The sequence below is a fragment of the Carcharodon carcharias genome, chromosome 6, assembly GCF_017639515.1.
Source record: "Carcharodon carcharias isolate sCarCar2 chromosome 6, sCarCar2.pri, whole genome shotgun sequence".
Taxonomy (NCBI): domain Eukaryota; kingdom Metazoa; phylum Chordata; class Chondrichthyes; order Lamniformes; family Lamnidae; genus Carcharodon; species Carcharodon carcharias.
Genome location: NC_054472.1, coordinates 155673456 through 155817634, shown reverse-complemented (window position 1 = coordinate 155817634; position 144179 = coordinate 155673456). Strand labels below are relative to the sequence as shown.

General features: G+C 44.1%; 1 protein-coding gene across 7 annotated transcripts; it reads left to right on the top strand.

Annotated features, from left to right (window-relative positions):
* Nucleotides 1–37797: 37797 nt before the first annotated feature.
* LOC121278953 (CMP-N-acetylneuraminate-beta-galactosamide-alpha-2,3-sialyltransferase 1-like) lies at nt 37798–137256 on the top strand. 7 transcript variants are annotated; one of them, XM_041189558.1, is made up of 7 exons: nt 37798–38009; nt 86731–87484; nt 113799–113992; nt 118965–119144; nt 119737–119782; nt 126478–126597; nt 129202–137256. In XM_041189558.1, exons 2-7 carry the CDS (start codon nt 87218–87220, stop codon nt 129373–129375), a joined length of 981 nt encoding a protein of 326 aa, XP_041045492.1. In that variant the 5' UTR covers nt 37798–38009; nt 86731–87217; the 3' UTR covers nt 129376–137256. The 7 variants fall into 7 exon arrangements, with proteins under 7 accessions (XP_041045492.1, XP_041045495.1, XP_041045497.1 ...); XM_041189561.1 differs by having other exon boundaries at nt 129180–129361; XM_041189563.1 differs by having other exon boundaries at nt 126470–126597; nt 129202–129335.
* Nucleotides 137257–144179: the final 6923 nt, after the last annotated feature.

Sequence of the window (144179 nt, the reverse complement as noted above, 5' to 3'; positions counted from 1 at the left end):
GGCCTGTTGTGATGTCCTCCAACCCCACTCTAACCGGAGGATGGGCAGCAAATCATTAATGCAACTTGGGAGGCAGTGGCAGGAGTGGTCAGTGCCAATGCCCTGCAAAAGAGCATAGGCACCCAGTGCTGTAAGAGGATGAATAGTTTCATCCGTTCTGCCAGGGTAAGTCAGTCTTCTCATCAATCTCAACTCACACACTCAAACCCATTACATATCCACAGGGGTCTCACACCTCAAGGGACTTTCACAACTATTAACCAACGATTACCTTACGTGTCCCAGATCATAATAAGTTGATGTGAGTTTGTTTTTAACGCAGTCAGTCCTGTTCTCTGTTTTTTTAAAATTCATTTCTGGGATGAGGGCAATGCTGGCATTTATTGCCCATCCCTAATTGCCCTTGATAAGGTGGTGATGAGCTGCCTTCATGAACTGCTGCAGTCCTTATGGTGTACGTACACCCACAGTGTCTTCCAGGATTTTGACCCAGTGACTCATATCCTCTGGAACTCGTATCCTTATCTCATCCACCACACAAACATTCCACGTAGTGCCATGTGTCCTGCTCACGCTCTCTCCTTCTGTTTTCATGAAGAAGAAGCCTGTTCCCATCAGCAGGGAGAGGTCCCAGACTGGGAGAAAGGTGGCCCACTTAAGACCCTTCACTTATTTTAAGGAGCGTGTCATCGCGCTGACTGGTGATGTGGACTGCGCCTACGACCAGGTCGGTATCGAACACCCTTGTGAGGATCCTGCATGACATCATCCTTCTCTCAACACAAGTGGGAGTGCTCTCTCGCACCTGCTTTTGACTGAGCTGACATGCACTAATTATCTCTATTTTGTTTCACAGGGAGCTCTGCCAAGGGACTGACAGCCTTATCCAGCCAGTCCCTCAGCTCCATCCATGTCCTCACCTCCAACCAAGAGGACACCTCCTCCAAAGAAGAGCTGGAAAATAACTGCCATCATAGCACTTACCCACACCCCCCACCAGTGCAGATCTGGGACCTAGATCTAGAGCTGTGTCACCACACAGACACTTGTCTGCAGCAGGAGGAGGCAGGTTCGGCCAAGCTCCCAAGCACTCAGAGGACTGCTGGGGAAGAGGCATCTGTGAGGTCAGAGTCAGATGATGACCCTCTGGATTCAGCCTTCCAGCTCATCCTGGAGAGTCAGCAGAAGGTGAGGGAATGTCACATAGAACTATTGGAAGCCCTCAACAGAATGGCAATCAAGCTGGAGAAGTGCATCCGCCTGCTGTCTGATGAAGTGCTGCTGATATCTACGGGTACGAAGGTCTCTATGGGAAGGATGGTGGGCATCATGGAAACCCTGGTCCAGCAAAATGTGGAGATGCGTGCAGACCTGCACTCCATCGTGGGAACCATGGGTGAGTACCTGCAATGACAATGCTAGAGGGAAACGGAACACCTCAAATTCCCACCAGGGGGTTCTTCCTTTCAAGGAGTCAGGCCGGGGCCACCGGGCACCCAAAGGAAGGGAGAGCAGCAGCAGGACAACTCTGTCAACTCTGGGTCATCTGCTCAGGAATCTCAGAGGCTGTCCTCTCCCTTCAAGTCCCTTTTGCCTGTGACCCCCACAACCTCATCTTCTGTCACCGCAGAGGGAGCACTGGTCCACAGGAGGACAGCCAAAGCAAACCAGGGCCTCCAAGGCCTCGGCTTTGCAAAGGACCCATGCCAAAGGCATTGGGGCAACAGGGTCAGCTATTGCACAAGCTGTCTCCACCCCTGCTGCAGATGTCAGGGCAGCAACTAGAAGAAGTGGTAGGCCTAAAAATGTTAAGAAATTCTGATCACAAGTGGTTGCACGGGTGAACACATTATGTCACTTTGAAATCTGGAAATATATCACTTTCACTGAATAATGTCTTTCAGCTTCATCGACCGGCATCGCGATTCCTCCCATTGCATCCTGCAGCAGCACGCAGCTGCCCCACCAGTGGGTGGCAGCACCTTTTGGTGCCTCAGGCAAGCACTCTCCCACACACATGGAGCCTTCATCCATCACATTCATCTCAATGTCCTGAGCATTTTCAAAGTTGTCTGCTTGGGTTCTCTTTCAGTTGTCCATCTGGGCTGACCTGCATCTCTGCCCACCCGCTGATCACACTCCCGGTACCTAACCTTGCCCACCACGACCCTGATTTCACTTTCGATTTAGCCAGCATGGTAGTAATACAGTTTCTCTTTCACTCCCCCGTCCTTTCCTCTCCCCCAGTCACCCATTTCTTTTTCCCCACCCCCCCGGGCATCACCTTCAAAATCCCCTCTGCCACCTGCCAGCCACAACCTTTTTCTTTCTGGAATATCCAGGTGAACGTTCCTTCCCGAAAATCCCACCCCCATTCACATTAACGCCACCCCCCCCCCCACCCCGACATCCTCCTTCACACCCACAGGGTCCGAGTCTGGCTCCAAATCCCCACCAACTACCCTCGCCGTTCCTTCTACCAACACCATTGAACCCTCACTCTCCCACCCTACTACCTCAGTCTACCCTCGGTCATTCCCTCGTACCCTCAATTCGCTCCCTAGGAGGTAGTCATGGACTCATCAGAGCCCTCTCTTTCATGTTTACCTGGACAACCCCCCTCCAGACTCCCCCCCCCCCCCCCCCCCCCCCGGAACCTCTTCCCTCCTTGGAATTCCCCGTATGCTTGGAACCCCTTCCCTTCTTGGAACTCCTTCCCCCAACACCGGACTTCCCACCCACCCCTTGGTTCTTCCCCTTTCCTAACTCCTTCAAACACCTTTACTCCTTTCTCCACCGTTATTACTTCCTTCCACCTTTCTCCTTCCCCTTCCTGACTCCTTAAGGCGCCCTTACTTCTTCGTCCAGACTTACTCCTTCCCCTCTCCGCACTCCAACCTCTGCCTCGACTCCTTCTCCTTTCCGCACTCCTTCCCCTCCAGACTCCTGCCTCCCCTTGGACTCCTTCCCCTCTCCACATTCTTTTCTCCACCCACCCCCGCCCTGGAATCCTGTCTTCCCCAGACTCCTTCCCCTCTCCGCAGTCCTTCCCCCCCACTGTACTCTTCCTTTAAACCTTCCCCCCGCCTTACACCTACCTCCCCAGTTGCTGTCTTCTCTCGTTACCCCCTCCTTCACTGTAGTCCTTTCCCCCCTCCCAACCTCCCTCTCCTGACACCATTCCCCCCTCCCAACTTCACCCTCCAACATCTTTGTCTCCTCCAACTTCACCCACCTGATAGCTTTGTTCACTCCACTCCTAACCTCAGAGCTCCCTACAGCTTTGTCCCCCAACCTCCCAACTTTACCCCCACGACACCTTTTCCTCTCCCAGCCGATCTGGACCTTTGTCTCCCACCCTGGGTACATCTTCCTCTCCCAAACACAGCTGGAGCTCCCTCTCTACCCCCTTGATCATCAACTGCTGTGAGCAGACCCTCAATGGTGACCTTCCACGAGCTGCTTCATGGTGGAGCCATGTCCATGAGAATCCACCCAACTTGCCATGGGTGTTCCTCCAGGGTCCTGTTGCTGTTGGGCTCCAGCATCTTCTGCTCCTCAGATATCTGTGCTGTGAGCAAGGTCCTGGCAATAAGCCCCAACTTCTGCATTTCACACTTGTCAAGATATGTTCTGCACTAGCATGTTTTCCCACCGACGTGGGCGGACGATCCAGCGGTGAGGAGGGAAGGAGAATGATTCTGACGGTTTGGGCTTATAATAATATGCAGATGTATTACAATGAGGTTCCCAGTGCCTGAAGACGGGGAACCTGGCCAGCCATTGACAGGCTGAGCGGACGATCTCAAACTGGTTTCACGACGTCGTGAATTCGATTTTTGGCCATCTTGCCATATTGTCTGCTCATGCTGCCAACACACTCAATGCCAGCGGGCACAGAAAAATCTGCCTGATATCTCTGCAAGAAGCTGGATAGGAGCAGGAAGTGCTTATGTAGGTCTGAAATCAAGTTTTTTCAACTTGCTGGGTTAGTAGAAAACCAGAGATAAGCTGGTGTGGGTAAAATAGTTGTTTTGTTGAATCAGATTGTCTCATAGAGGACAAAGAAGAGGGGCTGTGAATAGTCATTTACAGAGTTAGAAGACGAGAACACAAGAAATAGGAGCAGGAGTAGACCATATGGCTCGCTGAGCCTGCTCTGCTCTTCAGTACAATCATGGCTGATCTTGGGCTTTACCTCCATTTTCCTTCCAGTTCCCCATATCCCTTGATCCCTTGACAGACCAAAAATCTGTTTATTTCAGCCTTCAATGTATCAGCCTTCAATGTATTCAGCAATGGGGCATCCTCAACCTTCTGAGGTAGAGAATTCCAAAGATTCACAGCCCTTTGAATCAAGAAATCTTTCCTCATCTCAGTCTTAAATGATCAGCCGCTTTGCCTAAGACCCCATGTTTTAGACTCCCTGACCAGCAGAAACAATGGGCTGCATTTTTTTGGGAGTGTGGACTGCTCGGCTTCCTGCCCCCATAAGTAAAGTTGACCAGAAGCCAACTCACCCCATGCCAGCCTACCCCATAGTATAATACGCAGAAGGTGAGTTAAGTTGGCAGAGTGAATGGCATCTGCCCCTCACTTGAGAGGAAGTCCCGCCTTTGGGAGCTGCCAGCCAATCAGATTGGATTACTGCCAGGACTGCAGGATTAAGGCCATATAGGAATAAGAGAACACTTGTGTGAGTGGAAATAATGCCAACAGGAGTCTGACATCCACCTAGCTAAAGAAGCTGAACAAGGAGAAGTAGACAGCGCACACTAATTTTGTCCAGTAACCCATCTGTTACTGTTTGGATCTGTAAATTACTACCTAGACACTGTAATGTATTGATCATTGCTGCATGTCAATAAAATATTTGCTGTAACCAATTAGTATCAAGTTTGAATCCCTTGCAATTCTGAATATTTTGAAATAATTGAAAAGGAAAAATGTGTTTGTGTACAGAGAATGAGTGGGATTAATGGATAGCCCCTTCACTGTACAAATAGAGCTTTTGCTTTTATAGCATTTGTATTAATTTTGTAAGTACAAATACTTCTTTGAAAAGCTCCCACTGTTTGTAAATTTACTCTTAACAGTCAGCCCAGTTTACTGTGATCAATTCATTTCTCATTCTTTTGAAGTTTCTTTTTAACTTAAATTTAAAGTTGTTACTCTTTTCTCCTCCTTTGAAATTTGATATCAGATTCAATCATATTATGGTCATTATGTGCAAATGATCCGTTACAATCAGATTGCTACCTAATTCTGAATCATCACTCTTCATTAAATCAGAATGGCTTGTCAGTTCTCAGGCATGTACACTGTTCCTGTCAACTGTCATCCTTTCCAGTGATTCATTGCATTGCACTTCAGCTTGTCTGCTTCTCCCAGCCTGTGCGAAAATTAAAATCTCCACATAATAACCACATTATTTCTGTTACATGCTATCCTGATCTCTGTATTTATACATTCCCCATATACCTTTTACTATTAGGATGCCTGCAGTGGGATCAATTTAAGAGACTGTGGACGGAATTTTCCTTGCCCGCCAGAGTTGGGCATGTTCCGTGGTGTGAGCAGACAATATGGCGAGATCGGTTTTACGACGGTGTGAAACCAGTCTGCGACCGTCCGCTCAGCCCACCAATGGTAGGCTGCATTTCCCACCATCGGATATCGGGAACCTAATTATATTATCAGCATATCATAATTCCGCCTAACCGCCAGAATCGTCTCCCCCCCGCCAGGTCATCTGTCCACATCAGCGGAAAACACGCCGACGTGTTTCACAACAGCACATAAGTGATGTGCACTTTAAGGGCAACCTGGAGGTGAGTACACAGTAACGCTGGGCAAGTCTCGCCAGGGTCGCCTGTTGGACTTCAAGCTTGAGGAGTACTGAGGGTTCGGGGTTAAGGGCAGCCCTGTCATTGAGGTGACTTTTGGGGTGGGGGCAAGGGCAGCTCTGCCATTGATGCGACTTGTTAGGGTGGGGGGCAAGGGCAGCCCTATTGTCGAGGTGACTTGTTGGGGTGGGGGGCAAAGGCAGCCCTGTTGTTGAGGCGACTTGTGGGGTGGGGTGTGCATGGGTCTGCCGTTGAATATAGCGCACAAGTATTTGGGGTGGTGGGTGGTGGATGAGGGAAGTGGCCACGCATTAGGGAAACCTGTATAAAGTGACCATTCCTCTGCAACTCAGACAGTTCAGGTGCAGCCACATTGATATGATTGGAGTCGAGCCCCTAACTTATCTGCCCACTCAAGCAATGCAGAGGCATCAAAGTGCCATCAAGTGCTTTTAACCCTCCACCCCACCACCGTGCACTCCCCCACACCCCTAGCACAGACTGCACAGACACATGAGCATTTCAGTAGCCGGCAGAACAGTTGGACTCCTGCACACATTGTACAATCTCCTTGCTAAAGCTGGCCATGGAGCAGTCACTGGTGGAGTTGCTCACAGCCCCTTGCAAAGTCATCTTCCTGATTTGAACTAATCTCACCCAGGGTTCAAGCTAACAGTGCAGCTTTGCAGTGAGTGTTAGGAGAATGTCTGTGCCTGAGCTGAGAGCACATTATGCAGCCCAATGGGCAAAACTGCCGCCAATTGGTTAGGTGGAGTGGGGCAGAGGTGGTGGGGTTTTGGGCAGCCATGCAGCGCACTAATCTCTGGCCGTCCAAGTGATGGCCAACACTCTCCGGGAATCGCTAAGGGGCCTTCACACATAACCAGGACAGGTTCTTAGTGCACCCATGCTAACCATGTGTCTCTCTCTTTAATCCTGCAGGAGGACTACATCAGGATCATGGAGACTGGTGAACTAACTGTTTGCCTGATGGCCTACAGAGAGCAAAGACTACAGAGGGGAAAGTGACTGAGGCGCCTGGCTGTGTAAAGGCAGGAGCAGCAAGCTCAGGAAGAAGCTGGGGCTCCCGCACACGCCGCCAAAGAGCCACAGTGAGCCATCGTTGGTCAGTGCCTAGCTACACCCAGAGTCCATAGACGGTGCCTGTCATTCCTGCAGATGACCAAGAACAAGTGTCGCCAAAGGCTGCGCATATCTAGGGAACTGGTTCCTCTCATCGCTACTGCAGGATTTGGCGCCACGGGGACATGGAGGGCATCCACTGCCAGTGACTGTGAAAATGACAGCGATGCTCAATTTCTACACCAGTGGCTCCTCTCAGGGCTCCACATGTGACCTCTGTGGGATCTCACAAGCCTCCACCCACAAATACATCAATGAGGTCTTGGATGCCATTTTTGCGAGGTCATACAACGTTGTGCATTTCGCCCAGGACCAGGACAGTCAGGATGCAAGAGCGATTGGATTTGCCCAGATCTCGGGTTTCCCACAGGGCATGATACGATCAACTGCACTCATGTGGCATGCTGATCTCTGTCGCAACACACGGTGGACTACATTAAGCGCAAGGAATTTCATTTGGTGTGCCACCACCAGAAATGCATCCTGCAGGTATGTGCATGGTTTCCAGGGAGTGTGCACGATGTCTACATCCTCAGTCGGTCACAGATCCCTTAAGTCTCAAAGGGTCCGCAGAAGCTGCAGGGATGACTCCTCAGGGACAGGGGCTAACCGCAGAGGCCGTGACTGATGACACCCATGCGGCGGCCTCAGACTGCAGCAGAGCGATGGTATAATGAGGCTCACAACTTGGTGGAGCAGACCATCGGGATCTGAAGATGAAATTCTGGTGTCTGCACCAGCCTGGTGGAGACCTATAATAGGGTGTCACGCATCTTCATCACCTGTTGTGCCCATTACAACCTGGCGCTGAAACCGGGAGACGAGCTGGCTGAGGAGGAGATGGAGGAGCTGGAGGTCTCTTCCGTTGAGGAACGCCAATGGGGATGAGGGTTAGGAGATTCTCGGAGATGATGATGACGGGGATGAGGCCCTCACACTAGCTAGATGAGGCAGGCCCAATTGAGAGGCCCTCAGAGCTGCTAAATTTGTGAAGGATGATGACTGCATGTAGTGGGGTAACGCCATAGATCCTCGCATTGCACCTGTGAACATTTGACTCCAGTGTGGCTTATGGCAGTGTGGATACCGTCTGTGAGAATGCTCTTGTCATGGAGACGCAGTGGAGGCCCTAAGAGTTGCTAGATTGAAGGAGGGTGATGACAATATGCAGTGAGGACACTACATAGATCTTCACATATATGCTGAGAAGGCCTGACTCCTGTGTGGCCGAGGGCAGCTCGCTTGTGCTCTGTGATCAGGGTCACATCATAGAGACGCAGCCATGAAACTTTAGAAGCATCTGATGCTTTGTCCACTTTCAGCACCTGGGCCCTTCAGGAGCTGGAGCACAGCATCAGTGGCTGAGGTGCAGGCATCAGTAACATGTAAAGGGAGTGTGAGGCTAGAATATCACTTTGGTCTGAAGGCTGCACAGAACACAGGAAAGAGGCTCTGGACTGAGACACCTGCCTTTATCTTGTGCAGAAAGGTTTCATATCTGAGTGACAAGAACACTGCTCATCATAACAAGGAGCCATAGGCAGAGAGACATTCTTGGGAGTTTATTGACAATAGTGAACATTATGTACAAGTGACTAATACCCATGCCCAGGCTGTGTAACTAATTCTCCTAACTGCCCTAACGCTGCTGCTACACCTTGGTGCTCCCCGGAAATCCACAGGGGAGGTGGGGGCAGCCTGCTGACTGCAATGCCCTGTCTGTGATGACCTTTGCGGGTGTCCTCTGGAGGGCCAAGACTTGGAGGTCCCTGGACTGCTTTCGGGGTCCTGCTGTGAGGCAGTGGCACCCTCATTGGCCTGTGGAGCTGGAGCTGCAGAGATCACAGGAAGAGGGGATTCGGATGGACCAGACACTCTTGGAGTCACTTGTGTGAATGGCCCTGAAATGTGCTCCTACTGGTCCTCCTCCTTATGGTTGCCTAAGGGCCCCAGGCTGACTCCTTGAGGAGAAGGGTAGCTGGAGTGAGATCGGGCTGCCTTGCACCCCTCTCACGTACACACTGTTGGAGGCGATGGAGTTCAGCTCGCACAGCAGTGCAGGCGCAACGCCCTGGACCAAGGTCTACATGGCAGCTGCCATCCTGCCAGTGTTGACCGTGTTGCATTGCAATGCCAGTGCTATCACCTCAGCCTGAAGGCAGGCTGAATCTTCCATTGTGCCTTGCAATCTGAGGAGTGCAGCGGACATCCCTTCCTGATGTTCCCGAGCTTGCCTTTGCAGCCCCAGGAACTGAGCTATGACCGAGTCCAGAGGCTCTTCATCTGACTTGGACTCAACAAATTTCTGGCCTCCAGTGCCAGACACCTGGGAATGCCCTGCACTGCTTGATGTGGATCAGACAGTGTGATGTGCTCATCAGATTGTGATCCTGAGGCTATTCTAAAGCTAAGTCCCACTGAGGTGTGTGGCTCTGCACTGGTGGAGGGTGTGGGTGAGCGCTGTGACGGGACTTCAAGGAGGATGTCTCCAGATTCCTCTTCCGAGGTGTCTTCGGGGCTTGATCAGAGGCTCTGTGTCGTGAACTCTGTCGACTGTTTGTTAGATGTGCTTGTGAAAGCAAGGGGAGATAGCTAGTGCATGGCAGTAACCTGTGAAACAGGACACATCACTCACAGCATGGTTGTCTGATGTATGTTGCACTGCTGGATCCTCACTTGGTAGAGCATGCCAACTTCACTGTCAGCAGAGGACTGGTCCAGATTCTCACTGGACAGCTGGATAGCTCTGGTTTCAAAGTGAAGACCTTGATCTCAGGCTTTCTTCCGCTGGTCTGCAACCTCTCCTGTTGTTGTGTACCAGCTTGTCCTGCATGAATAGAAATGGAGAGGGTGTAAGTAGGATGCCTGGCCTGTGTGGGTGGTTAGTGGTCCCATGGGCAGGATGAGGACAATGAAGGTGTGTGTGAGAGAGAGTGAATGGTGATTTCCCTTGAACTTGCAGTGAGTGAGGTCCCTGTGGATATGTGATGGGTTTGTGAGTGTGAGTTGAGAGTGATGAGAAGAGTGACTTACCTTGGTGGAACGGAAGAGATCATTCATCCTCTTGCAGCACTGAGTGGCTGTCCTCTTTTGAAGAGCATTGGCGCTGATCACCACCTCCCAACCTGGGTTGGCGCTGTTGCTTCCCATCCTGCGGCCAGAGAGTAGGTGGAGGACATCCCAGTGGGCCTCCATGGCATCCAAAAGGTGTTCAAGGGATGCGTCATTGAAACTGGAGCTGCAGTCTTCTTCAGTTTCAGGGCCAGGTCTTCCGTGCTAGGGTGGTGGTCAGGAAGCACTGAGATGTGTGCTTGCAGCTGGACTTTATATATGGTACCTGGCATAATACAGCAGCGGGGTGATGGCAGGAGGGCGAGTGAGAACCCGCTCGCCATGGAAACGGCGAGTTTCCTGGGAGTGCATAAATAATGTGGCGCATTTGGGACAATGCGGCCTCGTGGAAGTAGGGAAAATCCCAAGATATTCTATAAGTATATTAATGGGAGGAGGATAACCAGGGAAAGAGTAGGGCCCATTAGGGACCAAGGGGGCAATGAGTGGAACCAGATGACATCGCTACAGTGTTGAATGATTACTTCACATCCATCTTCACTCAAGAGAATGAGAATGAAGGCATCAAACTTGGGGAGAGAGACTGCGAGGTTCTTAAGAAAATTGATATAGGGAGTGACAAGGTATTGGAGGTGTTGGCAGGCTTAAAAGTGGACAAAACTCCAGGTCCAGATGACTTGTATCCCAGACTGCTGAAGGAGGCAAGGGAGGAGATCACAGGGGCTCTGACCCAAATTTTTAATTCCTCTCTGGTCACAGGGGAGGTGCCAGAGGACTGGAGAACAGCTAATGTGGTTCCGCCATTTAAGAAGGGTTGTAGAGATAAGCCAAGGAACTACAGGCCAGTGAGTCTCACGTCAGTGGTAGGGAAGCTATTGGAAAAAATTCTGAAGGAGAGAAACTATCTCCACTTGGAGAGGCAAAGTTTGATCAGGGATAGTCAGCATGGCTTTGTCAGAGGGAGGTCATGCCTAACAAATTTGATTGAATTTTTTGAGGAGGTGACCAGGTGTGTAGATGAGGGTAGTGCAGCTGATGTGGATTATATGGATTTCAGCAAAGCCTTTGACAAGGTCCCACATGGGAGACTTATAAAGAAGGCAAATGCACATGGGATACAGGGTAATTTGATAAGGTGGATTCAAAATTGGCTTAGTTGTAGGAGACAGAGGGTGATGACAGAAGGCTGCTTTAGTGACCGGAAGCCAGTGTCCAGTGGCATACCACAGGGACCTGCCCCGAGTCCCCTATTATTTGTCATTTATATAAACGACATAGATGACTATGTCGGGGGTAGGATTAGTAAGTTTGTGGATGTCACAAAGATTGGCCGGTTGGCTAACAGTGAGGTTGAGTGTCTTGGGCTACAGGAAGGTATAGATGGGATGGTTAAATGAGCAGATAAGTAGCAGATGGAATTTAACCCTGAAAAGTGTGAGGTGATACACTTTAGGAGGAGTAATTTGACAAGGAAGTATTCAATGAACGGCATGACACTAGGATGTTCTGAGGAACAAAGGGATCTTGGCGTGTGTAGTCCATAGATCTCTGAAGGTGGAGGGGCATGTTAGTGGGGTGGTGAAAAAGGCATATGGGACACTTGCCTTTATCAATCGAAGCATAGATTACAAAAGTAAGGACATCATGTTGGAGTTGTATAGAACCTTGGTGAGGCCACAGCTGGAGTACTGTGTGCAGTTCTGGTCGCCACATTATAGGAAGGATGTGATTGCACTGGAGGGGGTGCAGAGGAGATTCACCAGGATGTTGCCTGGGATGAAACATTTAAGTTATGAAGAGAGGGTGGATAGACTTGGGTTGTTTCCGTTGGAGCAGAGAAGACTGAGGGGCGACCTGATCGAGGTGTACAAGATTATGAGAGGCATGGACAGGGTGGGTGGGGAGCAGCTGTTCCCCTTAGTTGAAGGATCAGTCACAAGAAGACATAAGTTCAAGGCGAGGGGCAGGAGGTTTAGGGGGGAAGTGAGGAAAAGCTTTTTTACCCAGAGAGTGGTGACGGCCTGGAATGCACTGCCTGGGAGGGTGGTGGAGGCGGGTTGCCTCACATTCTTTAAAAAGTACCTGGATGAGCACTTTGCATGTTATAATATTCAAGGCTGTGGGCCAAGTGCTGGTAAATGGGATTAGAGAGGTAGGCCAGGTGTTTCTCACGTGTCGGTGCAGACTCGATGAGCCGAAGGGCCTCTTCTGCACTGTGTGATTCTGTGATTCTGTGAAAACCCGCCATTTACTCGCCCGCTACCGCAATTAATGCAAATCTGGGATGATTCCACCCTGTAAGTGGAAAATCACTGAAGGAAGTGATGTCACTTCTCCCGTGACCTGAGAGTTGTGGGTGTAGACTGACAGAGTAAGACATGTATAGAATGTGCTCTTGTACTTGTGGTGTGGAAATATGTTCTAGTTTAAGTTGTAATAAAGAACCCACATATTTGTTGCTTATTGTCTGTATTCGTGTGACAGTCATACACTAAAGGAGCAAATAATATAACATAGACAGCTCCTACTGGGGTTTTGAATCCTTTACTGTTCTTTGATTCTACCCGACCTGTTTCTCACACCTTTCACACATTCTGATGTCCTTACTTTCTACTCCTGTGATTTTGCCTTTTACCAATATTGCGATTCCTTGTCCTTTCCTATTTTCCCTGGGTATTCTGAACATCCTATAGCCTAGAATATTTAGTTTTGATCATTGCCAGCTATGTAATCAGATCTCTAATGGCTACTGCAACATACCCTTTAAGTTGAATTTATGCTTCTAGTTCATTCATTTTATTTCACATGTTATGTGCAGCAGTTTATATATATGGCCTGTAATGACTCAGTAGTTGAATGGCCTGTGGTAAGACATTTTGGGTACAGTGATCTCATGGCATAATGGGTAGTGCCCCTAACTCTAAACCAGAAGCTCCAGGATCAAGTCCCACTTCAGGACTTGATGGTCAAGGAAGTATATTCTTACAGTTGAGTCTCAATCTGCAAATCCTTCCAACATATGCCAATAGTGGGAACTAAGACTGGGAGAAATTCATAGTCAGCCATGTGAAAGAAAATTTGTGTCTCCACCATCCCTATTTATAGCTATGGACTGCAACATACATGTAAAAATGTATGTTGACACAGCAACTTGGATCCCTTGGGAGGCCAGTTGGCTCAGTTGTCTGGACAGCTGGAGTGGATAATATTGTGCCAACAGCATGGAGTTCAATTTCCCCCTTCTAGCTGGGGCGGATTTGGGACCTCGCCCTTACCCTACCCAAGGTGGAGTCATGGCATTGTAGGTTGGACCTGCCTTCAAGCAGAGAACTGAAGAAGAAGGCATTTGGGCAAAACATTTACTGCAGTAGCGATATGAGCAACCATGGCCATAAGTTAACTTGTTGTGCAGTAGACCCACCAGTGCTGAATTTATGCCAGAGTTAATTGGGGAAATGATCTGAATATCACACAGGACAGTGGTGTGGCAAAGCCAATCATTTATTTTCAATAAATTCTAAAGGGAATTCTACCTGCATGCAGGGTTAATGGTTCAAATAGTCAATATATATTGTCAGGTATTGCTCAGTTGGTAGCACTTTCACCTCTGAATCAGAAGACTGTGGCTTCAAATCCCTCCCCAGAGACTTGAGCAAAACACTCTGGGCTAGCACTCCAATGGCATGCTGAGGGTGTGCTGCATTGTGGGAGGTGCTGCCTTTCAGTTGCGATGTTCAGCTGAGGCTCATCATACTCTCTAAAGTGAATGTAGAAGATCTCATGCTATCATCTTCAGCTACGTCATCAATGACCTTCCTTCCATCATAAGATCAAAAGCGGGGATGTTTGTTGATGATTGCATAATGTTTAACACCATTCACGACTCCTCAGACACTGAAGCAGTCCATGTCGAAATGCAGCAAGACCTGGATAATATCCAGGTTGGGCTGACAAGTGACAAGTAACATTCGCACCACACAAGTGCCAGCCAATGACCATCTCCAACAAGAGAGAATCTAACCATTGCCCCTTGACATTTGATGGCATTACCATCACTGAATCCCTCATTATCAATATCCTGGGAATGGCCATTGGCCAGAAACTGAACTGGACTAACCATATAAATACTGTAGCTACAAGAGCAGGTCAGAGGCCAGGAATCTTGCGATGGCCCCCTGACTCCCCAAAGCCTGGTCACCATCTACAAGGCATAAGTCAGGAGTGTGATGGAATACTCTCCACCTGCCTGGATGAATGCAGCTCTCACAACCCTCAAGAAGCTTGACCCCAACCCCATGACAAGGCAGCCTGTTTGAGTGACACCCCATCCACAAACATTCACTCCCTCCACCACCAGCGCACAGTGGCAGCAGTGTGTACCATCTACAAGATGCATTGCAGGAACTCACCAAGGTTCCTTAGATAAGATACCACCTTCCAAACCTACGACCACTACCATCTAGGACAAGGGCAGCGGATAGATGGCAACACCACCACCTGGAAGTTCCCCTCCAAGTCACTCACCATCCTGACTTGGAAATATATCACCGTTCCTTTACTGTCACTGGGTCAAAATCCTGGAACTCCCTTCCTAACAGTACTGTGGATGTACCTACACCACAGGAGCTGCAGTAGTCCAAGAAGGCAGCTCACCACCACTTTATCAAGGGCAATTAATGATGGACTATAAATGTTGAGATGCCCGCATCTCATGAATGAATAAACAATATTTTCTAATGGGGAGTTATTCTGAATTTCCTGATCAACAAAAGCAGCATATGATTTAAATGGAGAGAGATTGCAGAACTCTGGGTATCCTGGTACATGATTCACAAAAAAATTAGTATGTAGGTACACAGGTGATTAGGAAGGCAAATGCACTAAAACCCTAAAATACACAAAAACAGATACCTGATCATTAACACATAGGATCTTGCTATGTGCAAATTGGCTGCCACATTTCCAGCAATTAGGGATTGGAAATAAAAAAACGTTGGCCTATCCAGCGACGCCCATGTCCCATGAAAGAATTAAAATAAAGGTGAGGTGGCTGGAAGGCCATTGAGTTAAATGGTAGCCATTCAATAGTTTGTTTATAAGGATGAAAATGCAAATTAATTGCTATAGACTTTCCACTGAGGCAGTGAGCTCTCAGGTTGCTGGAAGAGAGGGGCCATTGGAGTTGTGGTCAATCTGGTTGACAATAAGGTAACTTCTGCATCTGAGGTGTTTGTTATTGAGCCAGTGTCGAGATGCGGAGGCCTCCTGTACTCAGAGGTGGACTGGAGCAGTGATAGGAGCAGCTTTCTCAATAACAGAGGCAATGCCCTGATGCAGAGGACGCAAATGTGCAGGATGGCCAAGAAGGCGATACTCACAGCATAGTGTGTATCATCAAAGGTTCAGCTTCATGAACGTGTTTCAGCAGCAGTGCCACTGACGGCTGCACCGATTGAGGCAGGTGCTGGATGATCTTCTAGATTCCCTCTAGAGGCAGACCTCAGGGCATGGAGGTTCATCCTCTGCCAGCAGTTGTCAAGGTGGCAGTCACCTTGAACCTTTTGGCATCTGGCTCCTTTCATGGGTCAGCAGGGGACCTCCGTGGGATCTCACAATCAGCCACCCACAGCAACATTATTTAGGTAACAAATGCACTTTTTGAGAGGACTTCAGACTTCATCACATTCGCCACAGCTGCAGCCAGTCAGGCACAGAGGGCTGTGGGGTTTGCCTCTATGTCATAATTGACTGTATCAGGGTGGCCATCAAGGCCCCATCATCTCAGCCTGGAGCATTCACCGGCAGGAAGGTGTTCCACTCATTATACATTCAGCTGGTGTGCGACCATGGTAAGCATTTCCTTCAGGTGTGCACTCAGCTTGCTTGCTGCCACCCTTCCATGACAGCTTGGCATGTTGATACAGTGACCTCTCGCACCCAGTGATGAGACAATCTGGCTACAGCCACATTGATGGCTAACTGGGCCCTTTAAATGGGGCCCACCATATCTACTGCCCAATTCTTGATTGTGCTTGACGTCCTGAATTGGACAGATACCATGAAGGCAACTCACTAAATGATCATCTCCTGCAAATCCAACCGGAAGTTGTGCAGCAACCTCAAGCAGTGTCAGGACCTGGAAATGTTCCTGACATGGGGCCCTGATGAACTTGGAAAAATCCTGTGAATCAGAAGTATGTGGGTTCATGTCCCACTCCAGGAACTAGCACAAAATTTCAGCTGACAATCCAGTGCAGTACTGAAGGAATGTGGTGTTGCCAGAGGGGCTGGCTTTCATTTGAGAAGTTAAACTGAGGCCCGACCTACCCTTACAGGTGGACATGAAAGACCCTGTGATACTTTTTGAAGAAGAGCAGAGTTCCTTCTGTTGTCCTGACCAATAATTATCTTTCAACATCACTAAAATAAAGATAATCTGGGACCTTGGTGCTCATTAACTAGTTATTAGGTTTCCTATGCTCACAGAATCACATAGTGCAGAAGAGGCCCTCCGGCCCATTGAGTCTGCACCAACACATGAGAAACACCTGACCTACCTACCTAATCCCATTTACCAGCACTTGGCCCATAGCCTTGAATGTTATAACGTGCCAAGTGTTCATCCAGGTACTTTTTAAAGGATGTGAGGCAACCCACCTCCACCACCATCCCAGGAAGCGCATTCCAGATCGTCACCACCCTCTGGGTAAAAATGTTTTTCCTCACATCCCCCTTAAACCTCCTGCCCCACACCTTGAACTTATAGAACCATAGAAAAGTTACAGCACAGAAGGAGGCCATTTGGCACATCTTGTCCATGCTAGCCCGAGGACACCCAGGTGCCCTTTCTAATCCTACCTTCCTGCACCCGTCCCATAGCCCTGCAGCTTACAGCACTTTAGGTGCAGATCCAGGTACTTTTTAAAGGAGTTTAGAGTTTCTGCCTATACCACCAACTTGGGCAGCGAATTTCAGACACCCACTACCCTCTGCGTAAAAATGTTCTTCCTCATATCCCCCTTACTTCTGCCACTTATTTTGAATCTATGTCCCCTGGTTCTAGAATTCTCCATTAAGGGAAATATTTTATCCAGTCCATTCTATCTATTCCATTCATAATTTGGTACACCTCAATCAAGTTACCTCTCAGCCTCCTTTGTTCTAAGGAAAATAACCCCAACCTATCTAATCTCTCCTCGTAGCTACACTTTTCTAACCCTGGCAACAGTCTAGGAAACCTCCTCTGCACTCTCTCCAGAGCTATTACATCCTTCCTGTAATGTGGTGACCAGAACTGCACACAATACTCCAATTGTGGCCTCACCAGTGTTTTATACAATTCCAACATTATATCCTTACTTTTATATTCTATACCTCTGTCAATAAAGGAGAGCATTCCATATGCCTTCTTTACAACCTTATCTACTTGAACTGCTGCCTTCAGGGACCTGTGTACTTGTACGCCAAGATTTCTCACTTCATCTACCTCTCTTAGTATATTCCCATTTATTTTGTAATTCCTGTAACTGTTTGACCTCCCTAAATGTATGACCTTACACTACTCTATGTTAAAATCCATCTGCCACTTTACCACCCACTCTACCAACCCATCTATATCATTTTGGAGATTATGGCTATCCTCTGCACTATCTACTACTTGTTCAATCTTTGTGTCATCTACAAATTTCCCAATTATGTCCCCCATGTTCACGTCCAAATCATTAATATATAACTCAAACAGCAAGGATCCCAATGCCGAGCCCTGTAGAATGCCACTTGAGACAACTTTCCATTCGCAAAGGCATCCATTGACCATTACCCTTTGTTTCCTGTTACAAAGCCAATCCTTTTATCCAGTTTGCCACATTACCCTGAATCCCATTGGCTTTTACTTTCCAGACCAATCTGCAATGTGGGACCTTGTCAAATGCCTTGCTAAAATCCATGTACACAACATCCACTACACTGCCTTCATCAACCCTTCTTGTCACTTCCTCAAAGAATTCAATCAAATTTGTGAGGCAAGACCTTCCTTTAACAAATCCATGCTGACCATCCCTGACTAGTCCATGCCTTTACACTTAACAGTTAATTCTATCTCTCAGGAATGATTCTACTAATTTGCTCACCACCATTTAAGACTAACTGGCCTATAATTGTTTGGCATTTCCTTTGATCCTTTTTAAACAATGGAACTACATTTGCATTTCTCCAGTTCTCTGGTACTTCCCTGTATCTAGTGAAGATTGGAAAATCATCCTCAGAGCATCTGCTATCTCCTCCCTGACTTCCTTCAGCAGCCTCAGAAACAATCCATCTGGCCCTGGTGACTTATCAACTTTCAAGGATTTCAACCCCTCGAGTACTTCCTCTCTATTTATGACTATCCCACCTAATACCTCGCAGTGTTCCTCCTGGACTACCATATCTACATCCTCCCTTTTCTTTGTAAACAGAGACAAAATATTCATTCAAAACCTTGCCCACAGCCTCTGCACCTACACGCAAGTTTCCATCTTCATCTCTGATAGGTCCCATTTTTTTCCTTAACTAACATTTTAGCATTAATGTATTGGTAAAACATCTTTGAGTTTTCTTTAATGCTAATCTCTTTTCATGCCCTCTCTTTGATTTCCTTATTTCCTTTTTGACTTCATCCCTGCACTTTCTATATTCGTCTAGGTTATCTGCAGTGCTTAGTTCTTTGTGCCTATTGTACGCTTTCTTTTTCTGTTTGATCTTCCCCTGTATTCCTCCAGACAACTAGGGAGGTCTAGATTTAGCAGTACCACTCTTATTTTTGTGGGGGACATGTCTACTTTGTACAATTAGGATTTCACTTTTTAGTGCTTCCCACTAGTTATCCACTGTTTTATCCTCCGGCAGTGCTGTCCAGTCCACCTCAGCCAAGTCCCTTCCCATTTCTGCAAAATTTGCCTTGCCCCAGTTCAAGACTTCTTCTCCTGCCTTATCTCTGTCCTGTTCCAAGATAAAGCTAAATCTAACTGAATTGTGATCACTGTCCGCAAAATGGTCGCCAACTGTCACTTCACCCACTTGTCCTTCTTCGTTCCCCAAGACTAGGTCTGGAATTGAATCTCCTCTCATTGGATTTGTCACTAATTGGTTGAAAAGATTTTCCTGGACACACTGTATAAATTTTTCTCCCTCAGTGCCCCTTATATTTTTTGAATCCCAGTTGATATTAGGATAATTGAAGTCTCCTACTATTATTGCCCTCTTGTTCTTACAAGCAGAAATTTGCCTACATATTTGTTCTTCTATCCCCCTTTCACTATTTGGGGGTCTGTAGTATACACCCAGTAGTGTGACTACCCCCTTTTTTCTTTCTAAGCTCAATCCATAAAGCCTCATTCGTTGACCCATTTAGTATATCATCCCATTTCACAACTGGAATTGACTCTTTAACCATTAGTGCTACCCCCCATCCTTTTTTATCTCCTACTCTATCGTGTCTGAAGACTATATAACCAGGGATATTAAGCTGCCTGTTTTGTCCCTCTTTTGGCCAGGTCTCCATTATAGCAATGACATTCTGCTGCCATGTGTCTACCTGTGCCCTTAACTCATCTACCTTGTTTGTAATACTCCTTGCATTGAAGTATAAACAGTTTAACCCCATCAATTTCCCTTGCTGGACACTTTGTAAACTTTGCTTCTCCTGTAACTCCATGTCTATCCCAACATCCCTAATGTCCTACCTCCATTTTTCTGACCTATCTAATCCTACTCCTGGGATCCCATCCACCTGCCACACTAGTTTAAATACTCCCCAACAGAACTAACAAAAGGCCCCGCAAGGATATTGGTCCCGTTCTGCCTAGTTGCAGCCCGTCTGGCTTGTACAGGTCCCACCTTCCCCAAAACTGGTCCCAGTGCCTCAAGAATCTGAATCCCTCCCAGCTACACCATCTTTCCAGCCACGTCTTCATTTGGTCTATCCTCTTATTCCTGCTCTCGCTAGCACGTAGAACTGGGAGTAATCCTGAGATTACTACATTTGAGGTCCTGCATTTTAATTTATCTCCTAACTTCCTGCACTGAGCTTGCAGGTCCTCATCCCTTAGTTTCCCTATGTCGTTGGTACCAATGGATATTACGACCACTGGCTGCTTACCTTCCCTCCCCTGAATGTCCTAAAGCCACTCCATGACAACTTGGACCCTGGCACCAGGGAGGCAACATACCATCCTTGATTCATGTTTGCAGCCACAGAAGCGTCTGTCTGTGCCCATAACTATTGATCCCCTATCACTATAGCCCTGCCACTTGTTTTCCTTCTGCCCCTCTGAGCAGTAGCGCCACCCACGGTGCCGTGAACTTGGCTGTTGCTGCTTTCCCCTGAGAGGCCATCACCCCCAACAGTATCCAAAGCAGTATATCTGTTAGAGAGGGGGATGACCACAGGGGACTCCTACACTATCTTTGTGAAGAGTCAGTCCCCTCGTGACTGACCCTTCAACTATGGGGAACAGCTGCTACCTATCCACCCTGTCCATTCCCCTCATAATCTTGTACACCTCCATCAGGTCACTCCTCAGACTTCTCTGCTCCAATGAAAACAACCTAAGTCTATCCAACCTCTCTTCATAACTTAAATGTTTCATCCCAGGCAACATCCTGGTGAATCTCCTCTGCACCCTCTCCAGCCCAATCACATCATTCCTATAATGTGGTGAACAGAACTCCACCCATTACTCCAGCTGTGGCCTCACCAAAGTTCAATACAAGTCCAACATGATCTCCTTACTTTTGTAATCTATGCATCGATTGATAAAGGCAACTGTCCCATATTACTTTTTCACCACCCCACTAACATGCCCCTCCACCTTCAGAGATCTATGGACACACACGCCAAGGTCCCTTTGTTCCTCAGAACATCCTAGTGTCATGCCGTTCATTGAATACTTCCTTGTCAAATTACTCCTTCCAAAGTGTATCAAATCACACTTTTCAGGGTTAAATTCCATCTGCCACTTATCTGCCCATTTAACCATCCCATCTATATCTTCCTGTAGCCCAAGATGCTCAACCTCACTTTGACCACCCGACCAATCTTTGTGTCATCTGCAAACTTACTAATCCTACCCTTCACATAGTCACCTATGATATTTATATAAATGACGAATAATTGGGGACCCAGCACAGATCCCTGTGGTACGCCATTGGATGGACACGGGCTTCCAGTCACTAACGCAGCCTTTTGTCATCACCCTCTGTCTCCTACAACTAAGCCAATTTTGAATCCACCTTATCAAATTACCCTGTATCCCATGTGCATTTGCCTTCTTTATAAATCTCCCATGTGGGACCTTGTCAAAGGCTTTGCTGAAATCCATATAAACTACATCAACTGCACTACCCTCATCTACACACCTGGTCACCTCCTCAAAAAATTCAATCAAATTTGTTAGGCATGACCTCCCTCTGACAAAGCCATGCTGACTATTCCTGATCAAACCTTGCCTCTCCAGTGGAGACTGATTCTCTCCTTCAGATTTATTTTCCAATAGTTTCCCTACCACTGAAGTGAGACTCACTGGTCTGTAGTTTTCTGGCTTATCTCTACAACCCTTCTTAAATAGCAGAACCACATTAGCTGTTCTCCAGTCCTCTGGCACCTCCCCTGTGACCAGAGAGGAATTAAAAATTTGGGTCAGAGCCCCTGTGATCTCCTCCCTTGCCTCCCTCAGCAGTCTGGGACACAAATCATCTGGACCAGGAGTTTTGTCCACTCTTAAGCCTGCCAACACCTTCAATATCTTGTCCCTCCCTATATCAGTTTGCTCAAGAACCTCACAGTCTCTCTCCCCGAGTTCCATACCTTCATCCTCATTCTCTTGGGTGAAGATGGATGTGAAGTATTCGTTCAACACCCTACCGATGTCCTTTGGCTCCACCCATAGATTGCCCCCTTGGTCCCTAATGGGCCCTACTCTTTCCCTGGTTATCCTCTTCCCATTAATATACTTATAGAATATCTTGGGATTTTCTCTACTTTTACCATCCGGAGATTTCTCATATCCCCTCTTTGCACTCCTAGTTACTTCCTTAAGCTCCACCCTGCATTTTCTGTACTTCACTAATGCCTCTGCTGATTTGCTCCCCTTGTACCTGCTAACAGCCTTTCTTTTCCTTCTCATCGTATCCTGAATATCTCTGGTCATCCATGATTCTCTAGCTCATTACTCCTTCCTACCACCCTAGAGGGAATATATTGAGCCTGTACACTCCCTATTCCATTTTGAAAGCCCCCCTCTGCTCCTCTGTAGATTTGCCCAGAAGTAGCTGTTCCCAGTCTACCTTGGCCAGATCCTGCCTTATTTTACTAAAATCCGCTCTCCCCCAATCCAAAACAATTTTTTTGAAACTTCTCTATTTCTTTGTCCATTACAAGCTTAAATTATACCATAACAAAAACAAAAATACCTGGAAAAACTCAGCAGGTCTGACAGCATCGGCAGAGAGGAATACAGTTAACGTTTCGAGTCCAAATGACTCTTCATCAAAACTAAAGAAAAATAGAAAAGAGGTGAAATCTAAACTGGTTTAAGGTGGGGGTGGGTCAGGTAGAGCTGGATAGAGGGCTAGTGATAGGTGGAGATTGCCAAAAGATGTCATAAACATAAGGACAAAGAGGAGTTGACAGTGGTGATATTAGCTAAGAAATGTGCTAATAGGTGACACTAAGGGTAGAAAGCAGGATGAGCAAGGTACAGGTAGCCCTAGTGGGGGTGGGGAGAATGGATCGAAATAGGCTAAAAGGTAGACATAAAACAATGGATGGAAATACATTTAATAATAATGGAAATAGGTGGGAAAAGAAAAATCTATATAAATTATTGGAAAAAGGGCGATTAGAAAGGAGGTTGGGATGGAGGAGAGAGTTCATGACCTAAAGTTGTTGAACTCAATATTCAGTCCGGAAGGCTGTAAAGTGCCTAGTTGCAAGATGAGGTGCTGATCCTCCAATATGCATTGAGCTTCACTGGAACAATGCAGCAGGCCAAGGATGGACACGTGGGCATGAGAGCAGGGTGGTGTGTTGAAATGACAAGTGACAGGTAGGTCTGGATCATGCTTGCAGACAGACTGAAGGTGTTCTGCAAAGCAGTCACCCAGTCTGCGTTTGGTCTCTCCAATGTAAAGGAAACCGCATTTGGAGCAGCGAATGCAGTAGACTAAATTCAGGGAAGTGCAAGTGAAATGCTGCTTCGCTTGAAAGGAGTGTTTAGGCCCTTGGATTGTGAGGAGGGGGGAAGTAAAGGGGCAAGTGTTGCACCTTCTGCGGTTGCATGGGAAGGTGCTATACGAGGGGGTTGAGGCGTAGGGGGTGATGGAGGAGTGGACCAGGGTGTCCCGGAGGGAACGATCCCTGCGGAATGCTGCCGGGGGGCTGAAGGGAAGATGTGTTTGGCAGTGGCATTGTGCTGGAGTTGGCGGAAATGGCGGAGGATGATCCTTTGGATGCAGATGCTGATAGGGTGATAAGTGAGGTCAAGGGAGACCCTATCATGGTTCTGGGAGGGAGAAGAAGGTGTGAGGGCAGATGCGCGGGAGATGGGCCAGACATGGTTGAGGGCCCTGTCAACCACCGTGGGTGGAAAACCTTGGTTAAGGAAGAAAAGACATGTCAGAGGAACTGTTTTTGAAAGTGGCATCATCAGAACAGATGCAACAGAGGCGAATGAACTGAGAGAATGGGATGGAGTCCTTACAGGAAGCGGGGTGTGAGGAGCTGTTGTCGAGTTAGCTGTGGGAGTCGGTAGGCTTGTAATGAACATTGATGGACAGTCTATCACCAGAAATTGAGACAGAGCGGTCAAGGAAGGGAAGGGAAGTGTCAGAGATGAAGCATGTGAAAATGATGGAGGGGTGGAAATTGGAAGCAAAATTAATAAATTTTTCCAGGTTCCGACAAGAACATGAAGCAGTACCGAAGTAATCATTGATGTACCGGAGAAAGAGTTGTGGAAGGGGGCCGCAGTAGGACTGGAACAAGGAATGTTCCGCATACCCCATAAAGAGACAGGCATAGCTGGGGCCCATGCAGGTACCCATAGCCACATCTTTTATTTGGAGGAAGTGAGAGGAGTTTAAAGAAAAATTGTTCAGTGAGAGAACAAGTTCAGTCAGACAGAGGAGAGTGGAAGTGGATGGGGATTGTTCGGGCCTCTGTTCGAGGAAGAAGAGGAGAGCACTCAGACCATCCTGGTGGGTGATGGAGGCATAGAGGGATTGGACGTCCATGGTGAAGAGGAGGCAGTTGGGGCCAGGGAACTGGAAATTGTTGATATGATGTAGGGTGTCAGAGGAATCGCGGATGTAGGTGGGAAGAGACTGGACAAGGGGTGAGAGAATGGAGTCAAGATAGCAAGAAATGAGTTCCGTGGGGTAGGAACAGGCTGACACGATCAGTCTGCTGGGACAGTCCTGTTTGTGGATTTTGGGTAGGAGGTATAAGTGGGCTGTCTGAGGTAGGGAGACTGAGATTGGAAGCTGTGGAAGGAAGATCTCCAGAGGAGATGAGGTCAGTGTCAGTCCTAGAGACCATGGCTTGATGTTTTGGTCGCTATCACTAAAATGCTCCCCCACCACCACCTCAGCCACCTGTCCGGCTTCATTGCCCAGAATTAGGTCCAGCGCTGCACCGTCCCTTGTTGGACCCTCTACACATTGACCTAAAAAGTTCTCCTGTACACATTTCAAGAAATCCACTCCATCCAAACCCTTAACACTATGTCTATCCCAATTAATGTTGGGAAAGTTGAAATCACCTAATACATTTACCCTATTGTTATTGCTTTTACACACCTCCGCAAATTGTGCACATATTTGCTCCTCAATTTCCTGCTGACTATCTGGGGGTCTGTAATAAAAACTTAAGTCCTATAGTGACTACACTACATAAATATTAAATTGTCTGTAAAGTACTTTAGAAGCTCCTGAGGCCATTGAAGGCACTATAGAAGTCGAAAGTCTTTCTTTTGGTGGCTGTACACTGAAAATATGCAATTTAAGGTAATAACAAATACAAACAGCTTTGAATATCTTTCCAAGATTAGAATACTGCAGATGCTGTACATTTGAAATAAAACAAAATGGTAGAAATACTCAGCAGGTCTGGCAGCATCTGTGGAGTTAATATTTCAGGCCTGTGCCCTTTCATCACAACTGTAGTATTAGGGCGTGCAGGAGTGTCGGGATTAATGTGGGACCGGGGCAACAGTACCAACCATGTTATGATGTACAGAGTCACATGCGAATAGTAGAGTGTAGAAGAGACTCTGGTAGAAATCAGCATGGAGATAGCACCTACTCAGGACTGTATCCTATATATATGCGTATAGTTATGTGTTGTTAATAAATAATTATTGTTCAACCATATAAATCTCTAGGCCTCTTCGTGGAACAACATACAACCTTAAAACATGGTGGCAACAGGTGAAGGATCCCAAATTCTCTAAGAATGAAGATGTAAAGAAACTGCTGTCTGACCTGAGAGAAGTGTATCTAACTTGGACACCTCACCTATACAGCTGGAGGTTGCCTATGAAGCTCCATTACAGGCATGGAGGCTGGTGGGTAGAAGAAAGGTCCACAGTGTAGTGTAAAAAGACCATGAGAGCATGTGGATGTCCGTCACGAGACCCAATTGAGAGTTCAAAGGACCTGGCCAGATCACAAAAGGGTGAGCAAATTCTAAAAAAAAGGTTGAAATAAGCTTTAAAATTTGGTACAATAATCAGACATCAATGGCAGACTGATTGCTCTACCGAACGCGGCTCGAAGAATACTGCCCCAGGATATAGAATCAGCGCCATAGCTATATGCAAATGGAAAAAAAAAATAAGGAGAAGTCAGAGCAAATGAATTGGATTCAATTCAATTCTCCGAGCTTAGAAAGGCAACCAACTGGCCAAAACAATTTGCTCAAAAGATTTTCTGCAGAATCGCTGAAGTTTAAAATAGCTCCGCAACTGCAACAGGAAGCTGCCAAATCCTGACAAGCATGGGGAGGGACAACAAGTGACTATTGCAGAGCCATTTTTAAAAAATGTGCTGAAAACAGCCATGAATGGTAAATCAACACTGCCAAACCAATCAAGGCAGGTGGAAGGGCCAGACCAGGTGCAAAATTGGGCGTTATGAGGAAGAAAATTTTAAAGATATATAATGGCATTAGGCTTGAATAAGAAAACAAATGCTGAACAAGTGAATATACTATTAGATTCAATAGGTCCAATAGCCAAGGAATAAATGAACCTGCTGGTAACTTTCCAGGAGTCATGAAGTTCTTTGGCACCTGCTTTAACTAAAGGAGCAATAGAATTTTGGAGCAAGCAAAATTTAACAGGAGAGTCCAAAAGCCCAGGAAACCCATAGGCACTTTCATAAATGAGTTTTACAGATTGCCTAAAGGCTGTGACTATGGTGACTTTAATTCAGAGCTCATAAGAGACTGAATAGTAGTGGGAGTGGCAGATGATGCACTTTCGGATGTACTCCAATCTAAAGAAGATCTGACTTTGGAAAAAGACATCCAAATCACTAGACAATCGGAAATCTGCCAGCAGAACCATTTTGTGTGGCAAAGTTAAACCATGATACAGAGCAACCCCAGCAGTCCAGCTCATAAAGCAACAAAAGGACACGGAAAACAATACCCAAGCAAAACACAAGATGGTGGCAGACCATGTCAGCGATGTGCTGCCAAATGACCTCACAGGCATGAGCAGTGTCCAGCAATCGCTGTGCAGAGCTGTCACTGCAACCACCTGGGACACTTTGGAAAGATGTGTAGGTCCAAAACCTCGAGATGTGCAGAGGATCCTAAACGAGTCCATGAGATAGATGTACCGCACCAAGAAGTCTAATAATGCTTCTTGGGAGAAATTAGGGATCTCAGATTCACATTTTGGAATGCTAACATATCTGTAAATGGTCACCTCACAAATTTGAAGTTAGACACAGGAGCCAGCGTGATGGTCCTGTCGGGTCAGGAACCATAGTTAACCGACTTCTGACTATGGACAACAGACGCACCACTGTATGGTCCCAGAGGAATCTAACTAGGCATGATTCAAGAGCTGCTCCAGTATGGCAACAAGCAAATAATCAACATTCTGTATGTTATCCGCAATCAACCTTTTCTCTCCTGAGCAGAGATGCACGTATTGCCCTCAACGTCCTCAAAATGGCAGAAGACATCAAAACAACCATTGAAGTCAACTATACCGAATTGGAGACTGCTGAGAGATCCACCAGTGTTGATGATCTCGACTGACACTTCAGTTCAGAATTGTCCTCACTCTTTGCAGAGGCAGTTATTCCAGCTCCTTTGCAGACGGCAGAAAATACTCTTCTTCGGTCAGACCAGCCAAACCTCCAGATGACACTAACATACTGAAAACAGAAGATACAGCGGAGAAGGAGCAGCAGCAGCAGGTTGAGCCTCAACTTCAGAGTCAAACAGTTGCTTTCACAGAACCAGGAAAAGCTACAGCAACAAACCTGGAGCTTCAAACTCACATGCATAACATAAAGTCAATCCTGAAGCAGAAAAGAAGCAACCACCAATGAACCAAGCGTGGTGGCCTAGACAAATAGGGAACCCACTTAGTACTAAAAGGGATAATAGAGAAATTGAATTAAATACTTAGACCTAAGAGAAAAATACTGCACACTTGAAGAACAATACCATCTTGTCTGACCACATTAGCAGGATGAGCCCTGAGACATTCCATGTTGTTCTTTCTCAGGCCGAATGTAATCAAAGTTGTGGTAACCAAGTGCGTAGGTACCTGTTGTGGTGGGAATGGATATTAACTAAAACATGGATTGGTCAGTTAACGTATGCAAATAAGCGGATTGAGATGTGCAAAATTTACTGATTGGCTGTAATATGCTTTTAAGCAAGCGTTTCTGTATTCTGCTTTGAGATGGTACAATAGCTCTTGTTGTATTGTTCTCCCTTGTGCACAAGTAATAAATGGGGTTTCTATGTATTAATGATGCCTTGGAGTGATTAATCCCTGACACAAGAAAAGAATTTGGGGATGTGCAAGTTTACATGAAGAAACAGTACACAGCATTAGAAGCCAAACCACAGGTTGACCGCAAGGATGAGGAACATACAAACCTTCAACTTCCAGGACCCAACCAAAGAAAACACGAGTCTACTCTAAGAATATTCAGAATTAGAACAATTAGAACATTAGAATTAGGGAATGTAAGGGAATTTTTTTTTTCTATTTTTAATATTGTTGAAAGTAGGGCCGATCTCCCTGAGGCAGCACTTAGCTTCAGGGAGAATAGTGCGCTCTTTCGTGCGCATAGCACCTCCCTGCAGATATCATGCTGGGCAGGCCTTAATTGGCCCACCCACGTAAAATGGTGCTGCGCCTCCACTCGGGGGCGCCGATCGGAAGTGCACCCACAAGCGCCCGCCCATCAACTTCCCTCCCCCCAACTGGGGGGAAAATTCTGCCCATGGTATCTGGCCAAGGAAGACAGATAGTCAACAAAGAAAAATATGACAGTAAGGAGCACAAGAAATGAACCAGGTGTTGACACCCGAGTATTGAAACACCAAGTACTTCAACTTCAACTCCAGGCCAATAAAGTCAGCCCAAAACATTTGAGACGACCACTCCTCCAAACTTGAAAACAACGAGATCTGGAATAGTTGTAAAGTCCCCAGACCATCTGAATCTGTAAAATCAGGGACTTGGGGGAGGAAGGGGTAGCATGTAAATATATTTTGGTAGTGACTTGGGGGGAGGTGTAGTATTAGGGTGTTAAGGACTGTAAGAAATTGGGTGGGATTGGGGAAACAGTACCAGCCATATTGTGTTGTAGAGAATCATGTGGGAGTGGGAGATTGTAGGAGAGACTGCAGTAGAAGTTGGCATGTTTTTCTCCCCACAGATGGTCTATAATCATTCCATTAATTATTTTTCTATTGTTTTACCAACCCTTTCGCCCTTCCTACCATGTACACTTAGATTTTGATCAGTGACTTTGATTTTCAAAATTCACCAACTGGACATTTACCCATGCAACTGTACAAACAAATCATTGCTCATTTCACCTGAGGTATGATCTGTCAGGGAATCATAACTGTTTAGTGAAAAGTTCATTCATTTCTCTAATAATGATAGCAATCCTCATGGATCATATCTTACAGATGATGTCCCAGGCATTGCCATCACCATCTCTGGGTATGTCCTGTTCCAGCAGCAGGACAAACCCAGCAGAGGTGGCGGAACAGTGGTGTACAGTCGGGAGGAAATTGCCCTGGTAGTCCTCAACATCAACTCTGGACCCCATGATGTTTCATGGCATCAAGGAAACCTCCTGCTGATTACTACGTACTGCCCACCCACAGCTGATGAATCAGTGCTCCTCCATGTTGACCACAAACATGAGGAAGCACTGAGGGTGGCAAGGGCGCAAAATGTATCCTGGGTTGGGTCTTCAATATCTATCACCAAGAGTGGCTCAGTAGCACCACTACTTAACAAGCTGGCCAAGTAGTAAAGGACATAGCTGCTAGACTGGGTCTGCAGCAGGTGGTGAGGGAACCAACAAGAGGGAAAACATACTTGACCTCATCCTCACCAACCTGCCTGTTGCAGACGCACCTGTCCATGACAGCATCCATAGGAGTGATCACCTCACAGTCAATGTGGAGATGAAGTCCCGCCCTCACATTGAGGATACCCTCCATCGTGTTGTGTGGCACGACCAAGTTGCTAAGCGGGAAAGATTTCGAACAAATCTAGCAACTCAAAACTGGGCATCCATGAAGTGTTGTGGGCCATCAGCAGCAGCAGAATTGTACAAAAACACAATCTGTAACCTCATGGCCAGGCATACCCCCCACTCTACCATTACCACCAAGCCAGGGGATCAATCCTGGTTCAATGAAGAGGGCAGGAGGGCATGCCAGGAGCAGCACCAGGCATACTTAAAATTGAGGTGTCAACCTGGTGAAGCTATAACACAGGATTACTTGTGTGCCAAACAGCATAAGCAGCAAGTGAGAGACAGAGCTTAAACGATCCAACAACCTACAGATCAGATCTAAACCCTGCAGTCCTGCCACACCCAGTCATGAATGGTGGTGGACCATTAAACAACTCACTAGAGGAGGAGGCCCAACAAATATCCCCATCCTCAATGAGGGGGGAGCCCAGCACATCAATGCAAAAGATAAGGCTGAAGCATTTGCTGCAATCCTCAGCCAGAAGTGTCAAGTGGATGATCCATCTCGACCTCCTCCGGAGGTCCCCAGCATCACAGATGCCAACCTCCAGCCAATTCGATTCACTCCACGTGATATCAAGAAACGGCTGAAGGCTCTGGAAGTGCAGAGGCTATGGGCCCTGACAATATTCTAGCAATAGTACTGAAGACTTGTGCTCCAGAACTTGTTGTGCCCCTAGCCAAGTTGCACCCGTACAGCTACAACACTGACATCTACCCAGCTATGTGGAAAATTACCCAGGTATGTCCTGTACATAAAAAGCAGGACAAATCCAACCCAGTCAATTACCACTCCACTCTTGATCACCAATAATGGAAGGGGTCATCAACAGTGCTATCAAGCAGCACTTGCTTAGAAATAACCTGGTCGCTAATGCCCAGTTTGGGTTCCGCCAAGGCCACTCAGCTCCTGATATCATTACAGCCTTGGTTCAAACATGGACAAAAGAGCTGAACTCCAGAGGTGAGGTGAGAGTGACTGCCCTTGACATCAAGGCTGCACTTGACCAAGTGTGGCATCAAGGAGCCCTTGCAAACTGGAGTCAATGGGAATTAGGGGGAAAAATCTCCATTGGCTGGAATCATACCTAGCACAAAGGAAGATGGTTGTGATTGTTGGAGGTCAGTCATCTCAGTTCTAGGACATCATTGCAGGAGTTCCTCAGGGTAGTGTCCTTGGTCCAACCATCTCCAGCTACTTTATCAATGACCTTCCTTCCATCATAAGGTCAGGAGTGGGAATGTTCGCTGATGATTGCATAATGTTCAGCACCATTTGCGATTCCTCAGATACTGAAGCAGTCCATGTCCAAATGCAGCAAACCTGGACAATTTCCAGGCTTGGTTGACAAATGGCAAGTAACATTTGCACCACACAAGCGCTAGCCGATGACCATCTCCAAGAAGAGCGAATCTAACCATTACCCCTTGACATTGAATGGCATTACCATCACTGAATCCCCCACTATTATTATCCTGGGTTTACCATTGACCAGAAATTGAACTGAACTGAGGCCATATAAATACTGTGGCTACAAAAGCAGGTCAGAGGCCAGGAACCTCACCTCCTTACTCCTGCAAGCCTGTCCATCATATACAAGGCACAAGACAGGAGTGTGATGGAATACTACCCGCTTGCCTAGATTAGTGCAGCTCCCACAACACTCAAGAAGCTTGATGCCATCCAGGACAAAGCAGTCCGCTTGATTGGCACCACATCTACAAACATTCACTCCCTCCACCACCAACGCACAGTAGCAGCAGTGTGTACCATCTACAAGATGCACTGCAAGAATTCACCAAGGATCCTTTGACAGCACCTTCTAAACCCATGACCTCTACAATCTAGAAGGACAAGGGCAGCAGATAGATGAGAACACCACCACCTGGAAGTTCCCCTCCAAGTCACTCACCATCCTGACTTGGAAATGTATCACCGTTCCTTCACTGTCGCTGGGTCAAAATCCTGGAACTCCATTCCTAAAAGCACTGTGGATGTACCTACATCACATGGATTTTAGCGATTCCAGAAGGCAGTTTAGCACTACCTTTTCAAGGGCAAAAAGGGATGGGCAATAAATGCTGGCCCAGTCAGCGAAGCCCACATCCTGTGAATGAATTTTTTTAAATGAAATGAAGAAATGGCACTTCTCAGACAAGTGTTGCTTCACCTATTGGAAACAGCATGCACCTGAACAACTCTTTGTGCAGTGAACTCACAGTCTCCCAAGAATAGGCTGAATTATAGAGTTACTTAGCTAAAAATTGCATAGTGCAATTTCTTTGGGTACAAAGATGTCAATGTATGTTCCTGTGCCTGATTGAGGTGAGGCAGACAGCATGCAAACTTTGTGCTGCATTGTCACCTCAGTGATTGCAGTGTGCTGTCCAGCACTAAATGTACTGCTGACTGGCTGCACACTCTGGTGTGTGGGTGGCTAGCATAACTTACAGCTAAAAGCAAAATACTGCGGATGCTGGAAATCTGAAACAAAAACAAAAATTGCTGGAAAAACTCAGCGGGTCTGCCAGCATCTGTGGAGAGGATGCCAGAGTTAACGTTTCGAATCCATGTGACTCTTCAGTATGTTATAATTTACAGCTACCCTGAACATCTTAAGGGCAGCTCGCACCTCTTGAAGGGAAGGTACATTCTTACTGCAGCAGATCATGCAACAAAAAGTGTTTTGAAGAAGGAATAAGACTACCAATGAACCAGCAGGCCAAAGAGGTTCTCTTGGGTTCTCTGATGCAGTGCTGGAGAGCTTAGTCCAGTTGGTGAAAAGGAGGAGACTTCATATATCCAAATAGGGGCAGGAGGCTCTCAAGCCACACATTGTGAGGGGAGGTTGCAGATAGCCATGGAGGTCAATTGAAGGAATGTGACCACAAAGACCTGGCAGAAGTGCAACAAAAAGTGCAGTGATCTGTGAGTTTTGGTCACTGAAGTCACAGATTACCCAAAAGTGGTTGAGGAGTCATAAGTAATTTATTGGGAAGTAATAATTCAAATACAACATATAGAACACATAATCAGAGTAGACATAATGAACTGACGACCCATGTCAAGTGAAAACAGTTTGCAGGTCCTACTTCTTGCAAGAGGTCAAGGTCAGTGATGCACCTTAAAATACTATCTCCCACCCACCTCAGTCAACCTTACTTGCTGCTCAATGCACCACACCCCTGTTATTCATCTATTAATAATCCTTAGCAATCAGACTACTCGACAGAATGCCTCATCAGTAAAACTTTCAAAACAAGCACTATTGGCTGGTGTCAAGAAGGGCCCTCCCTGTAGATTCTGCATGCAAACATAGAGTCTCAGTGCCTCCACATGGTGCCCTCAAAGTGGCTGTGATGGGGATGAGACCATCTGCCACCTCTTTCTGGAATGTATCTTTGCAAAGGAGGTATGGAAAGAGAGGCAGGGGCTTATGCCAAGGTTCATCTCACATAGCGCTGTAGCACAGGGCTCTACGGGTGCTTCCAGTGAAGCACATCGAAAGCATTGGAAGACTATCAACTCGATGAAAGATGCTCTTTAGTCTGCCTGAAAAACTTGCTTGTCTTCCAGTGCAAGAAGCCGTCCACAAGTGAGCGTTGGAAACTGGAACTTTCCAAGGTCCAGGACTATGTCCTGAGGGATGCACTAAAGCTTGGGGCAACCGCTGCAAGGGCTCAACAGAGAAAGGGCACAGTCTAAGGCCCTCCCTCTGTTGTATATTGCAGGGCTGGGAACAGTACAAAATCCCTTGCGCTATATGCACCACAGAATGTTTGACATGAAATATAAATGTGTACTATTATATGACCTATAGTGAGGCACCACATTTACTGTATTGAAAGAAATTGACCTGTATGCACTTTGTGTAATATCAAATTTGAACTGTTATGGTAATGTACCTTCACAAATTTTATGCATAATGTATATTTTTTGGCAAAAAAGAGACCTGGCACTACAGAGCCCAATTTCTCGTTCCACAATTTTTAGCCATTCCTCTGCATTCTTACCATTTTACAGTCAATGCACCAGTTACATTATAACATGAAAGTAACTAGTATCTATTTCCGGCCGCTGTGCAGCATGTGCTGAGCAGCTCACTTCCCCAAGTCAGAAATGTGTGGGTACTTCCTGCCTCCCAGATTGGGAGTCTTAGCCAGCCCATTACTTCCTGAAAACAGATGTCAGGCCAAATGTATAGGTCAAAGGGTGGCTTGCAATATGCTTTGTATATCTAATAAAACAAAGCTGACAACATGCACTTCTGGGCCAACCCTAAACACCCAATGCAGACATTTTTGTGATCAGAGTTTCCTGCATTTATTAATTTAATTTAAAAGCAATACTGTATCACATTTTTCAAAAACAAAATCTCCAGAATTTGTAAGTTTAAAAACTTTGAGTTCTGTAAAGGTAGTATACATTCAAAAGAAGATATTTGATGTGCAGTTATATTTTGCTCTTACACCAGGTACGTATTACTGCATGAAAAGGTAATTCCAGGTGGAAGATTCGGTAAACCCCTGATAATTTAGGAGGAGCCAGTAACGATACTTAACATTAATTAAAGAATGTTGTTTTTAAATTCCTCTATTAACAACATCTCTCTAAAGTTTTCGAAACTCAGTTTAATTATCACTGATCTTTACCATCAATCAATGGCAATCTCTTTTTTCTCTAAAAAATTCCATAAAGGTTTGATTCTGTCTTTCCCTCAAATTTCTAAATTTTTGTCTAAAAGCTTCTAGAACTAGCCTACACACATTGAGCATAGAAGTCTTAACTGCATCATACTCTGCAAACTGTTCATCAGAAAGAGTCAAATGAACTTCCAACGCTTTTCCAACAAATACACTTTGTAGTAAGAACAATCAAATTTCTTGTGGCCGCTGTAACTTCGTAGCAATTTTCTAAAAAGAGACATAAAACATTTCAACTTCTTCCTCACTAGATTTAGGCACTAGATGAATATTCTTTGCCAAACCAAAATGGACAGTTTACAACACAACTGTTTACAACTCAGTACCTTCAAAACTTTTCTGTGACTTTGAGAGACTCAGTCTTTGTATTGTAAACTCAGCGTCTGCTGCCATTGTCTCCAAGTGTAAATACCTTGCATCTTCTTCTAAGCCTTCTTTTGATCTCTAACAATCAAACCACCCAGACTTACTGTCAGGCAGGCTGCAGGCCAGGTCACATGACCTCCTTTATTTACCCTAAATTTAAAGTTACAGTCACAAAATATAATACATGTACAAATCTCATAATTGTAACAATGGAGGCACAAGGGTTTAGAAACAAAGAACTTCTATAAAACACTGATTTGGCCTCAACTGGAATATTACATCCAATTCTAGGTACCACATTTTATGAAGAATATGAAGGCATTGGAGTAGGTGAGGAAAAGATTTACAGGAATGGTTCCAGGGATGACAGACTTCAACCACGAGGATAGATTAGAGAAGCTGGTACCATTCTCCCTAGAGAAGAGAAAGTTGAGAGGAGATTTAACAGAGGTGTTCAAAATCATAAGAGATCCTGCCAGAATAGATCAGAGAAACTGTTTCTGTTGGTGGAAAGATTGAGAACTGGAGGACACCAATTTAAGGTGAATGGCAAAGGAACCAAAGGTGACATGAAGAGAAACTTTTTCATGCAGTGAGTGGATAGGATCTGGAATGCACTGCAGGATCTAGTGCATGCAGATTCAATTATGACTTTCAACGTGGTGTTGGGTAATTAACTGAAGAGAAAAAAATGCAGGTCTATGTGGAAAGGGCGGGGGAGAGGGATTAGCTGATTGGCTGTGGCAGAGATCCGACATGAATTTGATGAGCTGAAGTGCCTCTTTCTGTGCTGCAATCATTCTATGATTATAAATCTAAATTATATATAGCCCTGCAGAACTCCACTGGAAACAGCCTTCCTATCACAAAACACACTTTGGACTACTAGCCTTTGCTTCCTGCCACTGAGCCAATTTTGGATCCAACCGCACCTTCCCCTCAGATCCCATAAGCTTTTAATTTTTTTGACCAGCCTACCATGTAAAACCTTGTCAACAGCCTTGCTAAACTATGCAGAGTACATCAAATGCACTAACTTCATCAATCCTCCTTATTGCATTTGATAAAAAATCAATCCATGCTGTCCCTGATTAATTGTGCCTTTTCACATGATGATTTATACTGCCTCTCAGAATTTTTTCCAATAATTGTCCCATCACTGAGATTAGGCTGACTGACCTGTAATTACTCAGGCTATCGCTTCCTCCCTTTTTAAACAACAGTACAATGTTAGCAGTCTTCTGGCACCATGCCTACAGCCAGAGAAGATGGGAAAATGGTGGTCAGGTCATGTGCTCTTGCTTCCCTTAGCAACCTGGGATACATGTCATCTGCGTCTAGTGACTTATCTACTTTCAAGGATGCTAAACACCTAAAGGTTTCCTCCTTCATTATGTTTACCCCATTCATGTTGCACTCCTCCTCCTTGACTACAATGACTGCTTCATCACTCTCTTTTGTGAAAACAGAGGATATGTATTAATTAAGAACGATGCCCACATCTTCCATCCATAAATACAAGTTACTCTTTTGGATACTGATTTGTCCTACTCTTTCCTTATTTGCCTCCTGCTCTTTATGCATTGATGAAATATCTTACGGTTTTCCTTGATATTGTTTACCAATATTCTTTACTTTCCAAATGTTCTGTTTACTTTTACCCCTGCACTTCCTTTGATCTTCTGACTTTTTGCAGCATTGAGTGCTTAGCATTTGGCATAAGCCTTCTTGTTTGCCCTGTCCTACTCCTTATCTGTGGAAGATCTTGTAGTGCAGTGATAGCGTCTGCACTTGTAGGGTGGCTTCAAATTGCACTTCGGAACTTGATCTGAACACAGTAACAAGAGGAGCATGGTGCTTCTTATTTCCATGCTGAGGAATGATCCTGCTATTTGCTTTTAATGAAATGGTCCACGTTTTGCTGTAAGGTGTATACATAATGTGGCTAAGCAGATTGATTAGCAGCCTATAAATCCTTCCACTATGCCTGATGGCAGGCAGTAAGAGTGGGAGAGTTTCCTGGTCAGCTATGCTGCAGAAGGCAACAGTGAACCACTATAGTACTTTGCCAAGCATGGTCATGGACCAGTCCAATGAAAGTCCATGGTTGCCAATGCCCTCTTAGGCACCTGACAGACAGCTCTTTGTCATCCAGCAGGGGTCTAGATTTGGGAGCCCCATGCTTTTTCTTTGTGGAAATGTGTGCTTGGAGACACCTCAGCACTTAAGATATTTGCTGAAAATTACCTCCAGGTACTTCTGTTAGGTGGAGAGGGTACAAACGTTGGGATTATTCCCATTAGATCAGAAAAATATAAGGAGAGATTTATTAGAGAGGTTCAAAAATATGAGGAATTTTGACAGAGCAGGTAGGAAGAAAATGTTTCACTGGGAGAGTGAGTAACCAGAGGACACTGATTTAAGGTAATTAGCAAAGAACACAGGGGCGATGTGAGGAGAATTTTTTGTAACACAGACCATTGTTGCAATCTGGAATGAAAAGAGTGATGGAAACAGATTCAATAGCAACTGTCAACATGGAATTGGATAAATAATTGAAGGAGAAAACTGTATTAAGGGGAAAGAGCAGGGGCACCAGGCCAGCTGGATTGTTCTTTGAAAGGGCTAGCTGGCACAGTAAATAGCCCAGAAGGTTTCCTTGTGTGCTGCATTAACCCTTGATTCTCTGCTTCCCATGTGCAAAGAGCAGTCATGATTTATTGTTTGCTACTTTATGACTTTGCCAAGTGGCGAAAAAAAGAACAGGTATGGGTCTGGGGGGGCTTGACTGGTCCATTTCTACCCTTCCTACTGGTTGTGCTGCCTATTATGCAGCTGTATAGGTGGAGCTTGTATTTGGGGCGAGTGGTTTGAAGTCCATTCCCTATCGGAGCACAGTAATGAGAGGAGCGCTTCGCTTCTTATCTCCATGCTGAGGATCGACCCTGCTATTTGCCTTTAATGAAACTGCCCGCCTTTTGCTGCAAGATTTTCTTTGTTTTACTTACGGCTCCTTTGCCCTGAAAAGGAAAGACAGAGGGTCTTAAAAAAAAGTCGAAACTTGAGACATGCATCATATCGGTGGGGGTAAGTACATTAATTTTTTCAAGAGATAAAAGGCTCTTCTTTCGGAAGTGGTTCGCCCTTGTAAAATAAAAAGACGAAGTATATCTTTCGTACCCAGAATGTTTTAATTGCCAACACATTTCTATCTTTTCAAATTGTTGTAAACTTTTGGCCGCTTGGGGGGTGGGTGGTGTTGCTCGGTTAATGTAAGGTCGCACGTCTTTATCCGTTTTATTTTGTTAATCAGCGATAATTTTTTTTTTTAAAAAGGCATTGATTCTTGATATTAAACAGCGACAAACTTCTCAACCCCGCAATGCTTCCCGTCTCATTTTAAACCAGAGAAGTGGGGAAGAATGAGGAGGTGAGAGAGAGAGAAGACGGGATTTTCCCTTTTTTAATAAAGGACAGGCTTTTACAGCACCAGATGAATAAATCAATTGGGCCATGATTCTACATTCCCCACCAAATTGTTTGATTAATCCGTTAATTTCTTTGAATGTCTTGGCATTTGTGATTCAACATTCTTTTCGGAAGCCATCCCTTGAATATATAGACATTGTGCTCAAATTTATTACCAATCCCGATCCGGACGCGCATGGCAGAGTAGGACCTTTTCCACTCTTAACTTTCCATCAGGAATTGTGCCCCCAGCACATCTAGTCATGAATACTTAAGGATGAGCTGGCATTTATATAGCGTCTTTCTTAACCTCAGGATATGCGTTTGCAGCCATTGAAATACTTTTTATGAACTATAGTCACTGTCTATAATGTCGGAAACATGGTAACCAATACAATTCAGCTACAACGCTGCCATCTACCCAGCAATCTGGAAAGTTGCTCAGGTATGTCCTGTACACAAAAAGCAAGACAAATCCAATCCAGCCAATTATTACCCCATCAGCCTACTCTCAATCATCAGTAAAGTGATAGAAGGGGTCATCAACAGTGATATCAAGTGGCACTTGCTTAGCAATAACCTGCTCACTGATATAAAAACAAAAAACAAGATGTCCCTACAACCACACCCCCCCACTTCTCTCCCCCTACCGCCCCACCCCCCCCCCCCCACACCTTAAACCAGCTTATATTTCACCCCTTTCCTAATATCCAATCAGTTCTGTTGAAGGGTCATTAGAACTCGAAACGTCAACTCTTTTCTTCTCCGCCGATGCTGCCAGACCTGCTGAGTTTTTCCAGGTAATTCTGTTTTTGTTTTACCTGCTCACTGATGCTCAGTCTGGGTTCCACCAGGGTCACTCAGCTCCTGACCTCATTACAGCCTTGGTTCAAACATGGGCAGATGAGCTGAACTCCCGAGGTGAGGTGAGAGTGACTGCCCTTGACAACAAAGCCACATTTGACTGAGTGTGGCATCAAGGAGCCCTAGCAAAACTGGAGTCAGTAGGAATTGGGGGGAAACTCTCTGCTAGTTGGTGTCATACCTAGCACAAAGGAAGATGGTTTTGGTTGTTGGAGGTCAATCATCTCAGCTCCAGGGCATCAGTGCAGGAGTTCCTCAGGGTAGTGTCCTTGGCCCAACTGTCTTCAGCTGCTTCATCAATGACCTTCCCTCCATCATGAGGTCAGAAGTGGGGTTGTACGCTGATGATTGCACAATGGTCAGCACCATTCGTGACTCTTCATATACTGAAGCAGTTCATGTCCAAATGCAGCAAGACCTGGACAATATCTATATTTGGGCTGAGAAGTGGCAAGTAACATTCGCCCACACAAGTGCCAGGCAATGATCATCTCCAACAAGAGAGATTCTAACCATCGGTCCTTGGCATTCAATGGATTTACCATCACTGAATTCCCCACTGTCAACATCATGGGGGTTACCATTTACCAGAAACAGAACTGGACCAGCCATATAAATATTGTTGCTACAAGAGCAGGTCAGAGGCTAGGAATCCTGCGGCAAGTAACTCACTGGCTGACTCCCCAAAGCCTGTCCATCGTCTACAAGGCACAAGTCAGGAGTGTGTTGGAATACTCTCCTCTTGCCTGGACAAGTGCAGCTCCAACAGCACTTAAGAAGCTCGACACCAGGAAGAAGCAGCCCACTTGATTGGCATCCCATCAGCAAACATTCAGTCCCTCCACAACTGACGAACAGTGCCAGCAGTGGATAGCATCTACATGATGCACTGCAGGAACTCACCAAGTCCCCTTAGACAGCACCTTTCAAACGCACGACTGTTACAATCTAGAAAGACAAGGGCAGCAGACACATGGGAACACCACCACCTGGAAGTTCCCCTCCAAGCCACTCACCATCCTGACTTGGAAATATATTGCTGTTCGTTCACTGTCACTGGGTCAAAATCCTGGAACTCCTTCACTAAAAGCACTGTGGGTGTACCTACACCACCAGGACTGTAGCGGTTTAAGAAGGCAGCTCACCACCACCTTCTCAAGGCAGTTGGGGATGGACAATAAATACTGACCCAGCCAGTGACACCGCATCCCAGGAATGAATGTAAAAAAAGGTGCACCACATGTCCCTCCCTCAAGTAGCAACAAAATAAGTGACCAGGCCATGTGTGTCCATTGTAGTTGATGGATAAATATTGGTCAGAATATTAGGGATTTCTTATCACTTAAGATCTATGCCATCATGGTCTAACATGCTCATTAGTTCTTCATGTTTCACCTTATCAAATGCCTTACTATAATCAGTAGAACACATGAAAACATCTTTTTTTTATCTCTATGGCTGTTTCTGATAGATTAGGTAACATAATGATGGATCTCAGAGTGAAAAGAAATCTTTATTGGGAACAAACTACGGTCGCAGAAGTTGAGAATGATTTCAGCAATTTTGTGAAGATTTATAAAGGGGTGTACTTTCTCCCTAGATTTACTCAATTTGTATAGTGAAAATATTCTTAGAGAAATTGAAGACCTTCCTGGATTATTGGTTGGAGGTTATAATCTTAATAATGTAAGATATGCCGATGACACCATTCTTACTGCTGACCCTGAAGAGAAACTGCAAAAGATTTTGGATAGAGTGTGAAGGAATAAGGGTCAAATAATACAGGAATTTTAGATTGAAAGTTACTTTGGGTAAACTTGCAGTAGAACCGTATAAAACGACTGCAGCGGTTCAAGAAGGCAGCTCACCACTACCTTCTCAAGGGCATTTGGGGTGGGCAAAAAATGCTGACCTAGCCCACATTCCATGAATGAATAAAGAAAAAATATTTTATTAGTAGTAAAATCTAGTTTGCAAGAACAGCAAGTTAAAATTCCTTCACAACAATGTGAATTCACCAACAAAAAATGCATCTGAAAAACAGTATTTTATGGCTCTTGACATTACAGACTTATGCATGCAATTAACACCGCAATCAGATAAAAGAATGCTAGGCTTCAAGTCTTATTATCTAGCTGGACATTGTACCTTGACTAAGAAACATTGACCAACATGACTGTTATGTAAAGTCCAGTTTTCAGGAATAAATTCAAAATAACATTTCTTAGAAATTGAATGGGCACCTTTATTATAAGAGGTGGTCCTTTCACCAAATATGGTATATTAATTAGGGGTGGCCTTTAACTGATAAAATGAACATCTTCTGTGTAACCATTAATTACAACCCCAAAATTCATTATAAATATCTCAACCCAACTTGAAATTTCATATTCGTTAGATTCTCGTAAATGGTCTTCTCACCTGTTCTGAAATTAGCAAATCTCACATTCTCAGGGTCATATTACTTTAATATTTAATGGACATCCTTACTTTCTTTTGACCAATGCTATATCTGTAACAAGTAAAGTCTAAACTTAGGATTCTCTTATAGAAATAAGAACTAGCTATCATTTCTTTTCGGGATTTATCTAGCATGCAATTTGTATAACCACCACAATTGCATGGGTGTGCTTAAAACTTTAATCATCTCATTTAGACTTCTGTATCAAAGTATCACAAACCCCCACTCCAGTTCTCTTGTGGGGAGTTTCATATAATAACTGGGAAATTAAATCTATCTAAGAAATAATTGTAAAAAGTCTACCAAAGTGTAGGTTAATAATTCTGGTTCATTTCAATTCTTTATTCGACGTCAAGCAGGGCTCATAGCCCAGTTATGTGTCCTTGGGTCTAGCTCCCTCTGGACGAATTTGAAAGGAATTAAACATTGGATCTTGAATAGACTTCAAATATTAATAAACTTTGGAATACACCAGAAGGATAGTGAGTGGAAGTAAGAAGAAAGGGTTGAGCATAAATTGTAAGAAAACCAAATGTCTCATAGGGTCCAAAAGGAAAATCATAATCGAATGTAAGATCATAGAGAAGAATGGAAGGATCAAATGGGTAAACAAATTTTGTTACTGAGGAAATATGTTAGTATCGGACAGAAAATGTGACCAAGAAATAAGCTGAAGGATTGGAATGGCCAAAGATATATTTCAAAAAATGAAGAAGATTATGATCAATGCAAAATTAGATGTGAAAACAAAAATGTGAATCCTGGAATGCTGCATCACATCAATTTTGACATGCTGAAGCAAGTGTTGGATGATCAATGAATCAATGCAGAATAGAATTGAGGTTGCAGTCTTGTGGTTTTTGAAGCGAATATTGAAGATATCTTGGACAAGTCACACTACTAATGAAGAGGTGCTAGTGAAATCTGAGACCGAAAGAGCTCAACTGACCAAAATCAGGAAGAGACAATTGGAATTTCTTGGGCAGGTAATATACCACCTTCAGCTGCTTCATCAATGACCTTCCTTCCATCATAAGGTTAGAAGTGGGGATGTTCGCTGATGATTGCACAATGTTCAGCACCATTTGCGATTCTTCATATTCTGGAGCAGTCCGTGTCCATATGCAACAAGACCTGGACAACATTCAGGCTTGGGCTGTCAAGTGGCAAGTAATATTCACGCCGCATAAATGCCAGGCAATGGCCATCACCAACAAGAGAGAATCTAACCATCTCCCCTTGACATTCAATGGCGTAACCATCACTGAATCCCTCAACATCATGGGGGTTACCATTGACCAGAAACTGAACCGGACCAGCCTTATAAATACTGAGGCAATATCACAGGTCAGAGGCTAGGAGTTCTGTGGTAAGTAACTCACTTCCTGACACCCTGGAGCTTGTCCACCATCTACAAGGCACAAGTGAGGAGTGTGATGGAATACTGTCAACTTGCTTGGATGAGTGCAGCTCCTGGACATTGTCCAGGTCATGCTGCATATGGATAGGGACTGCTTCAATATCCTGATGAGTCATAAATGGTGCTGAACATTGTGTAATCATCAGCAAACACCCCCACTTCTGACCTTATGATGGAGGGAAGCTCATTGATGAAGCAGCTGAAGATGGTATATCCCATATCAAGAAGCTCAACACCTTCTAGGACAAAGCAGCCCATTTGACAGGCACCCCATCCCACAGTCATTCCCTCCACCATTGATGCACAGTGGCAGCAGTGCGTACTATCCACAAGATACACTGCAGCATCTCACCAAGGCACCTTTGACAGCACCTTCTAAATCTGTGAACTCTTACCACCTAGAAGGACAAGGGTAGTAGATGCATGGGAACACAACCACCTGGAAGTTCCCCTCCAAGCCACTCACCATCCTGACTTGAAACTATATTGCTGTTACTTCACTGTCACTGGGTAAAAATCCTGGAACTCCCTTCCTAACAGCAGTATGGGTGTACTGACAGCACATGGAGTGCAGCAGTTCAAGAAGGTGGCTCACCAGCTCGTTCTCAAGGGCAGTTAGGGATGGGCAATAAATTTTGGCTTAGCCAGCAATGCCGGCTTCTCATGAATGAATATAAAAATAACTTATGAGTTAGAATGCATGATGCTGATGGAAAAGAGCAGTGGAAAGAACCTAACAAATTGGATGAATGCACCAACGAGGATGATTCATATTTCTAGAGCAAGATTAACATGGAAGTTCATGGTCTTTTAGGGCATAGTACCTGAAGAGAGAGAGAGATAAAGGAACACTATTCAACTCTTAAATAAAGCAAATTACTGCAGATGCTGAAGATCTGAAATAAAAAACAGAAAGTGCCTATAAAGCTCAGCACATCTAGCAGCATCTGTGGAAAGAGAAACAGAGTTAATGTTTCGAGTCCAATATGACTCCTTCGGAATCCTCTTTCTTTGTTCTAATAGTACCATGAGGTTTATTACATGTGCCTGAAAGAGCAAATGGGGCTTTGATTTAATGTTCACAAGAAAGGTGCCTCCTGTGAGAGCGCAAGACTCCCCTCCACTGGGAGTGTCAGACTAGATTACGTGCTCAAGAAACCAGAACTGGAGTTGAAGGTGAGGGTGCTACATACAGAGGCAAGGCTGCCCAGTAAAATGCCATGGAGACACAAACTGAAGCCTTGCACAGGGATTTAGCAAGGCAATCGCCACTTCTGGTGACTCACTGTTGGTTATATTAGTAGACAATAGTAGTTACATTTGTGTGGAGTTAATTCTTCCAACAGAGTCATAAACCTGCTTAAACCCCTCAAAGGGGAACTAGGGATGGGCAATATGCGCCTTCCAGTGACAAGCACATCCCATAAATTAATTTTAAAAAAGGTTCATGCTGAAGGAGGAATTTCATTACAATGTGTCAAGTTTTTGTATTAGCTCTGCTAATAATGATTGCTATGCTCTGTGCATCAAAGCTGTGAACTGGTGGTTGGAGAGGTTTTAAACTTAATTGGCAGGAGAGTAGGCTCCAGAATATTGAAGTAGTAAAGAGGAATAAGGTGCATAAAGGATTGAGTATGTTGGATAGCACCGGAGAAAGAAGTAGTACTAAGCCGGCTAAGAAGTACTATGAGGAATATAAAGTTTTTTTTATTTGTTTATGGAAATAAAGTGTCACTGCAAAGTGAGTATTGCCCACCCCTGATTCCCTTGAGGTTTAAGCAGGTTTACAACTCCATAAAAAGAATTGGCTCTACACAGATCTAATAACCTGTTGTCCACTCATATAAGCTACAAGCCTGGTAACTGCCGTGCTGAGTGCCCATACAAGGCTTCAGTTTGGGTCCCCCCGATATTTCACTGAACAGCCTTGTCTCATTTTGTTTCTCTCTCACCTTACTCAGAGGTTATGACTTCAAGCCCCTTTCCAGTTTCTGGAGCACATAGTGACTGACGCCCCCAGTGCAGTATTGAAAGAGTTGCACAATGCAAGTATGTAAAAACACAGAACGTGGCAAATGAGGTTGATGTGGTAAAAGCACAAAAAGCCATGTGGGAATATGATGTAGTGGCAATGCCAGAAACGTGGCTTAAAAATGGCGAGGACAGGGCAAGGATACAAAGTGTACAGAAAAGATAGGAAAGGAAAAAAAGAGAAGTGGGTGGCAGTACTGATTAGAGAAGACATTGTAGCATTAGAGAAGGAGGGTGTTCTTGAGGGCACGAAAACAGAATCCATTTGGTTATAGTTGAGAGGCATAAAGTGTATGATCATGCTACTAGGGATATTCTATGAGCCTCCAAGAGAAAGAAAGGTAGAGGAGCAAATCTGCAGGGTAATCACAGAGATGTGCAAGAACTATACAAGGGTTCTGATGAAGGGTCTTCGACTTGAAATGTTAACTCTGTTTCTCTCTACAGATGCTGCCTGACCTGTTGAGTATTTCCAGCATTTACTATTTTTTTATTGTAGAAATTCTAGTACATCCATTCTTGGGAACAAGGAGTGATGCAGGTTACAATCCTTGCTCCTAAAATGTAAGGCTCAGCGCCTGATAGTGGACCTCAGACTTCATTTCCATGAAGCGGGTGTTCTATTTAGAGCAAAATGCAACCTGCCTTTGAAGCATTGATGAAAATTGGGCTGTGTTAATGGCAGTTTTACAAGATTTCAACATTTCAAGTTGGCAGGCTGCAACTAGCGGTACTATGGACTCGAAACATAAACTCTGTTTCTCTCTCCACAGATGCTGTCAGACCTGCTGAGTGTTTCTAGCATTTTCTGTTTTTATTTCAGATTTCCAGCATCCACAATATTTTGCTTGTAACTAGTAGTGATCAGTGCTGGGGCCTCATCTATTTACAATCTGCATTAATGACTTAGATGAAGAGGCTGAGAGTAATGTGAGAAGGACACAAATAGGCTCCAAAGGGAAACAGACAGGTTAATTGGGTGGACAACAAGGTGTTAGGCTGAGTGTAATAGTGGGGAAATGTCATGTTAATGACTTTGCTAGCAGGAATAATAAAGTAGAATATTTTTAAAAGACATGAAACTTTTACAGTTCAGAGTAACTTGCGTGTTCTAGCACAAGGAACACAGAAAGTTAGCACGTAGGTACAGCAAGCAATTAGGAAGGCAATGTATGTTGTTGGTTATCTTTGCAAAGTGATTGGAGTACAAGAATAAGGAAGCCTTGCTGGAATTGTATAGGGTTATGGTGAGTCCACACCTGGTCAATCATTTAAAATTGATACAAGGAAAAAATTCTTCACCAAAGGATTGTAAAGCCCACCGAACTGAAGATCGGAATGACACGTGATGACGTCAGGAGGCACGCCCAACATTACTGCGCGTCATTTTACGCGTTGGTCTGTGGGGCCTGCCCCCGCACACCGGACAAAAGATTCTGTCCTTGGAATTCCCTATCCCAATGATGCTTTGTTTTTGAATATATTTAATGTTTTTGGCCCCTCAGTTAATCAAGGGATTTGAAGTAGGCAGGAAAGTAGATTTGAGATATAGACAGCGTGCGGGGGCAGGGGTTAACTGTGGTAAATCAATCGGTGATAAGTTTGGTGAGGGAGCAGGAGAACATGGGGGTAACTTGGTGGCCAGGTCAGTGTCTGGGTCGGAGGGGTAGATGTCTCTGGATTGGGAGGGTGGGGGCGCCTTGGTGTTTGGGTCAGGAGGTCGGTGTTTGTTGCGGGTGCAGCAGTGCCTGTGTCAATGGGTCAATGTCTGGGTCAGAGTGGTTCTGGATCGGTGGGGGGCAGGTTTCAATGTCCGGGTATTGGGGTGGTCACTGTCCTGGTGGAGGGATTGTGGATTGGGGTGGGGCTGGGATCAATGCCTGGGTCGGGGGGGTCAGTGTTTGGGTTTGGGGGAGTGGGTCAATGTCTGGGATTCGGGGGTCAATGCGTAGATCTGGAGGGGACAATGTGGGTCTGCGGTGTCAATATCTGAATCAGTGGGTCAATATCTGAGTCTGGTGGGGGGGGGGGGGTCAATATCTGGCTCGGGTCGGTGGGGGGGTCAATGTCTCAGCCTGGGAGATATCGATGTCTAGGCCGGGTGGTTCAATGTCTGGGTTGTAGGGTTATTGCCTGGGTCAGGGGGTCAATATCTGGCCCTGAAGGATCGATGCCTAGGTCTGGGGTGGTCAGTGTCTGGGTCAGGGGTGGGCCAATGTGTGGGACAGGGAATAAGGTCAATGTCCAGAGTGGTGGGGGTATCTCGGTCAGGGAGGGTCTGGGCCAGCAGGGGTTAATGTCCAGATCAGGATTCGATCTCTGGGTCAGGGTTGCAGTTGGGGGTGTTGATTTCTGGATTGGGGGGTCGATGACTGCATCTGGGAGTTCAATGTCTAGTTCAGGGATTGGGGTTGATGCCTGGGTCAGGAACGGTCTAGGTTGGGGGGATCGATGCCTGGGTCGTTGAGGGTGGTGGTGGTCAATGTCTGGGGCAGGGAGTGGGGTCAATGACTGGGTGAGGGGGTCTGGGTTGGGGGATCGATGTCCGGGTCGTTGTTGAGGGGGTGTCAATGTCTGGGTCGGGGAGTGGGGTTGGTGTCCGGGTCAGAGGGTCTGGATCAATGGGGGGTGGTCTAGGATGGGGGGAATCGATGTCTAGGCCGTTTTGGGGAGTGGGGTCAATGCCCGGGTCAGAGGGCCTGGGTCAGGGAGGGCCTGGGTTGGGGGCCGGGCGCTGTCATTGTCCAGATTGGTGGGGTGGTCCTGGATCAGCGGCGTTAATTTATGAATAATACAGCGCAGGAGGAGGCTGTTCAGCCCATCAAGCCTGCACTGGCTCTTTTGAAGAGCAATCTTGTTATTCCCATTCCAGCTGCCCTTTCCCAAATCCTTTCGCAAATAATTTTTTTCTCCTTCAAGTATTTATCCATTTCCTTTTTGAAAGCTTCTATTAAGTCTGTATCCAACACCCCATCAGGCAGTGCATTCCTAATCCTGACCACTCAATGTAAAAAAAATGTTTTTCCTAATGTCGCCTCTGGTTCTTTTGCTACAATCGCCCTAAATCTGTGTCCTATTATTTTTGACCATTGTAAACAATTTCTCTTTATTTACTCTACCTACACCATTCCTGATTTTGAACACCTCCCTTAAATCTGCTCTAAGAACAACAACCTAAAAGAATATAGTTGCACACGCATGATTGAAATGTATAGGTCTGGGGGGACAAAAATAAACTAAGGGCAGAATCATCTCAGATTTGCATCAAGTGCGGTACCAGGTGTAAAAAGGACGTTTTACCTATTGGCTGCACTGGCAGCTTTTCGTGCTGTACCGTTCCATTCCTGGTGTGTCCCGCCTCACTAACAATGTTTTCCCAGGTGGTCTCTGATTTTCCTGCCCCGCTGTCACCTCAGGCCTTCAGTAATCCGGGCGCCATATTTAAAGGGTGCCCCTGCACAGAGCTAGCTCTCTCTAAGGGATCGGAAGCTGCTGGAAAGTCATGGCTACCAAAGGGAGGAAACATACTGCCCTCAATTTTAGTGACGTCTCCCTCGGAGATCTGCAATGAAGTCCTCTATCCCCCGCTCTGGGCAAGGGCCCACCAAGCCAGTATGGGAGGTGGTGGCAGTGGTGGTCAGCGCCACTGCCCTGCAAAAGAGGATAGCCACCCAGTGCGGAAAGAGGATAAATGATCATCTGCTGCACAGGCTGAACTCCATCGCTGACACCATAGTTCGCCTCCAACGGAGTCAACGCGAGAGGGGTACAAGACAGCTCGTTCTCACTCCAGTTTCCCCTTCTCAAGGAGTCAGCCTCGGCCACCCATAGGGAGGAGGATCAGAAGATGCACACCCCAGGCCATCCACCCAGGTGACTCCTGGAATGTCTGGCCCATCCGAATCCTCTCTTCTTGTGACCCCAGCAGCTCCAGCTGCACAGGCCGAGGAGGGTGCTACTGCCACACAACAGGATCCCGAAAGCAGGCTGGGGCCCTCCAAGCCTTGGCCCTCCAGAGGATGCCTGCCAAAGCCATCACAGTTGGGTTGTAGCAGTCAGCAGGCTGCCTCCACCTCCACTGTGCATGTCAGGGGAGCACCAAGATGTAGTGGCAGGGTTAGGAAGATGTAACTCTTTCGAGCACAAACACGTTTCCATCTGTTCCTATTCAGATGAAGTTACATTGTTTCATAGTTTGCCATTGTGAGATTTGAACTCTTGATCTTCGGTTACACGCCCAGTACCATAACCACTTGGCTATTAGTTGCACAGCCTGGGCAAGTGTGTTAATCACTTGTATGTTCTATTCACTATTGTCAATAAACTTTCAAGAAAGTCTCCCTGCCTATGGCTCCTTGCTCTGATGAGCAGTGTTTGTATCATTCAGATGTGAAACCTTGGTTTCCGCACAAGATATATGAGGTCAGTGCCTGTGTGAGGGCTTGCAGTTCTGAGCACAACCCTAGGAACCTCTGATTCTGTTTCTGGAGCTGCCTCTCCATGAGGGTCGCCACTCTCTCATTGGAGGAGGCAATGTGCTCGGCCATGAGGGTCAACACAGTTCTCATGCTACACATGGACTGCTCCATACAGGAGACCATGGCACGCATACACTTATGGATCTCCACCAGATTGTCCCGCACATCTCGCTGGACATCCAGCACCTGCTGACTAATGGATGACTCCAGAGGCTTCATCCCCTGCCTTCGACTGAGCATTGTCCTGGCCTCCAGAAGTCCTTTGACTGCTGGTGCCCTGGGTACTCTCTGCTTCTGCCTGCACCTCCAGTGAGTGTGAAGTGCCCTCACCACAGTGCACTGACATTCTAGCTGAAGATCAAATGCCCACCAAGTTGCTGGCATCTGCGGTGGTGCCTGGTTCAGAGAGCAGGTGTGACGCAGGTATATCTGGAGCCTGGTGGTTCTCTGGCATCAGGGGTGGGTCTTTTAGTGACGTTCTCCCCAGCTTATTCCCACAAATGGCTTTGTATGACTGAAATAGCTTCTCCAACTCACTTTAATTCTTGTCTGGAAGGTAACTCAATATTACATTTAAATTTTTAAGTGTCCCCTCATTATTCAATTTGATTAGAGGAAAATCAATTTCAGAATCCATCATTTCTACCTCTTTTTCCTTATCTACTACCACTAATATCATCTCTTGGTCCTCTTCCCTGTCAAAGTACTTTTTAAGCATATTTACATGACACATCCTCTGCTTCTTTTTTCTATCTGGAGTATTTATGAAATAATCTACTTCACTCAGTTTCCTTTCAATCTTATAAGGTCCACTAAATGTTGCCTGTAATGATTCACCCAATATTGGTTATTAAAACTTAACTATGAGCTGTGGCTCTCCTATCTGCCTCGCTTTCATCACCTGCTGTGATATCTTTAAATGTTCTTTAGCTAACTCACATGCTCTGTTCAATATTTCCCTGGAATTTGTCACATAATCCAGGAGAGTGGTTTCTGAATTTTGACCTGCTAATTTCTCCCAAAACAATTTCAGTGGTCCCCTTACCTCATGACCATAGACTCATTCAAAAGGATTAAATCCTGTCTCTGCATTAGGAGCATCCCCAACAGCAAATAACAAGAATGAAATTCCTCAATCTCAATCCTGTGGATAGTCTTGCCTAGAAGCCCTCATCATGGTTTTTAAAGTTTGATGCCATCTTTCAAAAGCCCTTTGTGATTCAGGATGGTAAGCTGTTTTATCCTCAAACTGTTCATTACTTGCTTAAACATTAGTGACGTGAAATTTGAACACTGATCCGATTGGATTTCTTTTGGCAAATCATATCTTGTAAAACATTTGGTCCACCCTTCCACAATTTTCTTTGTTATAATATTTCACAAAGGTATCACATCCTGAAACCTTGTAGGTACACCCATTATTACTGATTTCTACTTTTAGTCTTAAGGAGGGGCTCTACACAATCAGTCAAGACCCTAGTAAAAGATTCTTCGAATGCTGGGATTGGAATTAAATGTGCCAGTTTAATCATCAATTGAGGTTTCCCTGTTACCTGACATGTGTGACATGTTCTACAGAATTTGACTACATCTCATTTGACTACAATCCCGGCCAATAGAAATATTTGTGTATTTTCTCCTGAATCTCCCTAATTCCTAAATGTCCCCCTTTTGGAATTTCCTGAGCTACTCTCAATATCTCATTTCTGTATCGAGATGGTATAACATTCTTATGCACTTCCATCCATTTTTCATCTGCTGAAACATGGTATAGCCTCCACTTCCTCATTAGCACATTACCTTTAAGGTAATAACATTCTGGAATACATTCGGCCTGTTTCCGAGTAAGCCATCTGACATAACTGCTTTATTCATGGATCCTTTTGTTGTAGCTCTACCAACTGAACTGAACTAAACATTTCAGTTTCATTCTCCTCCATTATACCCCACTGAACAATCTTACCAAAGATAGTATCAGCTAATTGAACTTCACCTTTTCCCTGGCTTTGAACTTCTTCCACTTCCTGTTTTAACCTGTGAGTTTGTGATCTCATTACTACACAATTTAGAAATGATTCAGGATGCTCTTTCTGTGACACCTCCATTGAATGCACCTCCACAGGCTGTTTGATTACTGTTGGCATCACCCACATTTATGACCCAGCTATAGCATTACCTAAAATAAATTGAACCCCTGCAGTGGACAATTGTTCCACTACTCTAACAATCACCTATCCTTTTTTCTCTCTAAATTTACTTTCCACAACGGAATAGGTTTAGCATCTCTATGAACCCCACTTATTATCACTTTTTCCTCCAATGCTCCATCTGAACAACAAATATCATTATCCCATAATATTAAGGATTGACTAGCTGCTGTGTCTCTTAAAATTTTAATATCTTTACCTGCTCCACCCTTTATACATGGAAAGACTTTCCCATCACATACAAAATCTTTAAACATTTCTGCAACCTGTCCTTCAGAACTCCCTTGGATAAATTGTGAATACATTCCCACTTCTTTACCGATCACTGATTCTTCCTGCATTACCTATGCACAAACCACTGTTTTTTTCCTGTGCCTGGACCTCAGAACCCACATTACTCCTACTTCCAGAGCTTTTCTGCATTCCAATTACTGTAACAGATTTTTCCCTGTAACCTTCAACACATTTACTTTGTGTACCCAACCTTATTACAATGAAAACACCTCAGTTTTTGCATGTTGCTTCTACCCTCAGCACCTTTCTTTTTGGTCTGAAAGAAAAACTTACTGAGAATTTCCAATGACTCATTTTCCGTAACTACCTACCTTCCTTTGATCTTCCCACTTTCTATCCTTCTCTGATTTAAAAGAGTGACAAAAAAAAGGCTTAGATCTATGAACTAACTCATAATCATCAGCTATCTCTGCTGCTTGTCTTGCCATTTTACCCATCTGTGCCTCCACATGAGTTCTCATTACCGAAGGAATTGAATCTGTAAATTCTTCCAAAAGAATTACTTCTCTAAGAACTGCATATGCTGTCTCTACATTTAATGCCCATATCCACCAGTCAAAATTACTTTGTTTTACTTTCTCAGACTCATTGTAAGTTTGCCCAGGCTGTTTCCTTATATTCCTAAATTTCTGCTGGTACGCCTCAAGAACCATCTCATATCCAATCAATATAGCCTTTTTACTGTATCATAATCCACCGATACTTCTGCTGACAGTGAAGCATAAACCTCATGAGCTCTACCTATTAACTCAGATTGTAAAGGCAATGTGCCCATTTCATCTGCTTAGTTATCTTCTCAAATGAAATAAAGAATGACTCCACATCCCTTTCTTCAAACTTCAGAAGAGCTTGCACAAACTTAAGCATCTCCCCGGTGGGCTTTAGACTGGAAGTGGTTATTTCACATCAGAACCTTCTTCAACATCTGAGATCTCTCTTTTAACTTCAAGCTTTTTAAGCTGATATTCTCTCTCCCTCTCCTCTCATTCCTGTCTTGCTTATTTCTCCAGAGCAAGTTCAAGGGGCTCAATGAACCACTCCTTGTTGTTAGTCCTGAGGGAAACACAAGAAAAGATGGTGAGGACTAGCCCAGGAGAGTAGAAACCTCTACAGGGCTGTGGGTACCCAACATTACTCGGCATGTGTCACGCTACCGGAGAGGGTGCAGTGTACTACACTCCCTGAATGACCACATTCTCTCTGCAGTCACCAGGTGCACTAGAAGCTCCCGATTTCACCAGGCCCAATTGCTTTCTCTGCCACTACCCTGGCTGTGTCCAAAATCTCCTCCTTCATGGGGATAATTCAACAGAGGAATGGCATTCCTGCTTCTCCTGTAAAAACGAAAGAGGGTGAGATAAGGGACTGATATATTTTGGGCCCAATGTCATCTGCCCCTATCCATTAGGAGTTGTGCATTTCAGTGGTGACAGGCCCTCAGCAGTACGATGGCTGTGAACTATTCTAAGGAGTAAGTAAGTGTCCTGGGCACGCACTCCTCCCATGTTCGGGAGCAGCATGCACCTTGAGTCTCTTCAGGTGCTGTATCTGGTGGAGGATGAAAGCACTGATACCTGTCTGAGGGGCTGTGGGTTACACTCACCTTGCCAGAATCTTATCAGGTAATTGAACCAAGTTTTCCTTGTCTCATTTCTGTCACTCAAGTTGGCAGCAGTCTGAATCCAGGCTGGCTTGATCTCAGTTGGTGGCCTCCTCTGGTCATGCTCTGGAAAAAAGGCTCTCCCTCCTCTCCCTCAACCCCCAACATGACATTCAGGTCCATGTCAATGAATTGAAGGGCTAGTCCTTTGACTTTCTTGTGACATCTCACTTTCCTTTGGATCAGTTGAAGATTTGACATGATCCACAGTTTTCTTGTTCTGGACAACCTACCGTTTCAGCAATGGCTGGTGTGGTTGGTCCCTCACTTGATCTGACCCACCTCTGTCACCATGACAAAAAAGGACTTCTGATTATCCAACAGAGAGCTCTAACTTTTGGAGCTAACAGTTTCTACTCTTACAATATTCTGCCAGCTTGGGCAACACCTACACATAAACAGTATTCCACTATCTCCAGCCATGTTTTGAGATTTTTACCACACATTTTAATCTTATCAGCCTCCAACTCTGTCCTACAAGATTTGTTTATTGTCCTGTAATGCTTAGGTCAATACTTATCTTTTACTGTGGTATGTTGTGTCTTAGCAACTAGTCCCTTAGCAGTGGGTCCTTCCTTTATCTGGGTGTTCCTCAATCTCTGTTTTTAGATTTCCAAAATGCTCTTTTGTTCATACACTGAAACAAGATTCACTTTCTCCTTTTCGCCACATTCTGTCTCTGACTGAAATACAAAGGCAAAGCACACTTGGATACTTTGACCATTTAAACCACTTCTAACAATATGTTAATATACAGGCCATATATATGGTGCGCTAAGCTGTCTTGTTATGTTGTTCTGTTGGGTTGCCTTACACACGACACGGTTGCACATCTATCTCATGTGGGTGAGTTGGCAGCAATATACTACAGACGCAGAGGCCAATAAAAGATGAAGCACATGCTTATTACACAATGTTGTTTATTTACACAAGTAACAGAGCATGAACATAATGTGGGCTTCCCCAACCGGACCCTGCTATAAACTACTGATTAAGATTGTAGCCTTTGCTACACAGCAATTGGGTAGTACATTCACATGGTCAATCTGCTCACATTCTCTTAAAGGTGTATTGCACCTCAGATTACCACATCCCTCCCCCTTTACTCGAAAGTACAATTTAAAATGTTTACAATATATAACCTATTTACAGACAAGGTAAGTGCACTTGGGAGGCTTTCATAGCTGCTAGATTTGTGGAGGATGATGACATCGTGCAGTGAGGAGATGCCATAGGTCCTGACATTGCAACTGTGAACGTTTGACCCCAGTCTGACTTATGGCAGTGCACATACCCTCTGGGATAATGCTATTGTCGTGGAGATGCAGTGGAGGACATAATAGTCACTCGCTTCCAGGTTGATGACATGCAGTGAGGTCATTCCATAGCTCATCACATAGCCTCTGAGAATATCTGGCTCCTGTCTGGCTGAGGGCAGCTCACTTCTGCTCTGTGATCAGGGCATATCATGGAGATGCAGTCATGAGACTTTAAAAGCATATGATCCTTTGTCCACCTTCAGCACCTGACCCCCTCAGGAGCACAGCATCACTGGTCACAGATGCTGAAGAGATGGGGGCCAGCCCCACTTCAAAGGTGCTGAGGGCACACAGAGAGAATGACGTAACTCTGTGACGCCTGCCCACAACATTCTAGCAGCAATGACAAGCACTGTCGAGATGCAGGCATCAGTAATTTGTCCAGGGAGTGTGAGGATAGACAATCACTTTGGTCTGAAGGCTGCACAAAGAACAGGGAAGAGGCCCTGAACTGAGACACCTTCCTTTATCTTATGCAGAAAGGTTTCACATCTGAGTGACACAAACACTGCTCATCAGAACAAGGAGCCATAGGCAGGGAGACATTTTTTTTGGGAGTTTATTGACAACAGTGAACATTATGTAAAAGTGATTAACATGCGCTCCCAGGCTGTGCAACTACATCCTGTTAACAGTTGGCCTAAATAGCCAAGTGGTTATGGTACTGGGTTTGTAACCCCAAGATCAAGAGTTCACATCTCACAATAGCAAACTATGAAACAATGTAACTTCATCTGAAACAGATGGAAATGTGTTTGTACTCGAAAGAGTTACATCTTGTTAACATTCCTGCTGCTACATCTTGGCGCTTCCCGGCCATCCACAGCGGAGGTGGAGGCAGCACCCCTAGCCAAGCTATTCCAGTACAGTTACAAAACTGGCATCTACCCGGCTATGTAGAAAATTGCTCAGTTGTGTCCTGTATGTAAAAAGCAGGACAAATCCAACCCAGCCAATTACCGCCCCATCAGTCTACTCTCGATCGTCAGTAAAGTAATGGAAGGGGTCACCAACAGTGCTATCAAGTGGCACTTGCTTAGCAATAACCTGCTCACTCAACTCCTGACCCCATTACAACCTTGGTTCAAACATGGACAAAAGAGCTGAACTCCTGAGGTGAGGTGAGAGTGACTGTCCTTGACAGACCGAGGTTGAGTTCTGGTCATAAACCAGCTGATCGCCGCCATGTTGTGGTATCGGCTGGTCACTTTGACCCCTCCCCCGGACTTTGTCACAAGAATCCAGAGATTGTTAGTCGACTTCTTCTGGGACAAAAGATTGCACTGGGTCGCTGCCGAGGTTCTGAGTCTCCCGCTTAGGGAGGGTGGTCAGGCGCTAGTGTGCCTACGCACACAGGTGGCGACTTTCCGCCTTCAGACCCTGCAGCGATACCTCTACGTCGAGCTTCCTCCTAGATGGTGTGCCCTGATGACGTATTTCTTCCGTCAGGTGCTCGGCCTGAATTATGACGTGCAGCTCCTGTTTATAGAACAGCTGGGCCTCGGTGGCTCCTTGCAGGCGTTGCCCGTCTTTTACCAGGACCTGATCAAAGTCTGGAAAGTGGTCGCCTCGCGACGCAGCTCTCCCCCGTCAGGAGTAGCGGCTATCATCAGAGAGCCGCTGCTCAGGAATCCACCCCTCCGTCCTTTTCAGTGGTTGACGGAGAGGAGGGCTGTGGCCGCAGGGGTGACCAGGATCGGGGACGTGCTGGGTGGCGGAGGACTGGGCTGGATGCTCCCGCAGGAGTTGGCGTGACGCGCATCTGTGAGTGTCCAGGTCGCAGCCAATGCCATCCAAGACCTGAGAACGGTCGTGCTCGGACCCGACGTTATTTTGGGTCTTGAGGTGGCCCAGGTGCGCGGTGGTCTTCCGTCTGAGCGTTCCCCTGTTCGGACGGAATTCCACATTGGCCCCAAGCCCCGAACCCTCCCTCGGGTGCTGGTGCCCTGCAATATGAGCCGCCTCGGGGACATGCCCTCTGTGCCTTTTGGCACGGCAAAAAGGGGCTTTTTGTACGGACTGCTGCTGCACACCTTCCATTTTCTCGCCCTTGTCCGTCGACCGGACATGCCCTGGCGTGCCTTGTTGCCGTCCGGCGGCGGAGGCCCCCGATGGGAGGCCCTCTACGGAGGTGTCCTCCCCCTTTCAATCGGGGACCTGGGTTGGAGGGTGTTGCATGCAGCAGTCCCTTATAATAAGAGGATGCATAGGTTCACGGACTCTCAGGACACATGCCCTTTTTGCGGTCTTGTGGAGTCCGTGGACCATGTATACATGGTCCCGCCCGATTGTTTGTCCCTCTTCCGTGGCTACATTCGCTGCCGGATGTCCCTGGAGAAGGAGCACGCGGTGTCTGCTAGCACTCTCGAGGCCTTCCGTGCTCGGTGGGCACCGCGGGGACTGGGGTGTTTTGTTGACCCCTTTAATCACATTTTGATTTAAAGTTTGTAAGTTTCCTTTAAACTTTGTTCTTGGTTTTACAGCTGACCTGAATTAGGGGCTGTGCCTGATTTATCCCAATTTTGTTGATTTGGTTTTCATTTAAAAGATTATCAAGAGTTCAAATCCCACAATGGCAAACTATGAAACAATGTAACTTCATCTGAAACAGATGGAAACGGGTTTGTACTTGAAAGAATTATACCTTGTTAACGCTTGGCCTAAATAGCCAAGTGGTTATGGTACTGGGTTTGTAACCCCAAGATCAAGAGTTCAAATCTCACAATGGCAAACTATGAAACAATGTAACTTCATCTGAAACAGATGGAAATGGGTTTGTACTCAAAAGAGTTACAGTGGTAGCATCCCTACCTCTAGCCTGGAAGCCCTGGGTTCAAATCCTATGCTTGGCCTAAATAGCCAAGTGGTTATGGTACTGGGTTTGTAACCCCAAGATCAAGATTCAAGTCTCACAATGGCTAAAAGAAATGTGCAATTTGCTTGGCCTAAATAGCCAAGTGTTATGGTACTGGGTTTGTAACCCCAAGATCAAGAGTTCAAATCTCACAATGGCAAACTATGAAACAATGTAACTTCATCTGAAACAGATGGAAATGGGTTTGTACTCAAAAGAGTTACAGTGGTAGCATCCCTACCTCTAGCCTGGAAGCCCTGGGTTCAAATCCTATGCTTGGCCTAAATAGCCAAGTGGTTATGGTACTGGGTTTGTAACCCCAAGATCAAGATTCAAGTCTCACAAAGGCTAAAAGAAATGTGCAATTTGCTTGGCCTAAATAGCCAAGTGTTATGGTACTGGGTTTGTAACCCCAAGATCAAGAGTTCAAATCTCACAATGGCAAACTATGAAACAAAGTAACTTCATCTGAAACAGATGGAAACGTGTTTGTACTTGAAAGAGTTACATCTTGTTAACGCTTGGCTTAAATAGCTAAGTGGTTATGGTACTAGGTTTGTAACCCTAAGATCAAGAGTTCAAGTCTCACAATGGCAAAACTATGAAACAATGTAATTTCATCTGAAAAAACAGATGGAAATGTGTTTGTACTCGAAAGAGTTACATCTTGTTAATGCTTGGCCTAAATAGCCAAGTGGTTATGGTACTGGGCTTATAACCCCAAGATCAAGTGTTCAGATCTCACAATGGCAAACTATGAAACAATGTAACTTCATTTGAAACAGATGGAAATGTGTTTGTACTCGAAAGAGTTACATCTCGTTAACATTCCTGCTGCTACATCTTGGCGCTTCCCGGCCATCCACAGCGGAGGTGGAGGCAGCACCCCTAGCCAAGCTATTCCAGTACAGTTACAAAACTGGCATCTACCCGGCTATGTAGAAAATTGCTCAGTTGTGTCCTGTACATAAAAAGCAGGACAAATCCAACCCAGCCAATTACCGCCCCATCAGTCTACTCTCGATCCTCAGTAAAGTAATGGAAGGGGTCATCAACAGTGCTATCAAGTGGCACTTGCTTAGCAATAACCTGCTCACTCAACTCCTGACCCCATTACAACCTTGGTTCAAACATGGACAAAAGAGCTGAACTCCTGAGGTGAGGTGAGAGTGACTGTCCTTGACATCAAGGCCGCATTTGACCAAGGGTGGCATCAAGAAGCCCTAGCAAAGCTGGAGTCAGTGGGAATCGGGGAAAACTCTCTGCTGGTTGGAGTCATAACTAGCACAAAGGAAGATGGTTGTGGTTGTTGGAGGTCAGTCATCTCAGCTCCAGGACATCACTGCAGGAGTTCCTCAGGATAATGGCCTCGGTCCAAGCATCTTCAGCTGCTTCATCAATGACCTTCCTTCTATCATAAAGTCAGAAGTGGGGATGGTCGCTGATGATTGCACAATGTTCAGCACCATTCGTGACTCCTCAGATACTGAAGCAGTTCATGTCCAAATGCAGTAAGACCTCGACAATGCCCAGGCTTGGGCTGACAAGTGGCAAGTAACATTTGCACCACCCAAGTGTCAGGCAATGACCATCTCCAACAAGAGAGAATTCAACCATCGCCCCTTGATGTTGAAATACATTACCATCACTGAATCCCCCACTATCAACATCCATTGACCAGAAACTGAACTGGACTAGCCATTTAAATACTGTGGCTACAAGAGCAGGTCAGAGGCTAGGAATCATATGACGAATAACCCACCTACTGACTCCCCAAAGCCTATCCATGGCACAAGTCAGGAGTGTGATGGAATACTCCCCACTTGCCTGGATGAGCGCAGCTCCCACAACACTCAAGAAGCTTGATACCGTCCAGGATAAAGCAGCCGCTTGATTGGCACCACATCCACAAACTCCCTCCACATCAGACGCAGTACTATGTACCATCTACAAGATGCACCGTAAGAATTCACCAAGGCTCCTTAGCCAGCACCTTCCAAACCCACGACCACTACCACCAGGAAGGACAAGTAAGCAGATAGACAGGAACACCACCACCTGGAAGTTCCCCTCCAAGTCATTCACCATCCTGGCTTGGAAATATGTCACCATTCCCCTTCATTGTTGCTGGGTCAAAATCTAGGAACTCCCTTCCTAACAGCACTGTGGGTGTACCTATACCACATGGACTGCAGTGGTTCAAGAAGGCAACTCACCACCACCTTCTCAAGGGCAACTATGGATAGGCAATAAATGCTGGCCTAGCCATCGATGCCCACATCCCATGAATTAATAGAAAAAAGCCTGCTGAATGCTACGTCCTGTATGTGATGAGCTTGATGGGTGTCCTCTGGAGGACTGAGACCTGGAGGGCCCCAGCTTGTTTTCAGGGCCCTGCTGTGTGGCAGTGGCACCCTCCTCGGCCTTTGGAGCTGGAGCTGCTGAGATCACGGGAAGAGGGGATTTGGATGGGTCGAATACTCCTGGAATCACCTGGATGGATGGCCCCAGGGATAGGCTACGCCTGCTGATCCTCCTCCCTATGGGTGGTCAAGGGCCCCTGGCTGACTCCTTGAGGAGGAGGATAGCTGGAGTGAGATCCAGCTCCCTGGCACCCCCTTGCATACAAAATGTTGGAGGCCAACTATGGCATCAGCGATGGAGTTGAGTGCACGCAGCACTCCAGGAGCGATGTGCTGGACCAAGGGCTCCATGGCGGCCACCATCCCACCAGTGTTGACCTCAATGCGTTGGCATGCCGGTGCTATCACCTCAGCCTAAAGACAGATGGACTCCTCCATCGTGCCTTGCAATCTGAGGAGTGCAGTGGACATCCCTTCCTGATTTTCCTGAGCTTGCCATTGCAGCCCCAGCAACTGTCACATGACCGAGTCCAGAGGCTCGTCATCTGGCTCAGATTCAGCAAATTTCTGACCTCCAGCAGTCCTCTGAGTGCCGGACACCTAGGAAGTCCTTGTTGCTGCCTGCTGTGGATCAAACAGTATGATGTGCTCACCGATTGTGATTCCAAGGCTACCCTAAAGCTAGGTCCCATCGAAGTGTGCGTCTCTGCGCTGGTGGAAGGTGTGGGCGAGCGCTGTGATGGGACTTGAAAGAGTTGGAGCGACTTGGCCTGGTGGAATGGAGGAGATCATTCATCCTCTTGCAGCACTGGGTGGCTGTCCTCTTTTGCAGAGTGTTCGCCGTGCCACCACCTCCCAAGTTGGATTGGTGATGTTACTGCCCACCCTGCAGCCAGAGTTGGGTTAGCGGGCATCACGCTGAGCATCCTCTGCATCCAAAAGGCACTCAAGTGACACATCATTGAACCTGGACCTGCAGTTTCTTTTGTCTTTTGCTGCCATGCCTTCTTTATAGCAGTCATAGGCTGGAAGCTCTGAGAGGTGTGCACACTGCTGCACTTCCAAATATAGTGCCTGGTATGATGAAGCGGCGAGGTGATGGTGTGGCGGGTGAATGAGAGCCAACCTGTCATGGAAATGGCGTGTTTCCCGAGAATGCATAATAAATGTTGCAGGTTTGGGATGATACGGTGCGAAAAGCCACCATTGCAGCAAGCGGGTAAAACCTCATTTTACCCGCCCGCTACCGCACTTAGTGCAAATCTGGGATGATTCTGCCTTCGGTTGTAATGTTTTGCATCCCTGACTACTCTACTAGTACTCATCGTCTGTCCAGATGGATGAGGCATGGCCTGCTGCTGGACAGATTCTCCAAAATGATTCAGGGTGGGAGCAAAGCTATAGAATGCAGGGAGCCATTCACAAGGCCATCGACTGTGGCTGGAGCCTAAAATTCTGCCCTCAGTGTCTTCGAGAGGAGAAAGAGACAAAGTTGGAAGGGGGAGATGTACAACCTGTTAGCTGTGGCTTAATGGATAGCCCTCTTTCCTTTAAGTTTGAAGGTTGGAGTTCAAGCCGCATTCCAAAAACTAGGGGCTGGATCTTACGGGCACCTTGGTCCCTCCTGAGGTAAAAAGCCAGGGGGGGAGCCTGCTCATGTGAAGAACATCTGCCCCACAGCAATATATGGCCGATTGTATTATTGTGGTCATTGTAGAGCAGAGGTGGTATTTCCTCCCCTGAGGGACAGGAAGCCCCACCTCAAAGAGTGGCTGACTGCTGTCTGTTACCATGAGTGGTGTCCACTGCCAGTACTGCATTAGGGTGAGGAGGAGATGAGCTGGGATTGATTGTGTTGTAAGTGTTTGGGGAGTCTTGCTGCATGCTAAGCTGACAGGTCCTGATGAGGTGGGCTGGGGGTCGGAGTTTGAGAGGCCTTGAGGGGAGCGAAACTTGTGGGAGCGGGTAACACCTTGCGAGGGCTTTCCAATGGGCTCAGGTGCTCCGTTAAGGAGGGATTCGCATCAGCCCATCTCCAGACTGCCTGCTGATCTAGCCTCTTGTGGTGGCCACTCCCACTGCCAGTTAAACCTCAGCAGCAATGGGATGAAGCCCTAATTGCCCACTTAAGGGATTCAATTGGCCCACTGGAGGGTGAGCCACCTGATGCCAACCCTGTTACTGGTAAAACTGCAGTGGGATGGACTGGTGGGCAGTGGGCACACTGCCCATTGGATTTTACACATCTCCCACCCCTACCTTCAAACCCACCAGTGGGGGGGTGTAAAATCCAGCCATTGAACACAAAATCTCGGTTGATACTCCAACTGCTGCATTGGTTCTGGTCCAGGTGCATCCCGTCCAACTTGTACCGCTCCCACCTTCGCCAGAAACAGACCCAGTGATCCAGGAAACTAAAGCCCCCCTCCTGCACCATCTCTTCAGCCACGTATTCATCCTCTCTATCCTCCTAATCCTATGCTCACAGTGAGCAACCCAGAGATTAGAACCCGCTTTTTAACCTGCTACCTAGCTCCTTAAATTCTTTTTACAGGACCTCATCCCTTTTTCTACCAATGTCGTTGGTACCAATGTGAACCACGAGCTCTGATTGTTCGCCCTTCCACTTCAGGAGGCCCTGCAGCCATTCTGTGACATCCTTGACCCTGGAACCAGGGAGGCAACACACCATCCTGGAGCCACGTCTACCGCCACAGAAGTGCCGGTCTGCACCCCTCACCATTGAGTTTCCTACTACTATTGCTTTTGCACTCCTACTCCTCCCGCCTTGTGCAGCTGAGCCACCCACAGTGCCGTGAACTTGACTCTGGCTACAGTCTCCAGAGGAAACTTCACCCTCACTGTTTTCCAATACAGAAAACGGTTCTTGTGTGAGATGCACTCTGGGCTTTCCTGACTACCTGTCTGCGTGCCTTCCTCTGACTGGTGCCCACCCATTTCTTCTCTGACTGCACTTCCTTAAATTGCGGAGTGACCACATCTAAAAACGTGTTATGCACGTAACCCTCAGCCTCGCGGATCCACCACTGTGTCTCCAGCTGAAGCTCAAGCTCAAAACCCTTTGCTGAAACTGGTCCAGCCAGTGGTTCCTGCACTTTTTGTCATCGAGACTGCAGGGATTGTCGAAGAATTCCCACATGCTGCACAACACATGGGACTGAGCTCCCTTGCCATACTTTTTGTTTATTTTCAATTAGAAGACTATTTTCTTAAATTTAAGCCCTGCTCCACTCACTGAAATTTTGCTCTTTACAGCCCCGCTATGCTCACAGAAGTCTCGCTCATAAGTAGATGTCCTTTGGATCTGCTAATGGGAATAGTTCCCCCTATCTCCTCTATACAGACCCTTCATGATTTAGAACATCTCTACCAAATCTCTGCTCAAACTTCTCTAAGGAAAACAGCCCAGCTTTACCAAATTATCCTCGCAACTGAAGTCTCTCCTCCCTGGAACCATTCTCAATAATCTTTTCTACACCTTCCTAAGGTGTGGTGCTCAGAATTGAACACAATACCTCAGTAGAGGTCAAACCATTGTTATATAAATGTTCACCGTGCCTTCCTTGCTTTCGTACTCCATTTATAAAGTGTCTCAATATATAAAGCCCAGGATCCATATGCCTTATTAACCACTTTCTCAACCTGCCCTACTACCTTCATCGATGTGTGCACATATACCCACAGGTCCCTCTACTCCTGCACCCACTTTAACATTGTATCCTTTATTTTATATTGCCTCTCCTCATTCTTCATACCAACATGCCTCACTTCACACTTCTCTGCATTAAATTTCATCTGCCACAATGTCTGCCCAATCCACCAACCTGTCTATGCCCTCTTGAAATCTATCAGTATCTCACCATTCACAATTGTTTCAATTTTATGTCATTTGTAAATTTTGAAATTGTGTGTTGCTCATCCAAATCTAGGTCATTGGAATTGATGAAGAAAACATCTTAGTATCAACTGCTGGGGAACCCCACTATATACCTTCCTCCAGTAGAAAAAGCAACAGTTACTACTCTCTGTTTCCTGTCTCTCAGCCAACTTCATACCCATGCTGCCATTGTGTCTTTTATTCCAAGGGCTTCTACTTTATTGACAAGCCTGTTGTGTGGCTTTTTATCAAATGCCTTTTGGAAATCCATGTGCACCACATCAATCACATTACTCTCATCAACTCTCTCAGTTAGCTCATCAAAAAATTCAGTCAAATTCATTAAACACGATCCACCCTTACAAATCCATGCTGGTTTATTCGCTTGCCCCACCTCATTGTTCAGAACCAGATCCCACAGTGTCTCCTCTTGATGTTGAAAATTCTCCAGAGCACATTTTAGAAATTCTTCTCTCTCCCTGATCTTTGCACTACTACTGTACCAGTCTATGTTAGGATAATCAAACTCCTTCACTCTATAATTTTTGTTCCTCTCCAACATTCCTCTGCAAATTTGTTTCCCTATACCTTATCAACACCCAGTAGTGTAATGGTATCTTTACTGTTTCAAAACTCTAACCAAATAGATTCTGCCTTTGACCCCTGTAGGATATCCCCTCTCTCAAGTGCTGTGATATTATCCTTAATCAATACTGTCATGCCCTCCTCTATCTTGCCTTCCCTATCTTTCCTGAATATCTTGGGCCAGATTAACGTCTCCCAGCGGAGGTATGAATTGGGTCGCAAATCAGAGCTTAGCTTTTTTTGCTGTAAAACCAATGTTCCTGAGTCTCCCTGACCCCACATCATTTTCGTGTAACCTTCAGGCAGGTCGGGAAGGCCTTGGGTGAAAAAACACACATGCACCTCTTCTGAGGTCAGGGTCCCATTGTGAAGACCCACAGGAAAATTATATTTCCTCCCAAACACTATTTTCATGTGCTCTTGTGGGTTTTGGAAGATGCACCTCCTGCCGGAGCTTGTGGCCAGTTGAGGAAGCTTGCTGCGGAGTCGGGAACATTCTGGAAAATAAGCATAAAAAGTTTTGACTCCTTCAAATGTCATCATTAGATGTTTTATTGTAATGTAGAGATGTTTTAATGCAGCAATTCATCATAGGGATTTATTCTGCAAATCTTCAGCTTCGGGGGCGGGGTTTGCTCTCAGAGTCGTAAAATGACACATGGTGACATTGGGTTTGTGTCCCGATGTCACCACATGTCATTTACATTTTCAGTTCGGTCTATTAAGGCCATTTAAAAAGCCAGTAAAGCAATTAGCTGAGCTGCCCGTCTAGCCTTAAGGTTGGTGGGCAGGCAAAGAGCCCAGGCAGCCTTCGCATTTTTCTTGGAACCTCATCCACAGGTGAGATGAGGTTTCATGAACATTTTCAAAGTGTTTGAAAAATTTTTAATAAAGTTAATGGACATGTCCTAGCTCATGTGACAGTTTCGCATGCGGGGACATGTCCTTAAATTATTTTTTACCTTTATTCAATGTTTTATAAGTGAAAGGAATCCCCCTGAGGCACCTCTGTGCCTTAGGGAGATTTCCATGTTCTTTCGCGCATGCACTCCCTGACTCAGGCAACCCCTCCCCACCTGCACAGGGAGCACTCAGCGCCTCTGGGCGCATGTCATGGTGGGTGGGCCTTAATTGGCCCGCCCACGTAAAATGGTGATGCTCAGCCAGCCAGGGGCACCAATTGGCTGCATGCCTGCCCCTGCACAACCCCCACCAGCCCCCCATAGGGAGAAAATTCTCCCCCAAAGGTAAGTTGGGACATTGACCAGCATTTTAAAGTTGTTGTCATGAATTACAGCACTTTTTCAATTGTCAGAAGTGCTATTAGTAAAATAACAAATGCCTTGTCAGCCTCTGTTGCCATATTTTGTGCTGTGATTTAAATCAACTGATGGTTCCGGCTGTTTAGAAAGCCCTGATTTTGAGTGTTGAAAAAAATCACTGCGTCTGTTCTCCTCCATTGATTGACAGGCACCCTGCTGTGAAATAGAAATGGGACCTGATTCTATTCTGTCAGTTTTCAGGTTATGTAGCTAAAAGCTTTTGTTAAGGCAGACTTATCTAGTTTCAAAAGCTTATAATAACTTCAGCTCAGCAGGTGGCCTACTTATTGAAGAACTATTGAAACTTTTAAGAAGCTGCATTAACAGAATATGCCTTGGACAAGGATGTGCTTCCTTGTCTGTTTACAAATCTGACAAGCACTTAAAGGATCAACTTCTTTTGCATTGGAGTTTTTTTTCTTTTCAGCGCCAATGATAGTGTATTTGAATTCATGATTTGATTAGATTATTAGAGGTTTAATTTTTTTTCCAATGGTTTTAAAATAATCCTCATTGCCATTGCATGACTCCTGAGGACTGTACATAGTGCATAATGGGTGAGTGGTTATGGGGGACACATAGAGAATAGCTGGAGAACATGGAGGTGGCATGGGGTATCAGAGGAGGAATGGAGGTGGCATGGGAGATCTGAGGGGGCATGGGGTAGCATGAGAAGTGGTTGGGGGGGGGGCTTGGAGGTGGCCTGGGGTAGCTGAGGGGCATGGAGGTGGCATGGGGGAATCACAGGGTCATGGGGTAGCATGGAGAGTGGAAGGGGTGGGTTTGAGGAGGCATGGAGGTGATCTGCAGGGGCACGGGTGGCATGGGTGATCTGAGGGGGAGTGGGATGGCATGGGGGTAGGTAGGCAGCGAGGGGTGAAGTTTAGGGAGCAGTGAAGACAAAAGTCCTGGGCAGACTCACACATGGGTTGGGTGTGCATTTCGGAAGGTTTAAAAGTGTACAGGTCAGGTTTTCCCGAGCCCACACAAAAATCCAGGCCCTTGTGTCCAGGAATGTTTAATACCTGTTCTTGCCCTATTATAGAGACAAGTCTCTGTTACTGCTAAAACATCGTCCTCCCATGTATTTAACTGCACCTGCCCCGTGTTTAAACCTCCCATGTGTTTAACTGCGCATGCAATTCACCATCCTCCTTTACCGCACTAGGGACTGAATCTTCGAGTCGGTGTGCGAGGGCGAGCCTGACACATAAAATGATGCACGATGATGTCAGGCGTGCGTCCCGACATCATCACGCGTCATCTTGATATTTCGTTCAGCAGGCGTGTGCCGGAGGTGGCTGTGCCCCAGCCGAAATGTCAACGGCCTATTAAAGCCATTGAGAAAGTAATTGAACGAGTTAAGAATGCTGCCCGTCCAACCTTCAGGTTAGCGGGCAGGGGAAGAGCCCAAGTGGCCTTCGCGTTCCTCAGCGAACCTCATCCAGGGCGGGATGAGGTTTCCTGAAGCTCTTATAAAAATAAATAAATAAATTTCCCAAACTTCACAAACATATCCCAGCTCGTGTGACACTGTCACATGAGGGGATATGTTTAAATAAATTTGTACTTCATTTATTTCAATGTTTTTTAATCTATCCAAACTCCCCGAGGCAGCTCCGAGCCTTAGGGAGATTGCTGCACTCTATTGCGCGCATGCGCAAAAGCCCCACCCCCCCCCACCCCGGCCTGCACAGGCAGTGCTGAGTGCTACCGGCTGCACCTTTTGCTGGGCAGGCCTTAATTGGCCCACCCGCCTAAAATGGTGGCGCACAGCTGGTCGTGGGCGGCGATCGGCTCCACACCTGCCCTCGCCCGTTCCTGCCCAGCCCGCCTGCCATAGGAAAAATTCTCCCCCATGTATTCACATACATGCACAGTAAACCCAATTTAGGCCTGATTGCATTCCCTTTTACTCTAGCGCCTAATTAATTATTATCTCTTCCTCCAGTGCTATCTGCCTCTCTCAATTCTTTGTTTTTCCTTCCCAGTATGATTAAAACAGGTTTCAGATTTCCAGTATCCGCAATAATTTGTTTCTGTTTTCCTCGCTAATGTTACCTCCTGGTTCTTGTCCTCTAGCTAACTGCCAAGCAAGGGCATTAGCCCCAGTTCTGTTCAGGTGCAACCCATTCGGCCTGTCTAGGCCCCATCTTTCCCGGAACCGACCCAATATTTCAGGAATCTAAGGCCTTCCCTTCTGCGCCATATCTCCAGCCATGTGTTCATCTGTTCTACCCTCCCTATTTTTACACTCACTTGAATGTGGCACTGGAAGTAATCTGGGCATTACTATGTTTGAGATAGTAAGGATTAAGTACAAAGGAGGAAAAGAATAGGAGGTTATGCCATTAGGGTTAGATGAAGAAGGTAAGGAGGAGGCTCATGTAGAGTCATAAATACTGGCTTGGATCAGTTGGGCCGTATAACTTGTTTCTATGTAAACTTTATGCAATTCTATGTAAGATTAGGAGGGTCCAAGATTCAATTCTTGGAAAGTGCTGATCTTCATGAGTAGATGTAGGAGTGCTATTAGACGATCCTATTGTGGCCTCAGTAAAGGCATTTGAGGCTGCTGCTCCTCATCCTGAGATGCTCACTGGCTCAAGCTGGCCCAGAAGTCACCAGCCATGAAGGCCCCTGCTGCAGACTACAGCATCACAGCTGCTGCCAGGGCAGTCTTGCCCAGCTAGTTTTCTGGTGGGAAATAGATCAGAGAGTGGTAAAGAAACATATGTGATGGCATTCTGAGAGAAAGAGAAAGACATTCTCATCATGCCTCTGCCAATCTCCTGGGACTTATCATTTCCATTGATTTGTCAGGGAGCAGACAGCAGAAGATGAGTGACTTCTTGAAAGCCCTTAACTATTTGATCCCCACAATCTGTACGAGGTGGACAACTATCTATCCAGTGTTGGAGCCCAGAGCCTACATGGCAGCTAATTAAACTTCCACTAAAGCTCTAAAGGCTGTTGACACTAATTCCCCAGAGATGTTCATAACTTTCCAGTTTAGACTGCAGAGTACCAGTGCTGTTTGGGATTGCATTACACGTGGACTCTTCAGCACTTTCAGCTGAGGTGGTGATACTCCTTGATGGATCTTCCAATAGAAATTCTGCTGGTGTCAACCATGCCTTAATGGATAGCACGCTCATGCCTGAATTGGAAGGTTGTGGGTTCAAGTGTTATTTCACAGACTTGAGCACTTAATTTAGGCTTACAGACCGAGTCCAGCACTGAGTGGTTGCTGCACTGTCTGAGGTGCTGTTTTTTGGATGACACATTAAACCAATGCCCCATCTACTCTCTCAGATGGAGTTAAATGGTCCTATGGCAATTTTCAAAGGAGGAGCAGGGTGTCCCAGTGAATATTTGTCACTCAAACTATATCACCAAAAAAGGAGTACCTGGTCATTTATCTCATTGCTATTTGTGGGACTTTGCACAAGTTTGACTGCCCTGTTTCCTTCATCACAACAGGTGTAACACTTCAAAAGTATTTCTTCCTCCCTCCCTTCCTCTTTCCCTCCATCCCTCTCTCTCTCTTTACCTTCTGTTGTGTAGGTAACCATGGCAGTTAATCAGCACCCAACAAGGTCCTAAAAGAACAATAAGATATGACCAGTTTATGTCTTTTCCGTCTATTCTGTGGTCCCTATGCTTGGAGGCATAACACTGAGCCTTCTTATCTATTCATAAAGGCTCCTCCTAGGAGTCCTCACTTGAGTACACATGAAACAGGTAATTCAAAATGTGTTTGTGACTAAGCACTGGATGTATATACTTAAAGGGGCCTCTGGAGGCTGCCAACAATTCCTTAAAGGGACCTCTGGAGGCTGCCAAGAGACCCTTAAAGGAACTTCTAGAGGCTGCCACCAGATCCTTAAAGGGACAGCTGGAGGCTGCCAACAGACCCTTAAAAGGACCTCTGGAGGCTGCCAACAGATCCTTAAGGGGACCTCTGGAAGCTGCCATCAGAAAAGTAAGTTTGATTTTTTTCACTGGAGTGCTTCTCCCAGCTCTGTGGACTATTGCCAACAATCATTTGCCTCTTTCCAATTTACTATCCTCACCATCAGACTCTCCCACAAGAGGTCAACTAATCTCAGTGCTTCTTAAGACCAGCGAACTTCCTCTGGAATTGAGATTGACCGAATCACCATAGTCTTGCTGCCAGCCTCACTGGGTCTGAATGGTTTGTGCCGCACCAGGATTAAACTCCAGTTGTGCCAGGATCTAATGTCTAGCCCCATGTGTGTCACTGTTAAAGTTAAGTGCAAATCCATACGCTTAAATAGAAATGTATAATATTTGTTTATATGGTGTTTTACATTGGATCCTTGGAACCTTCAAATGGCTTCAGAATCAGTGCATTGTTTTTTTTTAAATGTGGCTGCTGTTTTTAAGTCCGGATACACAGCAGTCAATTTGCACACACTAAAGGCCCATAAATAGAAAATAAATGGAAGACTAGTCTGTTACTGGTGGTGTTGGTTTAGGTAGGAATGTTGGCCAGAGCACCCAAGAAAACTGCTTGCTCTTTTTTTGAACACTGATCTCTTACACCTAAATCAGTAAATTGCTCAGTTTAATGTCTCATCTGAAAATAAAACTTCATTTTTCAATGCAGCACATTCCTTGAAAATCGTCAGTGTGTCAAACAGCTGGATGCAAGTGGGAAATCTGCACAGGCTGTGCAGATTCCCCACTTGAAGGTTGGTTAACATGATTCCCCTCAGTGTTTCACATAAGCCAACAGCCTGAATTTTGAACCCATAATCTACTGAATCAGAAACAGAACACTCTGAGCCAAGCAGACATGTCAGTTTGCATTGGTGCTGCTGATGGCCATTCTGAAAGTTGATAGTTGTCTATTCAATTAGTGCTTCTCTGGAGAAAACAGCCTCACTAGATTGCATTATTGCAGATTATGGGTTCTAAAAATTGAAACAACAATTATGCACAAAAATTGACCTGCCACGTTCTTTAAAAAAACCTTTTCTAACTGGAAATCTGATCTTAAATGCAAAGACCAATCCTGTAAATATGGATATCTCATGATTTAAATTACAGTCTAGTTTGCAGTATTTACATGGCAATCTACACAAAATGGCAGCCAGCCTAGTTTATTGGCCCGGAAGTTTCCTTGGAGATTCACGTGCTTTGCTGTGGTAACTTCGTTGGATTTGTAGCCGAAACCCTGTTTACTTCGGTAGGTTGTGGAACTGGGCATATATGCATCAATCCTAGTGAAGTCATCCTGCTGGAGAGGGATCAACTCAAGGGAAGTTTATTGATGTTTGTTTTTGAATCTATTTATTTGTTCCTCATCTTCTATCCTAATGTTCATATCCTCCAATACCTTTATGCATCATGCGCATATTAAGTCCAGACAGTTAGTGCTGGTGATTTTTTTGACTAAGGCAGGGCATCACAATCGGGCCATACCCTATATCTATGTCCACACCAGCTCATTTTCCAGCAGGGCTCAGTAGAGAGTGGCAAAATAGAAACCTCTAGTTGATGTTAATCCCTAAAACCTCAGGGATATGTAGGCCAACTGTTATGTTCTCCTGATCAAATTCTGCTTACTCAGCTGGGAGCAGGGCACAAAGCTGAGACTCTTGTGGCTAGTACAAATCAATGAATCACCAGTGGAGGTTTTTGAAGCCCGCTTTGTTTGGTGTAATAGCATAAGGAATAGGAGTAGACTGTAAACCCCTTCGAGCCGGCTCTGCTGCTTAATAAGATCATGGCTGAACCTCGACCGCAATTCCATTTTACCAACGCATTCCCATATCCCTTGATCCCTTTATAATCCAAAACTCTGTGGATTTAAGCCTTGAGTATACTCAGTTACTGAGCATCCATAGCTCCCTGGAGTAGAGAATCATCAAACAAAATGCCCAGTTTGCACTGGAGCTCTGAATGGTGGTTATTTTAAATGAGAAACAGTAGGGGTCTCAGCATAAACCCTGCAGCATTCTGTTCATTCTTGGTCTCCCTGAATCTGCACTCCAGCAGCAATCTTTAATGAGCACCAGCTGTTTTATTTCCTTCAGCCTGTTTCTTGTTTATAATACTGTTAAGCAGTGAGTTGAGGAGTTATGAACTGTATTGGGAAGGGAGCAAGGGAGGTGGTAAATCTCATGGAACATGGCACAGGAGTGGACCATCAAGCCCATCAAGCCTGAACCCCCATTCAGTTAGATCATAGCTGATCCCTGTCTTAACCTGCCTTGGTTCTGTAACCCTTAATACCGCTGCCTGCAAAAACCTATCAATCTCAGTTTTGAAATATTCGATTTAACTAGCCTCAGTAGAGGGTAGAGTTCCACATTTCCACTAGTCATTGTGGGAAGAGGTGCTCCTTGTTATCACCCCTTAATGGCCTAGCTCTAATTTTAGCTGGGAGACAGTCACTGATAGCCATGACCTCAAGAAGCTGGCTGTTTGGAGGGCATTGGAAGAGGTGACCGAGCTCAGCTGACCAAGAGGAGGGCCCAGAGAAAACAGAGGCTACCAAATCGTGCAACTTCTCAGCCCAATGGTTTTTTCTGATGCAAATGCAGCAGAGGCTGCCATGCCAGAGTGGGCCTCCTGAGCCATAACAGGTGATGTTTAACAGAGTTGACCACAACGGCACAAACCACTGTCTTACAAGATGCAAGACTGCCATTGTAACTAATCTCAATGTTAAGCCTCCTTGTTCTGAACTCCTCACCAAAGTAAATGGCATCTTTCTATTCATTCTATCAACTTTTTAAAATTATCTTTAGTACCACAATTAGATTATCCTATAACCTTCTATGTCCGAAAGAATACAAGTCTAGTCTTTGCAACCTGCCCTCACTTTTAGCCCCAGTTTCATTCTGGTGAATCTGCACTGCATCCCCTCCAAGGCCATTATGCCCTTTAATGTTGGTGTACTGCCCCAAACTGAGCAGAGTATTCTTAAATGGAATCGATCTAGAGCTTTATATAACTTTATACGCTTTTGATAAGATGGTGCTAGGTCTTCTTGAACTGTTCAGTCTCTGGGATGAAGACATTCCTCAATGCTGTTAGATAAGGAGTTACATTTAGTAGCATTTTAGTGCTTCCTGTTTCTTGCACATGGGGTCACATAACCAACGATGACACCAAGGATAGATTTGGTGGATTTTCTGAAATAGCTGTCTAGGAAGAGACATTTTTTTAAAAAATCCTCAGGATATTGGCACCAGCAAATCTGGCTCAAATTGCATGGAAAGTTGTATTTCTTAATCTCCACAATTGATAAAAACAATCATGTTGAATTTCTGTGGGGAGCAGTCTAGGCTTCCAGAGGTTCCCATCAAAGTTGGTGATTCAGCCAGCCCCAGTTGAAATTCAGGTCCGTTTGAACAATCCATCATACTTTAGCTTAAACAATATTGTCGGTGGCCTGCACCTCATGAACCAAGTTGCTTTGGTTGTCAATATCAGCTAAAGAATTAACCCTTCTGTCCTTGACTAGTTGAAATGGGTGCCATGTTTGGTATACTAATACATAAGTGGCGATTTTAGCCTCTGGCTTCATTTACCAAGTTTTCTGAGTGGACAGTGCGCTATAGCTCACCAGGTATAAGAGGCCAAGCAATCGACTAGCTCCATGTTGAGCTGGCTGACAGTTGACAATTGGTGCTGGGGGTTGGGTGTCTGAGGGAGTGGGTGGCATGGGGGGGATGGATCTCAGACCTGCGACATGTTAGAATTTTTCTCTGGGAGTGCAGGAGGACCATTAGCATTCCTTTCAAAGGACATTTGTAAGGCCATTCAAAGCTTGGCGTTTCTGTCATAAAAAGTGTAGGTCATTACTCATCGGTATGTCAGAATGAAAACCAGGGATCTATTTAGGTCACTGGACCATGATTTGCATATTACAGGGGGCCTACTGACTGAAACAGGCTGGTACCCTGGCTGCCTACCTCAGGCCCCTTAGAAAGATGATCAGAGCCAGAGGCCGGAGTAAACTGGATGGTAAGTGCCCTTGTGCCATTTTAATGAGCTATCACAGGCACTTGGCTTCTACAGCTTAATGTCGAATATAAAATATAGGAGTTAGTCAAATTATGAGAACTCCCAGTGTTTTCTACATTGTTACACAGCTTTGCTTAATTCACATGTAATCCTGCGGGCTTAATTTTGTGTCTTCTGTTCCAGTAAATAACAGGTTAGATGTTCAACCACCCAGCTTGTTACTAGTTCACAAGGGTGGAACCGAGAGCTACTCAATTGGTAGCCGCACCTTCAAGTTAGGGAAGATCATTTTGACTATTGGACTGGCTTCTGATCACTATCCTCAGCAAACAAATACTGGAATTCATGTACATTATAGAGCTAGATAAAAAGTCAAGCACAAACATAACAGTTGGGATTATTTGAAGGCAGGAAGATCATTTTGTATTGCAGTGGCGCTGTCGAGCTTCCTGATTTTCAGGCTTCATGTAACCAGTTGCAAGTTAAATGTAAAACCTGCAAGACTCTCTTACCAATGTCCCAAAAGATCTCCTAAAAATGAGCTTGAGAGTTCCAGCAGTTAGAATCCCTTCCGTTGCTAGTTACTTAAAGTGGAGGTGGGGTTGGTGAATAATGCTTTGGTGGATACAAAGCAAGAACTTGCATTTATGCAGCATCTTTTGTTCATTGGGATCAAGCTAGTTGGTGAAGTCAAAACCTTGACGCAGAGCTTTATTGACTTTCTTGCGGGATTTATTGACTTTGCTCAGTATCACAGCTCTCCTCACACCCAGTGTCCCAGCTATCCCCTATTTATGCCTGCTCAAAGTACTTAATTAAACAATGCCATTCACCTGTGTATCCTAACAATACAGTTAACGTACCATTAGCATTTCATACCACCTCAGGAGGTCCCAAAGTGCTTTACAGGCAATGAAGTACTTTTGAAGTGTAGTCACTGTTGTAATGTGGGAAATATGGCAACAATTTATCTCACAGTAAGATCTCCAAAACAGCAATGAGATAGTGACTAAATAGCCAAGCACAATCTTTTTTAGTTACATTAGTTTTGAGATGAATATTGGCGAACACAATCTTCCTTCCTTCTTTGAATAGTTCAGTGAGGTAAGTTATGCCCATTTGAAAGGACAGACACAGAGATGAGGTTGCTGAGTCCAGCACAACTGAGAGCTATTTTGAAATCAAAATTGGAAACATGGAGCTGATTTATGAAAAGAGGTCACTTGGGTGGAGAACCAAAAAGCCAGTCTATGTTCGAGGAATTATACTCCAGCAGAAAGCAGACCTTTTTAGGAGTGGAGAATTAGATTGCAGAGGAATGTAGAACAAAACAACAAAAATTAGGTTGTTTAACCAGGATAAGGAAAAAAAAAATGACAGTTTGCAACAGAAAAGGAAGTTGCTTGAGCAGTGGTAACATTTGCACAGAAGCAGTTTAGAAAGTACAATGAACATACACACATGCTAAAAACATCACCCACAAAAAATTGACACTTATTGACAGTCCAAAATAACTCACATTATAATAGATACAAGCTGAAAATTGAAACTATGGACACTGGCAAATTATGAATTACGGACAGCCTTCAATGCATCAAATCTGTTTACAGCTTTACATCAGACATGCAGGTAAGTGTGGGGCAGTAATTAGCATGTGAAAAAAGTGGCTTTTGTCAAAAAAAGAGCTCAGCATCCAGGGTGGCAATTTCTGTAGGGCGCAAGGATTGGGACAGATGTGGTTGGGGGATCAGGGGAGAATAGGAGGTTGGGAAGAGAGATAAGCTGGAGAATGTGGCTTGGGAAGAGAAGAGGAGCTAATGAGAGCGTAGGGAGAGAGGGAGCCTGGGGAATGGAGATTTGGAGGGAGAGGGAGACTAGGAACTGGGGATTTTGGGGAGAGGGAAAGACTGGAGAATAGGGGTTTGAGGGGAAAGGAAGATAGGGGAAATTGGGTTTGAGACCAAAGATGGAGGAAATGGTTTTGTTGTTCCCCCACCCTCAGTTTTCCCTATTCACCTAATTATGGGTGGCTTCTTACTTTTTGAAAGTTCTCACATAATAGATGCTAACAAGAAACTTGTATTCTTCTCTTTGTCTCAAACATACCGGTCATACACCAAGGATTGATAAAAAAAATGTGATTCTTTATTTGAAGATTATGTTAACTGGGAGGCGATGGAGACACATCTGATCTGTGGGACTGCTGCTCTTTTGTGCCTACAGATTTGTGGGATTATACATCAAACCCTGTAGGACAACAAGTTAAGATACACCTCCTTTAAATGTACATGTACATAGTATCAGAGCATCCCCTTTCTTCCTAAATTAAAAGTTTTCCCTTAAAGAATCAAAAATTACTCACATCAAAAAAAAAATTACATTATCCTTGAATAAACTCTTAATGCAAAGCAATAAATTTATAAGTCTTTGAATTTTATTGGCGGTTTACCTACAAATCCAGATTTAGTTATGGTGATTTTGGTTGGAGATAGCTGTATATTTTCACAATGCTGGTTGTTGATAGGAGTGTCATGTTTGGGTTGCATTTTAATCCATTTTTGGTTGTGGTATTGGTCTGATTTGGCATCTTTTCATCGCATTATCATGCCATTTGGTGTTCATACTGGATACAATCTCGGCTCTGGGCATAAGCTGATGATTTCTACTGGATTCTTTGTGCCATCGCAACGTAAACATCGGACAAGATGTTTGCGTATGTGTGTTATACACAAACATTTTGTCCGAAGTTTATGTTGCGTAATTCATTACCCGCATGCCGGTCAAGAGCTTCTTTCATCTACCGTTTATCGATCAATGCATCTCATACTCTTGGGAGTATCGATGATGAATGATGACCAGGGAGGGTAGTCTGCACTCGTCTGTTGAATAGCAATTTCATAGTGGTTCTGCAATAAAATGAAGTTTGTAAGTTCAAAATGGTTATACATTTTCATTTCAGACCATGCCACATAGCCTATCGGCTGGTGGTCTGCTTGGCAGAGTTGGGTGGTCTTCTCCCAGCGTCAGCACAGGGTTTCCAAGGGCACTCCTTGTGCTCTGTGCTCCTCGTCATTGTCTTGATACTGTGAATGGTGACAGCTCCCTTTATGCTGGTGGGCCTGCAATGACTGGGACCCGTGGTTCCACTATGTTAAATATCTGGGGTGACCAGATTGCCTTGTTGTAGCAACTCTTAAGTGTAATGGTCCCCAGGATGGAATCTCCGAGCCATTGTACTTGGTGAGTTTGGCAGTGATTGGTTGAGGCATCACTTGACACTTCTGTGGGTACATACATTTCAGTATGCAAAGTGGAAGGATGTTTGCACCTGCACAGGTATCTAGTTTTGCACATCAATTATGTTGTCCCTACATCTGTATGGCTTCTTTTGGTACCACCATGCCAATTCTTATAAAGCCATGCTTTATATAAAAAACGACTTTAGTTATTTATTGGGCTGGAACTACTGTTTGAATTTTAAAAGACTGAACAACAGCAATTCAGTAACTTAAAACAGCAGCTTCTAAATGGCTAAACATTAACATAGCAAATTAAAAACATATTAAAAATTGAATCAGGATGTCTAGTGGAACCTATCAAAGACAATCACCTTAGAGGAATGTGAATAGCCACATCCCCGACCCAATCACAAAACATCCAGACAGCATCTGTGTATTCAGCTGGATGGAGAACAAACCATCAGACGCAATCACTTTGGACAATGGACACTGGGTGAGAAATGAACTTGTCCAGCCATAATCTAATCATGTCTAAACAATGGACCTGGAATCAACTTGCTATGACCATATTTGAGTAACTGATCAGCTAGTGAGAGGGCATCATGTGATGAGCATCTAGACCTCTTTGTGTTTAAGAAATTGTTTTGCTCCAAGCCAGAGAACAGAAGATAAGAAGCAGGACCTTAAGTGGGTACTGTCTCTCTCTCTCTATCTTTCTCCATCCAGCCTGCAAGTGTTTTAGGAATCAATGCAGAAAATAATCTCCAGAAGAAAATATATAAACTATTTGTCAACAACTTTAGATTGTCCCATCGCAGAATTTTGTAAAAACCCCAGGCCCAGTCTGAAATCATCCAAGGCGTCAATCTACTAAATCCATACACAACTAACTATCTTTGGACTTTTAAAGGTTGCTTAAACGTGTGTGTGTGTGTGTGTGTGTGTGTGTGTGTGTGTGTGTGTGTGTGTGTGTGTGTGTGTGTGTGTGTGAACTTTTCAATGCATGTGTATGTGAGAGTTGGAGCAGCTTTAATAAAATTATTATTTATATCAATAAACACTATTTTCTTTTAAAACTTAAATGAAAATCTGTCTGTGTGTGTCTTTTACAGTCACAGCACTTAAATGGTTAAACATTCACTGAATTGGCAAGCATATTCTTAATAAAAACTATTGTGGTCGAATGTCAAATGATGAGTGGAACAACAGGAGAGCCAATCTACCCCTCCTCAACCTATTGTAACACAATATATTCTTCGATGTTTACCATATCATTCACTTGGTGTATCGATGCCCTGGTGGCTTCCTACTTCTTGGAAGTTCTCACATAACAGATGCTGGCAAGAAAATGTTGCATTTTTCTCTGTTGCATTCTTCTCTTTGTCTCAGACATACCAATCATACACCAAGGATTGATTAAATAAAACTGGATTCTTTATTTGAAGACAGTGTTAACTGGGAGGCTATGTAGACACATTTGACTTGTAGGACTGCTGCAGTATTCTGTCTACAGAGCCATGAGATTATACATCCCATTCTATCTTGTATTGGATAGTGATGGACAGCAGTTTAAGGTACCCTTAAAGATACATGTACATCACATCACAACAGAAGTCAATTACAGGGCCCCAATCTTCAAAAGGTAAATCCAATAACATTAGTAGAAGTCATGTGACCTGATGTCATGTAATTATAATGTCACATAATCCAGAGTCACATGGTCAGACCTTCACATGATCAAATGCCCAGTGATGTCCCCAGTTACCAACCCTACTCCATCAGTCTGTCAGGTGCTGATGAGTTGATAACAGGTTCCTATCCACACCAAGCACTTCAAACGTTAGCAGCTGCAGAACTCATGGAGGGAGGTGCCCCCAGACAGGAGCCTACAGGTGATGAATCCTCCCTGCCCAGATTTAGCTGGGTTCTCCCTGATACCCCAGCCCTGCAGAAGCCAACTCACCCTGTGCAAACTGCAAACTTGGCAGATCTCTGTATCATTGGATCCTTCCTTGCATGGGAAAAAAACCTCGAGACAACAATAAACTGGGGAAAAAAGAAACAGAAAATAAAATAAATTCACATCCTCCTGGCAGGACTCTGGAATTAAGTACAATGCCAGGAAAGAGTGAGAAAAAGAACACTGCATCTATAGCTAGGGCTACTATATAGCTATAGGGACTCACTTTGTGCCTGTGCATTTTGACTCATTTGAATTTGATACTTTGTAAGGTAGAAATATCTAGCTAGTAAACAGGATAATAGAATAGTGATTTTTAATTAGTAAAGAAAAATCTTTACAGTAAACGCAAAGATAATAATGACCAAAATGGCAACAGGGTAAAGGGAGAGGGAGCCTAAATTAAACCATTGATTCTACAAGTAATTGGCTCACTGCCTCTGAGCCAGGAGTTGTGTGTTCAAGTTTCACTCAAGAGACCTGAGTGCAAAAATCCAGACTGGCACAAGTGCGGTACTGAGGGAGGGCTGCACTGTGGGAGGTGCTATCTTTTGGATGAGACATGAAGCTGGGACCTCTGTGCCTCTCAGACTGATGTAAATGGTTTCATGACACTATTTTGAAGAGGAGAAGGGGACTTCTCCTGGGCAATATTTACCCTTCTTTTGGAATTTGAGCTTACTAATTATCTTGGTCCTCTTTCTGTTATTTAGCAATAATCTTTTTACAATCCCAGTTCTCAAATATTAATTACAGGTGTGATGACAGTGGAGAAGGTTACTGATAGCCTTTGTTCTGAAGTGGTCTGTTTACTGGTTAGACTTATATTTTAAACATAATTTCTTTTTGCTGCTAGAAGTTCCCTCATGACTACTGAGAAGATCACCATTTATTTAAAGCTGAACTCCACTGGTTGGAGTCATACCTAGCAGAAAGGAAGTTGGTTGTGGCTGTTGGAAGTCAATCATCTCAGTTCCAGGACATCATTGCAGGAGTTCCGCAGGGTATTGCCCTTGGCCCAACCATCTTCAGCTGCTCCATCATAAGGTCAGAAGTGGGAATGTTTAGCGATGATTGCACAATGTTCAGCATCTTTTGCAACTCCTCAAATACCGAAGCAGTCCATATGCAGAAAGATCTAGACAACATTGAGCCTTAGGCTGATAAGTGGCAAATAATATTTGTGTCATGAAATTGCCAGGCAATGACCATCTCCAGCAAGAGAGAATCTAATCATCGCCTCTTGATGTTCAATGGCATTACTATCACTGAATCCCCCACTATTAACATACTAGTGGTTACCATTGACCAGAAATCGGACAGGACTAGCCATATAAACACTGTGGCTACAAGTACAGGTCAGACGCTAGAAATCCTGAGGAAAGTAACTCTGCTCCTGATTCCTCCAAACCTATCCAGCATCTGGAAGGCACAAGTCAGGAGTGTAATGGAATACTCTCCACTTGCCTGGAAGAGTGCAGCTCCAACAATACTCAAAAAGTTCGACTTCACCTGAAACATTCACTCCCTTCCCTGCTGGCGAACAGTGGCAGCAGTGTGTACCATCTACAAGATGCACTGCAGAAACTCACCAAGGCTCCTCCGACAGTACCTTCCAAGCTCATGACCTCAACCACCTAGAAGAACAAGTGAGGCAGTCGAATGGGAATACCACCACCTGGAAGTTCACCTCCAAGCCACTCAACATCCTGACTTGGAAATATATCACCGTTCCTTCGCTGTCGCTGGGTCAAAACCCTGGAACTCCCTCCCTAACAGCACTGTGGGTGTACCTACACTAAAGGGACTACAGCGGCTCAAGAAGGCAGCTCACCACCACCTTCTCAATGGCAATTAGGGATATGGCAATAAATGCTGGCCTAGCTGGACTGGCATGTGGTGCACAGTGGTGCACAGCTTTACTTATGCCCAGTAACTTTTGGCTTAGGCGGGAAACAATGAATTAAGCAACTTAAATTCAGTGAATTAATGTTAAGCAGAACTGATGAGCATCACATGTGCAGAAGACATGCCTCATAATTTATGAATCTCCAACCTAAGCAACTCAGTAAAACCATATCTGCAGATTTTTCGTTTGGCAATTACAAATTGCAAACTGTCGAGACATACTTCATTTATCAAAGTCTGAGGGCTGAGGTACAGGTTGATAGAGCCAAGACTCGGGGACACTCCATCCACCCTATATGTATGCAGAAGTACACGGGGTAGTAAAACTGCATTGACGAAGCAGGGAGAATTGGAAAGCTCTCCACTACATGTCCAGTAAGCCAACACCCTACTTCATAGGGCTTGAGCTTGGCAAGCCTAGGTTTCAGTGGGAATATTCCAGTATAAAATGGAATTAATTGAACTGATAAACTCCCAAATTTAGTGTTTAGGAACAAATTTAGTGAGCAGTAAGTGCTTGCATTTCTGTGTTGAGTTTAACTGCTCGTGTTCTATTATTACCTGTATTGTCCATCAAAGTCAATTTCCTCCAAGTGAGTTGGATTAGATGGTCTGTGATATGTGTTAAGTCATATAAGATTATTATTATGGCTCAGCACTGCTCACATTTCACTTATTACCTTCATGAGACATTAATATTTTATAACCAGTAAAAAACAAGACTTATGTGTCGCATTCTTATATTTTGAAGAAGAGGTTTTACTGAGGGATCTGAGAAAACAAATTGTACAGCTCTTCACTAAGGATGGGATTGCTATAAGGCCAGGGCTATAGGCAGTGATAGGCAGCTGTCTAGTATCACAGAGAGCCAATCAGCAACATTGTTTTGTCCTGAGTTAACACTGTTTGACTTTGCTGTGTGGAAGCATGGTAAGTTTTGTCTCCCAGGTTAGAGCAGGCAGTATTTTGCCCCAGTTAAAGCTTGACTTCAGCTTTGGCCCTGGAAGTGACATTATAATTGGACCCAGCGCACTTGAGTTAGATAGGTAGTGCAAATAAACCATTGTTCCTACTCCTGAACATTATGTGATGAGCCCTGCTGGAGAGAACTTGTCTAACACCTTCCCCAGTCAATACTCACACCTACATTTTTGTGTTCAGCATTATTGCTGAGCTGGGCTAAACCTACTCACATAGATAGAAGTTACCACACAGAAAAAGGCCATTAGGATCAAACAGTCCATGTTGGCATTTGCCTTCTATGCAAGCAAATCATTCCGATCACAGTTGCCCATAATCTTTTGGTCTCTTTATCTTCATCCGCCTATCCTATCTAAACTTGGAGCTCAGAACAGTGTGTGGCCAGGATCATTAGAACTACACATGGACAGGAGCCTGTAGGGGTGAGATGGTCTTCAACAGTTGCATAATACAATTGATATAGCCTCTTTTTCAAAATTTCCCTTTTACAAAAAAACTAGCCCTCTCAGTGCTTCCTTTGGTGCCTAATCCATATCATTGAATGGAACTGCAACCTGGTCTTGGCAGTTGTGCAATTCCTTATTCTCATGCTGTGCAGATGGAAGACCAAAATTGCATCAGGATTATATGTCTTATGTCTATGGTTTATGTCTGTGGTCTTATGGCATATGTCTGTGGTCTATGATTTAAATATACTCCTTGCCTGTTTTGGACAGGGGTGTTAGCTGCTTAATACATAGAAATGCATAGACATTACAACATTTCACCATGAATCTTAATTGAAGGCATTGAATTTAATACATTTGGTGTGAGTTGGTAGTGGACTTTGGTCTTCCTAATTTTAAGGGCAAGTCCCAAGCTTGCGTAGGCTTTGGAGAATACATGAACCATCTGTTGTAGCTCTTTTTCAGATTGAGCACTAATTTATACATCATCAGCAAACTGTACTTCTGTTACAGAAGCAGTTGTTGTTTTGGTTTGGACCATCGGCCATTTGAGTTTGAAGAGTTTACCATCAGTGTGATAAGTTATTATCACACCTGGTGGAATCTGTCAGTTAGTTGCAGTGTTGTTGCAAGACAGATTGAGAAAGTGTTGGTGCAATCGCACATCTGTTTGACACCTGCCTTTACAGAGTAGGTGTCTGTAGTGGAGCCATTGCGTAATGTTTTTATTTGCAAATTGTCATGTAGGACATGGATGGTGTTTGTGAACTTAGCTGGGCATCCAAATTGCAGTGGAACCTTCCACAAGGCAGCTTGATTCAATCAGTTGAATGCTTTTATGAGATCGAATAAAGTCATGCACAAATGGATGTTCTCTCTGCACATTTCCCGTGCTGTAAAAAACAGGGCTGTTCAGCTAGTGAGTAGGAAGCCACACTGGGACTCTGGATGGCCTCCACTGCAATTGGTGAGAGATGATTAAGAAGTAACCTAGCCAAGATTTTGTCAACAGTTGACAGCACTGTTATGCCCTGTAGTTGCTACAGTTCAGCTTGTCTCCTTTCTTGAAATCATGATCATTATGGCATCTCTAAGGTCACTTGGAATTTCTTCATTCTGCCAGAGCTTCACAATGGGGCATTTATCTTGCATGATTGAATAATTATCAGCCTTGCACCTATTCAGGGTAGTATGTGAAGGATTGATAGGATAGTGTTGGGCTATTGTTACTGTGCTAATTAATCCAGCAAACAGAAGCTCAAATCCCACCTTGGCAACTTGATCGTAGTTTTTTTAAAAATCTGGAAATAAAAGTTACTATGAATCTTTAAGAGATATATGAAGGGGAAAGCAATATTAAAGAGAATAAATCCAATTGGAGATAGTTGCCTGCTTGGCATTGAACAGAAGAAGCTCACAATCACTTCACTGGCTTTCTCCAGAGAAAGCTGCTTACTCAAGTTTACAGAATAGGACAGGGGCTGTCACTATTACAGAGTTCTGAAGAAGAGTCAAACAGACTCGAAACATTTCTCGCTCCACAGATATTGCCAGACTCTGCGTGTTTCCAGCATTTCCTGTTTTTGTATCACATTGTTCTGATTGTTTGACAGAATATTTTACATATGAAATTTTGCAATTGTGGTTGATTTGAAGCATGTGGCAAGCACTTATTTTGGCATAGATGTGGAATTCAGAAGCAAAAAGGTGTTATCTCAGTCGGTTGTCAAGAACACAAGCTCAGTATGTGACAGGGAAAGGAAGCTAATTGTCCACTTACTAACCTGCGCTTAAATTGGTTCAACTGCTTAAACTGCTTGCTGACATTCCTGTGAATCAAGCCCTGGAGTGTGTCGGACCCCCTTGTGGTGCAGTGGATTGTGTTCTTGCCTCTTTGCCAGAAGTTCTGGGTTCAAGTCCCACTCTTAAGACTTTGTAGCCATGGAAGGTGTGTCCATAAAATGGCTAAACAGGTTATTTATCAACCTGTAAATTCTTTTAACATGCCCATGGTGAGCAGAAAGAGTCTCCTGGTTAGCCATACTTGATGCAGCATGGTGTTCTATGAAAAAACTAGCTACAGAAACAGACATAAGCATATGCTTTGTCTGTTCATATGTCACTGGACATGGGAAGCTTTTAAGTCTTGGCATCCTCAAATGCATCGATAACAGTTTTTCTGAATTTCCATAGCAACTGGGTTGGTGAATACACTATCCACTTAGGAAATACACTGAGCAATACTGTTTTTGATCACCGCTCCTTAATAAATTTGTTAAGTCAATATAGTCAGATCGCTAACTTCATTTGCAGGTGTCTAATATTGACCTAAAGTAGAAAGAGTTTATGCTGTAACAGTGGCCCAAGATATCATTGGCACCCTTTCTTTAATATCATACTCCCATTCTGCCAGGGAAGGGTCCACTTACAAAGTGTGTGGTTGAAGATGGACCCAATTCTATGGCCTGAATTCCCTAGGAATACAGTTCTTGTGTACCCTACAGCCCCCACTATAGTGAGTTTAATGCTTTGCTAATTGCATATTACCATCTACAGGTGAGTATTGCTAATGGGCTTCCCCACTGTGAATACTCACTTACCAGGAGCACATACTGGGAAATCTTGTACACATTCCCCAAAATCATGCACCCATGATTTACCCTGCAGTGTCACAACATCAGAATTGCATCAGCTGCAACTAGGTTGAGGGGCACCTTGTCCAAGTTGGATACCTCTGATCCCTTCTGTCAGTGGTGGCTTAATTACAATGTCAAATCAGCATTCAGTTTACTGGATATTTGGCCGTGTTCCCAGGCCAAATGATGAAATTCTCCTAACTCAAGGAGCTGGGCTTGTGGCTAAATTGATCATTCACAACTTTATGCCATTCATATTCCTTCTGTATGTGAGGGGGAGGCACAACAGTGATTAATCCTGCCTGGTACCTCAGCCCACATGACCATTCCGTTATTGAAGTTTGAGCAAGCAAATTAACTGAGGAGGAAACCACATCTAAATCTATCATTGGGTAGAAGTCATGAGCAGGAACGTTAGCTGATGTTTTCCCCCTCTAAATATGCCTACAGACTTGTGCCCCACTTGGTGTGGGCATCAGTTTTTTGGGCCCATCCAAAGTGGAGACCCAGGAAAATAGGGCGGGAAGTGTGATGTCATCAGTCCCACTTAATTTCCGTAACATTTAAATGTGTTACTAGCTCCAACGCTATTCAATTCAAAGTAACCAAATTGGGCCTATAGTCTCTGGAGTTTAGAAGAATGAGAGGTGATCTCTTTGAAACTTAGAAAATTCTAAGGGGGCTTGACATGGTAGATACTGAGAGGTTGTTTCCCCTGATTGGGCGTCTATAACTAGGGAGCATAGACTCAGGATAAAGGGTTGATCATTTAGGACTGAGACGAGGAGAAATTTCTTCACGCAAAGGGTTATGCATCTTAGGAATGCTCTACACCAGAGGGTTGTGGTTGCTCTTTCATTGAGTAAATTCAAGTCTGTGATAGATATACTTTTAGACTGTAGGTGAAACAATGGATATGGTGATTCGGTGTGAAAGTGGAGTAAAGCCAAAAGATTAGCCAAGATCTTACTGAACACCGGGACAAACTCAAGGGTCCATCTGGCCTACTTTTGCCCCTATTTCTTAATTTCTTAAAAGAGGAATCTCAACTCAGTTTTTTCCTTTGTTAAGTAAAAGAAAACCGCAACTAATAAGTAATTGAAATTATAAATAGTTACAAGTACAGCAGAGGTGGCAGAATTTCAGGCAGGTGATGTTATCCCGCCAGTGTCATTTCTATCTTTGATGTTGAGCTGTAAGGGTTCAGATACAAGAACTGCCTCTTCTCCTTCCCATCACAGAAACACTAACAGGCCCACTAGAAATAGGGAATTCTGCCGTCACTTCTTTCAGTAGCACCCTGAACCTTAGACATCTACATGAGGTTATTGTCTCAGAAAGTGCCCCTTTATTCCTTGCAGTGGATTAATTAAATGTGGTTTTTCACCTTTTTTTCTTTTCTTGATTTAGGAGGAAGCTTTATTCAGCCATTTTGAGCTCGTGTAGTCAAGAGATTGCCAAATCAAAATGGCATAAAGGTAAATTCTAAAAGTGAAACCAACCATATCATTGGAATCCAAGCCATCAACATGACAGAAATCAGACCTCCTGGTTTGAAGGCAACTCCCAAATGCATCCTGATTACTCTTAAGATTCTAAAAATTGGCTCAACTCCACTTTAACCTTATCTGGATTGATGTTCAGGAAAATTTGGTGTAATTTGTTTTCTTTCTGAAAACTTTGGTTATTCTGACCAGAAGATTCCTTTTTGTGGAAGTATGCTTAAAACTGTTGCTGTTCAGCAACCAACCGCTTAAGACTGGAGTCATAACAGAGATCTCTTTGAAGAGCACACATACAGAATTCATCCACATGGTTCACTGACACTATCTGTTTTCCTCCCCTCTATTTTTATTGCCTAAGTGGAGAGGAGTATTATCATCAAGAAGGTTTCACAATGTTTGTTCACAAGCTGCAGAAGCTTCAATGGTTTTTGTATTTGCTGATTTTTGCAGTGCTGCTGCTATCTGTTTTTTTCACTTACACTGACAAAATTAACTTAACATTTCACAAATTCTTCAATGTGAGAAAATGCAAATGCAACCACTGTGTTTCTGAATTAGGGGAATCGGAGTGGTTTGACAAGCGATACATTCCAACTATGTATCCCATCCTGACCAAAAGTAACTACATGATTCCTGAAGAGTCCTACAAATGGTGGCTGGTAAGTACTCTTCACAAAAGATGCACTTAATTAAAATGAAGGAAACGTTTCTTTATTGAAAAAAATGTTACTGAGAAGACACTTAAGAAACTGAAGCTCCTGGTGACTGAATATTCCCCATGTCCATATTGAATATATTCTAGTATTTGAAACAAACTAGGGGGGACATTTGTGCAGCACTTGGCAAAGGCGTTCAGTAGAGATTGGGGAAGCTGTGCTTGTCAGGAACAGGCAAACATAGTGCCAATGATTAGAGGTCAAAAAGTTCATGAAGGTTGCTATTTAAAACTTAATCAGGCTTAAAGCAGACAACTGGGAACTGATGGTTTATATCTGAATATAATGTCCTTCAAGGAAACAAATCTGCTGGTCTTACCCATCTGGCCTATCAGTGACAATAGATCCAAACCACTGTAGTTGGCTCTTAACTGCCCTCTGAAATGACATAGTGAGCCACTAAGTTGCATCACCTCAGGGCAACAAGGGGTGGGGCAGTGGATTTCTGCTTTGCTGGCGGCTCCCACTTCCTGACCTTTCCTAAAAAGTCCTAGAGAAAGCTGGGGGAAAAAATTCATGGAAGCTCTAGCTGAAATTTCCCAAAATTCGTTTGATAGGAAAATTGTACCAGAGGAGCGGAGAGTGATGAATGTGACTGTCCTGTTTGAAAAAAGAGAAAGAGATAAGTTAGGAAATGATATATCATTTTGTGTTACTTGTTTTTCACTTTAGTTGATGGCAATACAAGATGTGCTTAAGTAAACATGAGTTAATATGGGCCAGTGAGCATACAATGCTAAGGCACGTCACATTTGGTCAACATTGTAGAATTCTTTGAAGAAGTAATATATAATAGGTAAAGGGAATTTCTACCAACGAGATCTATATGGATTTTCAAAAAGCATTTGCTGAGGTACCACATGAAAGACTTATGACAAAGATAAGGTTGCATGGAATTTGGGGAACATGGCAACAAGTATGCAGAAAAGACTAGAGGGCTGAAAGCAAAGGGTAAGGGTAAAAGGAAATAACTGGTGAGCGGTGCTCTATAGTGGTCTGAGTTGGGGTTCCTCCTACAATAAATATATATGTAAATAATGAGGAATTGATGGCGAATTATTAATGTTTGCTGATATTGGGGGATGTGGCAAACTGTGATAATAATTGTGAAAGATTGCAGGAGGATCTGGTTAGGCTAGGATGGGCAGAGTGGAAACAGACCTAACTGAATATAAAGAAAGAATCTTCATTTATATCACATCTTTCACTACCTCAGAATGTCCCAAAGCATTTTACAGCCAATGATGTGCAGTCACTTTTGTAGTACATGGAAAGCCACACCAATTTGTGGCCTGCAAGATGCCATTCATCTCTCTTGTCCTCCTGAGCGCCTTGAACCAATTGAGGCATTGCTTGCAGGTTTGAGGGACTGCACACTCTTGCTGCTTTCTTCCTTGGTCACTTCCGTCCACACCGGCTTGGTTGGAGAGACTGGCCTCTTCCATCTTTGGTAAACATCATCCCACTTCAGTCTCTCAGAGGTAACAATGCAAGACTAACGTGGGGGTGGGGAACAAGACCTGGGGGCAAGGGACAGCCTTCCTAGGACCCCTTTTCATTCCTGTGGTTACTGAATCCACAGGAATTAATGCATAGTTCTGCCATTCTGACCCTTGCCAGGGTCCTTTTAACTAGTTGACAGAGTCAGCGTGCATCCTGTCCACCCTCTCTGATTGGCTGGGAAACCCGAAAGCAGGATGCTGATTCTGTGGTTGAGTTAAAGAGCCATGGCAATACCCACATCGGTTACAAATGGGTTCCTGACCCACTACTGGTGTTTCTGCTGCGTGTGGGTCCATTCAGTTGAGATTCCACCCAAGTCTCTGGAGTGGGGCTTTTAAACCCACAATCATCTGACTCAGAGGCAAAACTCACAGGCAACTGAGCCTTTGTAATTAGGTAATACATTTTAGGTAAGAATAGGAACAGGAGATATGCAGTTACAAATAGATACTAATAGACATTAAATGAAAATATATCAAATGAAAAAGAGGTAATTCAGGTAAATGAATCATTGATTGCAGCATCACAAGTAGATAAGTCATTTAAAGAGGAAAATTGAATCCTTGCTTTGGTATCCAGACATAAATGCAAATGTGAAGAGATGACATTGAACTTGTACATTTATTTGAACTATTTTGTGTGCTGTTTGAGGTGCTGCATTTTAGAAAGGATGTAACAATAAAAGTCCAGTGTATACACACTAGGATATACAGTTAATTAGAGCAACTTGAGAAGTTAACAGGCCTTTGGAAAATTGGACCCTCAGGGCCAGCATCTCAAACTTCCTGGAGTATTAATCTAGGGAGGACAGCAAAACCAGAGGATGCAGTGAAATGTCTAAAGAAGTAGTTAGCCTAGATTTGTAATTGGGCAGACGTATGGCAAATGAAATTCAGCATGAGGAAATGGTTTGGTATTTGGTGCAAAGAATGTGTATTGCATATAGTTAATGAGATTTAGTGTGCAGTGGAAAATTTAGAAAAGGACACCACCACCCCCCCACAACCCCTCCCCTGACACCCAGGGATTGCAGTGAACGTTAATTTTAACATCTGGATAAAGTGTCAAATCAGTTAAAAAAACAAATAGAATTCTGGGAAATCTAACAAGAAAATATTGCAGTCTCTTAGGACACTAAAGCCCTGATTTTAACTCTGCATGGGAGGGAGATTGCTAAAATTGCAGCAATGACCTTATCTCTGTATTCATGCCACAACCTGACCTGCAGCTATTTTAACTCCCAAGTTTAGGGAGGTATCACAGGCAACAGAGTCAGGTAAGGGCCTCATTATTCAAGTCCTATGACGCGGTTAGGATCCAAACACAATTGTAATTCAGAGTTGGACTGAGTGCCAGCAGCTTAATTAGCTTCAGTGAAATCTGCCAGCAAACAGCCATTGTGTTTCATTCAGTAAAAGTCCTATAACTTTTAAATAAAATGATCACTATCAGCCAACTTTGCTGCTGCTTCTCCTGGTTCCACCCCACAGTGTACCTGAAGTCACCTAAACTCAGCATGATCGCAGTACAGTGAAAGAAACAAAAACTCAGAGGGAAGAATTTACCCCCCATTGGGGGGGAGGTGCAGGAGCAGGCACGCCTCCGATTGGGCCGCCATTTTAGGTAGGCGGGCCAATTAAGGCCCGCCCAGCATGACGTCAGCCAGGAAATGCTATGCGCTCCTTATGCTGGCGGGGGGGGTGGGAATCCTTCAGCCGAGAGTGCGCTCTTTCGTGCACTCGCATGAAAGAGCGCACTCATCTCCCTGAGACTAAGTGCTGCCTTAGGGAGATTGGTGCCAAATTTAAAAATGGTCAAGGAGCAGAAACAAAATTTCCCTGACATGTCCCCTCATGTGACACTGTCACATGAGTTGGGACATGTCCATCACTTTAACGCTAACCTCTATTAAATTTTTAAAAATACTCATGAAACTGCATCCTGCTCGTTGATGAGGTTTCATGCTTTTTCTGAAGCCTGCCAGGGCTCCCAGCCTATCCGCCAACCTTAAAGTTGGACGGGCAGGTCCATTAATTATTTCAATTACTTTTTAAAATGGCCTCAATTGGCCGTTGACAGATCAGCGGGCGCACAGCTGATTCGGCTGTGCCCCCGCCGACCTGAAAATTGAGATGACGCGGGGTGACATCGGGAGTTCCCCCCGACATCATCCCGCATCATTTTATGCATCAGCAAGCGGGCCCCGCCCCCGCTCACAGACCTAAAGATCCTGGCCAGGGTTTTGATGTCTGAGCAAGTGTAGTCTGTTTTGAAAGGGTCTTATTTTCATTGCAGCTACAGTTTCAGGATACACTTGAAACAATGTTTTGGAATGTGATGGAGGGCTTGGAATTGTGTGCCAAGTCATAGGTTTGGAAGTTACAAAAAATATATATCATTAGAACATTGATTTACAAAGTAAAAGTGGCCTCCCACCTGAAACAGGCCATGCATCTTGAACACTACCTAAGGTGACAACGGCCATAGCACCAGCATACACAGGCACTAAGTGAACCAGTACTGTTCATGAGTCACAACTGTTCCATTTACATCAGGCAGAGTTAAAATTAGCCCTTTCATGTTCTTTTACAGTTCATTAAACAATGCAGTCTTTAGGGAATAACGTCATTTATAAGCTTCCTGATTTGATGTTTGTATGTGAGTGACTACCCCCCAGTGTTAATGACAAAAAACTTGGGCAGTATTGAAAACTGAAATCTGAACACTAAACAGAGGGTGCATCGTAATGGCAGATTTCTTTTAGAATAAATGCACTCTCCTGCCACAGATATTAAACTTAAAACATTAATTCTGTTCCTATTGAGATGGCTAATTGAGCCAGATCAGGGATAAAGGATTTGTCCACGTTACACAATCTGCAAATATGTATATATTGATACTTCAAGCAGACACTGTCTAGCTATCAAATAGCCTTCTGCTACAACTAATTTTTGACAATATCAATGAGGGAATCTACCCAGGAAAGACAATTTCTATTGCATGTAAATGAAAGGAATTACATTGACTGCTTTTGATACAGTCATTTACAAAATATGTAACCCAGCATATTTCATAATTGACACAGAAGCTATGTTTTTGTCACAATTGAATGAGAAAAGGAAATTGAGGGGAATATTGAATGAGGGGAACATTGATGGAACTTTGAAGGGGTGGGCAATGATGGAAGTGATGGAGGCAGAAATAGAAAATTGATGGGGGGAATGACAGGTCTTTAATGGGGATAATGGTGGAACCTTGAAGGAGGCAAGTAGTGGTGAAACTTTGATCTATTGAGCAGATGATTGTGGGTGTGGGATATGAAGCCATTTCTGATATTCTGACTACTTAGAATGGAAAAGAATAGAACCAGGAGAGTTCAGAACCCAGGGAGAAGGAGAATGGAGTGATCAACCACACTGAAGAACACAAAAGTAGATATTAAATCCTTGCAATCAAAAGGATGTGGTTAATAAATCAAATAACTCCTTTCTGTTTCTTTCAGCAGCACTTGCCTCATGCCTTTCACACAGAGAACAGTAACTTTGCTGATGTTGTTTCAGCTGAATTAGCAGTGAACCAACTGAGGTGGATTAAAGGAGAATTACACATTGTAGTAATTATAGAGTACAAACAAGGAATCTTTTCATCTAACTATAAACCCACATGCTGAAAATGGCACTCAAATTGAAACCTAACTCATTTGTTAGGCATGTCAGTGTGAGCATCTTACCAGATAATCTATTTATCCCTGTGTAATGATTCCCACACAGAGGATAATTCTGGTATTTATAAAATTATCATTTTACCTCATGTATAGACTGCAACTCTGATTTCACATTCTTCAGTTTGAAAAACTTAGAAGTAAACTCTGAAAGTGGATAATATTGTAACTGCAGTGCAGAAATGAATCATTCAGATTGCAAGGCCCCGGGTGTGATGGTATGATGGTCTCGTCCAGGGATTTCAGGTCATTTGTATTAGGGTGGGTTAAAATCAGTCATTGTCTCTCCTTCCAATCATTATCCATTAACACCATTCAGAAGTATGTGTACACGTGGGTTAAAAGTATGAGCGAGCTGTGATTGCCTCTCCTCCACAATCAAATAGACTCACTGTCTAGACTCTTACATAAAGTATAGTTTTTTTGGATGTGTTTATTGGTGGAAAAGAAGCCCATGAATCATATGGTAGTCACACTTCGAAAATGGAAAGAATTATTCTAAAAGCTGAATGGCCTTTTCTCACTGAAAATTACTTCATTGCCTTTTGATGTACCAGAAGGCAACTATAAAACTGTGCTGCAAGCCTTTGAATGCCAATGATGGGCTGGGATAGTTGAGTTCTCAAATTGACTTGATTTCACTAAACTTTGATACCCAATAAAGCAATAGCGGCTTTATAAACCCGGCCACATAGCTCAGCTTGTAATATGAAACATAGCCACATGTAAAAGCATCACGCAGGTGTTATTGCTTTTGCAATTATCACACTTATTCACCACAATTAAAGGTGCACCACGTGAATATCTGTGCCTGTTACCTCAAAAAACAGAGGGCACCACTTTGAAAGGAGCAGTAGGCATCCCTCTGGACTTGTCTAATAACTAATTCTGCACCAGAAGGAGAAGGGTTACAAGTGGTGTGAAAACCCATGTCAAACAAAACTTGTGTGCAGAGACTGTGGCCAGGATTTTCACCAAGTTGGGTTGGCTTGGGAGACTATTAAAAGTGATGGACAGGTGCCAATTGTGGGATTCCGAACCTGATTCCTGGACTGTCTAACTTTCGGAGTGCCTTTAATGGGTGTGGGCTGCTTCCAGTCAGAAGCCTACATCTGGCACTCCCCACCTGGCCGACTTCATTGCGGAGATAGATATCACCAACTCTCCGCAGTTTTCATGACGTCAGGCCAGGTTTTAAAGAGTTGTGGTTCACAGCCCCTCAGAGGAGTCGTGAACCCTAGTGTACATGAGGGACCTTTTCAAAAGGTAAGTTCAAAATTTACCCCTTGTGTCCCCTATGCCAAGTCACCCACCCCCTCAGGCCCCTCATATCCTCTATGCCAGGCTCTGCCCTTCCACCCACCCCCTATGCCAGGCTCTGGCACTTCCGTGCCCATTGACCCACTGTACACTGTCTAGAACCAACAAATACATAGCTTAAAAACAAAAAGTACCTGGAAAAACTCAGCAGGTCTGACAGCACCTGTGGAGAGGGATACAGTTGACGTTTCGAGTCCGTATGACCCTTCATCAGAACTAAGACATATAGAAATGAGATTAAATATAAGCTGGTAGAGGGGGTTGGGTGGGACAGGTAGAGCTCGATAGGGGGCCAGTGATAGGTGGAGGCCAAGAAGAGACTGCCAAAGATGTCATAGACAAAAGGAAAAAGAGTTGTTGACGGTGGTGATACTAGCTAAAGGATGTGCGAATGGGGACATTTAGGGTAGAAAGCAGGACAAGCAAGTAGCAGATGGCCCTAGTGGTGGTGGAGTGGGAGGGAAGGGTTTGAAATGGGCTAAAAGGTGGAGGTGAAACAATAGTTCAAAATAAATTTTAAAATAGGAGGGAAAAGAAAAATATATTTGTAAAAAAAAATTTTTTAAATTATTGGAAAAAGGGGGATTGGAAAGGGGGTGGGGATAGAAGAAAGAGTTCATGATCTGAAATTATTGAACTCAATATTAAGTCCAGAAGGCTGTAAAGTGCCTACTCGGAAGATGAGGTGCTATCTTCTTCCGACTAGGCATTTTACAGCCTTCCGGACTTAATATTGAGCTCAACAATTTCAGATCATGAACTCTCTCCTCCATCCCCACCCCCTTTCCGATCCCCCTATTTCCAATAATTAAAAAAAAATTTTTTACAAATATATTTTTCTTTTCTCTCCTATTTTTAAATTTATTTCGATCTATTGTTTCATCTCCACTGTTTAGCCCATTTTGATCCCTTCACCCCACCCCCACTAGGGCCACCAACATGCCCCTCCGCCTTCAGAGATCTATGGACACACACGCCAAGGTCCCTTTGTTCCTCAGAACTTCCTAATGTCATGCCGTTCATTGAATACTTCCTTGTCAAATTACTCCTTCCAAAGTGTATCACCTCATACTTTTCAGGGTTAAATTCCATCTGCCACTTATCTGCCCATTTGACCATCCCGTTTATATCTTCCTGTTGCTCAAGACACTCAACCTTACTGTTAACCACCTGGCCAATCTTTGTGTCATCTGCAAACTTACTAATCCTACCCCCCCACATAGTCATCTTTGTCGTTTATATAAATGACAAATAATAGGGGACCCAGCACAGATCCCTGTGGTACGCTACTGGACACTGGCTTCCAGTCACTAAAGCATCCTTCTGTCATCATCCTCTGTCTCCTACAACTAAGCCAATTTTGAATCCACCTTATCAAATTACCCGGTGTCCCATGTGCATTTGCCTTCTTTATAAGTCTCCCATGTGGGACCTTGTCAAAGGCTTTGCTGAAATCCATATAAACTACATCAACTGCACTACCCTCATCTACACACCTGGTCACCTCCTCAAAAAATTCAATCAAATTTGTTAGGCATGACCTCCCTCTGACAAAGCCATGCTGACTATCCCTGATCAAACCTTGCCTCTCCACACCACACACCATGTACACTCTTTAGAACTGTGCCAATAAGTCTACATTCCTCTCCCTATCCCTTTTGCCAAAATATATCACCTCACACTCTGTATTAAATTCCACCTGCCATTTGTGTGCCCATTCTGGTAACCCAATTATGTCCTGTTATAAATAAAAAGAGGTCAATGGGTATGATCTTATAGCCATTACAGAGATGTGATTACAAGGAGATCAAAGCTGGGAACTAAATATTCAGGGGTATGGGACTTTTCAAAAGGACAGCAGGAAGGAAAAAGTAGTGGGGTAGCTTTGTTAGTATGTGATGGACTAACTATGATAGCAAAAAAGGATCTTGGATCAGAAGATCTGGAATCCATATGGGTGGAGGCAAGAAATAACAAGGGGAAGAAGAACTGATGGGGGTAGTCTATTAGCCCCCTGACAGTAGCTATACTGTAGGACAGTGAATAAATCAGGAAATAATGAGGGCATGTAAGAAAAGCAGTCCACTAATCATGCGTGACTTTCATCTTCATGCAGATTGAGAAAATCAAATTGGTAGAGGTGGACATGAGCAAGAATTCATAGAGTGTATTTGGGACAATTTCTTAAAACAATATGTTGTGAATCCAACCAGGTATCAGGCTATTTTGGATCTGGTAATGTGTAATGAGGCAGGTTTACTAAATGATCTCAGAGTAAAGGATCCCCTAAGAAACATTGACATATGGCAGAATATAGCATTCAGTTTGAGAGTGAGAAACTTGGGTCAGAAACAACTGTGCTAAACTTAAATAAGGGTAATTAAAATGGAATGAGGGCCAAGTTGGCCGGAGTGGACTGGGAAAGCGGTTTAGCAGAAAAAAACAGTTGATGAACAATGGCAAGTGTTAAGAAAATAGTTCATGACTCTCAACAAAGTGAGGATGAAGCATTCAAGGAAGGGGATAAACCAACAATGGTTAACCAAGGAAGTTAAGGACAGCATCAAATTGAAAGAAAAAACATACAGTGTGGCAAATATTAGTGGCACACCAGAGGATTGGGAAAGTTTTAAAAACCAACAAAAGATGACTGAAAAAAATGAAGAGGAAGAAAATAAACTTTTTAAGGTAAGCTAGCAAGTATAAAAACGGACAGTATGAGCTTCTTTAAATATATAAAAAGGAAGCGAGAGGCCAAAATGAACATAAGCCCCTTAGAGAATGAGGCTGTGGAAATAAGGATGGGGAACCAAGAAAAGGCAGAGGAATTGAATAAATACTTTGCTTCAGTCATCATAGCAGAAGATACTAAGAGCATTCCAAAAATACTAAATGATCAAGGGGTAAAAGTGGGGGAGGAAATAAATACCATAACTATCACTAGAGAAAAAGTACTAGGGAAACTAATGCGGCTAAAGGCCGATAATTCAACTGGACTTGATGGGTTGCATCTTAGGATATTAAAGGAAGCAGCTACAGAGATACTGGATGCACTGGTAATAATCTTCCAAGAATCCTTAGATTCTGGGAAAGTCCCAGAGGATTGGAGAACAACTAATGTGACATCCTTATTCAAAAAGGGAGGGAGACAAAAAACAGGTAACTATAGGCCAGTTAGGTTAACATTTGTCATTGGGAAAATGTTGGAGTCCATTATAAAGGATGTAATAGCAGAGCATTTAGAAATACATAATCTAATCAAGCAGAGTCAGCATGGCTTCATGAAGGGGAAATCATGCCACACAAGTTTATTAGAATTCTTTGAGGAGCTAACAGGCAGGATAGATAAAGGGGAACCAGTAGATGAAATATATTTGGATTTCCAAAAGGCGTTCAATAAGGTACTACACATAAGGTGACTTAGTAAGATAAGAGCCCTTGGTGTTGGGGGTAGCGTATTAGCATGGATAGAGGGTTGGCTAACTAATAGAAGACAGAGAGTTGGGATAAGGGGGGCATTTTTGGGATGGCAACCTGTAACTAGTGGAGTGCCATAGGGATCAGTGCTGGGGCCTCAATTATTTACAATATATATTAATGACTTAGATGAGGGAAGTGAATGTACTATCGCCAAGTTTGCAGATGACACAAAAATAGGTGGGAAGGCAAGTGGTAAGGATGACACAAGGAGTCTACAGAGGGATATAGACAGGTTAAGTAAGTGGGCAAAACTTGGCAGATGGAATATAATGTGGGAAAATGTGAGGTTACGCACTTTGACAGGAATAATAGAGGAGCTGAATATTATTTAAATGGAGAAAGACTGCAGAAGGCTGCAGCACAGGGATTTTGGGGTCCTTGTGCGTGAATCCCAAAAAGCTAACAAACAAGTTCAACAGGTAATGGGGAAGGCAAAAGGAATGTTTCAATGGGGATCGAGTATAAAAATAGGGAAATCTTGCTAAAACTATATAAGGCACTAGTTAGACCTCACCTAGAATAATGTGAACAGTTTTCGTCCCCTTATTTAAGATATACTGGCATTGGAGGCAATCCGGAGAAGGTTCACTAGGTTGATCCCGGGTATGGAGGGATTTTCTTCCGAGAAGGAGTTGAGTAGGCTGTGCCTGTATTCATTGGAGTTTAGAAGAATGAGAGGTGACTTTATTGAAACATATAAGATTCTTAGGTGACTTGACAGGCAGATGCTGAGAGGTTTTTTCCCCTTGTTGGAGAGTCTAGGACCAGAGGGCATAATCTCAGAGTCAGGGGGCGACAATTTAAAACAGAGATGAGGAGGAATTTCTTCTCTCAGAGGGTAGTCAAACTGTGGAATTCTTTACCGCAGAGGGCTGTAGAGGCTGAGTTGTTAAGTATATTCAAGGCTGAGATAGACAGATTTTTAATCAGTAAGGGAATCAGGGGTTATGGGGAAAAGGCAGGAAAGTGGAGCTGAGGATTATCAGATCAGTCATAATCTCATTTAATGGTGGAGCAGACTCGATGGGCCAAATGGCCTACTCCTGCTCCAACGTCTTATGGCCTTACAGTCAATTGGTATCATCCTCACTGTTTGCCACATCTCAAGTTAGGCATCATTGGCAAATGTTGTAATTTTACTCTGTATTCCAAAATCCAAGACTTTGGAGGAAATTTCTGCTTCTGCAGTACTGGATGTTCGACATGCAGTCTGACAATTTAGAGACAGTGGAACAGTTAAGAGAGGAGGTGGTGAGGTAAAGCTGGATGTCCTCAGGGTATTTGTAAAACTGTCGTGTTTACAGATGATATCACTGAGGGGCAGCATGCTGATGTGGAATTCGAGGGGGAGAAGGATAAATCCTTTGGGGACAGTAGAGGTAACTGCAGGAATGGGAAGACATGCCATTGATGGCAATTCTATGGTTATGACTGGGTAGATAAGAATAGGGCCAGGCAAATGCAGCTACACCCAATGTTGGAGGAGGATGGTGTGGGCAACAGTGTCAAAAGCTGCAGACGGGTCGAGAATAATGGGGAGGAAAAGTTTACCTTTATCACAGTCACATAAGATGTCATTTGTGACTTTGATAAGAGCTATTTTGGTACTGCAGTTGTGATGGAAGGGATTCAACGTGGAGGTTCAAGAAAGATGGGTGTGGATTTTGGAGGTAGCTGTTTGAGGACTGTGGAGAGGAAAGGGACGTTGCACATGGGCAGTAGTTTGCAAGCATTGTGGGGTCAAGGGTTGGTTTTTTGAGGAGAAGGAGTGATAACAGTGGATTTGAAGGATAAAGTTTAGATCCTGAGGAAAGGGAACTGTAGAACCATTAACGATGTTAGCTAACATGGAAACCAGGAAGGGAATTTGGGTGTCATTCCTTCACTGAGAAAAAGATCAAGAGAGCACGAGCTGGTTCTCATGGACAAGATAAATTCAAGAGGGCATGAGGGGAGAGAGGAGAGAAAGAGACAAGCTCAGGGTTAGAGCAGGGGAGAGCCTTAGTGGATGTTTGCCCAGTGGGCTAGGGAAAGGGAGTGAAGTAGCAGAGGCACTGATCGGATGGCCTCAAACTTGGCAACAAAGAAATCCATGAGCCTCTTGTACTTGTTGTTGGAGTTGAGAGTGGAGGAGACAGCTGAGAGGAGTTTAAGAAGACAGCTAGCAGTAGAGAAAAGAAGCCTGGGGTTAACTTTGCATTCCAGGATGATTTTGTTGCACAAGAGAGTTGAAAGCAGAATCGGTGACAGACCGGGTACTGAAGAAAGTAAATTGTACTTAAAAATTGAGTGGCCTCGTGAAATAGAGGAAGAACTGATCCTACACTACAGAGTACGCAATGAGCTTGTATTGTTTGATGACAATCGTATTGCGTGTAGAACTTGAGTGGTTATCCTGAAAATGCTACAGCGACATATATTGCATGTTGTCCATAAAGGATATCTGGGTATTGTTAAGATGAAACAGCAAACCAGTGAAACAGCCTGGTAGCCAGCAATAGTTCACCACAAAGTTCATGAGAAACTACATAGTCTGGCCACTCAGCGCCATTCATGACTCCTCAGATACTGAAGCAGTCCATGCCCAAATGCAGGAAGACCTGGGCAATATCCAGGCTTGGGCTGACAAGTGGCAAGTAACATTCATGCCACACAAGTGCCAGGCAATGACCATTTCCAACAAGAAAGAATCTAACCATCACCCCTTGACATTCAATGGCATTATCACCACTGAATCCCCCACTATCAGCATCCGAGGGATTACCATTTACCAGAAACTGAACTGAACTAGCCATATAAATACTGTGGCTACAAGAGCAGGTCAGAGGCTAGGAATTGTGTAACTAGTAACTCACCTTCTGGCTCCCCAAAGCCTGTCCACCGTCTACAAGGTACAAGTCAGGAGTGTGATGGAATACTTCCCGCTTGCCTGGATGAGTACAGCTCCCACAGCTCTCAAGAAGCTTGACACCATCCAGGACAAAGCAGCCCACTTGATTGGAACCGTATCCACTAACATTCACTCCCTCCACCACCGATGTATAGTAGCAGCAGTGTGTACCTTCTACAAGATGCACTACAGGAATTCACCAAGGCTCCTTCAACAGCACCTTCCAAGCCCATGACCACTACCACCTAGAAGGACAAGGGCAGCAGATAGATGGGAACACCACCACCTGGAAGTTCCCCTCCAAGTCACTCATCATCCTGACTTGGATATATATCGCCGTTCCTTCACTGTCGCTGGGTCAAAATCCTGGAACTCCCTCCCTAACAGCACTGTGGGTGTACCTACACCACATGGACTGCAGCAGTTCAGGAAGGCAGCTCGCCACCACCTTCTCGAGGGCAACTAAGGATGGGCAATAAATGCTGGCCCAGCAAACGAAGCCCACATCCTACGAGTGGATAATAAAAACAAATCATGATTACTGCTTGGCTTTTATATTCAACATCTCTGGTGATAAAACATAGGATTCCATTAACTTTCTTTTTTACAACCTTATCAACTTTTAATGCCCTTTAAACCAAATTCCCTCTGCTGTTCCACAGCACAAATGCTCCTTCCATTCATAATAGAATTACTGTTTTTTTTTGGTGTAATGAAATGTCACACTGTCATTGAATTCCATCTATCATTTTCCTGATATATATTAGTGATCTAGATCTTGGTGTGCAGGGGACAATTTCAAAGTTTGCAGATGATACGAAACTTGGAAGCATTGTAAGCTGTGAGGAGGACAGTCTAGAGCTTCAAAAAGACATAGACAAGCTGGTGAAGTGGACAGATGGGTGGCAGATGAAGTTCAATGCAGAGATATGTGAGGTGATTCAATTTGGTAGGAAGAATATTGAGAGACAATGTTAAATAGGGGGTACAATTCTTAAAGGTGTGTAGGAGCAGAGGGACCCGGATGTATATATGCATTGATTATGGAAAGGTGCAGGACAGGTGGAGAGAGCAGTTAATAAAGCATAGAGTATCCTGGGCTTTATTAATAGCGGCATAGAGTACAAGAGCAGGGAGGTTATTCTGAGCTTATATAAGGCACTAGTTAAACCTTAGCTGGATTATTGTGTATAGTTCTGGGTGCCACACTTTAGGAAGGATGTCAAGGATTGGAGAGAGTGAAGGAGAGGTTTACAAGATTGGTTCCAGGGATGAGAAACTTGAGTTATAACTACAAACCTTCCTGCAGCCTGAAAAATATCCACTGACCGTTACCCTCTGTTTTCTATAACTCAGCCAATTTGTATCCAAGTTGCTATTGTCCTTTTCATTCCATGAGCTATAACTTTTTTCACAAGTCTGTTGTGTGGTACTGTATTAAATGCCTTTTGAAAGTCCATGTACACCACATCAACAGCATTTTCCTCATCAACCATCTTCAAAAAACTCCAGCAAGTTTCTGCTTTAGAAATCCATGCTGGCTCTTCTTAATTAACCCACATTTTTCTATGTGACCACTAATTCTATCCCAAATAATTGTCCCTAGAAGAAACATTTCCCCTTAGTGGAGGGAACAATAACCAGTGGGAATAGATTTAAGGTAAGGGGCAGGAGGTTTACAGGGGATTTGAGGAAAAAATTTTCATCCAGAGGGTTAGGGAGGTGTCTGGAACTCACTGCCTGAAAGTGTGGAAGAGGTGGGAATCCTCACAACATTTAAGAAGTATTTAGATGAACACTTGAAACGCCAAAGCATACAGAGCTATGACCCAAGTGCTGGAAAAAGGGATTCGAGTAGATTGGGGCTTGATGTCTGGTGCACACGATCATGTCTATGCCGGTCATCAAGCCCCTATCTATTATAATCCCATTTTCTGTGCTGTAAAACTCTATGAATCTAAACTTCCCCACCACTGAAGTTAAACTGATTGGTCTGTAATTGCTGGGCCTATCTTTACAACCTTTTTTGAATAAGGGCATAATGTTTGCAATTCTCCAGTCCCCTGGCACCTCCCCTGAGTCTAGGGAAGGCTGCAAGATTATGGTCAATGCCCCTGCAATTTCCACTCTTACTTCCTTCAATATCCTTGGATGCATCTCATTCAGTCCCGGTTACTTGTCAACCTTAAGTACTGACAGTTTATCCAACACTTCCCCCTTATCAATTTTGTGAGTTTCCTCCTCTGTCACCATGGCCTCAGTAACATCTGTTTTCTTGGTAAAAACAAATGCTAAAGTATTCATTTAACACCTTAGCCATGCCCCCTGCCTCCATGTGTAAATACTCTTTTTGGTCCTTAATCGGCCCTACTCCTGCTTTTACCACCCTATTTATGTGCCAGTAGAAGACTTTGGAAGCCCTTTATGCTGGCTGCCTGTCTTTTCTCATCATCTCTCTTTGCTTCTCTTATTTGCTTTTTCACCTCCCCTCTGAACCTTCTGTATTCCACTTGGTTCTCAGCTGTATTTTCTACCTGACACCTGTCAAATCCTTTTTCTTCTTTATCTTAATTTCTATATCCTGGATTCTATTTCTAGCTCTGGATTTGTTTGCCCTGCCTTTCCCTTTTGAGAGAATATACCTTGACGGTGCCTGAACCATTTCTTCTTTGAAGGTAGCCCATTGCTCGGCTACAGTTTTTCCCACCAACCTTCAGTTCCAGTCTATCCGACCCAGCTGTGTTCTTGCTCCATTGAAATCCGCTCTCCTTCAATTAATTATTCTTACTCTGGATTTCACATTGTCCTTTTCTACCATCATGCTAAACCTTACGATACAATGATCACTGTCTCTTAAATGTTCCCCCACTGACACTTGATCTACTTGGCCCATCTCATTTCCAAGAATTAGGTCCAACAGTTCATCCTTTTGTCTTGGGCTGGACACATACTGTTGTAGAAAATTTTCCTGAACACAATCTAGCAACTTTTGCCTCTCTCCACCCTTTACACTACCACTGTCCCAGTCTACATTAGGGTAATTAAAGTACCCCATTATAACTACTCTATAATGTTTGCATCTCTCTGTAATTTCCCTGCATATTTGTTCCTCTACATCCTTCCCACTATTTGGCAATCTGTAGACTACTCCAAGCAATGTAATCGCATCCTTTTTGTTCCTTAGCTCTAGCCAACTTGATTCTGTCCTTGAACCCTCTCGGACATCCTCTTTCTCCAGCACTGCAATGCTCTCCTTAACCAATACAGCCACCCCTCCACCTTTCTTTCCTTTCCTACCTCTTCTGAACACCTTGGACATGGGAATATTTAACATCCAGTCCTGCCCTTTCTTGAGCCAGGTCTCTGTTTTCGTCACAACATCATAATTTCACATGGCAATCTGCACCTGGAACTCCCCAATCTTATTTACTATACTCCGTGCATTCACATATATGCACAGTAACCCTGATTTAGACCTCATGACTTTCTCCCTTACTCCTATTACTATATATCTCTCCCAGTATTTTGTGCACCCTGTTATTCCTGTCTAATACTCTCTCCTGGTTCCCACACCCCTGCTGAATTAGTTTAAAGCCCTCCCAACAGCACTAGTAAAACACCCCGCAAGGAACTCAGTCCCAGCTCTGTTCAGGTGCAACCCATCTGGCTTGTACAGGTGCAATCTCCCCCAGAGCCAGTCCCACTGTCCCAGAAATCTAAAGCCCTCCCTCCAGTACCATCTTTCCAGCCATGCATTCATCTGCCTTATCCTCCTGTTTCTATACTCACTTGCATGTGGCACTGGGATTAATCTGGAAATTGCTAGATTAGTGGTCCTGCTTGCTAATTTGTGACCCAGCTCCCAAAATTCTGATTGCAGGACTACATCCCCCTTCCTACCTAAATCAATAGTACCAATGTGGACCATGACCTCTGGCTGATCACCCTCTCCCAGAAGAATGTCTTGCAGCCACTTGGTGACATCCTTGACCCTGGCACCAGGGAGGCAACATATCATTCTGGAGTCATGTCTATGGTCACAGAAATGCCTGTTTGTTCCCCTAGCTAATGAATCCCCTATCACTATTCCTCTTCCTCTTCTTCCTTACCTCCTGTACAGCTGAGTTGCTTGTGGTGCCACAAACCTGGGTCTGACAGCACTCCTCTGAGGAACCAATGCCCTCAACAGTATCTAAACAGAAAGCCAATTAGCAAGCAGGACCCCAGGGGCCTCCTGCACTACCTCCCTAGTTCTCTTGGAGTACCTGGCGGTCACCCATTCCCTTTCTGCCTGCATGCTCCTAGCATGCGGTATGACCACCTCCGTAAACATGCTATCATTGTAGCTTTCAGCCTCGCAGACATGCTACAATGACTCCAGCTGCCGCTCAAGCTCTGAAACCTAGAGTTCAAGTTTCTGTAGCTGACAGCACTTCCTGCACATGTGGTCATCTAGGACACCAGCAGTGTCATGACTTCCCACATATTACAGACAACACATCCTAATAACCAAGCTGCTCTGTCATGTCTTAACTTTACTTCCCTCACATTAGCTTTAATGTACTTTGGTTTACTTATATTACTTCATTTTACTGGCCCTGACTTAAATTTACTCCCTTATTCCTAGGGCAGAATTTTGCCCTTAGCGGGGTGCTTGGTGGAGACGGGGGGCAGTCGGGAAGCTGACTGCCACCCATGATTGGCACCGCACCACGATTTTATGCGGGCAGGCCAATCAAGGCCTGGCCAGCATGGAACATGAGTGGCAGTGCTCAGCGCTGCCTGTGCGAGCAGAGGGAGGAGGGCTAGTGGGCCTAGCGTGAATTTTGCACATGTGCGCGAAAGCTGCCTCAGGGAGATGAAGCGCTGTTTAAAAAAACTAATGCACAAAATAAAAATGTCATAAAACATGTCCCCTCATGTGACTCATGAGCATGGACATGTTTTAATTCAAGTGTTAAAATGTTTATTTTATTTTTATTTGCTTTAGGAAACCTCATCCTGCCCGAGGATGAGGTTTCCTAAAAAAATGCAAAGACTGCTTGGCCTTTTGGCCTGCCCGCCAACTGTTAGGTTGAACAGGCAGTGAAAAATTCAAGACAATTGCTAACTTAATGGCCTTAATAGGCCTTTTATTAGGCTCCAGCTTGCGCCCGCCAACCTAACTATTGCAAGCGTGCGTGTTAACATCGGGAGGTGTGTCAGGCGCCGCCTGCACTCCAAGGGTAAAATTCTGCCCCAGTGTTTCTTACTTTAATCCAAGTAGCTACTTCTTTAAAGATAATATGCTTTACTAATTTAAAGCTATTTAAAGACACTCCCTAACAGTAGTTTCTCACCAACCAATGAACTTACAGTTTTCCTGTGATGTCGCTCTTTGATTTTTTTCAAACCCAGTGTTCTCGAGCTGAAGCTGAAGCAGTTGTTTCCTGTGCTTTCACCAACCACATGCGCTCTCTGCTTCTCTCCTGGGTAAATGTAGGCCCCGAGCCCTGCCCTCTCTTTATATCCTCACTGTCTCCAGTGCATTCTCCAACCAGGTTCGATCTCTGCCTCTCTCCTGGGTTAAAAAAAAATCCTGCCCTTACTTCCTTCAACACCCTGGGATGTATCCCATCCAGTCCTGATGAATTTTCAACTTTAAATACAGACAGCCTTTCTAATACCTCCTCTTCATCAATTTTTAACCCATCCATTATCTCAGTTACCTCCTGCTTTTTGCTAAGACTGGCAGAATCTTCTTCCTTGGTAAAGATAGATGCTAGGTGCTCATTTAATATCTCAGCCATGCCTTTATTTCCAAGCATAGATCCCCTTTTTTTGGTCACTAATTAACCCCACCCATCCTCTTACTACTCTTTTACTTTTGCTACTTTTATCCAAATACTTTTGGATTCCATTTTATGTTATCTGTCAGTCCCTTCTGATACACTCTCTTTACCTTTCGTATTTCCTTTCTCACTTCTGCTCTGAACTTTGCATATTGGGCCTGATTCTTACTTGTATTATCTGACATCTGTATAGCATCTTGTATTATTTATACAACATCAGTCATACACACCCTTTTACTGCTTTATCTTAACTCTTTATCTCTTTTGTCATCTCGGGAGCTCTAGCTTTAGTTGCCATACCTTCCTCTCTCATGGAATATATCTCAACTGTACCCAACCATCTTCCCTTGAATGGGAACATACTGATCAAGAAAATTGTCCTCAGCAGACTTCAGAAACCCTTCTCCCTCTGTACCCTCTATACCATTACTATCTCAGCCAATTTTAAAAATTTCAAGTCCCAATCTATGTTAAGATTATTCAAGTCCCTCATTAGCACAATTCTGTAGTTCTTACATCTCTCCGTAATTTCTCTGCAAATTTGCTCCTCTATATCTTTCTCATTAGTTGGTGGCCTATAGAATACACCCAGTGGTGTAATGGCAATTCTATTGCTTCTTAACTCTAACCAAATAGCTTGACTTTGACTCCTCCAGGACATCCTCTCCCTCCAGCACTGTTAATATTATCTTAATCAAAACTGCCACTCCTCCCCCTCTCTTTCCTTATTTTTCCTGAACACCTTGTATCCAGGAATATTTAGTACCCAGTCCTGTCCTATTTTTGAGCCAGGTCTCCATTATCACCACATCATCATATCCCCTAAAATATATTATACAAATCTGTAATTATTTGTGCCTGCAGCTCACCGACCTATTGATCATGCTTCATACTTTTAGATACATGGTAAACCTGAATTACATCTTGCTGTATTCCTTTCAAGTCTGACCTCATTTACTACTTTACTACTCTTTACTCTAATGCTATCTATGCCTTCCAATCCTCTATGCACCTTGTTTCTGCTTTCTAATGGTTCCATACCCGCCTCCCAAATGAATTTAAACACTCTCCCACATCATTAGCAAATCACCCCTTGGTTTTCCTGAAAAGGAAAACGTTAACGTTTAATGTACTTATTACATTATGTTTGATAGTTTACTTTCTCAAAGTTTATTCATTATTTTCTGCTTTAAGCTTTCTATTTAATTGTTAATAAATACATGTATCTAGTCAATGAAAATAACATCTGTCTGTTCAAAAAGATTATGTAGCACGCGACTACATTTAACCTTACACAGAAACATAGAAACTAGGAGCAGGCCATTCGGCCCTTAGAGCCTGCTCCGCCATTCGATTTGATCATGGCTGATCCTCTATCTCAACGCCATATTCCTGCTTTCTCTCCATACCCCTTGATGCCTCTAATATCCAAACAATTATCAAATTCTTTCTTGAATATACTCAGTGACCCGGCCTCCACAGCCTTTTGTGGTAGAGAATTCCACAGGTTGACTACTCTCTGGGTGAAGAAATGCTTCCTCATCTCAATCATAAATGGCCTGCCCCGTATCCTGAGGCTGTGGCCCCTGGTTCTAGACTCCCCAGTATCCTCCCTGCATCTAGTCTGTCTAGCCGTTAGAATTTTATATGTTTCAATGAGATCCCCTCTCATTCTTCTAAACTCTAGTGAATACAGGCCCAGTCGAACCAATTTCTCCTCATATGACAGTCCTGCCATCCCTGGTATCAGCCTAGTGAACCTTCGCTGTACTCCCTCTATGGCAAGAATATCCTTTCTTAGGCAGGGAGACCAAACTGCATGCAATACTCCAGGTGTGGTTTCACCAAGGCTTTGTATAACTGCAGTAAGACATCCCTACTTCTGAACTCAAATCCTCTTGCAATAAAGGCCAACATACCATTTGCCTTCCTAATTGCTTGCTGCACCTGCCTGTTTACTTTCATTGACTAGTGTACAAGGACACCCAGATCCCTTTGTACATCCACATTTCCCAATATATCACCACTTAAATAATAATCTGCCTTTCTGTTTTTCACACCAAAATGTATAACTTCACATTTATCCTTGTTATATTGCATCTTTCATCTGTTTGCCCACACACACAACTTGTCTAAGTCGCCCTGAAGCCTCCATGCATCCTCCTCACAACTCACAACCCCGGCCCGTTTTGTGTCATCAGCAAACTTGGAAATATTGAGGATGAAGTTTCCTCATCCAAGTCATTTATATATATTATGAATAGCTGGGGCCCAAGCACTAATCCCTGCGGTACACCACTAGATACTACCTGCCATCCGGAAAAAGACCCATTTATTCCCATTCTCTGTTTCCGGTCTGTCAACCAATTCTCAATCCATGCCAGTATATTACCCAGGATCCCATGTGTTTTAAGTTTGTCCACTAGCCTCTTATGTGGAACTTTATCAAAAGCCTTCTTGAAATCCAAATACACCATATCCACTGGTTCTCCCTTATTTATTCTACAAATTACATCCTCAAAAAACTCCAGTAGATTAGTTAAGCATGATTTCTCTTTCAGAAACTGATGCGGACTTTGTCTAATCCTGTTAATGCTTTCTAAGTGTTCTGTTACCACCTGCAGGATTGTCTGCACCCGCCTGCCCCTGCGATCTTCCGGTCCCACCGCAAGTCAATGGATTTCTGGCTGGGGCGCCAACTCACCCCTGGTGGGTTCTGCCCACAATGGGGCCAGAAAATCCCGGCCCACATCTTTTATAATAGAGTTTAGCATTTTTTCCCGCTGCTGATGTTAGGCTAACTGGTCTGTAGTTCTCTTTTTTCTCTCCCTTTTTTAAATAGTGGGGTTACATTTGGCACTGTCCAACCTGTAAGAACTGCCCCAAAGTCTATAGAATTTTGGAAGATGACCACCAATGCTTCCAATATTTCTAGAGCCACTTCCTTTAGTACTCTGGGATGTAGACTATCAGGACCTGGGGATTTTTCAGCCTTTAATTCCATTAATTTCTCTAGCACCATTTTTACACTAATACTGATTTTCTTCAATTCCTCTCTCTCACTAGACCCTTGATTCCCTAACATTTCTGGTAAATTATTTGAGTCCTCTTTTGTGAAGACAGAACCAAAATATGTGTTCAATTCTTCTGCCATTTCTTTGTTCCCTATTATAATTTCCATAACTCTCCATCTTAATGGACAATTCTGTCATTTTATGGTTGCTCTTCTCCAAGGGACCCCACACAATAAGACCGTTAATTAATCCTTTCTCATTGCACAATACCCAGTCTAGGATAGCCTGCTCTCTAGTTAGTTCCTCAATATTTGGTCTAAAAAACCATCATGTTCACATTCCAGGAAATCCTCCTCCACGGTATTGTAAGACCATAAGACATAGGAGCAGAAATTAGGCCATTCGGCCCATCGAGTCTGCTCCACCTTTCAATCATGGCTGATAAGTTTCTCAACACCATTCTCCCTCCTTCTCCCCATTTGATCCTTTGGTCCCCATACCAGTCAAGAACCTATCTATCTCGGTCTTAAATACACTCAATGACCTGGCCTCTACAGCCTTCTGTGCCAATGAATTCCATAGATTCACCACTCTCTGGCTAAAGAAGTTTCTCCTCACCTCTGGTCTAAAAGATCTTCCCTTTACTCTGAGGCTGTGCCCTCCGGTCCTAGTCTCTCTTACTAATGGAAACATCTTCCCCACGCCCACTCTATCCAGGCCTTTCAGTATTCTGTAAGTTTCAATCAGATCAAATTATTGCTAGTTTGGTTTGTCCAATCTATGTGTAGATTAAAGTCACCCATGTTTACCGTTGTACCCTTATTGCATACATCTCTAATTTCCTGTTTAATGCCTTACCTTACATCTCAGTTACTGTTTGGGGGTCTATAGACAACCTCCACCAACGTTTTCTGCCCCTTGGTGTTTCTTATCTCCACCCAAACAGATTCCACATCATGATTTTCCGAGCCATTATCCTTCCTCTCTATTGCATTGATTTTCTCCTTTACTAACAGTGCTACCCCACCTCCTTTTCTTATTTGTCTGTCCTTCCTAAATATTGAATACCCCTGGATGTTCAGTTCCCATTTTTGGTCACCTTGCAGCCATGTCTCCGTAATTGCAACAATTTCATATCTATTTGCACTGTTAATTCGTCTACCTTATTGAGAATGCTCCGCACATTACGATGCAATGCATTTAAACTTGTATTTTTAACCTTGTTAGTCATCTTCGCTTTATTTTGCACTTTAAGCCCATTTGTTTCTCATCCTTGTTTTTTCTGCCTTCTACTTTTGCTTCTTACTTTTCGTTTCTATCCTTGTTTCCCCCTCCTCTGTCTCCCTGCTTAGGTTCCCATCCCCCTGTCATTCTAGTTTAAACCCTCGCTGACAGCACTAGCAAACATCCCTCCCAAGGACATTGGTCCCGGTCCTGCCCAGATGCAACCCATCCTATTTGTACATGTCCCACCTTCCCCAGAACTGGTCCCAGTGTCCCAGAAATCTTAATCCCTCCCCTCTACACCATTTCTTCAGCCACGTATTCATCTGATATATCCTGTTATTTCTACTCTTGCTAGCATGTGGCTCTGGTATAATCCTGAGATTACTACCTTTGAGGTCGTACTTTTTAATTTACGTCTTAACTCCCTATATTCAGCTTGTAGGACCTCATCCTTTTTTTTACTTATGTCATAGAGTCATAAAGGTCTACAGCATAGAAAAAGTTTGCGCCAGTCAAACAAGTACCTAACTATTCTAATCCCATTTTCCAGCACTAGGCCCATAGCCTTGTATGCCATGGCATCGCATGTGCACATCCAAATACTTCATAAATGTTATGAGGGTTTCTGCCTCCACCACCCTTTCAGGCAGTGAGTTCCAGGTTCACACCATCCTCTGGGTGAAAATATTTTTCCTCACATCCCCTCGAAACCTTCTGCCCCTTACCTTAAATCTATGTCCCCTGGTTATTGATCCCTCCACCAAGGGGAAAAGTTCCTTCCTGTCTACCCTATCTATGCCCCTCATAATTTTATACACCTCAATCATGTCCCCCCTCATTCTCCTTTGCTGCAGTGAAAATAACCCCAGTCTATTCAATCTCTCCTCATAACTAAAACTCTCCAGCCCAGGCAACATCCTGATAAATCTCCTCTGCACTCTCTCTAGTGCAATCACATCCTTCCTATAATGCAGATTCCAAAACTGCACATAATATTCTAGCATTTTATAAAGTTCCAGCAAAACCTCCCTATTCTTATATTCTATTGCCTCGGCTAATAAAGACAAGTATCCCATATGCCTTCTTAACCACCTTATCTACCTGTCCCGTTACCTTAAGGGACTGGTGGACATGCACACCAAGGTCCCTCTGATCCTCAGTACTTCCCAGGGTCCTACCATTCATCATGTATTCCCGTGCCTTGTTTGTCCTGCCCAAGTGCATCACCTCACACTTATCCGGATTAAATTCCATTTGCCACTGATCAGCCTGCCCGTCTATATCCTCCTGTAATCCAAGGCTATCCTCCTTACTATCGTTGGTACCTATATGTACCATAACCACTGGCTGTTCGCCCTTCCCCTTCAGAATGTCCTGCAGCGTCTCCGAGACATCCTTGACCCCAGCACCAGGGAGGCAACATACCATCCTGGTGTCTCTTTTGCAGCTGCAGAAACAGGTTGGTGTTTACCTGCATAACAACATTGATTGCACTTCAAAAGTAACTTATTTAGACACCTGAAGAAGTGTAAGATGCAACTTAATGGCTATGTAAAATGAGCTGTATCAATTCAAGCGCCCATTATATATCACTCCTGACTTACGTTTCCATTGATTTCAATTAATCCCAAAGTCAAAATTACCCCCAGTGCTATTAGTTAACAAAATATTTACATCTCAATGTGAGCCAGCCATCAGGCAGACATTCCTTATGCACAATGGGCTAATGCATAGTAAGATTATTGCATCTTCATTGATTTTTATTGGACCTTGCTCCATTAAAGCCTTATTGGACACCAAGCGGTGTTATAATAAAGTTAATCTATCTGTGTTTCTATAAATGCTAAAAGGCAGGAGCATTGCCAATGTTACACCCTTGTTAATAAAAAGAGGATAGACTTGGCGATTTCAGGCCAGTCCATTTAACATTAATGCTGGAGGAGCTTTTAAAAACAATACTCGAGGAGAAAATTAGCAGCCATTTGGACAAGCATTGACTAATGAAGGAAAGCTAACATGGATTTGTTAAAGGTAAATTGGGCTTGACTAACTTGATTGAGTGTTTTGGCAAGGTAACAGAGAGTTGTGAATATGGGCTTTCAATAGACATTTGATAATGAAGTACCACATACTAAACTTGTTGGCAAAAATTGAAGCCCATGGCAAAATGGGCAGCATGGGTACAAAATTGTCTAAGAGAGAAAACAATGAGCTGGGGTGAATGATTGTTTATCAGACCAGAGGGATACATACAGGGGAGTTTCCAAGGTTCATTACCAGGGTTACTGCAGTTTTTAATAATACATTAATGACTAGGCCTTGGAGGTACATGGCACAATTTTGAAACTTGCAGGTTGCATGAAGCTTGCAAGTGCAGTAAATAGTGAGGAAGATATTATTAGACTTTGAAAGGACAGACAGCTGGTGGAATGGGCACCATGGCAGGTGCAATTCACTGCAGAGTATTTGGTTCTATTTTAGTATGAAGATTGAGGTTGGCAATACAAGCAAAAATGGTACAATTTTTGAAAGGGAGTGGAAGAACAGAGGGACGTGAGGGTGTTTTGTGCACAAATTCCTGAAAGTGGCAGGATAAATCAACAAAGCAGTAAATAAAGCATGTGGATCCTGGACCTTATAAGTGGAAAAATACAGTACAAAAGTCAGCAAGTTCGGTAGCTTGGGCCAACTGGAGTATTTTGTCTAATACTAGGTATGGCATTTTAGATGGTCATGAAGGGTTTGGAGAGTGTACAGGAGATTTAATAGAATGGATCCAGGGATGAGAGATCACAATTGGATAGATAGATTAGAGAAGCTGGAGTGTCTTCCATGAAGTAGAGAAGGTTAAGAGGAGATTTAATTCAGATGTTTAAAATCATGAAGGATAAAGAGAAACTGCTTTCAATGCCTGAAGGGTACATAACAAGATCATGATTTAAGGTGATTGGCAAAAGTATCAGAGGCGACATGAGAAAAACCTTTTTATATAACAAAGTGGTGAAGATTTGGAATCCACTACCTGATAGGGTGTTGGGAAACAGATTCAATTGTGGCCTTCAAAATGGAGTTGGATAAATACTTGAAGAAAAAGAATTACAGGATATATAGCATGAAGGTGTAGGATTAACTGGATTGCTGTTCAAAAGAGCTGGTGCAGACTCAATGGGCCGAATGGCCTCCCTGAGTTCTGTACAATTTATGATTTGGTGATATATTGTTGGGTATAAACTAATGAGTCACTTTTTTTTTAAATATTACCTTCCCATAGAGGCTTCAACATGAAAATAGCCCATCCAATATTAGCAGCTTAATGGAAGAACTATTTAATCTGTTTCCGGGGGACAACATGTTCATGGACCAGGGACCAAACAGATGTAGGACATGCGCTGTTGTAGGAAATTCTGGCAATTTAAAAGGATCCAAATATGGACCATCAATTGACTCTAATAATGTAGTCATGAGGTAAGTCGCTTGGTGCTAACATTAGCATGTTTCCCACTTATTCAATTGTAAAATGACTGTTCAGGATTCAAATAAAATATTGCTCATGATGCCATGCCTGCAGAAAGAACTTTTAAAACCGCTGTGTAATATCTTTTATTTCTTCAATATAAGCAGCTAGAGGAGAGGAGGAAAGAAATTGGAAGGATGACAAAAAGAAAGTACACAAACCTCTTTGTAAGTTGAACACAGCTCAACTTCTATGCAGTGGGAACATACTTAATACAATGTTTCTCTTGTGTGGTTCTCTGATGTTTGTTCACTTACCCTAAATTGGGCTTGTCAACTACTGGTGATTGGAATCTGAGACAAACTTGGTTCAGTTGGCACTCTCGCCTCTGGATCAGAATGTTATAGTATTGAGCCACATTCCAAGACATGGAGCTCAACATTGTAAGCTGACACTCCAATGCATCACTGAGAGAGTGTTGCATTAGCAGAGAACCTGTCCTTCTGATGAGACTAAATAGGGATCTTCAATACCCACCTGAAACGGGCACCCAGTTCAGGTGAACAGTCAAGATCCCAATGCACTGTTTGTCAACAAGCAGGGAGTTCTGTGTCCTGGCCAACAATCCTTTCTCCAGCAAAGGAACCAAGATAGTTAACTGTTTAGTCATCCTGTTATTGCTTGTGGGATTGTGCTTTGTGCAAAATGGTTCATGTGTTCTCCTGCATAACTGTTACTGCAATTCCAAGTAATTGTTTTTATGTGAAATGCTTTGTGATATTCCAGTAGTGCTCCACCTGAGATCAGGTAAAACAGCAGTTTGTGACAGTGGTTCACTGGATAATGTGTTGTGCAGTGAAGCTGTACATTAAGAGGTTCCAGATTTTTTTGCACCATTGCGAGAGCTTATTTTGTGCACCCTGCAATATGGATGATTTGTAAATATGTGTGTCATACTTGCATGGGGAACATGTAGCCTTCCAATTTCAGCACAAATCAAGAATTGAACTTAGAACCTTCCTAATCTGCATGGTTTAGCACTCAAGGTGCATTTATTACTCAACATGGCATTATCGGAGCCGAGTATTTGGTTTACCCCTAATTCCTGCCCCTCTTCTCTTAAAGCATTGATTCTCACTGAGGTACAGTTCCATCATTGCCAGTTAACCTCGAGTACCTCAATTAAGTGGCCATTTTTCATCTATGAACCTCAGCAGGCTAATCTGGGCAAATAAAACCCTCAGCATCCACCCTGTCAAGCCCCCTAAGAATCTTATATGTTTCAATAAGATCACCTCTCATTCTTCTAAACTCCAATGAATACAGGCCCAACCTACTCAACCTCTCCTCGGAAGAAAATCCCTCCATACCCAGGATCAACCTAGTGAACCTTCTCTGAACTCCCTCCAATGCCAATATATCTTTCCTTAGATAAGGGGACCAAAACTGTTCACAGTTTTCTAGGTGTGGTCTAACTAGTGCCTTGTATAATTTTAGCAAGACTTCCCTATTTTTATGCTCCATTTCCTTTGAAATAAAGGCCAACATTCTATTTGCCTTCCCTATTACCTGCTGAACGTGTATGCTAGCTTTTTATGATTCATGTACGAGGACCCCCAAATCCCTCTGTGCTGCAGCTATCTGCAGTCTTTCTCCATTTAAATAATAATCAGCTCCTCCATTCTTCCCTCCAAAGTGCATAACCTCACATTTTCCCACATTATATTCCATCTGCCAAATTTTTGCCCACTCATTAACCTGCCTCTATCCCTCTGTAGGCTCTTTGTGTCGTCCTCACCACTTGCCTTCCCACCTATTTTTGTGTCATCTGCAAACTTGGCGATAGCACATTCACTTCCCTCGTCCAAGTCGTTAATATATATTGTAAATACTACACCTACTCTAAAACAAAGCATGACACTGAACCACACAAGGAGATGTTAGGCCTGTTGTAGTAGGCTTTTAAGGGATTGCAACATCACTAGAAGGAAGCGTGTCATGCGATCCAGTTTAGTTTCACTTTTGATTTCAGCAGATCACACAGCTCTGATGCCTTCAAGCTTTCTATCCATATATAAATGTTCTTATGTGTCTAATTTAAATAAATTAACCCACAAAGTGTTTACACAATCCCTTTTGAGTAATCGGTGCCTTTACATTATTATAAAAACACAAGGCCAGATGACAAAAATCTTGGTCAAAGGAGGAAAGCGAGGTATAACAGAGTTTGTGGCATGGGCAACTGAAGTCATGGCCACTGATTGTGGAGTGATCAAAATTGGGGATGTACAAGAGGCCAGAATTAGAGAAGCACAGATATCTGAGGTTTGTGGGCCTGGAGTAGATTAGTGATAGGGAGGGGAGAAGCCATTGAGGGATTTGAAAACAAGATTGAGAATTTTAAAATCAAGGCGTTGATTGACCAGCAACCAGTGTAGGTCATTGAGCACAGGGGTAATGGGGAACAGGTCTTGTTGTGACATAAGACACAGGCATTGGAGTTTTGGATGACCTCCAAGTGTATGGAAGGTAAATTGTGGCAGGAGTGCATTGGAATAGTCGAGTCTAGAGGCAATAAAGGCATGGATGAAGGTTTCAGCTGCAAAGGAGCCAAACTCGCAAAGTTGGACAATGTTACAGAGATAGAAAGAGTCTTCATGACGGCACGAACCAGGAGCTCATCTTGTGACACCACAAAACCACAAAAATGTTACACCAGCTAAAAGTTAACTAACTGAGCATAGCCCACAGATAAAAATCTCTAAATCAGATCGCTGACATCTAGAAGGACAAGGACTGCAAATATCTGACCACTTGCAAGTTTCCCTCCAAGCCACTCATCATCCTGACTTGGAAATATATTGATTCTCTTTCACTATCGCATGGTCAAAATCTTGGAACTCCCTCCCTAACAGCACAGTGGGTGTACCTACACCATATGGGCTGCAACGTTTCAAGAAGATAGCTCACCACCACCTTCTCAAGGGCAACTAGGGATGGGCAATAAATGCTGACCTAGCTAGCAATGTGCACATCCTGTGAAAATTTAGGAAAAGGTGGGAGATGTTTGTGAGGTAGAGCTGGGTTTTGTCTGTGTACATATGATAGCTAATGCTGTGCTTTTGGATGATGTCGCCAAGGGGAAATGTGCAGATGAGAAGTAGGAAGGGGCCGAGGATAGATTTTTGGGAGACACCAAAGATATTGATGCAGAAGCAGGGAGAAAAGCCATTGAAGTGATACACTAGCTACAATTAGGCATGAATGGAACTCAGCAAGTGCAGTCCCATCAAGCTGCACAAAAGTGGAGAGATGTTGGAGGAGAATCATATGGTCAACTACATCAAAGGCTGTAGACAGATTGAGAAGGATGAGGAAGGATTGTTTACCATTGTCACAGTCACATAAGATAACATTTTGTGACTTTTATAAGCCACATTTCAATGCTGTGGCATGGGTAGAAACCTGATTGGGGCAATTCAAGCAGATGGAAAGATAGTCATGGATTTAGACTAAACCAGTTTTTGGCCATATCCTTTGAAGTCTGTGTCCCTTGAGTTTGAGAGAGAGGAGATGAGGGCCATACTAGGGGAAATGGCCAGTGTGAGAGAAAGTAGTGGTTTTATAAGGGACTAGGGCATCAAAGATGGAGGTGAGGGTGCAGTTGAGCAAATCAGTAGATGCAAAAAGACAGGGCTTTGAAAATGCTGTTGTAAGTTCATTTTTTAGAGCATAATTTTTCTCCCAGTGGTTGATACAGGAGGCAAATTTGGTATGTGGAAGGGGGTTGTTGGTAGAGAGCAAGACAAAGAAGTGCTCAAAGGTAGCCATATCTGTGATAGATGTCATAACATTAGCAAGACCACATGAGGTGGCAAGCTCAAGGGGGTGGCTGTGGATATATATTAGGAAGTTATATTGAAGGAGAGAGGATAAGAGGATGGTGAACTCAGAGGAGAAGAAACATAATGAGTAGAAACTGAATGAATTTTTTGAAGAGGTGACTAAAATAGTGGACAGGAGAGTGTTTATGGTCATTATTTAGATTTCCAGAAGGATTTGATAAAATTCCTAATAAAAGACTGTTGGAAAAAGTTGAAACTCATGGAATTGAAGGCAATTGACCTGGTTAGGAAATTGGCTGAGTGGAAGGAGACAGAAATTAGAGATAATGGGCAGCATCTCTCTAACTGGCAGCATATCCTGCAAGAATCTGTATTGGAGCCTTAACAATCTCTGTATTCATTAATGACTTAGGTGATTGGATAGAAAGCTGCACTTCTAAATTTGCTGGTGATACAAAAATAGGTAGTAATGTAAGCAGTGTAGATGGAATATACAATTGGAAAGGGATATTGATGGATTTAGTAAATGGACAAAACTGTGGCAAATGGATTTCAATGCAGGCAAGTGTGAGGTCATCCACTTTGGACTTAAAAGGATAGAACAGGATACTTTCTAAATGGTGAAAAGCTGAAAGCAGTGGAGGTCCAAGGAAACATGGTGGTCAAAATAGACATCTTTTAAATGGCATGAACGGGTGCAGAAAATAATCAAATGGCATTTGTATCTAGAGGAATAGAATATAATGGCGTACAAGTCACATTTCAGCTATACAAAGTCCTGGATAAACCATACCTTAAGTACTGCAAGCAAATCACATATTAGGAAGGATATATTGACTTTGGATGGAGGGCAGTGTAGATTTACTAGAATGATATATGGACTCCACACAGCAACCACTTTCTGCGCAGTAAGCTCCCACAAAGAGCACTATGATAATGGCTGCTTTAGTGATGTTGTTTGAGAGATAAGCATTGGCCAGGATACCATAGATAACTTCCATGCTCTTCTTTGAAATTGTAGTGTCCCAACCACTATCAACTACCTTAACACAGAGCTGGAATCATTTTAGCACTTGCTTAATGTCTTATTGTCTTCTGACATCATCATTTTTCCTTTCCTTGTCTCCTGTTCACATAGGATGAATCGGGCAAAAACAGCTGGCTACGAGGCAGATGTGGGCACTAAAACCACGCATCACTTCATGTACCCTGAAAGTGCTCAGAACCTTGCAAATAATGTGTCCTTGGTTCTGATCCCCTTTAAAGTATTGGACATAAAGTGGCTAATCAGTGCTTTCACAACTGGCCATATCACTCGGTGAGTCAATAGCTAAATGTTGTCAAAGGAACAACAGCAAACAGCTTTGTATCTCCATGATAATCAACTTCCCTCCATGTTATTTTTACATTTCTTTTGCTTTCCAGCTCTCCTGAATGGAAGGCAACAACATATTCTGGGGTAGAGCTTCAAATGGGCCTGTGACCCTCCTACACCCGCCAATTACCCATCCTCCATGTATGAGCCTTGACAAGGGGCATCTAGACATTTTTTCCACATGGGCTGTAGGGAGGTGTATAATATTGGTCAATGAGAACCCTAATGTAGAACATACTCGGCAAAGTCATATGAAACTGGGTCATTCGTTGTCTCTCCTTAAGTATCCATAGGACACAAACATTCAATGGAGGATAAAGTGAGATGTTCATTAATAATATGTTGATCAATGAGTACCAAAGATTCTAGATGCATTATAGGTCAGCAATTAATAATTGCATTTTCAAGTTGGTCAGTAAGACACAATTAGATATCAGATTGTTTAAATAAATGGTTGTATTTCTCTTTAATTGTGTACTCAGAATGAGATGAATTAATGACATTTTCTACATTTTATTTATTCTTTTATGAACAGCACTTATGTACCGGTGTTACGTAAGATCAATGCAAATAAAGAAAAGGTGAGTTGGAATTTTGTTATCTGTATTTAGTTGGGAAGGTACAGGTGGAAGATGACTGGTTGAGGCTGTGTTTACATTATAGTTGCAATATTTCCACTCACACTGGAGTTCTAATGTCCAACTCTAGAGCAAAACAAAGTGAGACATTTTGAAATAAGTCATATCAAACACTAATATTGAATGTATTTTCGGTGTAAAGAATAAAATGTGTTTTACAGACCATACAATAATAGTGATTACAGGCTGGATTTTTATTCCAGAGGCAGGTAACTGGGGTCATGAAATTTCCTGGTTAGGCATGCCCCCATTGGGAGGAAGTACCTGCAGAGGCAGGACTTTTGTTCTGGGGTTGAGGGGGACTACATGCTGGAGTTGGGCTTGCTGCCCCTGGAAAGAGTGTGGAGGCAGCCAAAGAGGCTGCCAGTTGTCGAGGTGCGCTGTTGAAAAGACACACCTCAGTGCTGGGGGACTTCATCGCAACTACAATCAAATGAATAAAGCAAAAAACAGCCCTCTATCCCTCACACCCACTCGCCCCCCTCACACATCCACCATACCCGGTCTATGCCAACTCATGCCATATTATGCCCCTCCATCCACCCACCATGACTCCTCATACCCTCCATGCCAACCAATGGCCCTCATACCCTCCATACCAATCTATGGCACTTCCATGCCCATCACCCAGTATACACTCTGTACAGGACCAATTAACCTTATAGTAACAATAGCATGTGTGAAAAAGCTTTAAAAACAGTCATTCATTCATAACTTTTTACTAGAGCACTATAAAAGTGTCAACCATCCAGACCATTTAAAGTATCAATAGCAGAAACTGAAAGCATTTGACAGCTCTATATCTTGTGTAAATAAACACTGTGCATTTGACAAAAGAGATTACAAAGAAAGAGCTGTAAATCAAGCATTGTTTTCCCTGGAGTGCAGCTGTTTCAACAGACTATAGATGTCTAGGCTCTCAGTCAAGCCCCATTATGCATCAATGCATTATCCATAACATTCTGTTAGTCACCATCAAAATGAATTTGTCCGCATACTGACGATGAGGGCATCTGTGGTATCATCCAGTTTGTTGTGCACAGAAGTATAAAGGAACTCAAAATGCATTATTCAGCTGCACCAAAACTTCATAATTTTTATGGCTGACTAGCAGCATCAGCAAGTCAAGGGAACACAATTCTACTGGCTCTCCCAGGCTTCTGAGTCAATGATTGCATCCCTGTTGTTATCCTGTTCCTCCATAAACCATGAGGAATTTGATTCATTATCCAGCTGGTTTACAACCAGCGCCACAGAATAATGTTCTGTTGAAGGGTCATGAGGACTCGAAACGTCAACTCTTTTCTTCTCCGCCAATGCTGCCAGACCTGCTGAGTTTTTCCAGGTAATTCTGTTTTTGTTTTGCCACAGAATAATGCTGTTTCATTGAGAGTTCTCACATTGCCTTATTTTAAGACATATTGCATTTGTAAAGTAAGGAAGAGAGGAAATGACCAAAGCTTTCCTCTTCAATAATGTCTCCTGATACTCTTGTATCAAGCATAAGAACGTAGATAAAAACAAAAAACTGCGGATGCTGGAAATCCAAAACAAAAACAGAATTACCTGGAAAAACTCAGCAGGTCTGGCAGCATCGGCGGAGAAGAAAAGAGTTGAAAAGAGTTGAGGACTCAAAACGTCAACTCTTTTCTTCTCCGCTGATGCTGCCAGACCTGCTGAGTTTTTCCAGAACGTAGATACATAGGAGCAGGAGTAGGCCATTCAGCCTCTTGAGCCTGCTCTGCCATTTAACTAGATCATGGCTGATCTTCTACCTCACATCATCTTCCCGCATTATCCCTGTGACCCTTCATGTCATCTAGACATCTATCAACCTCTGCTTTGAGCATACTCAATGACTGAGCCTCCACAGCCTTCTGGAGTAGAGAATTCTGAAGATTTACCACCCACTGACTGAAGAAATTCCATCTCATCCCAGTCCGAAATGGCCTGCCTCTTATTCTAAGATTGTGTCCCCTGGTTCTTGACCCCTCCCCCCAAACAGGGAAAACATTCCTCCTGCATCTACCCTATTGAGCCCTGTAAGAATTTTGTGCACTTCAGTGAGATCACCTCTCATTCTTCTAAACTCTAGAGAATACAGGCCCAGATAGTCTCCTTAGTCTTACCTCACAGGACAATCCTGCCATCCCTAGAAGCAACCTGGTGAACCTTCTTTGCACTCCCTCTATGGCCAGTATATCCATCCTTTGGTAAAGAGACCAAAACTGCACAAAATACTCCAGACCATGTTGGACCGCTGTCCCTGCAGTGTAGGTCCACCCACAGTGCTGGTAGGGAGGAAGTCCCAGAATTTTTATCCAGCAACAGTGAAGGAATGGCGATATATTTCCAAGTCAGGATATGGTCTCACCAAGGCACTATACAGCTGCAGCAACACTTCCTTATTCCTGTACTCTAATTCTTTTGCAATAAAGGCTAACATGCTATTTGTCTTCCTAATTACTTGTTGCACCTGCATGTTAGCTTTCAGTGACTTATGGACAAGGATGCCCAAGTCTCTTTGGACATCAATATTTCCCAATCTCTAACCATTTAAGAAATACTCTGTGTTTCATTTTTTTCTATCAAAGTGGATAGCTTCACATTTTTCCACATTATTTTCCATCTGCCATATTCTTGCCCACTCGCTTAGTCTGTCTAAATCTTCTTGAAGCCTCTTTGCACCCTCCTCATAACTCATATTCCCACCAAATTTTGTGTCATCAGCAAACTTGGAAATATTACATTTGGTCCCCACATCCAAATCATGATATAGATTGTGAACAGCTGAGGCCCAAATACTGATTCTTGTGATGCTACTCCACTTGTCACAGGGTATCAACTTGAGAATGATCCATTTATCCCTAATCTGTTTTCTGTCCGTTAACTCATCCTCACTCCATGCCAGTATTTTCCCCCCAATCCTGTGTGGGACCCTTCCAAAGAATTCCGAAAATCCAAATATATCACATCCACTGGTTTCCCTTATCTATCCTGCTAGTAACCTCCTCAAAAAACTCCAACAGGTTTGTCAAACATAATTTCCTTTTCATAAATTCATGCTGACCCTGTCCAATCTCATCATTATTTTCTAAATGCCCAGTTATTTTATAACAGATTATAGCATTTTCCTTACTACTGATGACAGGCTTAAAGATCTGTAGTTTCCCACATTTGCTACCTTGCAATCCGCAGGCACCATTCAAGAATCTAAAGGATTTTTAAATATGATCACCAATGCCTCCACTATCTCTACGGCCACCTCTTTCAACAGATGTGGATCATCAGGTCCATAGAATTTATTAACATTCAGCCCCATTAATTTCTCCAGCACTACTTTTTTACTAATACTAATTTATTTCAGATCCTCAATCTTACTAGACCCTTGGTTCCCCAATATTTCAGGGAGGCTTCTGGTATTTTTTTAATTCATTCGTGGGAAGTGTGCATCACTGGCTAGGCCAGCATTTATTGCCCATCCCTAATTGCACTTGAGAAGGTGGTGGTGAGCTGCCTTCTTGATCCGCTGCAGTCCCTGTGGTATAGGTCCACCCACAGTGCTGTTAGGGAGGGAGTCCCAGGATTTTGACCCAGCAACAGTGAAGGAACGGCGATATATTTCCAAGTCAGGATGGTGAGTGGTTTGGAGGGGAACTTCTAGGCGGCCCTTGTCAATTTAGATGGAAGGTGCTGTCTAAGGAGGCTGTCTTCCTCTGTGAAGACATGCACCAGTGTATTTGTTTAGTTTCTCTGCGATTTCTTTATTACCCATTGTAAATTCTCCATGTTGTGCCTGTACTGGGCCCACATTTGTCTTTACTAACCTTTTCCTTTTTATATACCTATAGAAGCTTTTACAGTCTGTTTTAATGTTCCTTCCTAGTTTAATTTCATATTCAATTTTCTCTTTATCAATTTCTTGGTTCTCGTTTGCTGAATTTTAAAATGCTCAATCCTCAGGCTTTCTACTTGTTTTGGCAACTTTATATATTTATTCCCTTGTTCAGATAGAATCCTTAACTTCTCTTGTTAGCCATGGTTGGATCACCTTCCCTACTGGCTTTTTGTACCTTAAATGAATGTAAATTTGTTGCAAACCATGTATTAATTCGTTATATGCTAGCCATTGCCTGTCTACCATCATACCTGTTAATGTTTCCCCTGGTTGGGGGTATCTAAAACCAGGGGAAACAGTGTCAGAATAAGAAAGAATACATTTAAGACTGTGATGAGGAAGAATTTTTTCAGTTAGAAGGTGGTGAATCTTGGAATTCTCTACCTCAGAGGGCTGTGAAGGCTCAGTCATTGAGTATGTTCAAAGCAGAGGTCGATTGATTTCTAGATACCAGTGACATTAAGGGATACAGGGATAGTATGGGAAGATGGCGTTGAGGCAGATGATTAGCCATGATCTAGTTAAATGATGGAGCAGGCTTGAGGGGCCGAATAGTCTGCTACTGTTCCTATGTTCTATGTTCCTATGAGGGTTTCAACACAGAGGGGCTGAGGCTGGGATGAAGGCAGTTAATGTCATGGAGGTGGAAATAAGCTTTCTCTAAGTTAGTGAGGATATGGGATTGGAAGCTTAGCAACCCATCACATTGTATGCTGAGATTGCAACTTGACTGGTTCAGCCAAAAATATTTGCTAGGAAATGGGTATGGAGTCAATGATGAAGGTAGAGATTGAGAAGGAGATGGTTGAAACAAGAACAAAAATTGCTGGAAAAACTCAGCAGGTCTGATAGCATCTGTGGAGAGAAAGACAGAGTCAATATTTTGAGTCCAGATCACTCTACTTCAGAACTGTCATTTAGACTCAAAACATTGACTCTGTATTTCTCTTCACAGATGCTGTCAGACCTGCTGAGTTTTTCCAGCAATTTTTGTTCTTGTTTCAGATTTCCAGCATCCGTAGTATTTTGTTTTTATCTTAATGATGGTTGAACATTGGACGAGCGGAAGAATCTAATGGAATCGGATGTTATTATCTTACATGTACAGCTGACCCCATATATATCTGTAGATTGTGTTTCCACAATCTACGTGCAGAGGATAGGGCCAAGGTTATTATTTGTCATTTATATAAACGATACAGATGAATGTGTGGGGGGTAGGATTAGTAAGTTTGCGAATGACACAAAGATTGGTCGGGTGGTTAACAGTGAGGTTGAGTGTCTTGGGCTACAGGAAAATATAGATGGAATGGTCAAATGGGCAGATAAGTGGCAGATGGAATTCAACCCTGAAAAGTGTGAGGTGATATACTTTGGAAGGAGTAATTTGACAAGGAAGTATTCAATGAACGGCATGACACTATGAAGTTCTGAGGAACAAAGGGACCTTGGCGTGTGTGTCCATAGATCTCTGAAGGCAGAGGGGCATGTTAGTGGGGTGGTGAAAAAGGCACATGGGACAGTTGCCTTTATCAATCGAGGCATAGATTACAAAATTAGGGAGGCCATGTTGGAGTTGTATAGAACCTTGGTGAGGCCACAGCTGGAGTACTGCATGTAGTTCTGTTCGCCACATTATAGGAAGGATGAGATTGCACTAGAGGGGATGCAGAGGAGATTCACCAGGATGTTGACTGGGATGAAACATTTAAATTATGAAGAGAGGTTGGATAGACTTGCGTTGTTTTCGTCGGAGCAGAGAAGACTGAAGGGCGACCTGATCAAGGTGTACAGGATTATGAGGGGCATGAACAGGGTGGATAGGGAGGAGCTGTTCCTCTTAGTTGAGGGGTCAGTCACAAGGGGACATGAGTTCAAGATGAGGGGTAGGAGGTTTAGGGGGGATGTGAGGAAAAACCTTTTTACCCAGAGTGTGGTGACGGTCTGGAATGCACTGCCTGGGAGGGTGGTGGACGTGGGTTGCCTCACATCCTTTAAAAAGTACCTGGATGAGCACTTGGCATGTCATAACATTCAAGGCTATGGGCCAAGTGCTGGTAAATGGGATTCGGTGGGTAGGTCAGGTGTTTCTCACGTGCCAGTGCTAACTCGATGGGCCAAAAGGCCTCTTCTGCACTGTTTGATTCTGTGAAAGTTAGGCACGGAGGTAATGTTGCAGAGGTGACAGTGTGGATTTGGGAAGATTATGGAGGTAACAGTGCCAATTGGTAGAAATACTTGGTAATTCTAAACAAAGATTGGGAGAGATATAAAACAAGTTACTGACTTGCCCGTACTCATTTTACACCATGCAACAAAGTCCTCATCTGCTTTGAATGCATGTACACTCCAGTTCATTATCTTTCCCTGGTCATTTTTCAAGTCTATTTAGTCAAAAAAAGGCTCTTCTAACTTCCCATCTCTCTCCAAATTCCTGATATTGTCGGTGGCATTTAAGCCCACTATTTTTATTGACGCAAGTTAGAGAAGGACCAAGGAGCAATAGTGTATTAAGTGCACCACCAAAGTTAGTAAGTGTAGGAAAGAGGTGAGCAAAATCAAGTAGTAGCTAGGTAGCACCAAGTTCCATTTCAAATTTGTTTAAAAGCTGATTCCTCCTATAAGTAGATCAGGAAAATATTTAGCCAGTTCTGAAAATATGTACCTGATGTTACACTTACAACTTACCTTATAATTTACCTTTGTTCTAAATCCAATTTCTTCTTCTCGAGATTTTCAGGTATTGGTCTACAGCCCACGTTTTTTTAAGTATGTTCATGACAACTGGAACGAGCATCACGGAAGATACTGCTCGACTGGAATGCTGGTCATAGCTTTTGCACTTCATGTCTGTGATGAGGTAAATGTGACTTAAGGTGCATCTTAATTATTGAAAAGAGAAGTATAAGCCCTTTTATTGCTCATTTGGTAAATACACCACCAAATGTTGGACAGCCACATAGGTTTGAATAAGACATAGGACCATAAGACATGGGTGCAAAAATTAGGCCATTCGGCCTATTGAGTCTGCTCCGCCATTCAATCATGGCTGATAAGTTTCTCAACCCTATTCTCCCGCCTTCTCCTCATAACCTTTGATCCCCTTACCAGTCAAGAACCTATGTATCTCGTTCTTAAATACACTCAATGACTTGGCCTCCACAGCCTTCTGTGGCAATGAATTCCATAGATTCACCACTCTCTGGCTAAAGAAGTTTCTCCTCATCTCTGTTCCACAAGGTCTTCCCTTTACTCTGAGGCTGTGCCCTCGGGTCCTACTCTCTCGTACTAACGGAAACATCTTCTCCACGTCCACTCTATCCAGGCCTTTCAGTATTCTGTAAGTTTCAATCAAAGATAGATGGAGGGGCATCATCCTTCTAAACTCCATCGAGTATAGACCCAGAGTCCTCAAACGTTCCTCATATGTTAAGCCTTTCATTCCTGGGATCGTTCTCGTGAACCTCCTCTGGACCCTCTCCAGGGCCAGCACATCCTTCCTGAAATACGGGGCCCAAAATTGCTCACAATATTCTAAATGTGGTCTGACCAGAGCCTTATAAAGCTTCAGCAGCACATCCCTGCTTTTATATTCTAGTCCTTTCGAAATAAATGCCGACATTGCATTTGCCTTCCTAACTACCGACTCAACCTGCAAATTAACCTTAAGAGAATCCTGGACTAGGACTCCCAAGTCCCTTTGCATTCCAGATTTCTGAATTCTCTCCCCATTTAGAAAATAGTCTATGCCTCTATTCTTCCTACCAAAGTGCATGACCTCACACTTCCCCACGTTGTATTCCATCTGCCGCTTCTTTGCCCATTCTCCTAACCTGTCCAAATCCTTCTGCAGCCTCCCCGCCTCCTCAATACTACCTGCCCCTCCATCTATCTTTGTATCATCTGCAAACTTAGCCAGAATGCCCTCAGTTCCTTCATCTAGATCATTAATGTATAAAGTGAAAAGTTGTGGTCACAACACTGACCCCTGCGGAACTCCACTAGTCACAGGCCGCCATCCTGAGAAGGACCCCCTTATCCCCACTCTCTGCCTCCTGCCAGACAGCCAATCTTCTATCCATGCTAGTACCTTGCCTCTAACACCATGGGCTCTTATCTTACTGAGCAGCCTCCTGTGCGGCACCTTGTCAAAGGCCTTCTGGAAGTCCAAGTAGATAACATCCATTGGCTCTCCTTTGTCTAACCTACTCGTTACCTCCTCAAAGAATTCTGACAGATTTGTCAGGCATGACCTTCCCTTGATGAAACCATGCTGATTTTGCCCTATTTAGGCTAATTGGCCTGTAATTTCCCATGTTTTTCCTCACTCACCTCTTAAACAGTGGGGATACATTAGCGATTTTCCAGTCCTCTGGGACCCTCCCTGACTCCAGTGATTCTTGAAAGATCACCACTAACACCTCCACTATCTCTTCAGCTATCTCCTTCAGAATTCTGGGGTGTAATCCATCTGGTCCAGATGATTTATCCACCTTCAGGCGTTTCAGTTTTCCTAGCACCTTCTCCTTGGTCATGGCAACCATACTCACCTCTGCCCCCCCCTGACTCTCTTGAACTTTGGGGATGTTACTCATGTCTTCCACGGTGAAGACTGATGCAAAGTACCTATTCAGTTCCTCCGCCATTTCTTTGTTCCCCACTACTACTTCTCCAGCGTCATTTTCCAGCGGCCCAATGTCCACTTTTGCCTCTAATGGTCTTATGGTCTAAGACGTAGGAATCTAGAAGAAGGAGAGGTGATCTAATCACGGTGTTTAAAATGTTGAAGGTAATTGGCAGGATAGATTCAGAGAAGCTACATCCTCTGATGAGAGAATCAAGAACAAAGGGATGCAATCTTAAAATTGGAGTCAGGCCATTAGGAATGAAATCAGGAAACACTTATTCACATAATGCATTATAGAAATCTGGAATTCTGTCCACCAAAATATTCCTGTTGCTGTGGCAAATAGGGCTTCAAAGACTGATATTTATTAGGCAAAGGAATCATGGGATATGGAAGCATTATGGGTAAATGGAATTTAGGTACAGATCAGCCATGATCTAATTGAATGGCAGAGTAGGCTCAAGGGGCTGAATGGCCTAGTCCTGTTCCTATGTTCCTAGATGAACAATGCTCAATCCATGGTCTATATACTCAAGGCTGCTTATCTCAGTGCAGTAATTGGTCTCATTCCCCGTAGGTAAGCGAGTTGAAAAATTAGGAGGACTCATTCTCCAATGATTTGTCTGTTTTTTTTAGCTGATAAGGGCCTGTATGGATATCAGACCAATTCAGGATCAAGCTGCGTAACCCAAGCCAGCCCTCTGCAACCTGCGAGGGTGGTCTCACCCATGCAACCAAATAAGTCACTGCCAAAAGGGGGATAAAATGGGAGAAAACTTGGGACTTCCTTCTCTTGTGCAGCTTAACTCTAACAGATGTGCTGCCTCTGCTGTGCAGGTGAATGTTTATGGATTTGGAGCTGACAGCTTTGGAAATTGGCACCATTACTGGGAGAAGAATGCTGGCGCAGGAGCCTTCAGAGGGACAGGAGTTCATAATGGAGATTTCGAAGCCAATGTCACTAAGTTGCTTGCCAGTGTTGGTAAAATCAATTTCTTTAAAGGCATTTGATCCTGAAAGACTGTAAGAGCTCCAGACAAAGATTATACATATTGTAAATGTCTTAAGCTTTATTGAGTTGATGAATGGTTCAACTAGGAAATTTAGGACTGCTTTGGAAACTCAGAAGATCAGCTCCTAATCATCTATAATTATGCAAATGAAAAGTCAAATTGTTTCTACTCTCTTCCAATAATGTGCCTTAATTCCAATCTTAGAAAAACATGCCTTACTGAAACACTGAATTTTTTGTCCCTAATTTGACAGATCTTTGATCTGTCTGAGTGCGTTTCTGAATCCAGGCTAATTCATACCAAATTATCATCAGTCTCACACTGTGCACCTACATTGATCACTGACTCGGCTGGAACCAACCTAGACTCATTTTGTGTCTCCCTAATTTTAGTCTGAAGAACATTTCTCCAGTTAGGGAGCGAGTTGGGGGCGGAGAGAATTTATCTGTCGTGCACTGTATTAAAATATTATCTATAGGAATCGTCAGTTTGAGTTCAGCAGGTGTGATCATCTAGTCAGATTTCCATAAGGGCCTGGCTTCATCCAGGTTACTGTCACAAGCGAGACTGGCACAGCCAATAACCCTTGGTAAACTCATTAATATTCAAAAGATTCTTGGAACATGAACAAATGAGTTTTTAGAGAGGAGAAGCTGGGCAATTTACTGAATTAGTGAAGGCTTTAAATGGATTATGAGGATTCAAGAATGCTAACTGACAATGGAGTTGATTGAATTTCTTCCTACAATGCCATGTTATATTAAAAAAAGATAATCTTTACTTTATAAAGGGGCTGACGTCAGAAGTGGTGTTGTCAGCACGACACTCAATACAACACTAATTTAGCTAAAGTCGCTATTCTATTTTACATCCAATGCAATAAGCCACCTCCGCCATCAAAATAAAATGTTCAATTGTTCTTCATTTTCACTAAACCCCATGGACCTTTGAGTCCCATTATATTAGCACCCTGAAAGAACACTGATCCAGTTATGATATTAACCAACAAGGTACTTAATTGGAATTAGAATTTATACAGAATTATATTTATTTGGGACGATGGGGATATATTGGTTATCTTTCCCTGTCATATTCTGTTCGCAAGTATGAAATGAATTGGTCAAACAACCTGTTTCCATTCAGATTGATGGTTGAGTGTGTATATGCATGGTGGGATATATAGCCAGGAAAATAAGAGATTCAATCCCCATGCTGACCTCGTCTCAGGCGACATTCTGGTTGCTACTGTTGGCGTTGGTGGATCTGAGTATGAATAATTCATCCAAGGTTCCTGCTCCTGGTCATTAAACCACTGGAAAGAGGGCTCATGTGGCTGTTGGCTGAAGATAGGAACATAGGAACAGGAGTAGGCCATTCAGCCCATTCTACCATTCAGCACGATCATGGCTGATCATCCACTTCAATGCCTTTTTCCTACACTATCCCATATCTCTTATCTCATTGGTATTTAGAATTCTGTCATGTACTGGAAAATTAATTGGAAAGAAGTGACTTTGGTGGTGTCTTAGCGAGATCTATGGCTGGGGCCTTAACTATTCAACATATATATTACTTGGATAACACAGTAGAGAGCCACATATCCAATTTGGCTGATGACACAAAAAATTGGTGGTAAGTACTGTGGCGAAAGCTTAAAATTATAGAAGCCAGTGATAGATTAAGTGAGTGGGAAAAACTGCAGATGGATTTCAATAAATAATTACAAGGTTAACCATTTTGGATGCAATAGAATAGATCAGAACATTATGTCAATAGCAAAAAGCTAGGAACAGAGCAGGGCAAAAAGATTTAGGGATCCATGTACATTGATCATTAAAATGTAGTAGTCAGGGGCATTAAAAAAAGGGTAAGGAATGTTGGATTTGGAGAAAGGGTCATTAGGCTGTGATGTCCCCCACCTCACCCCACCACCATGATCGAAGTAGCTTGTCTGCACTTGCTATTGAGGCTCACACATGAAGAATGGCTATTTGAATCCTGTGAAAACCACACTCCAAAAGTCACCACACCTCTCCTGAAAAATTGTCACTTGACTGTTCCACCAACATACTGATCAGTCTTTCTCTCTTGCTGATAGATAGTAATGTGGGAGCTGTCTAAATAATCATATCAGACATTTAGTAAAACTGAAATTGAGGCAGGGGAATGTTCCACACCGACAGAATGAAGGTTGAAAAACACTACCTCTTAGACTGAAACCTGAACTCCTGAAAAGAGACAAATCCAAGTGATAATTTGAAGAGACCAAATTGCCTCAAACAGGTTGTACAACGCGCTCAATGACTGGTGTTGTAGAGCAACAGCTAACCAGAGAGGGGAAGGAATGTATTAATGTATCACAGTTTTAGCAGCCATTGTGCAGTTATGTAAGTAGCTAAGCTAAAGTACTAAAAAAAACCATTGAGGATGGTTAAGTTCAAATTGATGGACATCAGTGATTTTGTGTTTGTGTGTCTGTGTATACATGAAGTATAAAAATGTTTATTTACTGTATATTAGCTCATCTCAGGAATGGCAAGTACATAACAATGGGCCTCAGTTAAAATGAACTGTTCTCACATTATTGTGAGGTCAGCACATTTATGCATTGGATTAGCAGATACATGGAGAGTATTATTACTGGCCCCTCACTGTCACTTGAGAAGTGCGTTAGGGGGCAGATGATACCTTTGGAACTCTGCCCCAGCATATGTCATATAATGGAAGATGAACATTGCAGTCAGGATATAAGGGATAAATCCAGCCATCCCACTCCTCCTTAAAGGGCTCCCCCTTGCAAGGCGCCCACTCCATGGGAGTCCAAATCAAATTTAGGTCTACAGCAATGTTGGCCTTGTTTTCCAAACTTATCTCCTCTCCAATGGGTGTCATGAGGAGTTTGGAGTTAGCCCTATGGACCTAGGAAGTGGAAAGTTATTAACTGTATGTAACAAAATTAATTGTTAAAATGGAAGGGTGTTGCCAGCTTATTAGTTCTTGAGTAAATATAGGGCTCTTTTGATGCACAAAATTTTTTCAATGAAATGTATGTTGCTGCTAACCAGCTAACAACATGACTTTAGTGGTTCCAATTATTAGTACTGAATTGAAGGCTTTTAAGGAATATCTTTCCAGCCTAAACTAATGCTAAATTAAAAGCTAAATACTGCGGATGCTAGAGATCGGAAATAAAAACGGAAAAACTAACACGAAGTTTGTTGAAGGGACCTTTTGCCTCAAGGGTCCAGATTTTTGAAGAGTTGGAAAAGTTGAAGGGGGATAAAGTTCTGAATTCTCGTTTGCATAGTTCCCAACTGTTTTAAAATCTCAAAATAGTCACGTGAAAGTGGAATTAGATTATCTGTGATCCAGGTATCATCTTGGACTCCTACCTGGTCTTAGTTTCTTTAGATAATAAGTCTGGTCTAAGTGAATGTGATACTTAATTTAAGACCAAAGCAGCTAACTCTCTGCATGGCTCACTTAGTAAATGGGCTGTAGCACTGAGCTGTACAGACCATGACAGCTCCATCTTTTATCTTTGTTCTGTGCTGAAAAAAGATGATCTCAGCAGTACGGTGGCAGACACACTGCCCCTCAGGCAGATAAAGGATCAGTAAGGGTTCTGATTGTAATCAATGTCCAGTTAGACCCTGCTGCAATTAACTGAAGTACTGTACGCCACCGGCAATGAAGTAAGTAGCCTGCTGACAAGCATATGAAAAATATGAGTGAGTCACTGTACAACAATTGACTATCTATGGAGATGTACCCTAGTAAGAGTCATTGGGCTCATTTTGACTTTGGATGATGGTGTAGGACAGGTGATATCAGTTCAGCCACCCATCACTTCTCCTGATTTTCATTTCCACTGAAGTCAACGGAAGAGAAATTTGGGTCATTTGTGTAATGGGAGGCTGAAACTATAACGTCTGTTATATAACTCAGTTCAAATTTGCCCCAGTGCCTTTTGTGGGAGGAAAATGGGAAAGTATAGCTTGTATTTTATCGTTGTGTTTATTTTACTTGTGTGATAGGTGAATAGGATGATAATTTTAAAGAAGTACTTCTGAAATCATGTGATGTATTGGAAAAATAATTGTGCCTTTTGGTTAATTTGATGCCTTTCTATGGCAATGCTAGATGCAAAATTGTAGATGTAAGCTTTAAAATTAGGAGGTTGGAGGGAAAAAAGGAGAGATGAAGAATACAAAATTTCATTTTCTTTAAGACCCCTCTTGAAAATTATTTTTCTACTCTTTAATCCTTGCCTTGGGTTTCCTCTTACTCTTCCCCACCAGTAAGTTTGAAAAATGCTGCTCTGAAATTGGTCCTTGAGACCCGGCTGGGAGTAAAAAACTGGCCAGCCAGCCTACAGAAATGCCTATAACCCCCACCCTGGTGTGGAAGTGTTCTCACGGTACCATCAGTGTGAGCTGCCCCTTCCCTGGCAGAGCATTTCATTGCAAGTTTGAAACTGAGTCATACTGACTAGAAAGGTCCTATATTGAATGTCCATGTCCACAGCACTGTTGTTTACTAATGACTGAATAATCCAAATTTAGTTTCAATTATTTGAGAATGTTATTGTACTTCACATTTCCACCCGCACATGATTAAGATCATTGGTTTACACTGACATTTGAAATCGAATTCCACCTGAATTATGAGATAATGAGATGTTCAGGAATGTTTTGGGAGTCAAAATATGAAAACCGTAGATCAATGTCATAGAGTCAGAGAACAGTTGAGTCTGTGTCAGCTGTCTGTAAGAGCAATTCGGCTAGTCCCACCACACACCACCCCCACCCCCACCCCACTGTCTTTCCCTATAACCCTGCAAATATTTTGTCTTCATGCTCATCCAATTTCCCTTTGAAGGATATGATTGAATCTGCCTCTGCCCCATTCTCAGCCAGTATATTCCAGATTCCAACCACTCGCTGCATAATTTTTTTTCCCTCATGTCCCCATTGGTTATTTTGACATTCACCTTAAATCTGTGCCCTCTGAGTCTCAACCCTTCTGGCAATGGGATCAGTTTCCCTATACTCCATCCAGACCCCTCATGATCTTGAACAGCACTATCAAATCTCCTCTCAACCTTCCCTTCTCAATGGAGAATAGCCTCAGCTTTGCCCATCTATCCACGTAACTGAAGTCCTTCTACCCTGGAAGTATTCTCATAAATCATTTTTGCATCCTCTCTTAAACCTTCACATTCTTCCTAAAGTGTGGTACCCAGTATTGGACACAATAAGCCAGTTGAGGGCAAATTAGTATTTTTTAATGATTCACCATTACTTCCTTGTTTTTGTACTCTATGCCTTTATATATAAAGCCCAGGATCCCATATGTCTTTTTTATACACTCTTTCAACCGGTCCAGCCACTTTCAATGATTTTTGCACCTATACCCCGAGGTGTCTCAATAACTGCACTCCTTTAGATTGCACCATTTAGTTTATATTGCCTCACCTCATTCTTCTTACCAAAATGTATCATTTCACATTTCTCTGCATTAAATATCATTTGCCACCTGTCCGCCCATTCACTCAGCCTGTCTATGTCCCCTTGAAGTCTATCACTATCCTCCCCACAGTCCACAACACTTTCATGCTTTGGGTCATCTAATTTTTGAAGTTATACCCTGAGTGCCTTTGAATGAGGGACTTCCCCTCCACTGCCCGTCATTGGGTTAATAATAATTAATTGCCCACTTAGGAGCTTCAATTGGCGTTGGGGCAGGAAGGTTGTCCTCGATCGAGCCTTTCCACCATAGGCTTAATTGGCATGGAGGCAGGAAGGCGGTGAGGTCCTGCCTGCCACACTCCTGCCAAATTAAATGCCCTCCCTGCCACCAAACTTGCCACAGGGAAGGGCATGAAATTTTGTCCATATCTGAATTACCTTCTCTTTCATTATGATTTGGCAGTATTTCCTTCCTTGTAAAAACAGATGCCGAGTATTGATTTGGTACTTCAGCCATGCCCTTTGCCTGCATATGTAGATCCTCTAATTGGCCCCACCCCTCCTCTTACTACCCTTTTTATTATTGATATGTCTTTAGAAGACTCCTCTGCTTGTTTGTGCTGAGCTCAGGCAGTCAAGCACTAGCGAGCATTACAACTGGTCTCAGTCCCTCAGAGTGAAACGAAGTTCAGTGGATGCCATTACTGTCAGATCTAGGACTGTATTGGGCTCCACCACCACTCCGTCACTTGGTTGGCTGGCTGGCACTCATTGTCAAGGCTGACATGTGAACAATAACCACTTAAGCATGAGAAGCAACTGTCTGTATGTAACTCCAGTGTGGTTGCTGCTTAACTGCCCTCTCAGTGGTTTGCTAAACTACTTCAGTTCAAGCAGGAGGCCTATACCACCACTTCCTCAGGGCAACCAGCAATGGAAAATAAATGCCAGCCTTACCAGCAACACCCATACCCTGAGAATGAACACAGGAAAGAGAAGCTCTCCTACTTTCTTCCATCCTCTGAGTAAATCATCTCTCAAACTGGAACTTGCTGTTGGGTCTTTTAAGAAAATCTGTATACATATTTTCTATGGACATTTTACAGGATAACAATGTTTTAAAGTTAATAGATGGATAAGTGAATGTTTCAATTTGTAGCAGTTTAGGTCCACTAAATGAATTTTATTTCTATCAGTGATAGAGATAGTGATCAGTGATTATGCTGTTAAATTACTGAAATTCTACCTGTATTTAATAATCCATTATTAATACTGGTGGTGGGTGCAATACTTATCAAGCGGCAATTTTGTATTTGTTTTTAGAGTTCATTGTTTGACTTAAATGGGCAGTATATTGATTAAAGGACAGGAATCAGGTTAAGTTAATATATCTTATGATTGTCCCTTTATACTTGCAGTTTGCTCTAAATAACTTCTTATTAATCTTCCTTATGTTTTGAAAATGCTGCTTCGAAGCAGCCCATGAGCAACCATTTGACAAAGAGCTGTTCCTTTTCCCGTGACATCATGAGCTATGGGCAATGCTCAGGGAAGATCTCAAACATAAATAAGGATACATTCCACCCAGGATGTCAGCTTGTAACTTGTGTTCAACCACAGGTGGAAACCGGCATGCTCAGTATTGCACTAAGCTGGGGAAGAAGAACAAAAATTAAAATCAACCAGAATTACTGGTCCTGGTCACTGTCCAGTGAACCTGCACTGCTAGAGGATGAGCACAAGGAAGGAGCTAAGCTTTGATCACCACCCAATGAGTGTACAAATGCTGGCTGTTTAGGTTCCTGGACTCCAAGGTCCTGGAAATGTGCTGCTGCCAGTGTGTACCCCTGTCTTCAGCAAAGGGGGGCAGTAGGGGGAAAGCCCGAGAGTAACTGGTCAGGGGTGGGCTGAGTGTAAACACTGGAGGTAATTTTCCGAGCACGTGGCAGCGACAGGGAATCTTGTCCACCAGCAATTTGTGTTGCAAAATCATGGGAATGCTGCCTGTGACTTTCTACACATATTTAGTGATGGACTCTCCAATTCCCCACCCAATGTATGGGTATAAGTGGTGAGTGTGGGCAACGTGCCAATGATTTCTGAGTTATACCATAACTGGGAAGAGCATTACCTGAAAAATTATCATCAGTCAACACAGCATTCCTATTTTAAAAATATGTATATGCCGATTATTTCCCAGTCTGTATTTAATGCCCGATCATTTGATTGTTATCTGATTCGAAATTCAAATTAAGCTTGTTTTTTCCTTATATCTTGCCAAGTGCTGCCCTCATATTGCCAATGAAAATGAATCATTTCTTACACTTTAATTTATTATGCAATATATTTATGAATAGATTTCTGACTGTGGGGTACAATTAATTTCATTAAATATGTTGTGGAAGGATTGTAAATTGTATTTTTTTTTTGCCTCTAGAACTCTTGCTTTACTTTCCTTGTTTCAGGGAGGCTCCTCCCAGAGGCCATGTTTACAACCAGCTCAATACATCACCAGTCTACAGTTCTAATAATGCATTACTGATTCTACTACTACTGTGGTATTGCCCATGGTGAGTCAAAGGAGAGACTATTACATGAATCTCCCATGGCTTTGCACATCTGAAGATATGGGCTTGAAAATCCATGACGAGTGCAAGTGATATGGAGCAAAGGCAGGTCATTCAAATTGAGATTCGGAACAGCCATCATATAATTGGAACAGGATCAAAGGGGCTGAATAGCTTACCATACCTCGGTCCACAGAATTCACCACTGGCCCCATCAACAAGTGTACTAGAGGAGCAGGTCATTTTGGAACTTAGAGATTGGTATGTCCACATGTAGATAAGATCAGAAAGCTGTGTAGCCTGACCCGCCTGACTTCGTGGGCAGAATTTTACAGACCCCTGCTGGTGGGTTTGCAGGCAGGAAGGCCCATAAAATTCCCTAGGTTGGCTTCCCACCCACCTTCCTGCCAGTGCTCAAACTATCCACAATTTTACAAGGGAGTGAGAAAGGCATGGGCAACCTGCCCGCCCTCGCCCCAATTGAGCTCCTTTAAGTGTTTGCTAAGGGCCACTTCCCCCACCAGCTTCAATTTTGAGGCTGGCGGGTGGATGTCAGGGACACGAGGGGAGCTCGGCAGGTTAGGCTACTCAGGCCTCAGATGAGAAAATGGTGGAGGCTTCCTTCATTGATCTTTTCCAGATCAGGCCATCCCTCCACGAGGACTGCCACCACACGCCCCAGCCCCAGTACTCCATCCTCCCATGGCCTCTCCATCAAGACGCCGCTTCCATCCACACCACAACATTACCCCCCCCCCCCACCCCACCTCCTGCCGCACCCCTCCTCTGCACTTGCCTCCATCCTGGCTCCTGTTGGGCTGGAGAAACCCCGCCACCTGTTAAATTCTGGCCGCTGTGTCAGGAGTTTTTTTTAAATTGTGCCCCAGATCCTAGCCTGGATCCTCTAAGGTGTCCCATTTTCGTCAAGAATCAGTAAAATAATGAAGCATACCTGTGCTGACATGATAACAAGCCCCCATTCCTACTAAGCTGACAATCCCATCTCTGGCTCCTATGTAAGCTGACATGAAAAGTTATCCGTCTCCTCAGTTACTGTCTCCCTTCCTTTCACCCCTCCGCATACAAACATGGCCCAAACTCTCAGCATTGAAAAAAATTCTGCGTTACTTCCGCCCTCGTGTGACAGTGTTGCATGAGCTGGGACATGACAATGAATTTTTTTTAAAAATTTTATTAAACTTTAAAAACCTTCATGAAACCTCATCCCGCCCGTGGATGAGGTTTCATGATAAATGCGAAGGCCACCTGGGCTCGTCGTCTGCCCGCCAGCCTTAAGGTTCGACAGGCAGCTAAGTTAATTATTTTAGTTAGTTTTTAAGTAATGGGCCTTTGATAGTTCGGCGGGCGCCCGGCTGACTCCGGTGCTCGCCCGCCGAACTGAAGATCTGAACGACGCGCAGTGATGTCGGACGCACACACGACGTCACCGCACGTCATTTTACAGATCGGCGAGCTGGCCCCCCCCCCCCCCCCCCCCCCCCGCCGCCGCACGCCAGCCTGAAGATTCTGGTCCATGTTTTTGCTCACTCACCCAACATGTCTATATCCCTTTGCAGCTTCTTTGCTTCCTCCTCATCGCTAACTTTCCCGGTTAACTTTGTATCATCAGCAAACTTGGAAATATTACACTCAGTACATTTATCTAAGTCATGATTACAGATTTGTAAATGGCTGAGCTCCAAATACTGAGCCTTGCAGTACCCACTAAAAACAGCCCACCAACACGAAAATGTCCTGTTGATTCCTGTTCATGTTTCCATCCGTTAACCAGTCCTCAAGACATGCTAACATACTACCCCATCCCATGTGTCTGCTCTGTTTTATCATGTTATGATTTTCTAAGTGTTACCACGTTCCTAATAGTTTCCAGTATTGTTGCCTACTACTGATGTTGGGCTAACTGGCCTATGGTTTCCCATCTTCTCTCTTCCTTCTACTTTAAATAGCACGGACTTTGTTTGCTATCTTCCAATCCTTGAGAGCTATTCTGGAATCTAAGGAATTCTGGAAGATCAAAATCAATGCATTTACTGTGTCTGTGGCTACTTCTTGTAAAACCTGAGGATGCAGGTCATCAGGTGTAGAGGATTTGTTACCACTTCACGGAATCATAGAATGGTTACAACACAAAATGAGGTTGTTTAACCCATTGAGGCCATGCTCTCTGCGACAGCAATTTTGAGAGTCCCATTCCCCTGTCCTATCCCCAGTGACCTGCAATTTTTTCCCTTGAATGATAATTTATTCAGCCTCGACCCATTAGTTTCATTAATTTGCCTAGTACTATTTATTATGCTGATTTCTTTAAGTTCCTCATTCTCACTAGACCCTTGGTTCCCAACTATTTAGAGTCAAAGACCCAGATTTTTGTCCGCGGTTTGGGTTTGCAGAGTCAGGAGAAGTCCCTAGAATTTGGTCAGGGGCAGGGGGTGGTGAGGTGAAACAGGACTTGGAGCAGGCGACCCCAGAACAACTGCACAGTTTGTCGGTTGAGGAGGTGGGCTGGTGCAAGGCCTGCCTCTGTGCCCAGGCACTGTGTTTAAATAAATGAATAATAATGAAACAAAAAACATTACTCCAGCCCTCACCCCGGACACACACCCTATGCCCCATCCCTGTCAACCCATGCCCCCACCCACCGCATACCCCATGCCAACTTAAGGCCCCTCTACCCACCCTATTGTCCCATACCTCCTATACCAGCTTAGTGCCAACTCATGCTGACCTATGCTTCTCACTCACCCTTTGCCCTTACCCCCTCTTTGCCAACTCACTTAGTACCCTTGGACAGCTTTAATGCTTTCTGGACAGGTTTGACAACTGGACAGCTTCTTACTGTTTCCTTGACAGCTGGACAGTTCCAATGATAGCTGGACAGCTGTTTGACAGATTGACAGTTCTGATGATTTTGTGTATAAAGAGTGCATAATGATGGTCACTTTTAACAATCCCAGGTATCCCAGGACCCTATCCAAAAGGGTATCTTACCCCTTCAAAGGAGTACCCTGGCTATCCAAACAAATCCACCAAGTTCAGACCTCCTATCTGTTTCATTCTGCACACTCTGGATTCCACACTCCTATTCTTCCAAAATCCCACTTCAGTGGAGGCAGCTGGTGATTTAAATGGCCAGCTGCTTCTGTAAAACATGCATGTGCAAACCTGAACCTGACTCCAGTCCCACTTCCATGAAGATGGGAAACGCCAGGTTCAGGGCTAGAATTTTCAGCCATTTCTGGGATTTTTGCCCTCAATCATGGTGAAAATCTGAGCCATAGGGCAGAATCTGCATCCTGTGGTCACACACTATCTGGACGTTCATGGAGTGGAATCCCTTCCTGTTGACGAAGGTACCCGGCTGACCCGCTGGCACCTTGATGGCCACATGTGTACGGTTGATTGCACCCTGGACGCGGGGGAGCCCAGCAAATGCTGCGAAGCCTCTGGCTCATTCAGCCAGGCTGGCCTCGTCCATACGGTAAAGAATAAATATCAGTACCCACCTGAACAGAGCTTCTGTCACCTGCTTCACGCAACTGTGGACAGCTGATTGGGAGACTCCACAAAAATCTCCCATTGAGCTGGAAAGAGCTAGAGGCATAGAAGTTGAGAGCCACTGTGACCTTTAGAGCCACTGGCATGGGGTGTCCATACAGTTGGAGCTTATCTCAGGCCCAATCATCTGGCAAATGGAGGTCATGGTCTCCCTTAAGAGGCAGAGCCTCCATCGGCATTGCACCTCAGGCATATTGAGGTAGCTGCATTGCCGCCTGTAAACACTGGCAGCAGGATAGTGGCATCCTTTGCGGCCCTTTACACCTTTGACCACCGTCTGGCCCTGCGCCCTTTGTGCCTGTGCCTCCTCCTGCAGGTCCCTCCCCTGGAAGCTGCATTGGGACGCTTGACCTCTCCCTTCTGCCCTCTCTCCCTCCTCAGAGGAGGTGCCACCAGCGGAAACCACAATGCCCTTTACCAGGTTAACAGAAGGCTGTCTGATACTTGGAAGGGTCCACATGGTCTGAATCCTCCGGGGGTCTTGCAGACACCAGTAAGCACTGAAATGAAGCCTGGAAATTCTAACAATGAAACCCCAAACAGAGATGAAGTTGTCAACTACCATCAAGCAACCAGAAACAAACTACCTTCAAAACTCCTCACTACTCACACTGGTAATGCTGCTGATCCTTTTTATCCCGCCCTTGGATGAAGTTTTTGAAATTATCGGCTGGCTGTCTGCCTGTTTTGCCCTTGCGACGAGCATGACATAGCATGGGTAACATAAAATCTAACTTAATTGCCTTTTTAATAGTCTTAACTGGCCTTGTAATTGATGGCAGACGTGGCTCCAACTCGTGTTCACGCCCGCCAACTGTAATATCACGAGTGCACGATGATGTCGGGACGCTCACGCAATGTCATCATGTGCTATTTTACACTCAATTGGGCCAGGCCCACGCCCGCCCACTCAGCGTAAATTTCTGCCCAGAGAGTAATTTAGGGCACAGAAGGAGGTCATTTGGCCCATCCAGTCTATGCCAGCCCTCTCTGGAAAATCCAGTCGTTCCATTTGACTATTCAATCTCTGTAGCCCACAGGTCAAATTCCTTCCATCCAATTTTATTTTGAAATCATTGATTGTTTGTGCATCCACCATCCTTGTGGGCAACAGTTCCAGGTCATTGCTACTCTCTGTGTAAAAGGTTCTTCCTCCCATTCCAACTGCACCTCTTGCCCAAAACCTGAAATCTATGTCCCATAGTCCTTGTACTAATGGGAACAATTTTTCATTGTCTACCTTCAAGCCTGTCATATCTGTATACCTCTATCAAATCACCCATCCCTGGAATCGCTCTGCTAAATCTCTTCTGCACCCTCTGGATGACCCTCATGCCACCCAAAAGCCAGGCAATGACCATCTACTGAGTTCCTCAGGGTTGTGTCCTATAGGCCCAGCCATCATCAGCTGCTTTATCAATGACCTGCCCTCCGTCATAAGGTCAGAAGGGGGCATGTTCGCTAATGATTGCCCAATGTTCAGCATTAATCGCGACTCAGATACTGAAGCAGTCTGTGTCCATACACAGCAAGACTTGGGGCGGATTCATCCAGATTTGCACCAAGTGTGGCAGTGGGCAGGTAAAATAATGTTTTACCTGCCAGCCACAATGGCGGGTTTTCCTGCAGTATCATCCCAAACCTTCCGCATTAGTTATGCATTCCCGGGAAACACACCGTTTCAATGGCGGGAGGGCTCTCACTCATGGACCAAGCCACCACCTCGCTGCTTCATCATGCTGGGCGCCATATTTAAATGCCAGTTGCACACACACATCTCTGTGCTTCCAGCCCATGACTACTGCAGGGGAGATGTCCATGAAAGGCAAAAAGAATGCAGCCCTCCAGGTTTAGTAACACATCACTGGAATGCCTTTTGGGTGCCATGGAGGCCTGCTACGATGTCCTCTACCCCTGCTCTGGCCGCAGGATGGGCAGTGGCATGACCAGCCAGGCTTGGGAGGTGGTGACAGTGGTGATTAGTGCCAATGCTGCACAGAAGAGGTTGACCATCCAATACAGATAGAGGATGAATGATTTCATTTGTGCAGATAGGCTATGGCAACAATCTCATCACTCTAAACTGAAATTGGCAGTTCTGAAGTGGAGCAGACTCGACGGGCCGAATGGCCTAATTTCTGCAAGTCTTATGGTCTTATAGTCTTATGGATACACTCAACCCCATCACACATTCACTGGCATCTCACTCACTGCCAGCTCAAGTGACACCACCACCCATTCTCACACACATATCCTCACATGTCCAAATGGCCTCATCTCCTCTGGAGACTGCCTGCTGAGTCCTCACCATGTTGAGGCCACTTGCACAGATCAACATGTACTCCCACACACACCCTGAGTTACCCACTTTCCCCAGTACAGCCCTCGTCCTGCTGCCTCTTCCCTTGCCTGTGGCCACTTTTTCCCCTTCGCCCAGCAAACCTAGCCCTGCAGCTATTGAAAAGCTACCCACATATGGTGATTTGGTAGGGAGAGACCTGCTGTGAGCCTCCCTAAAAGCGATGTGATGTCTGTGAATCCTGGCGCTGATGACAGTGCTGTGTTTTCCAGCCGACGTGGGCAGATGATCCAGCAGGCTGGCTTAATAATGATATGCAGATGTATTACAACGAGGTTCCCGAATTCTGATGGCGGGAAACCCAGCCCGCCATCGACGGGCTGAGCGGACAATCGCAAATGGCTTCATGCCGTCATGAAACCAATAATGCCATTTTGTCTGCTCATGCCACTGATCACACCCGACTTACGGACAGTATCCATGCTTGGGCTGACATGGGCCAAGTAACATTCGCGCCAGACAAGTGCCAGGCAATGACTATCTCCAACAAGAGAGAATCCAACCATTGCCCCTTGACAGTCAATGGCATCACCATCGTACAATCCCCCACTATCAACATCCTGGAGGTCACCATTGACGAAGAGGCTTGGAATTCTGCTATGAGTAACTCACCTCCTGACTCCCCAAAGCCTGTCCACCATCTACAAGGTATAAGTCAGGAGTGTGATAGAGTATTCTCCACTTGCCTGGATGACTGCAGCTCCAACAACACTCAAGAAGCTTGACACCATCCAGGACAAAGCAGCCCACTTGATTGGTACCCCATCCACCACCTTAAACATTCACTCCCTCTACCACCGACGCAGTAGTGTGTACCATCTACAAGATG

Excerpts from the sequence above, each read along its gene's own strand:
- LOC121278953 (XM_041189558.1), top strand. The coding sequence starts at position 87,218 with ATGTTTGTTCACAAGCTGCAGAAGCTTCAATGGTTTTTGTATTTGCTG. Across the intron at positions 87,485-113,798 it reads AGTCCTACAAATGGTGGCTG|AGGCTTCAACATGAAAATAG; the intron begins GTAAGTACTCTT and ends ACCTTCCCATAG. Across the intron at positions 119,145-119,736 it reads ACAACTGGCCATATCACTCG|CACTTATGTACCGGTGTTAC; the intron begins GTGAGTCAATAG and ends TTTTATGAACAG.